This window comes from Mytilus edulis, chromosome 8, assembly GCF_963676685.1.
Source record: "Mytilus edulis chromosome 8, xbMytEdul2.2, whole genome shotgun sequence".
Lineage (NCBI taxonomy): Eukaryota > Metazoa > Mollusca > Bivalvia > Mytilida > Mytilidae > Mytilus > Mytilus edulis.
Genome location: NC_092351.1, coordinates 31,173,914 through 31,318,092, shown reverse-complemented (window position 1 = coordinate 31,318,092; position 144,179 = coordinate 31,173,914). Strand labels below are relative to the sequence as shown.

The 144,179-nt window shown below is 31.6% G+C and overlaps 5 protein-coding genes and 2 long non-coding RNA genes across 9 annotated transcripts; 4 read left to right on the top strand and 3 right to left on the bottom strand.

Annotated features, from left to right (window-relative positions):
- Positions 1-17,938: 17,938 nt before the first annotated feature.
- On the bottom strand, positions 17,939-29,628 carry LOC139485339 (uncharacterized). The gene is made up of 9 exons (XM_071269756.1): positions 29,473-29,628; positions 25,092-25,309; positions 24,397-24,557; positions 22,672-22,922; positions 21,899-22,305; positions 20,157-20,438; positions 19,068-19,256; positions 18,477-18,624; positions 17,939-18,240 (listed from the first exon to the last, which is right to left on the bottom strand). Exons 1-9 carry the CDS (start codon positions 29,537-29,539, stop codon positions 17,990-17,992), a joined length of 1,974 nt encoding a protein of 657 aa, XP_071125857.1. The 5' UTR covers positions 29,540-29,628; the 3' UTR covers positions 17,939-17,989.
- Positions 29,629-29,693: 65 nt separating this feature from the next.
- Positions 29,694-33,135, top strand: LOC139485340 (uncharacterized). Its single transcript, XR_011655298.1, has 3 exons — positions 29,694-29,785; positions 30,006-30,084; positions 33,032-33,135. It is a non-coding gene; the product is annotated as an uncharacterized lncRNA (long non-coding RNA).
- A 6,616-nt stretch (positions 33,136-39,751) lies between these two features.
- LOC139485338 (long-chain fatty acid transport protein 2-like) lies at positions 39,752-53,870 on the top strand. Its single transcript, XM_071269755.1, has 11 exons — positions 39,752-39,925; positions 44,020-44,378; positions 45,121-45,231; positions 46,088-46,303; positions 46,796-46,954; positions 47,844-47,968; positions 48,835-49,026; positions 49,904-49,997; positions 51,342-51,540; positions 51,881-51,978; positions 53,070-53,870. Exons 2-11 carry the CDS (start codon positions 44,021-44,023, stop codon positions 53,390-53,392), a joined length of 1,875 nt encoding a protein of 624 aa, XP_071125856.1. The 5' UTR covers positions 39,752-39,925; position 44,020; the 3' UTR covers positions 53,393-53,870.
- Positions 53,871-62,596: 8,726 nt separating this feature from the next.
- LOC139484031 (long-chain fatty acid transport protein 6-like) lies at positions 62,597-85,578 on the top strand. The gene is made up of 16 exons (XM_071267755.1): positions 62,597-62,724; positions 63,853-64,211; positions 66,278-66,388; positions 67,793-68,008; positions 68,186-68,347; positions 68,737-68,861; positions 70,496-70,687; positions 71,367-71,460; positions 71,805-72,003; positions 72,477-72,577; positions 78,871-78,995; positions 80,630-80,821; positions 81,501-81,594; positions 81,939-82,137; positions 82,611-82,708; positions 85,125-85,578. Exons 1-16 carry the CDS (start codon positions 62,690-62,692, stop codon positions 85,445-85,447), a joined length of 2,625 nt encoding a protein of 874 aa, XP_071123856.1. The 5' UTR covers positions 62,597-62,689; the 3' UTR covers positions 85,448-85,578.
- A 675-nt stretch (positions 85,579-86,253) lies between these two features.
- On the bottom strand, positions 86,254-115,907 carry LOC139485337 (ATP-binding cassette sub-family C member 5-like). Its single transcript, XM_071269753.1, has 32 exons — positions 115,792-115,907; positions 115,141-115,305; positions 114,106-114,219; positions 113,482-113,646; positions 112,625-112,772; positions 111,940-112,087; positions 110,787-110,872; positions 109,982-110,155; positions 109,626-109,688; positions 109,402-109,486; positions 109,009-109,157; positions 108,305-108,412; positions 106,060-106,231; positions 105,507-105,556; positions 104,947-105,018; positions 104,303-104,427; positions 98,768-98,840; positions 98,177-98,380; positions 97,158-97,308; positions 95,790-95,948; positions 94,902-95,086; positions 94,287-94,511; positions 93,739-93,868; positions 92,574-92,856; positions 91,388-91,574; positions 90,864-90,953; positions 90,098-90,281; positions 89,355-89,514; positions 88,936-89,014; positions 88,422-88,535; positions 87,573-87,737; positions 86,254-86,820 (listed from the first exon to the last, which is right to left on the bottom strand). The coding sequence occupies exons 2-32, from the start codon at positions 115,290-115,292 to the stop codon at positions 86,722-86,724; spliced, it is 4,299 nt and encodes a 1,432-aa protein (XP_071125854.1). The 5' UTR covers positions 115,293-115,305; positions 115,792-115,907; the 3' UTR covers positions 86,254-86,721.
- Positions 115,908-118,763: 2,856 nt separating this feature from the next.
- On the top strand, positions 118,764-120,266 carry LOC139485336 (uncharacterized). The gene is made up of 3 exons (XR_011655297.1): positions 118,764-119,153; positions 119,506-119,583; positions 120,148-120,266. It is a non-coding gene; the product is annotated as an uncharacterized lncRNA (long non-coding RNA).
- Positions 120,267-122,228: 1,962 nt separating this feature from the next.
- Positions 122,229-142,751, bottom strand: LOC139485334 (uncharacterized). 3 transcript variants are annotated; one of them, XM_071269750.1, is made up of 12 exons: positions 142,674-142,751; positions 139,769-139,833; positions 138,643-138,762; positions 137,374-137,541; positions 135,786-135,944; positions 134,782-134,934; positions 132,450-132,587; positions 132,181-132,318; positions 127,473-127,619; positions 126,048-126,362; positions 123,769-123,958; positions 122,229-122,435 (listed from the first exon to the last, which is right to left on the bottom strand). In XM_071269750.1, the coding sequence occupies exons 2-12, from the start codon at positions 139,812-139,814 to the stop codon at positions 122,432-122,434; spliced, it is 1,578 nt and encodes a 525-aa protein (XP_071125851.1). In that variant the 5' UTR covers positions 139,815-139,833; positions 142,674-142,751; the 3' UTR covers positions 122,229-122,431. The 3 variants fall into 3 exon arrangements, with proteins under 3 accessions (XP_071125851.1, XP_071125852.1, XP_071125853.1); XM_071269751.1 differs by having other exon boundaries at positions 127,473-127,616; XM_071269752.1 differs by lacking the exon at positions 127,473-127,619.
- Between the last annotated feature and the right edge of the window lie 1,428 nt (positions 142,752-144,179).

Here is a 144,179-nt window from a genome sequence, read left to right as displayed (position 1 = left end):
AGTTTAACTAAGACCCCGATAGGTGCAATGGCCTACTCTTCCGAACTTCACAATTTCACAGCTGGGGGAAATTAAACTTATTTATTTGCTAAATCAGCAAATGTTATTTGTATTATTTTGTGAACTGTTGTTTGTATTTTTCAACCTAATATTAGTTAAATTGATATTGTGTCTTGCGTCAACTTAGACTCTGTTAACCCAATAAAAGTTGACATAACTAAATCAAGTCAGAAACACACGTCAGTGGTTGTCTTTCTGTTAACAATCCAAAATGGGTTCTTTTAATTCATCCGCTAGAACTAGAAATTAAAAAAAACAAATCATTGCTTCCTCCGCTTAATATTTTTTATTTATACCTCGACTTTGACATAAACGGTTATCTTTCTACCAGATTTTATGTCAAACTAGACGATTTTCATTTTAAAGTCGTTAATTTCCACGATAACGGCAGCCATATACAAGCTTCACCAGTATATGGGATATCTTCTCGGATTTTGAGTGTCTGAGAAGAAAGTTGATGAACCAGGGAAATTGCAAACAACGTCTCGTCCGTTTTCTTAAAAAAGTTTATCGGAAGTAACAAGACATTGTTGATAAATATTCCGTATCAACTACACAAATAATACTTGATAGTATTTTCTAGGTACTGACGTTTTTTTGTCATCTTAGTTACCTGTTATAGTGTTCTTTTTATGTGTCTTTGTGTATTTTCAACCTTTATTATTCAATACATTTTTGCTAACATAATAGAAAACTTTCGAGTTTGTCCTTCACCAGACAAAAGTCGTCCATTATGCGCACCTTTATGACGTCAATTACCAGATAGAAGGGATCGCATGCATCCCTGCACTATTAATGTTCACAAAGCGTCTTAGTGATCGTCATTGTGCAGGATAAACTAGAAATACTGTTTGTTCCGTATGTACTCAATTACAATATCCTTATGATAGCACGGCTGATTGTGAATTATGATAATTCAATTTGCCGAATAACTCGTGAAATATAGCATCATAGTTTTCCAACTACTCGCTCAATATTTGGGAACGGAAGTGACGATGTCCCTACTAACACCAACGTTTTTGACGGAAATACATCGAACTCGAAAGTTGTCTATTAGCGTGACTTTGTATTCACACTTCCCTGCAACTTTTGTTTGTCTTTCACGTTGGTTTATGTCCTGTAATTTGTGTATAGAGTATCTCTATGCCATTTTGTTTTTAATTGTTTTTAATTGTTGAAATAGTTATTTGTTTTTACATTTTATAAGATTATACAACAATGTTGACTGTTAATTCCCTTTTCTTTTGATAATTTTACCTATCATGTTTGTTTTCGTTGCTTACACATTGGTGTCAATAGAATCTAGTTCAATGGGACTGTCAAACAAGTCAGATGTTAAGCTAGCTATGAAATTAGGTTATATTTTTTATAGCTTTTGATTTTGCCACACTATAAAAGTCTTTCCCTTTGGAATTTTTAAAATCTCTGTATTTATTTTGTTCTTTTTGTTATGTTGTGATGTGGTTTATTTTTGTATTTGATGAATGATGCGTTGATGGCTGATCTTTCCTAATCTCTGTTTAACATTTTGAAAGATCTTGGCATAATATAGATACATTCGTCCTATTTAAAAGAGTCTGTAAACATTTAGATAATTCAGTTTTTGTTTCTGGGATGTTGTCTATATGACACATCATATACAACAAATGTGTTTTGTAAATATATATCAGGGGTATCAGAATTAGTTTTGAAATGTTTCTATGAATCATCTGACATTAAACACGGTTGGTTAAGCTTTGTTCTCTTATTGTTTATTCTTTTGCCCTATTTCGAGTACATGAAATAGTTGAAAAAGGAAAACAGATGAAAATATACAAAATACATAAGGAATGTCTATAACAATATGAATACGTATCAATTCATTTTACACACCGTCTCGGTCATGGCAATATACCCAGTTTGAACTGTATAGAATATTAGAAATTGTATAAAACAACATACATTAGACATTATAACTCTGCAACCATGATTGTTGGACATTATTTTGACTCATGTCCTTCATCTTCATGACCTTCGTAAACTCCAAATAACCGAAGCTTCTTCTTTTACATTAATAAAAAAAACAAAATTTACGTCTAATTCAAACCCAAACTGATGGAATGTAGATATCAGAAAAGGTTTTTATAATTATAGCCGAACTTATCTAAGGTAAACTCTGACTAATGGAGTTCGAGCCTTTCTTAATAATTTATAAATCTTTTAACGGAAACTCTAGGCACGATTTGTATGTTTATAGAGTATTGTTAACACTTTTTAAACTAGTGTAATACAAGCAAACATGCGATGGATGTATGTGCACAAAACGGAATGTACTGACTGTAAGGTAATTATTTAACATCGTCAGGTCTACTATTAACCTGAACCAAGTGACACGATGCGTCTGAAATGGTACTTGTGGTGAGTTTATCATGTCTTCATGCGTGTCGTCTTCATCTCCATTAGAAAACATATAAATTTTTAATGGGCAATGCAACCGATGTTAGGCAAACTTATATACCTATATGCAGTTATTTTCATTCAGAACGATATGTCATAATTTCGAAGAATCTACCCGGACGATACCATGTTTCAATGAAATATGCTCCAAGGCATATAATAATGACCAGTGTGAGGTCATTATTTTCCTTGATAAACATGCAAACTATAATTTACATTAATTATATTCGTCTGATATTTTTTGGTTGCCGATTCGGGACTTTTCTTTTAAAAATTCAATCTATGATAGTTGGTAAAAAAAATAGTCTTTGTCCGCATTCTAATTTTAGAAAATAAATAATGTGAAGTTTTGTTAATTTGTCGCTTCAAACACAGACATTATCATATAATTAAGATGAATTTTAATGTGAAGCTTTGATAACACTTTAAAAAAACAAAATGCATGATTAAACATAATTGTATATAGGATTTTGAAAATTTTATTGCTTCACATGTACACTGAAAAGAAAATCATACTGTGACCTACATGTACTGATATTTGTTTTCGTGTTACATGTACATGTATCATGATTTCGTGCTCCCTTTAGTCTATTGAATAACATCCACGTACATCACTATTGGGTCGGGTGGGAATGGAGCGGGGACAGTATACAATCATATCCTGATTTTCTGTTAAAAAAATGTATTGCTATTCAAAAGTAAATCATTCTGAAAATTTCATTCGATTCAATTAAAATTGTTGAAAAAAATAATCTCTTTTCCGCGATAGAAATGTTATTAGAAGTAGAAAAACATAGCACCCTTTTTTTTTAATAAACTAAGTTGGAACAATAAATTACTTACAAAGTGTCTTGTAATTTTATTACATCGTCAACAGTTTATTTGTGTCTTATTTCATGCAGTTACAGTACTATTTCCATTGTGTATGGATAATAATTTCTAAGGTTTATATCTAGATTATTTGTTAATTTTTATGTCACATTCTAAATGAGCCGTAAGGCGTATTAAAACATGAATACATTATAAAGGAATATGCCACTTTAGTGTGGTCAGTAAAATAGGATGCTAAATTTTGCAAATCGTTATAAAAATAATCTTTTGTGACGGTATATAAGTCAGATAATGCATATTTTAAGGTTTTTCAAGTCGTACAACACACCTCACGGTGTCAGGATTTCACAAAGAAAGACCTCGCTCAATCGGTCTTTCATTTGATCAATCCTGACACCCCTCGATGTGTTTTACGTAACGAAAAATATGTACTATCTGTATCATAATTTCTGTTTTGATCAATGTCGGACGATGTATACAAATAACTGTTTTGCACTGGCTCATTCGCTCAGATTTCATATTTTATTTTAAGTTCATCAGACCGTATGGTCAATAAGCCGAAGCGTAATAAACTTTCACTTACTTACTATAAATAAAACTATGTTATTCGGACTAGATCATCATATGATTTCTTTTTATGGATATTATTTTGTTATGGATTGTTAAATCCGGCCATTTGTGGTTGATTATAAATCGTTTTCCTTTTTTGCCCTTCCCTATTATTCTGCAGAATTTCCTAGGAAAAGAACGGTTCAAACTGAATCAGTGACATCTTTTAACTATTTACAAAAACTTATTTAGATAGGCTTTGGTGAATTTAATAATGATTTTATTTATATGTAAAAATACAAAAGCGGCTTATAATTCATGTTAACACCGAACGAATGGATAACAACTGTCACACCCCTGACTTGGTATAGGTATTTTCTTATGTAGAAAATGGTTGAACCTGGTTTCATAGCTAGCTAAACCTCTCACTTGTATGACAGTTGCCTCAAATTCCATTATATTGACAACGATGCGTGATCAAAATAAACTCATCACATATACCAGGATTAAATTTTGTATTTACGCCAGACGCGCGTTTAATCTACAAAAGACTCATCAGTGACGCTCGAATCCAAAACAGTTACAAAGGCCAAATAAAGAACGAAGTTGCAGAGCATTGAGGACCAAAATTCCTAAATGTTTTGCCAAATACAGCTGAGGTCATCTATTCGTGTATTAGAAAAGTCTTAGTACTTCAAAAATTCAAAAGCTGTGTAAACAGTTAATTTATAAATTTGACCATATCAATGATAATTCATGTCAGCACAGAACTGCTGACTTCAAACAGACATTTTATGTCAAAATATAAAAAATAGGGCTACAGCAATCACCATTGTGTTTTAATTTTAATCACTAAAAATTACAAAAAAATATATAACAAAGAAGCACAAAACGGCATATTAACCAACCATATTAGCAAAAATTAAAAACAAGAATACACAAATTTATTATAGTACAAAAACACAATGACGGGGTGTTGTAGAAGTACAGAGCTAAAGCATTCGAAGAATGTCATATTCGAATATTGGCCAAGTATCATTTAACTGACCTGATCCATAGGACCTATGATTAAACGCTTGAAGACTTTGAAACAAGTATATAATGCTTCATAAAAGTTTCCCAACAACTAATATTTTGTCGAAAAATACAGTTTTTGTAGTATTTGAATATAAATATGCTCCACTATGCCGAATCTGATTAATATATAGATAATAAATTTATACTGGTATGTGTTGTAATAGTAAAAAATACACTTATATTAATGGACAGGCTTATTAGTTCTATGATGAAGCCTAAATCAAATGAGGCTATGATAAAGAAAAAAGTTTAAAGTGTTTACTGTTACAGCAGATTTCCTTTCAGTGAAAGTGCTTTGTGATAGTTATTTTTTTATTTTATGACAACATTTCGTTGTCAGTTTTGTAAGCTTCCGGCCTCGTACCTTTTTTGTCTCATTGGTATATTAATCTCCACTAGCTGCTGTTTGGATTTTACAGTTGTACCCAAACTTTTACTTCCTTATTTAACACGGAAGTCTAGAACAGAATACTTTATCTTATCTCATTATTCGAGTGCACATGACACATACGATTGTGACAACTTGAAGTAAACTAATTCGTTGTGAATACAAAGTCCTTAAATCATTCTTTTTGTATATCTTAAAAAAACACTGTAACACATTAACGTTATAGGAATATGATTAAATAAATGATAGACCATTCTTATAAAGATAAAACTCCCTTTGAAAAAAATTAAATAAATCCATACAAAACGTTCATCCTTTTCAGTACAAGTAATAGCCACACTTCTATAGATCCAATGTAACCAACATCTAAGATTACGGAACACATTTTCAGTACATGACATTGACAAATACGACTCATCTACAAGAGTTTTACATTAAAAAAAAATAAGATGAGTGCGACTGTCTACATTTCGAATTCACATAATTTCATAAACAGGTTGTATATTGAATTTATTTATTTGCTAAATCGTTAGTTGTTGCTGTAGTATTTTTTCGACCGTTGATTGTATTTTGTTCTTTTTGTCGATATTACTTATTTCTTTCGAATCGATGTTAGTTACAATTACACCTTGCTTTATTTCCCCGCTATTTATATGTCATACACTTCAACGTAGAGTTAGTTTCAATGTTTTCATTATCTTGTGATGATTTTTATGGGGTTTTATTTTGTTGTTGTTTTTTTTTTGGGGGGGGGGTGTATTAGAGAGATTTTGCGTAGATGACAGACTTTTGGTAGTGTCTATTCAATTCCTTTCATTTGGCGACTCTTGTACAGCCAAATTGAAAATATTTGGATATTGTAAATACATTTACATTTGTCCTGACCAACTGACCAAAACATCTGTTAACATATAGATATCGTTTGGAATTTATATGATTTTGAGATGATATATGATGTTTACCACAAATTTATTTTGTTTCTAAAATGACAGATGCACCAATATTAATTTGAAATGCTTCTACGGAATCATTGGACTTTAAAAGCATTAAGATATCATTTGTGTACTCATAGTTAAATTGATTCTAATTTTGATTACATGAAACAGGTAAAGCTGGAGTCACACATTCACGATTTTTACTGCCGTCCTTGACAGGACCAATCCCGATTAAAATTTGTCAAAAGTCTGATCAAGATCCTGTGAATCGTGGATGGAAATTCGATTTGTATCTTTCGCCAGGTAAAATTCGACCGAGTCTGTCACGACTGCGTCCCGATTCTACCGAATGTAATCCGACAGAGATCAGATAGTGACAAGACAGTGAACCGAAGCTGACGGAAGTTATCCGTTTGAAAACTGTCGGCATAATCGGGATGATCAGGTACTGTCGGAACGTAATCCTATCACGGTCCGCTCTATCGCATTGCAAACGGCTTTGTCTGGTCTCAGTCGTATTGTATTCTGTTATTGTCGGGACTTCACCAGATCATTCCCGTTCCACGGGACACCGTCCCGAATACACAGAACATTGTTAGGAATTCGATCCGATACTGCAGAATCTGTCACGACATAGGCACGATTGTAATCCGACTAGACAAAATCGGCTGAGTTTCCCCGAATGTTACGGGACGCACCTAACTGTCGGGGTGCTTTGCCGAACTATTCGGACCCTTCCCGACCAGTAGGAATCTGTTACGAACTAAAACGACTGCGTTCAGACATAATAGGACATTCCAAATAATTGAGGATACTAATTCGACTTTTTCACTGTTCGTATCGTATCGCTGTCTGATCTCAAACGGTAGCAATAATCGGCAATGTGTGAACCCCGCATAAAGAAAGAAAGGAAAAGTCTATGACAATTTCAATATATAAAATTATCCGAATATTTCAGACATGCTTATTCATATCAATATAGCAACATACATTGTAAGTGTAAACAGCCTTTGAAAATAAGACCTCGTGACTCTGCATTCATTATTTGTTGGAATTGTTTTTGATTTTTTGTCTTTTGTTCCTTTTCTCCAAATCCTGCATATACCCGGGGAATCTTTTACTGTTGATTTTGGGTCCAAACTTTTGAAGCTAGACTCATACCTATATATCATAAGGTTTATCCGATTTTTTTCTCTCTAAATATATGCATATCCGATCCGATTGTTAAAACAAAAAGGAGCTGGTTAAATACGGTTTCTCAATGGTAATTAGTTATCAAAGGTACCAAGATTATAATTTAGTTCGCCAGATGCGCGTTTCATCTACATAAGACTAATCAGTGACGCTCATATCAAAATATTTATAAAGCCAAACAATTTCAAAGTTGAAGAGCATTGAGGGTCCAAAATTTCCAAAAAGTTGTGCCAAAATGCTAAAATTGAAATAATTTCTTCATGAATAGTACATACGCTCCAACACTTGGTTGACAATTATTAAAAATCAGTTTTAATTGAGCAAAATTTTGGGGGGGGTATGTATTTATGAAGTACACCTATAAATGTATTTAGGTAAACTATTAGAGACGTATCAATATCAATTTCGAAATGTTTCTTTGAAATCATTCAACTGAAAACGAAGTTGATTCAGCTACGTGTATTTATGGTTCAGTGCATTTTCTTATTCTGATTTGAAGAAACAGTTAAAGAAGGAAATGAATACAGATGAAAATTATACAAAATATATCAGAAATGACTTATTTCATTTTACAGACAGTCTTGTCAGTATATTAACATGGTTGTATAAAACATTAGGAACTGTACAACGTAAGACATCATAACTCTGCTTTCCTTATTTGTTGGACAATCTTTTGACTCTTGTCCCTCTTCTTCATATCCTTCATGTATCCAAGGCCCACATTTTGGAAATTTTTTCGGGACCTTTGGCTGTTGACTTGATGTTTCAACTTGCAAGGTAAGACCGATACATATCTCGTGATGTATTTGGAAGTGGCAATGGAGGAACCAAACATGCAATAATTAATCCAGAATGTTGGTTGGTCATGTCACAAAAGCGACAATAAATACTCGCACTATTTTCTGAATACATTATATTGAGACATCACATATAATCATGATAATGGCATGGCCTGTGACTATTGTTAGTCTCAACAAATATTACGTGTCCTTTTGAAACAATTCATATAGTATCATTATTCAGTTTTAAAAGGTCGGGTACATATGTCATGTATTTATGTAACTAAATTCACAATAAGATGCAGCTAAAAACGTAAGTTGACTCATGATTTATTCTACGTGATTTATCGACATTGTTGAAAAATTATACTAGATGTGGTCTTTGTCTCTAAAGTTACCCATATAACTTATACACGACCAGTACGTACAGTAAAATAAGTATATATAATTTATAAATCTATTAACGGACGGTTGAAGAAATGTTTGTTATGAATCATGTGAGTACCACCACCAGTGTTCTCAACCCAGTACTATAAAAATGAAAATAACGCATACTTGATTATATATGTCCGGAACGTTTTACTAGAATTATCGAAGCCAATGATGTTTTTAAGACCCGAAAAACTAGCGCAGAGATATATATTCAAAAAGGACCTAAAAAAAAAATTAAAAATCCATCTTTTGAAAATTTAGCCAGCTGCTTACAAAAGGAATATTGAAAAATTCGGAAAAAAATCTATTTATTAGATTTTTCGTGCTTGTATTTATCCTGTTGACAGCAACTGTTTTTTTTCACAACAAAAAACAAGAACGCAAACTGTGCAAAACATATATAGGAAGACACATATTTCTTTGTCTTAAATTTTAGATCTGCTGATAATATTTTGCTGAAAAGTATTGCTTCCTGTTGAAGCTCACATTTTTAAAAAAAACCGCAAATTTGTTTATATACAGAATGTTAAGACCTATGATCTAGGCAGATAATGATATGTTGGTTGTTTAAGGACGAATTATAATCTGATGATAATTTTAGAATCATAAAACATGTAAAAGTTAAATCACGATTTAATTCCTACCTTCAATTTGCTACAACAATGATCTCATGGTGTGCTTGATCGGTAAACAGTACGAGTTAATCAGTACATGTAATCATGTTAGGTCAAGATTGACATATTGACTTCAAAGGCCAAGAGTTTTATTAATGAGAATTAAAGAAAGGAGAAGAAATATCTTGCTTTGCTCTTTACCTCCTGTCTATTTTGACTTTAACATCAATATGTATAGGTAAAAACTTACATACCATAGGTTGGCTTACTCGAGTTTGTCAATTTAAAGATGTGTTTTAGGCATTTAGGTTACCAGTTGGTTTTGCCTTGAGGTTTAGTTTATTTTGATATTTATGAAAGTTATATTGAATTGATAATTAGGAAATGCAATCCTTTGGCATGTCGTTTTGCTTAATACTGACAAAAATATGATTTTCAGACTCCTTATTTGTGAAAATCAGTGTGGAAACTTTCAAAATGTTAGCATGAGAGTGATGCATTATTTCATACAAACATGTTCTTGCGTACAAATTCGTAGGCAAATAGGCAACAAAAAGTGATGCACAGATTTTCAAACATTTTTACTTAGTTATTATTTATATTTGTGAATTTAATCCACTACATTCGAAGGCTATTTTTATTTATTGTTTTTGTCTTAGTGTGGTATATTTCTCTTAAATTGTACAGTCGTATTCAGATACGCACTGGTTGATAATACAATATTTAAAATTATACTATTAAGTAGATAAAACGCGCATCTGCGCCAAATATTAAATTTCAAACTTGGTATCTATTATTAGTTTATTTGAAACACATTAAGATGACACCACTGAAGGTTTGTAAATTTACTTATATAATGTAAACTTTTAATAAAAGTAAACTCCTCTTGTTAACATTTCAATGAAATCGGTATAAATAGAACAATTACACCTTTTTAGCACATATTATGACACACTTTTGTTCAACCTTTTTAATATATCCGATGTAAAAAACATATAAGATTACGAAACAAGATTTCATGACATAACATTAGCCATTACGACTTATCAACCTGAGTTTAACAAAGCCATCGATGATACAATGACCTACTCTGCCAAACCTCACAATTTCATAACCAGCTGTCGGAAACTGAACCTTTTTATTTGCTAAATAATTAAGTTTTGTTGTAGTATCATGTAAATTGTTGTTTGTATTTTCTCCTTTTTTTTGTTAAATTATATTGTGTCTTACTTTATTCTCCCATAATTCATCTTTCAGAACTAGAAATTAAAACAAACAGCTGACATTGATTCCTCTGTTTCATTTTTTGACTTCTACCTCAAATTTGACATGAGCAGTCATCTTCGTATGACAAACAAGACTATTTTAATTTTGAAATCAAGAATATCCCAGACCTAAGCAGCCATATACCAACTGCATCTGAATCTGCATATCGGATATCTTTTCAGCCTTTAAAAAACCAGTGTCTGACCAGAAAATTGTTGAACCAGGGTTATGCCAATGAATGGTTCATCCTTTGTCAAAAATAAAATCATCGGAAGATCCAAGACCTTGCAATTGTTGATAAATATTCCGTATCATCTACACAAATGTTACTCGATGGTCTTAAGATATATTTTCCGGGTACTGACGTTGTTTGTCATCTTACTTACCTATTATAGTGTTCTTTCTGTTTGTCTTTATGTATGTTCAACAATTACTGTTTTGTCCATGGTTGCTAATATTAGCGGCGTGGCTTTATAATCACACATCCCTACCTTGTGGTAATGTGCCATGATTATTTTTATTATTTGATTTTACATATAATTATATTATAAAAAAATGTTTTCCTTTGTTTTTGACACGTTTACCTGGTGGTTTTTGTTGCTTAAACATTGTTGTCAAAATAATGTATTTCTATGCAACTGTCATACAAGTGCACGTGAGAGGTTAAATCTACCATTTTCTGAATTAGGAATCGCAATAAACAAGTCAGAAACATGGCATTTGTTTTAAATTCGAATTACGAGTTTGGGAATTTGATGTTGTCATATTCTAAAGGAATTTCCATTTAGAATTTTTCTTTTAGTTTGGTATTTTTTAAAACAATGTTTATTTACTTTTTGTTATATTTTGATGTTCTGTTTTGTATTGATGAATGATGAGTTGATGGCTGGTCTGTTTTAATCTCTATTTAAAATTTTGATAGATCGTGGCAAAATAAAGATATATAATTATATCTTGTTCGAAACAGTCTGTTAACATTTAGATATCTTTTTGGAAGTTTTTTGTTTCTGGAATAACACGTCATATACCACAATTGTATTTTGAGAATATATTTCATAGTCCAGCAGCTAAGGCCAATATTTTGGGACAATTGATCACTTTATGGTAAAAGCATGAAACTTTGCACAGTGCTAGTTATAATGCTTATACACATTTTTGGATATGGAGCCATAAAAATGATTCCATAATGGCCGCCAATTTCAAAATGGCCACCAACAGTCATGAGGCAGAGTCTCAAAATATGGTATAATTTATCATTTGAAAATAGAATCACAAAACTTTGCATATTGCTGGCTGTGATGCTAAATAATCTTTTCTGAAAATGGAACAATAACAAATAATTCCATAATGGCTGACAAATTCAAAATGGCCGTCAACAGTCATGAGGCAAAGTCCAAATAAAATGTTATAATTGATCATTTGAAATAAAAGCACTGAAGACGAAGAACAATTGTCAATATTCCTCCCAACACGAGATGCACTTCTTCAACATAGGAAACGTGCAGCTTACCAAGGAAGTGTTATTTGGGGCAGTTGTTTAGTTTTAAATCCAAGTATGCCATCACCATATTTATTTGGTTGACAAAAACGTGATGGTACTTGGGTACTATTCTGGTCTGTGCTTGCAGAAGCTTCAATGTCAAGCCAAAAGCTCACCCACAGTGTTTGTAAGAAAGGATGTCGAGGAGCATGTAAATGATTGAAAGCAGCATTAAAATGCACAGCATTATGCAACATCTCACCGGACTAAGAAAGGAACCTGATCGAGACTGTGCGTGTTTTTTAATTGTCTAATGTCATTACCTGTAACTGTGACAAAAACTCGTCAAAGACGCCATTTTGAGTTGTATCGGCCATTTTTATTTTATAAATAATATCACCTGTTTCATTAAATAATAATATGTTTGTATATACATGCGTGTATTGAAATAATTGATCCATTATGTTTCTTGTCATATTTTTACCATATTTAAAAACAAACGTCAAATTCTGATATGTTAAACAGCGCTACTTTGAATATTGCCGCCATTTTGAAAATATAATCTATGCATCCAGGTATTAATGATACATTATAGGCCTTTGTCGATATCAAATGATCAGTTTCACGGATTTGGTAACTTTCTATCACACAATGATGGTGTATACATACGAATACTGTCTACTTCAGACATTTGTATGCGCCATTCTGAATTTGGACGCTATTTTGATGATTTCTGTATTATAAGGTTTAATTAAATAATAATTGAAATATCTTATTAGTATTTCCTTAAGTTTGTGACATCTTCTGAACTCATAAAAATTGAAGACTTCATCAAGTGAATGATGTTATACTTATTTCAGCCATCTTGCATTTGGTGGCCATATTTTTTTTCTTTGCTCCATATCTGAAGTTTGTCTATACCCCTTAATCTTTCACTATGCAAAGTTTCATGCTTTTACCATAAAGTGATCAATTTTTCTGATATCCGCTGCATAAGCAGCTAAGTCCAATATTTTGGAACAATTGATCACTTTATGGTAAAAGTATGAAATTTTGCATAGTGAACGATTAAGGGGTATAGACAATTAGTTATGATGCTAATACACATTTTTGAATACGGAGTCATAAAAAAAAATTGCATAATTGCCGCGAACAGAAAGACAGAGTTCAAAAATATGATGTAATTTATCGTTTGAAAATAAAAGCACAAAACTCTGCATATTGCTAGTTATGATGCTTATTAATCTTTTTTGAATATGGAACAATCAACAATAATTCCACAAAGGTCAAAATTTCAAAATGGCCGCCAACAGTCATGAGGCAGAGTCCAAAAATATGGTATAATTTATCATAATTAAAAGCACAAAACTTTGCATATTGTTGGTTATGGTGCTGTTTCTAATTTCGAGTACATGAATCAGTTGAAGAAGGGAATGTCTATAATAATATAAATACGTAACAATACATTTTACAAACCGTCTCGATTATGTCAATAAATATAACAAGTTTGAAAGAAATGTATAGAACAGTAGAAATTGTATAAAGCAACATTCATTAAACATCATAACTCTGCAACCATGATTTGTCCCACGTTCTTCTTCTTCATGACTTTCGTAACCTTCATATAACCAATGATTCTTCGCTTACATTAATAAAATAAAACATTTACCTCTTATTGAAACCGAAACTGTTGAAGTGTAGATTTCCAAAAAGGTTCCAAAAATAATAGCCGAACTTATCTAAGTTAAACTCTGACTAATGAAGTTCAAGCCTTTCTTAGTAACTTAAAAATCTATTATCTAAACAAGATTTTTATGTTTATGAATTATTGATAACACTTTTTACACTAGTATGGTACAAGCAAACATGCAATAGATGTACGTAAGCAAAACGGAATGTACTGTATTGAAATAATTTTACATTGTCAGGTCTACTATTGACCACAACCAAGTGTCACGATGAGTCTGAAATGGTACTCGTGATCATCGTCTTCATCTCCATTAGAAGGAAGACATTTAAATTTGTATGGAGCAATGCAAGCGATGTTATTCAAAATATGGAGTTATTTTCATTCAGAACGATAGGTCATTCTCTCGAAGACTCTACCCAGACGATACCATGTTTCAATGAAATATGCTCCAAGGCATAATACAATGATCTATGTGGGGTTATTATTTTCCTTGATAAACATGCAAACTATAATTTACTTTAAATTATATTCGTCTGATAGTTTGTTGTTGCCGATTTGGAACTTTATTTTTTAAAGGTTCAATCTATGATAGGTGGTGATAAAAATCGTCATTAGCCGAACTTTAATTTTAGAAATAATTAATGTGAAGTGTTGTTAATTTGTCGCTTCAAACACAAACATTATCATAGAATTGAGAATAATTTTAATATGAAACTTTGATAACCCTTGTTTTTACAAGCGCAAGATATGACATATACGTGTGTAGGATTTTGAAAATTTTATTGACTCACACTGAAAAGGAAATTCTATTGTGTCCTACATGTTCTGATATTTGTTTTCGTGTTACCTGTACAAGTATCATGGTTTCGTGCTCCCTTCAGTTCTTAAAACTGTTTTACATTTATGTGTACCTCTTACTCTATTAAATGATCAACTAATAAATATTCTTATATTCTATTGAATAATAACCAAGTACCTCACAATTGGGTCGGGTAGGGGTGGAGCGGGGACGGTATACAATAATATCCTGATTAACTGTTAAAAAATGTATTGCTTTTCAAAAGAAAATCATTCTGAAATTTCATTCGCTTCAATTAAAATTGTTAAAAAATTTATCACTTTTTAGCGATAGAAATGTTATTAGAAGTAGAAAAAAACATAGCACCCCTTTTTTTCAATAAACTACGTTGGAACAATAAATTACTTACAAAGTGTCTTGTAATTTCTATTACATCGTTATCAGATTACAACAGTTTATTTATGTATTACTTCATGCAGTTACAGTAATATTTCCAATATGTAATAATTTCTAAGGTTTATATCTAGATTATTTGGTGATTTTTATTTCACATTCGAAATGAGCCTTAGGGCGTATTAAAACCTGAAACATTAGAAAGGAATATCCCACTTTAGTGTGATCGGTAAAATAGGATGCTAAATTTTGCAAATCTTTATAAAAAAAATAATCTTTTGTCACGATATATGAGTCAGATAATGCATATTTTACGGGTTTTTTTTTGTCGTAGAACACACCTCGCAGTGTCCGAATTTCACAAATAAAGACCTTGCTACGGTCGGCCTTTCATTTGATCAATCCTGACACCCCTCGATGCGTTTTACGTCGCGAAAAATATGCATTATCTATATCATAGTTTCTGTTTTAATCAATGTTGGATGATTTATATCAATAACTGTTTTGCACTGGTTCATTCGCTCAGATTTTATATTTTATTTTTAAGTTCACCAGACCGTATGGTCAATAAGCCGAAGCGTAATAAACTTTAACTTACTTACTATAAATAAAACTATGTTATTGGGTCAAGATCATATAATTTGTTTTTATAGATATTATTTTGTTATGGATTATTTTTATAGATATTATTTTGTTATTCTAAATCGTTTTAATTTTGTGCCCTTCACTTTTTTCTGCAGAATTTTCACGAAAAATCATGGATGAAACTGAATAAGTGATATGCTGAAACTATTTACAATAATGTTTATAGATAGGCTTTGATAAATATAATAATTATTTTACTTATATGTAAATAATAAAGGCTTATAATTTATGGTAACATCGTTTGGGTGATTTTCGGTTTCACAATCGTGCATTTTCCTGTAAAATGCTCATGTTCTACGTCATCGTAAAATGACGACGAAAGGTCATTATTAAAAATGCCTATGACGCGGGCGTCTAATCGGAACAGTCCAAACAATACATTTATATGTTATCTAGGGTGTGTACACAAAGCGTTTGAAGAACGTCATATTCGAATACTGGCCAATCATCATTTTTATTAGCCTGAGCCTTAGAACCAGTTGTTAAACACTTGGAGACTTTGAAACAAGTATGAAATTAAAAATTACAGTTGTTGTAGTAATTGAATATAAATATTGTTCACTTTGCCGAATCTAAATAATATATAAATAATAAAGTTATACTGGTATGTGTTGTACTAGTAAACAACACACTTATTTGGATGGACAGACTTCTTAGTTCTATGATGAAGATAGAATCAAATAAGGCCATGCTAAAAAAGTTCAATATGATTGCTGTTTTCCTTTCAATATCGGTGCTTTGTTATATATTATTCAATTCTACGACAACAATTCAATGTCATTCTTGTTTACGTCCTCGTGTTGTCTCATTGGTATATTAATCTCCACTAGCTGTTATTCGGATAAAACTGTCCCACCCAAACTTTCACTTCCCTATTTAACGAGGAAGTTTTGAACATTATACGTGACTGTATTACGCTTTAAAAGTTCTTTATCTTATATCTCATTATATGAGTGCACATCACACATACGAACGTGACAACTTGGAGTATCGTTATTCGGTATGAATCGAACGATAGGTCATTAAATCATTCTTTCTGTAAAGCTTAACAAACCACTGTTAACACATCAAAATGACAAAATTAAAGGCATATGATTTAGGTAATATGATAGACCATTGTAATAAAGATAAAATTCCTTTTGTAAAAATTTCAATAAATCCGAACAAAATGTTCAGCCTTTTTAGTGCAATCTATAGCCGACACTATTTTCCCCTTATTATATATCCAATATTAACAACATCTAAAATTACGGAACAAGTTTTCAGTACATGACACTGACAAATTATACGACATATCAATAAGAGTTTTTACAAAGAGTTGCGATGAGTGTCACTGCCTACATTTCGAATTCACATAATTTCACAACTTGTTGTATATTGAACTTATTCATTTGCTACATCTTTAATTAGTTGTCGCAATAGCATTTTTTTTTTACCGTTGATTGTATTTTGTGCTTTTTATCCATAGTGTTTATCGATTTTAGTTATAATTGCACTTTTGTATTATTTCCCCTCTATTTATATATCTTTTGTTCTAAATTTTAACTTAGTGTTACTCTCAAGTAGTTTTTTTTCATTTATTGATGTTTTGTTGTTTGTATTACAGAAATGATGCGTAGATGAGAGACTTCTGTTTAATATATTGGACAACTCTCGTACAGTCCGACTAAGAATAAAGGCATATTGTAGATATATGTGCATTTGTCCTTTGAACATTAAAAATTGCATAACGTTAATATAACATCACAACATTTGTTATTTCTTGTACAATCTGTTGACTGTCATCCCTCTTCTTCAATTCCTTCATATATACAAGACCCTTAGTTTGGATATTCTATTTGGACCTTAGACTGTTGAATAGGGGTTACAAGTTGTACTGTTATTTTTATCTCAGTACTAGTTGGAAGAATCAAACACCAGGGAAATATAAATGTTCTCTTTGTTATACTATCTGTGTATCATAGATAATACGCTTTCATTTGAATTCATTCCCAGATATATATCGATCTGATGTTAACAACAACTAAAATTACGGGACAAGTTTCCATTACATATTGATTAAAAGAAATCTATCTATCATGTACCTTTATATATGTGCCTTTACTCATTTCCAATACTCAACATTGACAATTATAGGAAACTGTATTAAACATGTCAAAAACCTGTTTTAAGTCAGAAAAATGTGTGTTTGTGAGGTGATGTATATATGATTAGCACCCCAAATGTATTTAGGTAAAATATTAGAAACGTATCAATATATATAATTTTCGAAATGTTTCTATGTGTAATCATGGTTCGTTGCATTTCCTAATTCTGATTTGAAGAAACAGTTAAAGAAGGAAAGGAAAGCAGATGAACATTATACCAAAAGATATTAGAAATTTTTATGAAAATTTTATTTTACAGACAGTCTAAGTCTTGTCAGTATAGTAACATGATTGTACAAAACATTATGAACTGTACAACGAAAGACAACATAACTCTGCTTTCCTTATTTGTTGGACAATCTTTCGTCTCTTGTCCCTCTTCTCCATATCCTTCATATTTCCAAGGCCCACATTTTGGAAATTTTTTCGGAACTTTTGGCTGTTGACTTGGTGTTCCAACTTGTAAGGTAAGACCCATACCCATCTCGGTATGTGTTTGGAAGTGGCAATGAAAGAACCAAAAACCTGCAATAAATTGAGGTTTCTTTGATATGCCGTCTTTACATCTAATTTTGATTGTACTATGTACTACTACTTATGAAAATGTTCGTGAACATGAAATATAATATATAAATAATGTGTTTGATATATGATTTTGGCATTTCGTATTTACAATTTTGATTGATCTCAATTTAACTCATCAGTATGATATCTTATTGGTTTATAAATATGCTGTTTTCAAACGGAAATAAACTACAAACCTGGGTTTTTTGCATGCAGTCTAAGAACGGTGAATCCTCCATCATGAATCATTACTGAATCTTTCAATGGGGCTTTATGAAGTTTTCTATGAATCATGCCCTTTGCATCCAATGCCTTGACTTCCTCTATCGTTGTTGATGTATTAAGCTAAAATACAAGAATTGAAATTTATGATCATCATAACTACATAGTGATATATATAATAATATGAAATCAGACTACTAATATGTGTTCGACTTTGCTGCATTGGAAATTGTAGCATGACTGAACACCATTCAACGCCTAAAAACCAAAGCATGCACATAACACAAACGTATCTAATATCATGCGGGTTTCTTAGGTATTTGATACATTATTGAAATCATTATTGTAGAACAAAGGCATAATAGTCTCGAACATATTAGACCGACAAGGTAACATTTTAAGTGTAAAATATGTTAATAATTGATTAAGTTATCACAATCATGATATGTTCACAATAATGGTCGTATTTTGAAACATGTACTTAAGGAGACTAAACATGGAATTGACCAATTATGTGATCTATAGAACACAAAGTTTTCAATTTTTCCAGGTAAATATTCATATACCTTATCCATAGCTATAACTCTGAAGTAGTTCCCATGAAGATGAAATGGGTGGTTCGTATTGAAAGTAGCACCTTCGTCCACCAAAAAAATTTCTACTACTTCCCCTAATCCAATTTCAATAACATGGACACACTGGCAAAATTCACGAGTACAGTTTGCTTTCATGGACTCTTCATTACAAAATAGACCCTATAATACAAAATATTTACATCCTACCAAATTCACATAGACATATTTCATTATTTCAACATTATGGAGATTAGTACTGTTATCCAGTCAATACGAATGTAAAGGATATACCGTTTTTGGTATAGTTGATTTGCCGTCGGATGAGTACATGGGTTCACTTTAGTTTGTTTGTTGACTATTCATTAATCAATAATTCAAAGTTTTTGTTGACTGGAGTTTACTGTTCGATTTTTGTATCTTTATGTCATAACGTTGTATTTTTCGACAAGTTTTTTTATTGGTTCTCTTGAAATATTTGTCCTCTTATCATCTTCTTTCGTTCCTTTGAAAAGTTTATATTTCAGTAACAATTAGGGAATGACTGTAAGATTTTTTCTGTTTATGTATACGTACCGGGTTATTTTAAAGTGTGCACCACATTTTTCGTGTGTTTTCGTAAAGACAGATAAAAAACGTTGATGACGTCTCGGTAATATGACTAAATTATGTCTATAAGCTGATGAACAAAACAACGTTAGCCAATTAGTAGACGCGTTACATTCAAAATTAAATTATTTCATGATATTAATTATATTAATGGATCAACATGGTAAGACATTCGTATAGATAAGATTTTGCTTGATGTTAATTCAGCATGACATTGAAAAGTTGACAGTTAGATCTAGTAATTGTGTCCTTTGTATAACGTTAAACTGGCATTTCACGCAATGTATGTATATACTAGTATTTGAGACAATTCTGTTTGCAACTAAAGTGACTCAAACTATCCGGGTTTTTATTCTTTCAAGAATTGGTCAATTCACTTAAAACTAAACTTCAAAAACTGTATTTCTTCAAAGTCACTCTTGTTAATTCCTCGAAAGTCAATATCAATTTAATTTGACCAATAAATATACTTACACTCGGAATGTCCGAGTACTGCGTTTGGGCAGGTGATGGAGGAAACACCGTTGATATATGATTGATTTGTTGTGTGAATCTTCTAAATGGTGCATCTACTTTATGAACACTGTAAAGCTCCTTGTCATGGGATCGGAAATTGTCGATTATATTAAAGTCATAACCAAGATAAATTTTTCTGTCTGGAACTTCTTTGAGGGATTCATCATTGGGTAACGTAGAATTGAGTTGCGATATATCAACGAAGCCTTCTGTTGTCTTTGTGTTCAGTGGATCTAGTTGCTAAATAAATGATGAAATAATAATTTACTGTCGTAAGATCGATAGTGAATCGAAACATTTTTTACTAACTGAATCAAAATAAGTGCTTGTTACATTCATCAATCCCCATCTCATTTCTTATAGTTTCACATTTTAAACCTGATTGGTAAATTCGTTTGACCAAGTTTTTTTGCACAGATACAGATATTTAAAACGGTAAAATATAACTATCGGGATATTTATATGATTCATTCATTAAAAGAGTTTTAAGAATTTTAAGAATTTTAAGCTATATGCATGTGCATCACTTTAGTTTATGTAAAGACATTTTAATCATACACTTTGCGAGAAACAACTTTATATCCATGCCATTAAAGTAAAGAATGATTTTTAATTGATAATGTAAACTCAGTGAGAACACATTTGCATCAAAATATTTATGTGTACTAGTATATAATATTGGATTCACCAGTGTTTGCTTTATGTAAAAAAAAACTAGATGTAAGTTGATTGTCAATAAGACGTGTTAGCAACCAAAGGTAAAACAGAATAGATGTTTGTGACTTATCATCACCGTGCGGCCTACAATTATGAACACCACTCATACCGTAATGTCAGATATAAAACGTCTCTATAGGACAAGATACATATTGATGTATATTTTTCTTTAAACTTTCAATTATATAAATATAGGCAAAATAAAGTTTACCATTTTTCAAATCTAATAAATCGATTATGAAGACAACTCGAAATTCAAAACAGTAACTGTGGAAATCTAAAGAACTCAAAACTAAACAAGGCATATCTATATATTTCATAAAATCGGAAAAGTATCAAGACAACTATGTGTGTGTAGGAAGAAACACAATCAAATCATATAATCGGCTACATGTTAATAAGCGGCAAAACATATATAGGTGAATTGAACTGCATGCACATTTTGTCTTGCTTTTTTCACTATAAGCTCAGATTTACAGTACCACTTTTTACATGTTTATGGATCAAAACAACAATGTCATGATTATTTTTAGCTGGATTAACTCATTGTGCAACGTGGTAAGACATTAAGATGCTTACTCTCACGTCATGTAAACTCTAGTAGATAGTTTTTTCATATTTCTATAATTAAATATTTTACTTCACAAACTGTCGACTGAATATAACAGGTTCTAAGCAGGTTTTATGAAGTTTCGTATTTAACAACGTATATTGAATTTATTATGTAATTTAAGAGTCTCTTGTGGATTTCATCTTAATCAATTGAATTTAAATAGCTTGTGTATTATAAATTTGAATTTGCAAGTTCTGACCTTAATATGTATAAAATGTTTTTTTTTTTTTTATTTTAATATTATAAGATGTGATAACAGTGTCAATGAGACAACTCTCCATCAAATTCACAATCTGTAATAGTAAATCAATATAAGTCAAAGTATTTATATCCATTGCTATAGATTCTTTAAAGTTGACATTTTACGTACAATACCGTGAGTATCTACATTCCATTCTTTATTCCCTTCAGGTTCTTTATCCGACGCGCCTTCGTATTTAACAACAGCAAGCTGAAACGCTTTAAATGTTCCACAAAGTAACATTCCTGATGTTCGCATCCAGTAACTTCTTACATCTTGATTAGTGTGAACTATTATGTCATATCTTTCACCAGAGTACAATACTATCGAGTCTATGGTGTAGGGTTCTAACGGAGATCCGTCACTAGCAATCACTGTTAAGTTATGATTGTCTATCGAAAACAATATTGGACATGTATTCAAACTATTTGTGATTACTCTAAAACGGTATCTTCGTCCAAGTTGAACATTGAAAACTTCATATGGTGTGTACACTGTGGTATTATCTCTCATATATTTATGGTAAGCACCTTTTCCTGACGTCAAATAGATAAATTAATAAATATAATGATAAAGTATATCAGTATTAAGAATCAGTTTATGTTTAACTGGTACATTATAAGTTTTTAATTATATTGAATATATCGAACACTTAAAAAATGTAAAAATAAAGTTATTTGTCTTTTCTTTATTTCCTTTTTACCTTATGCAAAGATTCATTGACGTTCAAAAATAAGGAACATACAGATTAACAATTCTGCTTTGTTCAGCAAAACGGTCAATTTGCACCGACGTTGGTCGGAATGGGGACGTTATTGTCCTGGTATTATAATTGTAGCTGTGGTCTAAAGAAACATTGTCTTTTTTATTACTCATCGAAATAAATTCTTAAAACAAGTTACCATTAATAAGCATGGAATCCGACAAAACACCCCCGGTACGATGAAGCAAAGACGCCAACTGTCCAGGCATCATGTCTATAAACCAATCATTAATTAGAACAGTGAATTCTGGTTGATCAACATCATATCTCCCTAAATGCTCGTCTTTTTCTGGTGGTTCACGGATAATAAGAGGTCCAAATAAACCATCTGCATTTTGCATGCCCGCATGAGAATGCCAGTAGTGTGTACCAGGAGTTACAGCCAGGAATCTACAGTAAATAAGCTGATTATTTATTTTTCTCTTTGTAAATACAAATTAAAGTCATTATAATAAAAAAACAATCTTTGGTATGTATGATATATTGACATAATCATGTTAATGTAGATTTACTTCTTCTACATATTGTTGAACGGAAATTTAATAACTCAGTTCTTATAATACCTAACAAAGGGAAATACAGATATTTTAGTTCGTTATTCAAATATTCAGAATATAACATAGGTATACAAAGGACTTGGTACAAAGAGTAAGTAAATAGAAGCAGAAAAGAAATTTTATAAAAGGAAATTTCCGTTTGTCTCATTTTCAATCTTATTATTAAGATGACTTTGATAATTTGAAATTGTTAACGTGAAGTTTAAAACGGATTTATTTCAATACATTAATATTTTGTGCAAGTCCTTTTTAAAGTGTTTTCAAGTCTATGTTTTCCGATGTCAATGTTGTTCTATCTATTACATTATTTTACTTTATTATCCATTGAGACTGTGTATCAATATAACAAACTTAATATATGCCCTATTTGTAGGGTCTGGGAATTCAGAATGCTGATGGTTTATGAGAATATCGATGGCATGTATTCCATGTAAAAGACGACTCTAGTTTATAAGAAACTCATGATCCTTCAAAACACTTTGATTCCACTTTCAGTATTAGATTAGATTAATTTTAGGTCATCTTCAGTCTTTTCCTTTTGTTGCTAATGTACTTGTCATTTGCCCTTTTGGCTATAACTTTATGTGGCTTTTGTGTCTAAGGTGCATTATTTTCATATTACTTGTTTTAAAACTAGCTGTCAAATACTCTGGTACTGAGTACTCTCAGGTCTATCCTTAGTATTTATTTGTTTTGGGAATGCCTTTCAACGTCCAATCTGTGTTGTTTTTTTGTGTTTTATGTTTTTTGTATTTATGCTAGTTTGTATTGATATGTGCTGTAACACCACAATGCTAGCTTAGAGAAGGATTTGCGTCTTCATTCAAGTTCAACCCCGCCACATTCTGTATGCGCCTGACCTAAACAGGAACATGTAAGGTCTTTGATTCAAAGTATAATTGACATTGCTTCAAAGTAAAAATAAGTCTTCATATAATATTCACTTTTGGTATGACTTACCTGATAGAAGTCATATATATATATATATATATCAATACCTTTGCCAATTTTGGTAATTAGTCAAAACACGGCTTGACGTTCAACAATGCAAAAATTCAAGATGACCTTTTAAAACAGTAGATACATGTACACCACCATTATACTTACTTAATATCAATATTTATCTATAAGACCGTTATTGCGATGGTTTTAATTATTAATTGGTTTTTATATTCATGTATACCTTAAATATACTTTAAAACTGAAAACAAAAAGTGAATTGCTGAACTCAAGTCATCTTTTCCTAAAGATGGAACTAAGGAAATATATATATACGAGTATTGTTTAGTGAAAAAAAAGATATATACTTGTACTGGAATGATGAGTATTCTGGAATTGGACACTGTGTCAACATCGCCACACCATCCATATGTGGCGGAACATGTATTCCATGCCAATGTATTGAAACTCCCTCACCTCCCAGTAAGTTGTTTATTATGTTTACAACTATTGTATCGTTGAGACACACCTGTTCATATATATTACGAGTATGAGTATCAACTAAAGTAAAGTTATGCTATTAATCTATGTAAAGAAAACACATTTCACTTGCTTAAAACAACAATCGTGGGATGATCAAAAAATGAAAAAATTAAAATCTTTGAGGATTGCCCTGTTTTGAAAAATGCACTGAACTCGACAAATGTTTATTGCAAAAATTACTGAACTTGTTGAAAAGGTAAGAATTAAAGAGTACAGGCGACACACTTGTACATGCGTTTTATCGTTTAATTTTTTTTTAAGCTGTTGATTTTAAATTTATTTAATTAGGAACTTTCCGTTTTGAATACTAGTATTCCTCGGAGTTCAGTATTTTTGTAAATTTACCTTTTGAACCTTAACTTGTCAAATGCTAGAAATTTATGCATACGAGTACAAAAACAGGAATTTACGACAATGAGACAACAAAGACACAAGTCAAGCTGCCCAAAGAATCTAGTGATCAACAATCGTTAATAAAAACACATAAACATGAAATAAATTTTGTTTAAAGAGATATTACATGAATTCCAGGTCCTGGTAACATCCTGTTTGCTGTAAGAATTGGGCGTGGTGATCCATCAGCAGGAACGCAATGAGGTCTACTGCAATCAGAAACGTTAAAAGGACAGTCGAAACATGCTTTCGACAAAGTGTAGTAATACTCTAAAGTAAATGTATATTCGCAAGTCTTTCTAGTATTGATACCGCATGGACGTATACATGGATGGTCGCTGTAATCTACAATATAAAGATTAATAGAGAAATAGGAATAACCATAACACTGTCTCAAAAATGTATTACAAGCAACAATAGTGATATATACTTATAAACAAGGTAACTTTTAGTTACTTTGAATAGTTGTAATTACAATTAATAACAGGTACCGGTATTTAACTATTTATACTGCAATCAGCTATTTTACTATACAGATAAAGCTATACGTATAAACGTAAGCTTTATACGTCAATGACCCCAACTAACCTATAAGCCCCGCCTCCTTATTGTATTTCATCAACAACGATACGTCACGACCATGACAACGTAAGGTAACAATGGTCAAACTTTTATGAATTTAAACTTTTATGTCTTCAAATTGGTTATTTATATACCATGGTTATCAAATGTTATCAATTAAGTTCATTTTTCCTTTCTAATTCCTTAATATGTCAATGTTTTACCGCCTGGACTACGCTCTTAGGGAAATACCCCAAAATGGTACCCCAAGAGGGAAATTCCAAACACTTTTTTTAACAATTTTTGTTACATAGTTTTTTCATTTTTAATATTTTTTTTCGATTTCAGTATAAAAACAGTATACGTATAGTGTCTTGAAATATGAAATTTATTTGTATTCGGCACGAAACGGGAAAATGCTCGGTAGAACCTCGCATTTTCCCGTTTCTAAGCCTCACACAAATAAATTTCATATTTCAAGACACTATACATATATTGTCTAAGTATACTACGTATACCAAGTCATAACAATATAAATAAAAAGTATAAATAAAAACAAAAAACAAAAAATGAGACCAAAACCAAAAAAGTATCAATCACATGAAACAATACTCTTTTTTTATAAAAAAAAAAATAATAAAAAAAATCAAGACCAACCACGAAATAAACATATCTAGACGAAGTACAATTAAATGTAAATAGTTTGCATGTATAATATCAATGGTGGTGTAAGGAGTAAAAAATATATGCCTGAGTTAAATTCAGAAGTTCTCTTGAGTTCTTACGAACCCACATATGGTTAATGCCGATACGCGAGCAGATAGTGTCGCATTTTTTAGCGAGTTAAATTCAAAAGTTCTCTTGAGTTCTTACAAACCCACATATGCTTAATGCCGATACGCGAGCAGAAGGTGTCGCATTATTTCTGTAATCGAGGGGAGAAAGACACCAAAGGAATATTCAAATTCATAAGTCGAAAACAAACTGACAACTCCATGGCAACGAATAAAAACGACGTACACAAACCACAACAAAGAAAACGCAAGACTGAGCAATATGTAGCCAACCAACAAAATGGGTGGTATCTCTTGCTGACAAAATTTGGTTAATCTTACTGGTAAGTCATAAGAATAACACGCAAATGAGCCGGCAAATGACCGTTGTTTGTACGAATGTTTTGAAGTTACTGATGTATCCAATACAAAATCAACATATATTGAAGGTTGATTTATTGTATACAAACTTGATATCTTCCATAAAGTTGTATATAGACCTTTTATTTCACATAGATATGATTTGTATTCTTTTTTAAACAGACCACATACTTAAACCATAAGCAAATGTTCTTGTGTGAAACGAAATTTATTCATCTCTTTAAAAAGATGACTCCATGTGATAAATGTAATTTAAATCAAGTTTGTAAAACAGAATCCATTATACGAATTTGAACTAGCCATGAAAGGTCATTACCCTTCTTTTTTGCAGTATTTAATTGCTTTTTGACATAAATATTTACACATTCAATAGCAAAAAGATTACTATATTATTGTTAAGCTATGTACATAAACTGGTGAAATGTTTTTTAGCGAAAAAAATGTAGGTTAGTTTATAAATGTGTTATTATCTACTTGTCGAACTTGTTTACTTGAAGTGTTTCCAATACTACCCTCTGTAATGACAGTCCTTTACTAAGTTCAATACTTCTTCGACACTTAATGTAGTTTTTATGCGACTGTCATAGAAGTGAGAGGTTTCGCTACCTAATCCACCATTTGCTACATAAGAAAATACCTGTATCAAGTCAGGAATATGATTATGTTATGATTTTACTTTTTTCCTAAAAATCTCTATATGATAACTAAAGGTAAACAAAAAAGCGCTATTAAAACGACGAGGTTTCTTCTGGAATAAATTATTGGTTAATATCAATCTAGTAAAGTGTTTTAACACATACACACTTAAAGTTAAACCTCGGTATACACAGAATAATGAGTGATGGTTAAAGACCCATTTCTATTGATAAGAACGCAGAGAACGAATTTATCCACGATCTGAGTGCATAAAGGGAAACATGTTAGCAACGCTTAAAAAAGTTTAGTTGAAACTTTTAAATGTAACATTATTTTTATAGGTTGTATAGACTGCATTACCATATAAGTAGTCAAATATGGCGCTCAATTTTGCGAGCGATGAACAGCGATGTCATCTTTTGCATAACTATTTTAATAGTCCATTCATGCACAACGTAGTAGCCAAGTGATGCAATTTTTTGAAATGATTGCCAAAGATCGGCATTATAGGACACACTCTTTAAAAAAATAGATTACTTATTTAAATACATATATCGGGAACGTCTACATCATTTATTTTTCCCTTGAAAACAATGATGGAAAATGACTGTGAGTGATGATAGACAATACCGGGACTAGGGTTGTTTACCGACGTGTCTAGCCGATCGAAGTCCGAGGAAATATAGTAAGGAAATCAATATTATTGTTTAAATCGAACACATGGTAACGTGTTTATCCATTTTCTTACACAAGTTTGTTACTCTAATCTTTTATTTTAGGTCATTGTGTGTGTTTTATCTTCAATTCACAGTCAGTGTGTGAGATTTATGTTAAATACGGTGATGTTCAAAATAATAATATTTGTTCATGCTTTTTGACAACAAAAAATTCTTCAAAACGATGACCGTAAATAAAACAATGTCCCGGTTATGTTATTCTAAAGTTAGGATATCAAGGTTTACAACTTCTCCATGTTAAGATAGTCTGTGAGATAAATTCGCCAAACAGTGTGCTAGTGACCTGAACGATATATGTTTACATATTATGTAATTTCCATATGGTGTTCGATCTATGCCCTATCTTGTCCCATTTAGAATTTAGAATGTACCGTCACCGTATTTATGTATGGTCACTTAACGCTGTGTAACTAATAAAGCATGTGAAGAAACCGTTAGAATTTTGCTATAAAAAATGAAAAGTTCAAAATAGGGAGTTAAAAAAGAAAACAACACGTTATATAAATTTCATGCGTCCGGAGCGCTTTTCTGGAATACCCATCATGAGGAGTGCAAACAGGACGAAACACATGAAAAAGCGCGAAACACAAATTATCGGAAGTATTTGCTGACAGATGAATTATCAATAATTCGACACAATGTTTAGAAAAGGTTGTTTCTGTCTTACATCATTCCAAATTGGATTTACACATATGTTGAAATTTAACGATTATTATTGTTAATGTAATTCTAATTATTGTTAGAAAAGGCAAAAGTATTTCAATTATCATGCGCAGCAAAATACGTAAGTTATACGTGTTATTTCAGATGCTTTTTCTTTACGCTCATTGCGATTATGTCTGTTAGGGATGATAATGCAAATTTGATCAAATCGAATATGAAGGAATTGTGGAAATGGACTTTATATTTCTATAGTACGAAAACAAGAATGGAAAATTTAGTGAAAAGAGAATGAATAACTTCGAATTAAATATAAACATTGATAAAAATATTTTAAATGAAATACACAAACATAAAACGAAAACTAGCCTTGAGCGTATTACAATGTGAACAAAAATATGAGCGGTATCAATTAACTCTTTATTTACTTTACATGTATCTTTGTGAAAAAAAAATATTTTGGAAAGGGGTGTATAGGAAAATAATACCAACTTATTGAATTAATGCTTCATATCTTTTCAAATTCAATGCATAAAATCAAAAAGTTCATATTTAGATATGAGTTATGAAATCTTGAAATAATGTAGACTTATTCACATATCGTTATTATTTCTATATAAGTTTTTTCAATATTTTTTATTTAATTTTGTTTTTAGATATGTTTAATTTTTATAGTTTTTTTTTAGGTTGTTTTTTAAGTTTTTTTAACGAAATACTATGGATATCTATAATTAATTGTGCAATAAAAAATGATAGTTACCATTAAGTTGAAAGTTTGCATTCACATTCGAATATCCCAGCACAAACAGTATCAATATTCTTTGCATCTTGATAAATAGTTTTATAAATTTCGTTGTATCAAGGTTAAACTTTAAAGTCTCGTTTTCACTAGAGGAGTTTTTCAAAATAAAAGACATTAACTTTGTCAGAGCTATTTATATATGAGAACTAACGAACCGAAACCTTTGACATTCGAACTATTTAGTTTTGCAAAAAGTGAAATATTAAATTTGTACGAAATGACATAGTGTAAAGACACGTTACCGGATACGGGTAGTACAAATTGAATACATGTAAGTATATGTTAATCGTATCGTTTCGGTAAAACATTGTAGTAAACGGGGTATCAATGTACTGATATTTTTTGCTAACCAAGTATTAGTAGCTTATAGAAATATTGCCTTTGGGATATACATTATTCCATTTTTATTAATTTGTTAATTTTATAAAAATCAGTGAACCAGAGAGCAATACACGTGAAAAATGTTATTGAGATGATATTTTGTGTTACAGAGGATACACGTTTTCCAGAGGTTAGGCGCCTTCGGTGATAGGAGAAAAAGCAAGTACATTGGAATATTCGAAACTCACAGTGAGTCCAATTAATATGCTATATCTTAGATGTTCGGTTTGTAAATACTAGTATCTAAACAAGTTTACACATGACTATGTGGTGTAGGCTTGGCTCATTGTTGAAGACCGTACGGTGACCTATAGTTGTTAATTTATGTGTCATTTTGGTCTCTTGTGGACAGTTGTCACATTGGCAATCATACTACATCTTCTTTTTTTATATTTACAGTATTATATACAGATGTTCAAAAGTCGATTGAGAGAAAACAAATCCGGGTTACACATAAAAACTGAGAGAACTCATCAACTATAAGAGGAAAACAAAGTTACAACAGGAAAAAGCACCGACATACATAGAAACGAACTACTTGATAACAACTACCATATTCCTGACTTGGTACAGGACATTTTAAGAAAAACTTAAGCTTGAATTTGGTTTAATGGCATGACAAACCTGATTCATTTTAGGTATAATACAACCAAAACAGAGAATATTTCATTTTTGTCGCGACTTGAATTCTTGTGTTTCCAAATGAATCAATCATCGAAACGTAACAAATACTAGATTGTGTTACATTATTTACAATTTATCAAATATTGGAGTCTTAGAATAAAGTTTTATATCAGTAATCATCAAATTCATATATCGAGATAACTCAGCGCTTTTCTTAACATAGTAGTGGTAAATACAAAAAAATACCATTCCAGGTGATGAAAATCAAATGTTCTAATCAAAAGCTTTTAAAAAAGGCAACATTTCTCTCAACTCCTGAATTGATTTTGATTTTCCGTTCAATATTTAGTATCAAGAAAACATTAGTACTTCTTACGCCATAGGTGACAGTACTTACTTTCTCTATATTTACCACTTCTTATAAAAAAAAACAAAGGACAAAACAGTAATGTTAGGAATTTTGATCCGTATGTGCTCCTCAACTTCGTACTGTATTTGACCTTTTTCACTGTATTTTTTAATTGAAAATCACTGTGACGCGCGACTAACAAATTAAACTCCATTCATGGTATATATATATTGAGCTTAATCATTCTGTTTGAGAAATTGATGTCGAATGGTCTCATGAATATCTTCAAACAGAGCTTATTAATAGTATTCATGGTGACTGTCATTTTACATCAAATTTATTTAAATTTGGAAGTCTTTTCATCCCTAGTTTTTTGGTGGGATTCGTGTTGCTTAGTCTTTAGTTTTCTATGTTGTCTGTTATATACTAATATTTTTTGTTTATCTTTTTCTTTTTTAACCATGTCGTTGTTAAAATTATTTTCCATCTATGAGTTTGAATGTCCCTCTGGTATCTTTCGCCCCACTTTTCCACGAATTCTCAAGAAAATATTTCAAAGTGTTTCAAGATTTCTTTTGTAAAAGAGGGACGAAAGATACCAAAGGGACAGTCAAACTCATAAATCTAAAATAAACTGACAACGCCATGGCTAAAAATTCAAAAGACAAACAGACAAACAATAGTACACATGACACAACATACATTTTGTAAATATACAGACTGCAGTTATGTATAAACAAAAACAATAAACAAAGCATGCCCTTGCATTATATCACAGCGCTCCGAAGTTGATTTCTGTCACCTGCCTTGGGTAACAAAAGGCCAACGTTAAGCCATGAAAATGTAAAACACCTATTAACCTTATTTTGTGATTAAAAAGTACAGAATTCTTATGATACCATCAATGCTATGCTAAGTCATTGTGAATCATTTCATTATAACAAAAACTTTTCTATTCCCGTCGTTTTGCTACATTAGCATGGACCATTTGACGTCACCACCCCTACATTCTGGTTAACCTCTTTCTGTACATCTTTTCAGATAAGGTAATAAAAGAGGGACGAAAGATACCAAAGGGACAGTCAAACTCATAAATCTAAAACAAATCTAAAGGATGACATACTTTGGTATCAATATTGATTCACTCGTAGGGTCTTTGCGTCAAAAATTCACATATGTATTTCAAAACCAGTTGTTTGTATGATACGGGTTATGTTCTTCTCATATATTTTATGATGGTATAATACTAAACCCCGAACGGGAGGGATTGTTCTCGATTTTTATATGATGAAGACATAATCTTATTAATTGAGGTCTATCTGGAGCTGGCATGTCAGTAACTGGTAGTAGTTCTTTATTTATTTATAATTGTCATTTTGCTTAGTTTCTTTTGTTACCTATTCTGACATCCGTCTCGACCACTTGTTAGTTTTGTAAATTTTAATTTGAGTTCATTTATATGTTTTGGAGTTTAGAATGGCGTCCATTGTCACTGAACTAGTACACAGTTTTATTTAGTGGCTAGCAGAGTCCTAACATCAAGTCCCATTGGCCGTCATCTGGTATCTGCTCTTTGGTCGGGTTGTTGTCTCTTTGACATGTTCCCGATTTCTATTCTCAATTTTATGATATGATACCTGTATCCAATCACATGTTATCTTATTGATAAATATGAGTGAACAATGCAATTGAGTTTTATCTACTTCATCCAAAAATTACAATAGAAGCACAAAATCAAGACTTATCTGATAATCTCCATTCTATAATGCTTAATCATAGACTAATCTCCGAATTGTATTGATAAACGAAGCTGGTTGTGTTTTAAAAATTGTAATGATATTGAAAATGAAAAACATGTTTTATTGCAATGTCCAATTTATACAGATTTATGTGATACCTTTTTTAATCGTGTCAGTCACTTTGAGAATAGTTTTATAAGTATGCTTGATGATGAAAAACTTATATTTATGTTTAATAATGATGATATGCAATTGTATACTGCCAAAATCTGCCATGATATATTAAAAAGAAAAAGTGTTTTATATGATTAATAATTGTATATATATTTATTAAAGTTATGTACACCGGTATGTAAACATTACCACGTGTATTTGTTTATGAAATTACACGTGTTTGAAAGTATAATTGTTTTTATTTTTGTAGATTGGTTTTTGTGTTTGTTACCTGCAGCGGCCTAGGCAGACAGTAACACTGAGGAACATTTTTTACGTTGCATTTGTCTTTAATAAAAGTAAAGCTTTGCTGCACACTGTCAGGCGAGCTGATCCCATACAAAGGTGTTGAGTTTATTTTGTGAATAATTTATGTTCGCTTGAAGTTATGAATTAGAACATAAATAAATTACTTGCTTTGTGTCAATATGTTTTAATCAGGTACTTATTACTCTTTTTTTATTGTTTTATGTATAAGCTGAAATTAACCTTTTATATAGGTTGATGTAACACATATGTACTGAGCTGATCTGTAACAATAACATCTCTATGCCTTATATAGAATGTACTGTAGTACGACGCTAGATTAAAACTGACGAGGAAAGGTTACACACGGCCACCGAAAGCTTTTTTTTTGTGAAGCCCAGGTGGTCGTGTGGTCTAACAGGACGGCTACAGTGCAGGCGATTTGGTGTCACGATATCTCAGTAGCATGGGTTCGAATCCCGGCTAAAGCAAATTTACAGATCTAACATTGTTGTGTTGATGTTTAGACGAGTTGTATATATATATTATGTATATGTGTTTTAATCAGTCTCTCATAACTTTTTTTAGAGTGGCTTATGTTTACGCTGTTGTTTATATATCTATATTTTTTTGATGTATGCACATAAGGTGAGACTTTACTAAAGTGTTTGTCTTTGTCTTTGTCTTACAAAAAAAAAGTCAAGGTAAGAGGAAGCATACCATAAGGATGTGTACAACTTACAACCTTTCTTAACACAACATATATTTAACCTTTTATTTAAATAATGCGTGAACAGACAATAATAGCACGAATTCTCAAAGGTGAACGATTAGCCATGACATTTGGGAATTATATTTCTAATAATATAAATTATGCAGCTCTAATTTTATTAGATAAACGTTTACCCGTACCTGTTTGCGATCAATTTAATTGTGAGATTTTATTTGAGGAATAAATAAAAAATTCTTCTTAAATAACATCAAAGAAATATATATAAAGCTCTCCTGATAAAAAAAAACTAATACGATTATAACTTGTTGACTAGATGAACACAATCAGCCGACAAGAATTTTTAAATATACAATATTAGGTCAATGTCAGGAAAATATAAACTTGTTTGTATGAGGCGGAGAACTACAATGTAGGTAAGAGCGAGGTCCCAGTTTTGTGTCGAGTACGAAAAAGATTGTTTTTTTAAGACATTGACCTAATATTATTTTATATTGCAACTAAAATAAATACATTAATAAATATTTAAATGTAAAACAAATTGCAAACTCGTTTTCACCCCTGAATGAACCCCTGTTTGTGGGGAAAAGTGTTCCATTGTGAAATTTAAATTACACAAAATTTGGTTGTGTTAATATATTTAGGAAATAAACACAACTAGTTGCAGTAAAATCTTTTACAGGTTAACCATATGTGCAAACAAAAGTTTAACCATAAATAGAGACGATGTCAACTTATAACAATATTTACTATAATTAACAATACCACTATTTTTATAATAAATTCCTGGATTGAGATAATTTTAATCTCCTATCGGAAATCAAAGACAGATAACTGCAGTAACTATTGTCTATGACCATTTGAACATGTTTTGTAAGATTTCAGATCACAGTTATATATTTGTAGAACTTGACAGTGAAGTGGTCTACGCTTAAGTGCGATGGTTTTATATTCTAAGTAAGCTCATCATAAGTACCAGGATTGAAAATATGTATTTGCGCCAGACGCGCGTTTCGTTGAGAGTAAGTTGTCTTGAAGTGAGTATGTCTAATATATTTCCCTTTTTCATTATAGATCCACGCTTTATGAGCTAAAGTAAATTAATCTGCAATCAGATTTTTCTTTCCAATGGCCTCTACTCCTTACGAAACTATTGCAGCCAATGCATAAGACTTGATTACATCTTAAATGACATCTGGTCCGACCAAAATTATTGTGAATAAATTACTATCGTTCTTCCAATTTCTTTGACGTCAGTCTATGGTTCTAAATGTAGATATTTGTTTTACTGACCATTAAGAAAACTAAATTTCAATTTTAATTTACATTTTTTAAAGTTTGAATGATCAAAACTTTGTTCTGCTAATAAACATAGTGTACATTGAGTTTTAGAACTAGCGCGTATTTTCTTCAGGACGAATCATTGCATTCAAAGACTGCGAACCCCTCGATAAGTACTGCTAACATACAATCTGTGAAACATTATTATTATATGTTTGAACATTGTTTTCCATTCGCTAGGAGGGAAATGACTGTCTAAAACAAACAACATAGAAAGTTAAAAACGTAGCAACACGAATTCCGCCAAAAACTTGGGGTGCTCTCATGTGCTACCGAATGATAAGCAGATCCTGCTCCATATGTGGCAACCGTCATGTTGCTCATGGAAAACCCTTCCTGAGAAGTCTGAACATGGTCGTCGTTTGTTATTTTTCAAGAATAATAATCAAAGGTGATTAATCCTCTGCCTCTATTCCTAGAACTTTGATGAATGGCAGTTATTTGCGAAGCTTAATAAAGATCAAACGAAACATTATTTAAAAGATATATTCAACAATATACTGCAGATATTTAAACGACACTCGTCACTGATGAGTCTTTTGTAGACGAAACGCGCGTCTGGCGCAGATACAAAATTTCAATCCAGGTATTTATGATGATCATTGCATATAGGTTCAACACTAAAACATGTCATTTAGCCCTGTTTTTTTGTAATTCATCCTATCCTAGGTCACGATCAATGGTTGACACAACTCGAATCTTAATGTGTTGTCCTGTTGGGAATGATCAACAGCATATTTTCGATAGTCTTTGTGAAATGAGTAGGCCCGATAAGACCCCTTTTAGCTTCAAATTATAGCATTTTTACCAATTTGTTAAAAAGTATTTTTTAGCTATTTATTGTAAATTCATATAACAATTTAGTATAACTGAAGTCTTCACAATTTAAGCATTCATTTGTGTTAATTTTAAGACAGTTTTTGTCCAAAATGGAAGTGGCCGCATTTAAATATATGTTGTATATGATGATAATAAAGGACTGAACACGAATGCGAATACCAACAGTTTAGACAAAACAATCTGAAAAGAGACGCTTTATGGCATATTTGATATATTTTTCATAATTAAGCTTGAAACGTCTGTAATGACCAGATCAGTACAAATCTGTTACATATACTTATTAGTCGACTGAGGTTGACACTTAATTATTTAAAAAATGTTAAAAATCGTACATTTGATGTCCTTCGAGTAATAGGCCAAAACTAGCCCTTACCGGACCTTCTCCTTTTTGTGATCAACTTCCAGAGTATGAGATTGAAATACTGTAGGCATCTATTATTTCTTTATGCTCTTATCTCGCTTTTCATAACACTTGGCTCAGTGCTCGGATCACAAAAATCATGTTCGAAGCATGAAATGCAGCACTTTTGATTGGTTGATATTGGAGTATGAGTACAAATAACAGACTAGAAAATTTTATGACTTCAAGGCCTGGTGGACTGTTTTCATCAGCTCAGTATGTAGTAAGTGTTCTGGTACTGGCATGCTTTATAACATATACTTGAATTCCTCGTTAGAATATATAAACAATGACAAATTTTGATATAAAAAAAAACAGATGTGATAAGATTGTCAATGAGACAACACTCCACAAGAGACCAAATGACACAGAAATTAACAACTATAAGTTACCGTATGGCCTTCAACAATGAGCAAAGCCCATACCGCGAAGTAAGCTATAAAAGGCTCCGAAATAACAAATGTAAAACAATTCTAAGGGAAAAAACTAACAGTGTTGTTGTCAGTTTATCGATATTCTTTAACATTTACATATAAGCGGGATGTTGGGCTAGCCATAAAACCCTTTAACCATAAACTTTCCTGTACTAAGTCAGGAATATGACTGTTGTTATCAAATAGTTCTGTTCTTTGTATGTTGGAGTTTTTGTTGCACTTCAGTGTTTGTTTTTCTGTTAAATTTTATGTGTTTCCCTCGGTTTAAGTTTGTAACACTAATTAGTGTTCTCTCAATCGGGTTATGACTTGTATACTACTGTTGATTTTGTGTAGCGTTTCTGATGAATGTAAATCAAGCAAAAGCTCTTCTGATTCACAAAATTTATAAAGTATAATTTTCATTTACATATATAATTACAGATTCAATATTTTATAATGTCTCACCACTTGTATAACATTATACATGCCAATATACATATAAAACATTGCGTATACCATGAAATATTGGATAACACAAATAAAACATATTGTATATCAAAACTAACAGTAAAATAAAAGCTTACATACTAAAACATGTGTTGTTCATTATTATACATTATTTTGATTTGCTAACAGCAATCTCGCGTCATACTGAAATTAACCTTCATTTAAAAATAAAACATGGCATTTTTCATGATAGTATTTCATAGTTCTTTAGGGGATTTTTTTATATACTTTTTCAAGTTGCTACTTAAAATGGTGTGTTTTACACCTCATCAGCAAGTAATGAGTGTTATTTCTGCACAAACAACAATTTGAAAATCAATCAAATTTTAAGGGAGTTTTATGTATGGAAAAGAGCTGCTCATAAAGAGTCTTAATTTAAACTCCATTGGAATTCTTCCCATATAGATTCATTTCAGTAGCTTGTATCAACGTTGACAACGAAAAGTAAAAAACATCAACTTTAGGTGAGCACTTCCGGAAAACATGTGGACACACCCTGTCGAAAGTCAGAAGCCTGTAATCAGTGGGTGTCGTTGGTTGGTGTTATTTTGTTTATTTTTTCATTCATTGTTTTGTACATAAATCATGGACTTAGTTTTTTCGCTCGAATCATTTTACATTTTGTCATTTCGCGTCCTATTATTGCTTACTACATGGTATTGATTGTGTTCCTTGTTGAAGGACGTCCAGAGAATGGTTGTGTTTTGGCTTTCATACCACATCTTCTCAATTTAATATCATGAATATGTGTGACTAGTAAAAAGCTGGATAAAGGGATACAATTCAAATATATTTGCTTGTACAGGATCATATAGAAAGATTATTTTTTTATGAGAAAAAATATTATTTTCATCAATAAAATTTCATCAACGAAACTTCCAATATATCTTTCTGGTGAGTGTCAAACAAATCACGGACGAAAATAAAGGAGAACTGTATCGACAAAACAATCGGCGATTAATATAATAAGGCTATCATGGTAAGAGAAATGTGTTTCCTTATAATAAAAAATCCATGTACTGTGAAGTTCATTTAGAAAAACAATTTAGGTATTATTAATTATAAATATATTATTAATTTTATTTTATATGATTCAGCCAAGTGTCGTTGGTATTTCCTATGTTAACGAAATTTTGGTAATAAGTCAATTCTAGTGTTTAAAAAACACCCTTTCTCGCACCTCATCTAGAACCCAGAAGTAATTTCTTTTATCTCCATAACTTCTATTATAAGTGATTGTATATTGCTCAATACAAGTTTCACCGAATTTCGTGTATACTATTTTTGTGTTTTTCTTGATCGAATTCTTTCGTGCGTCTTTTTAACTGTATTAGTTTTCCATTCAGTGATCGAAATAACAGGGATCTCTTATGTTAAACTTAGTATATAATAAGTATAAAGATGTACTTTTTTACAACCATGGTGAATCCTGAGGAAAGACGTTTAACGACGTTCAAATATGACACGTTTCAAACTTTTTTATTTGTTCTACTTTTTTAATCAAACTTTATGCTTTTCGTTTTCAAATATGATTAACAGAAGTACCACAATGAAGAGTTTGGGTGTTTAGCAAGCATTTAAAATAATAAAGATCATTTATAAAGGTACATTATGAAAAATACAAATTTGACTAGCAATAAATATTGTTGAAAGTAAACAAACCAATATCTACAAAAACATATCTGAAGCAAAAAAGTATCCCTTTAAGTCAATCATTCAATGGGCAGGGGATTTTTTTAATCATTCTTAGATCTTGTATTTAATAGATTACTTAATTGTGCATTTAAGGCCAAATTCCAATCCCAGAGAACGCAGATTATGCGTGAATTGTAAATTGTGAAAAATAGTGACAAAAAATGTCTTAAACTTTATTTGTAAATAATTAATTTGCTTTAGTCTAGAATTTTAGTTTATTGAAAGACCTTTTGTCTGATTTTAAAGATATGATACCTCAAATTGTGATAATATTCGAATTAGCTCTCGCCACGATATAGCCTTTCAGTGCAAATGCGACGTAAAGCAAACAACAATCAATCAACCTAAATGCAAAAGTTTAATTTCTGTTTTCCATGTAGCAGTTTCAACATGTGCATTATTCAAATGTAACCAGAGAAATCTTTTTTATCAGAAAACACTGTCAAACATTCAAACATACTATCCACACTAATCTGTGTCCACACTTGTTCAAATGTAAAAATATTTAATGAATTAAGTAAAGTATTTATTTGGTGTTATTTATAGAGTTGTATTTTATACTTAAAATTCTTTCTCCGTGTAGGAGGAATATAATAAAAATTAAATTAATCATTCTCTTTATAATTTGCAATATTTAAGATTCGATACTTGTACTTTAACTCACGTCGCATCCAGAAAATAGTAAGTCTTTGCAATTCTTATTTTTTTTTTTGTAAAGTTGTATGATTTTTTTCTGCAATGAAGGTTTAATTTGTTCATGTTTTTTAAACACTGCGTTACACTTTAAGTGACGTAGATATACGTATTTTGTTGAATATTATTTTGTCAATATTATTTTGTCACGGCCTAATTGCTACAAATAGGTTATAAATAAAGAACGGATGTTTGTGTTTAGACCAGTACATAAAATTCTATCAAATTTATACACAGGTAAGTGCGTTTATATATGGCGTGCATAGAACAACAATAATTATGCAGGGGCGAATCCAGCTATTTCTAAATGGAGGGTTCCATACACAGGACTGAAAGGTTGCGTTCCCATCGATCGTCCAAAAAGGGGGGTTCCTACCCCCTGAATCCTCCTATCTGGATTCGCCACAGTATTGTGTTTTGATTGATGATTTTAAATATTAAATTTCTTTTGTTATTAATTAAAACCAAGTCAAGTGCCACTGTATCTTTTACCTGAAATTTTAAAAAAGACCGATCTGTTTACAATCATAGAGAGATTGAGTGATTTATAATTCGACTGTTGTGTGTCAAAGGTTAATGACCCCTTATGTAGGCCTGTTTATTACGAACTATTCAAAGAGCAACAATATCAATACAGTAGAAATACAAAATAAAAGTGGCCTTCCATTTTGAACATAATAGTAATTCAAAGGGGGGGGGGGAGTTTTACAAAAGCAATACTTTGAAATGTTTCATTGCATTTTTAATAGAAAATAAGGATTAACCAACATTTTTTACACAAAATTCGATATAAAATGATGTATTATAAAATTACAATACTCATTTCAATTACAGTATGAAGTTGTGTTAAAAATGTTATTATTAATATTGTCAACAAAACTACTGAACTTGGGTGTTCATTTTACATGTTCATGATGCATCTATACATTGATACTTTTATATTAGTTTATTTTTGTATTCTGTGTAAGTATGCCCACGATAGTTTTGTCCTATAGACTAATAGAATTGAGAATAGAAATGTGGAATGTTTTAAAGAGACAACAATCCGACTAAACAGCAGAAAACAGCCGAAGACTACCAATGGGTCTTCAACACCGCGAGAAAATCTCACAGCTGGCCTCTAAACTAAAGAAGTGAAATAGTTCAGGGATAATGCACTATGAATACTTAACTCCAAATCATATAAATGAAACCAAAAGTAAAAATCATATAAAACTTACACATGCATGAGGCTCCTGGCGTGGGACAGGCGAAAAAATATGCAGCGGGATAAAACATGTTTTGTGAGATTTCAACTCTTGTTGACTTATATTTACGAATGGTGTCATTGTACCGATGATAAAATTTAGTAAATGTTTTGAATATTTTATGATCGAAAACCATGGTGTAATAATTTTTCAGTGATGCATACATGTAGGTTTCTTTCGTTAAAGTCAAATACGTTGTTACAAACACGAGCGAATTGAACAAGTTGGGATATATAAACACTGAAAGATGATGACAAGGGAACGTCACCATCTTAAAATGAACAATTAACAATAGGAAATGAAATATCATCTCTTTTATCATTAATTTTGATATTAAGCTTCCCTTTGAAGATACAGCTATCATGATCCAGGATTGGGCAGTGTTCATTGTTAGTATTAGCAGTTCAACGGGATATATCTCTTTAGTCTACATACTGAAGTTGTCATTATTGAGAGCCAATATTTCATCCAAATATCTAAAAGTATTATTTAATTTGTTCATAAGATGTTGTGTCGAAGGGTCTTTGTTGATTTTAATCATAAATTGTAGTAACTGTTCATCACAATACAGAAACAGGTCCGCATTTGGTGGTGCACAGTTAGTCCCCATTGGAATTCCAATAACTTGACGATATACGGAATCTCCAAAGCGAACCAAAATTTTGTATATACTGACAATTCAAGGGCAGTTATAGTATCAAAGCAGGTCCAATTGACATAGTTCTTCTGTTTGTAGGTACTTAAAAATGTGTCCGAGTAGAGTTATATTTTTGCCTGTGGACTGTCACTATGTCAAATAACACGTTTAAAATATGGTTCTATAGTCAATATGAGTCCATCAAATATAAAGCAGGTTTATATGGGTTTAACATTAACAAATCCCCGTCCTAAATAGTGGGCGTTATTTTGTTGTAATAAACATCCTGGGTATAAGTGGTGTACAGTAGTAAGGTCAAGAATTCATATCTAGTAGATCTAAAGAAATTATAGAATGTGTGGTATGTGAAGTGATCAGTATAGTTACTTATATTTTGAGGTTAATACATGTCAATAGCAACAAAGTGTTCACCCTGTCGTAATTTGAAGTATAAAGGAGTAGGTTCAGTAAGACCCCTTTTTGGCCCCAAAATATAGCAGTTTTACAAAATTATTAAAACGTAATCTTTCAGCTATTTATTGGAAAGTAGAATGCTTCTGCTACATAGATATGGGCTGTTTTTGACAAAACAATGCACATATATCGGGTACTAGCATCATTAAGTCATGCTAAATTACTGAAATCTTCAAAATTTTAGCACTTTAGTTAAATTTTAAAAGGTTTCTGTCTTAAATGAAAGTGGTCGCATTCGTGTTCATTCATAATATTGAAATGTAAGTTGTATTCTATGATAATACATAATATATATAAAGGTTAAGGATGAACACGGATGCGGCCACTTTCATTTTTGACAAAAACCATCTGAAAAGTGACGTGTTTTGACATATTTGATAGATTTTTCATATTCAAGCTTGAATTAGAGCGTTTTAATGACTAAATCAGTCAAAATCTTTCATTTACACTAGTTGAATCAATTGAAATAGACACTTAAAAAAGTGTCTAAAATCTTTCGTTAGATGTACTTGAAATTTGAGGCCAAAATCGGCCCTTACCGGACCTACTCCTTTGTATAATAATTATTGAATCAGATTATTTTTTTGAAAGTCCAGTGGCAAATAGTTCATGCATATTCGGCGCGAGAACAAATTAAAATTAATACAAAATGTAGGTACTATTACAGAAAATGGCCGGGATGGAGGTCGGGGGATTCAGACTACCACTTGAAAATGAGTGTAAATTGGTTATGAACAGATATGTTACCTCCAAACATGCCACTTATGGACCAATCAAATGGTTGTTACAAAGGATTGTAACTTGCAGAGAGCGTGGCACACTCTCCTTACGAGATGTCGGTTCAACTTCCATTCTGACCGGATGTGGCTGCGTACTTGTACATCCCACGTAGATACACGAATGTCCAGATTTGGCAAGTGTTCTACTGCCGGTCGAAAGAACACCAAAGGGACCCCATTTCCCAGTCACTTTTGGGGCTGATAATATATGAAAGTCGGACTTTTGAAAAAAGTTCTCTGGTGTCAGTTTAGGTTAAATCTCAATCATTTCAAATATTTTGACTTGTATACTACAAATGTCACAAGTAGAAAAGTCACAGCAGGCACACATATGATAATATTGGATGTGTTTGTAATTAGAGACTTGAAACCTTTGGCCAGAAAAAAAATCGCCTAATATTTAAGTACTTGTTCAGAATTCTCTAGTAGGACATATCTGATTATTGCTAGAAGTAGTCGTCCATTTCTTTTAAAATACGTAAACACAAGTCAAATATACATGTAAATAATTTCTTTAATAGCTGTTAAGATTTCATTTTTCTTAAGGTGTATATTTAATATTGAAAAACTATTTTTAACATAACATTATTAGAAAAATGTTTGATATTCTATTGCAGTAGAAACTATCCTTTCAGTTTAAAGCAAAGTATGAAACACTCTCCAGTCATGCTGTTACAGTAGTATATTGTTAAATTTTATAACGAAATACCGTCAGTTAACCAATATTCATGCAATAACCCTTTTATTGTATAGCAATATAATATTTTAAAGTAAAAATTGGTTTAAAGTAAGATTTTGTCGTTGATGACGTCCTAAATTTTGAAAATGTATTGCACTAGACTGGATAAGCGCAATATTGGAATTTATTGCACGCTAACTTTTGGTTACTTTCTTTGGGAAATATTATATTGCTACGCAATAATAGTTGATATTGCATTCTTGAAAAGGTTTAATTCCGTTACTTTTTGACTTCCCACTATATTTGATCTCAAACGTATACGTTCTGGATGAAAATGAGTCTAAACACATTCTGTGTGCACACTCCGCGGTAATCATACTGTTCATCTATTCAATTTGATATAATGACTGGTCTAATCTAAAATATGTCGTTCATTAGTAACAAATTTATTGAACACTCAGTCTGACTTGCTTATCATTTTAGTTTATTTTAAAATAATATTTTTCTTTTTATAGAATGTTTATGATATTAGCGACAGTAGCTGGTGCAATAGGTGGTTTATATCTGTTAGTAAAATTTAAATTACCATGGTTGCGTAGTGATTTCAAATTTCTAAAAGTGGTCATAGGACTCGGAAAGGATCTTGCGACATGCAAGAGAAAAAATATTCTGCCAATCGATGTCTTTGAGAAAACAGCCGATAAGTTTACTACGAAGCCCATGATCATCTACAAAGGCGTGTCGTACAGTTTCATGGAAGTGGATAAAATGGCAAACAAATTGGCCAATGTAGCATTAGGATTAGGTATAAAACAAGGTGATACTGTAGCAATGCTGATGTACAATGAACCGGCATTTGTTTGGACCTGGTTTGGTAAGTTTATATACGTGGTAAAAAGGTGTATACTAAAGCACCTAACTCCAAGACAAAATCAAAAAGGGTAAATCCATAAAACATGACAGTCTTACATGCTTGACTTATTGTAGTCTCTACAAGTACATTGTACATGTAACTACATTGTACAACCTACAGAAGCGGCTGAAAAATAACTTTAATAAAAAAAAAATGTATTTCTGATATTGAACAGGTATTTTCATAAGAATAAGAAAAACATGTTTTCAAAATTTTACAAAAATGTAACTAAAGACTGACGTACATATTTCATATCCATTCGATAATTAAATCAGTACTAAATGTATGATATGGATGTCAGAATATTGTAATATAGGGATAAATGGAATGATCAGACAGCAACGGATCAAAATAAAATACGTTAGAGGACAACACGTGGTATTCGATCAGTGGAATAACAAAGGTTTTTTTTCATAGATGTGAAATAAAATAAGTTCAGTTGATTGGTCCGTATATAAATATATTAAGAAGATGTGGTATGAGTGCCAATGAGACAACTCTCCATCAAATTGTCACAATTTGTAAAAGTAAACCATGATAGTAGGTCAAAGTTTATATGCATTTTAGTCAATAAATTATCGGATAATTAGTTCTTCCAGATCATAGTAGTAAATGTAGTCACCAATTTGCTGATACATTCATGTTGAATAAACTTAGAAGCAGTACTCTGAATCATATATTTTGCTAGACAATGTACTTTTAGGTTTTGAGAAAATTGGAGTGGAAGTTGCTTTCATTAATTTTCATCAGAGGAAAAAGACATTACTCCACAGCTTATCAATCAGTGGCGCAAAGGCCATCTTTATGAATAGTGGTAAAGTTGATACATTTGCAATTCAAAAATACAGTCTATACAATTCAAATTTGACGCATACATCTTGGTCTATAGCATAGGTTTGACCATTACATTTATATTAAGATTTTGATATTATAATTACAAAATGCAAGGAGAAATATGTCAACGATGAAAAATTTACAACCATCTATCATTGCTGGATTTATGTATCACTGAAACGTATTACATAATAAATAAGATTCATGTAAACTTAGTCACTGAAAAAAAATTGCGCAATATGAAAACAAGAAGGTGCGGGTTCTGATATGATAGCCAATGCGACAAATATCCATCAGAGACCAAAGTATTTGTATCCTTAATCGATAATGTAAACCATAAGTACAGGTCATCGTACGTCCATAAAATGATATGTGGACAAGATGAGAAAAATCCATCCGACTTATTTTAAAAACATTAGGTTGTTTTATAGGACGTTAAATATCACAACTACAGCTGTAACTTACAAAAAGTGAAACTGTTTTTAAAAAAGTGAATATCAACGGTATGATTAACGCTAAATCAAATATAAACGAAAACAAAATATAGCAAACTACATGTAAAAGTTCGTGCAACCAACAACTATTGAAATATTGGCTCATTAAGAATGTCACGGGGTTAACACATTGGTAAGCGCTCAACTCCACCTCTTCCCTTATTGTGGATATAGGATCGTTATTGATGTTTTATTAAAACACTTAGTAGTATAGTGACCACACATATAACAGAGGTTTATTTTAAATTGGAAGCAGCAACAGACAGTCGGAAAATTTTCAACAATATTATGTAAACAATCTGAAATAATGATACATCATATATGTTTTTTCTATCTATATAGGTATAGATTTATACCAGGCTATAGACGATATTGCCAATGACTTAAAAGACATAGAATTTTACACCTTAGAAGCTCAAAACAGGAGTATACCGTCTAGGTTTAAAAGCTTAGCAGACGATCTTAAAGCAGCAGCTGATCAAAGAATACCACGTGACAAGAGGTCGAGTATCACTATGAAGTCTACAAATTGTTTGATATTTACCTCGGGTACAACAGGTAAAACATTTTCTGAATAGTTACAGCTAAATGCATTGAGTGCGTAGGTAAAGTTTTAGCTTGCTGGCTAGCTGAACCGTAAAGTCATTATTAGGTTAGGTATACTAGTACCCTCCTTTATGAGAAATCTAGTCCTACAGACAGATTGCAAGCTAACCCGTTGAAACATATTACCTCTATTTACACACGCAATGCATTTTACTGTAAAAGAATTTCAATACTAGATTTACCTCGGTTTGGTAAGCTATTTCAAACTGTAATATGAGGTAAATAATACACACTTTTCTTATTGTATCAGTTTTATTAAAATATGCGTTTTCTTTCATTCATTGGTGTGAGGCGTATTTACAGAGGCGTAACATTGTAAGATTGAGCAAATGGAAGCAATGTTAGTTTTTTAAATTATTATTTAACTATGTTTGCTTGTACTGTATCACAAATTGATGAGAAAATCTGTTGTTTATTTTATTGTTTTATTTTTTTCTTCCAAAGGCTTACCAAAACCTGCTATCGTTACCCATACAAAGTGTATGATTGGTGGGTTTGTATACACCTATTGTCATGTGACACCAGATGATATATTGTACGAATGTCTTCCTTTATATCATTCAGCTGGATGTCTAATAGGCATTGGGACATCGCGGAGAAATGGTATGGACACATTATATATAATTTAGTTTTTGTCTCATTTTGATGTGTGTGAGATTCAAGTCTGTACGCTACAGGTAAAATGTGTGCAGGTAGATGCTCAAAAGACGTCATCAACTGTTACAGGAAAGATTGGAGAATATTAGACTGGTTCCCGATCGCAATATTCAGTATGTTACACATACACCAATACGTGAGAGAGTATGGCTAATAGCTAATACGTACCTTGAACATACTAGTACCGGGAACCAGGATAGGATAATATCTACAAAAGTATACTTCCTGTCTTTTGTTTTTATAATAAAATGAACGTTTAAAAATTCATTAATACTTTTTTAAACATTTCTTTTCAATAAAGATAATAAGATTTTTTTTTAAATATAACTTTTACTAATAGAGAACTGAAATTGATACATAAAAGTACAAATAGTAAAATTAAGTATGACTTTGTGTTACATTAATTTTGTACCTTTTGAAATAGAAAATTATGCAATTGGAATCTACATATTTTGTAGGAAGAGCAATTGTATGTCCTATACAGTCTCTCAACAAAAATAACTATGATTGTATCAGACAACACGGATTCCGTTTCAAATTGATGTAATATAGTGGAAATAACAGCAACTTGATAAAAAACGCAATATTGAAATAAGATGGGCATTGTAGTCTTTTTTATGACTTGAAAAATAAAGTCAAAGAATAAAAGTTCGCCATCAGTGCACTTTATTTAAAAGCACGACCGGCGAAAAAATTACAAAGATACAAAATATTTAAGAAAAGTTAAAAGGATAAGATACTTAAAACAGTCTAACTAAAAATAATAAAACGACCTATATTGCCTGAGTTTTGATTTGTACGCTAAGTAACGTTTGCTCTTTTATATCCAATGAAGGAGTGACCATGGTTCTGGCGGAACGATTTTCTGCCAGTAAATTCTTTGAAGAATGCCATCGTAACAACGTAACTATGATTCATTATGTGGGTGAAATGTGTCGATATTTGGCCAACTCACCAAAGGTATGTATGAAATAAGAACAGAAAATAGCCTTAAAATGTCCATTCATGAACATGTTAAAACTCTTCGTAGAGATTCAAAAGGGAAAATCCAAAAATGTCCTTTTTAGAGGTAAAAATGTAGTAAACCGGGTTTTCTTTAAACTTTGAATTTCATTAATTTATAGGTAGCCGTTTCTTCCCTTAACTGTGATATACCTGATGTTAAAAGTTTGAAATGTGATTTTGACTCAATGTACCCAATAAAATTGTCATATTAATGGTGTGATTTTGTCAATTTATTCCAATTACCAGAGAAGAAATTTCTTCCAACACCGATTTTCTACAGAAAGTACCAAAGAAAAGGAGAATATTGGCATACGAATTTGAAAAATTAGGCATTTTCACGACAACAGCAAATGTTTACCTCTAAAAAGGTCTGCTCTATGGTTGGGTTGTTGTCCCTTTGACACATTCCCCATTTCCATTCTCAATTTTAGACCAAGAATATATGAATTATTGTCCAAGAGACACTATGAAACAAGAAATATCATGAAACGTAATGATCTTGAATCATTCATACCTCTTTCTTTTAAATTCTTGACTTAAGATAAAGAAAACTATCGACGAGAGAATTTTTTTTGTGAATTTTGTTGTTGTTTTTTCTTTATTCTATTTTATTTTTCTCTTACTTTATTTTGTTGATATTTTATTTTGATGGATGGATATTCGCCATGAATTCTTCCATTCTACAACTTATGTTTTTAGCCCATTGGTATTTTGATATATAAGTTTTCAATCCATTGTCTATGTTCTGCATATATGTTCAAAATGAGACTAAACTACTTCCATTGTCTCTTCTGACTTATTTTTTACATTATATATTGAAGGGCGATTATGATACAAATCATAAGATAAGAGTGGCGCTTGGAAATGGACTAAGGAAAGACGTGTGGACACTGTTTCAAAAGAAGTTTAAGATTGAACAAATTCTAGAGTTTTATGGTGCAACTGAGATGCCAGTAGGATTCATAAATATTGAAAACGCAGTTGGTTCAGTTGGCAGAGTTTCTCCATTGATCGTAAGAATTTAGTCAAATTTATTGTACAGTAGGTCAACCTAATAGTTATTGATTTAGTATTGCCTCAGTAGGTCAACCTAATAGTTATTGATTTAGTATTGCCTCAATTTAGGTCCTGAATTTCAATATTTGCAACTGAACATTCATAAAACATCAATATAATCATCCATTATAGTTTATTAATGTTATCAAAATTGTACGACTTAAAAATAACATATTCAACTTGAACAAAACTATCAAGACAAAAAAAAACAAAAAACCTTGACATATAAAAATTGCCGGCTCTTAGTATTGTAATGAGCGACTCTATAGAGTCGTTCAAAACAGCCATATCAACCTACACCTACAGTCAGTAAATTCATCATGTGTAAATAGTTTTATCTTAATATATAAATAAATAAAATAAAAATATGCACTACCACTATGTAAAAATGTTATAATTAATTTTTGTTTTTAATCACAAAATTTAAAAATTTCACTGTATATACGTCTCCACAAAGCAATGCGCAGTACAAGTGACATAAACTTCAACGTGTTGAAGGCGGTCACTAAAAAGTAGAAGTAGAAGAAGAAATGACTACTCCAAAGAGTGGCTGGTCGACTCAAGGGGTTGGAGGGTCCGAGGGTCGGAAATCTCCTTTTTTAATTACGTTCAATGCATTTGAATGGGAACATATAGTTAGAACCCCTCTTTATCCTGGGTAAGAAACCCCCTTTCAAAAATGGCTTGATCGACCCCAGCCAAATACACTTAACAAAACAGTCGCACACAAAAACAGCAAACACACTATACTATACTATAAGTTGTTTTTCGGAGAGGTATGCTGCTTTAAACTAGGTCATAATGATCGATGCATCTTTTGATTTTCTTGTTTAGAAACGAATCTTTCGGGCCAAATTTGTCAAGTTTGACACAGATATGGACCAGCCTGTACGTGATGAAAAAGGCCAATGCATTACAGCTGCACCTTGTAGGTATATGGATATAATTTTTGTGGAGACTTCAATTAAACTGTACAGACTCGATCTGGCTGCCACTTTTAGCAAAAGAAGTAACCCAAATACTTAAAAAAAAACAGAAAATATCCCTTTGTCATTTGATGCAGTTTTCCGTCTGTACATCTTTCGAGAAAACATCGTCCACAAAAAAAAATTGAATAGAGAAATTTTCTAGAGGCTTTTTCGGTTGTGTTTTTGTGTGCCACACCAGTTCGGTTTCATAATATACTCTAAAACCAAACACTAAAGAGATTCGTGAATTAGGACAGGGACATTCAATTGGGCGGTTTTCATCGAAATATGAGTCTTTTTTTACCGCAATTCCTAACCTTTATATTTTGAAATTTGAAAATACCGATACAAGCAAAATATATGTAGTTTTCAATTAAACCGGATCAACGAATTCTTACAGATACTAAGTCAAAAAGCTTAACCTGATAAAACAAAATCATACAATCCGACAGTCTTGTATTTGTATAGGCGACTGTACTTCGGACCAGTTTTCAAATAACAATGTTAGAAACAATGTATCTGAAAAATTAATATTGTGCAATGTATATATAAAAAAGAAAAAAAATGTCAATGTTTTTCAAGTAGTCTTGAGTTCAATAGAAGAGCATGTTTGACAATTAAAAGTAATGTTTTATCAGCCATTAGAAAACACATGAACAATCATTTTGAGTGATATTATTTAATATACATTTGATTTTATATGAATTTATTACTGCCCTGAGTGATTAGTGGAATGTAACAGGGAACATCAGGAGGAGTACAAACTCCTGAAGGATATTGTAACAAGCCAATAATTGAAATAAATATTTAATTATTTTGTTAAAAAAATATGTATAAAAAAAGAAGATATGGTAAACTATGATTGCCAATGAGACAACTCTCCACATGAGACCGAAAATTAACAACTACAGGTCACAATATGGCCTTCAAAGTGAGCCCATATCGTAAAGACAGTAATAAAGGCTCAAAATTCAAAAAGGTAAAACAATTCAAAACAGAAAATTAAATGTCTGTACAAAATATTGAACTAAATAAAAATAGGTATACAGAAACAAACGACAACCATTTTATTACAGACCGATTCGAGTCCGGTCAAAAAGAACATACTAGAAAGCAGTACATTTCTAAAAGAAAATACTTTATACGCACAAATGTCAATTTCAAGCTGTACATGGTTAATATTAATAAACAGAATAAGTGTTTTGAATAAGAAAAAAATTCTAAGTACTAGTAATTAAACCCGCTATAAGTATTACATTTATTATTGTACAATTGGTAAAGTTTTAGTAATGTTATAATTTTAGATGAACCTGGACTTCTTCTTTGTTCACTCAGTGAACAAACTCCTTTTGAAGGATATAAAAACCGGGATGATGCAACCAAACGGAAACTTATCCATGATGTTTTTAAAAAAGGAGATGTTTACATAAATTCTGGAGACCTGTTTTACCATGACGAAAACCATTATTGTTATTTCTATGATAGGCTTGGAGATACATATAGGTAAATCAGTACATGTTTATTATTATTTTCGGATATTGATAAAGTTTGGTAAAAAATGTAATTAATCATAAGGGGGTCATGATTATCATATATTTCTTAATAAGTGCTTAAGTGTTTTAAATACTTCTTTTGCTACATTATCAGTATTATTTACTACAATTTTATCATTGGTTATTTTTTTCATATAATTATATTTGGCCAAACTTTTTTTCTCCATTTTTCGTACTTTTCAATGTATTTCAAAATTTTAGAAAATAACAATTCTAATGCTGATCAATAACTAAAAATTTTTTATTAGAATACAAACTTTACGTCTAGTTTTTTCGTTACTTTTTTTTAGATGGAAAGGTGAAAATGTTTCAACAACACAAGTAGCTAACATTATCACAGAGTTACCATTTATAATAGATACATGTGTCTACGGAGTTCTTGTCCCAGGTATAGTGGTCTTATATATGATGAAAACTGAAATTTATTGTCGTTGATAGTTCTGTAGATTATCACTAAGTTAAAAACATGATATTCATTATTATAAAGTTGTTTTACCAAAGAACGCACTTGCATTTTTCAACGAAGAATTTCACTTTAAAAAATTAACTGATTTTACATTAGGCTTTCGATGTATCTTTAATTAAAATGAACAACACGATTTGTTCCACATGTCAATTAAGAAAAGAACTGAATATATTCACCACCATTTTGCTGCGATGTTCGTGCTGTCTTGTAATTGGTTTTCTGATAGTGCTTTAGGAACTGGTGTTTGTCTGTTCGTCAATTTTCGACATATATGTTGTCTTTCATTTCGACTTTTTATAAGTTTCTCTTCAATTTTTATTCAAGAATGTTTCCAGGTAATTATAAAGCCCATTTCAAATAAATCGAATTCTGAAATATATTTAGCATTGTTAAGTGCATCACTTGTTTACCTTTAGTTTTGACCCAAGTTCAAATATCTCGTGTACAAACTGTATCAAATGTCCTATATAGATTATAACATCAAGTGAAACAAAATGGATCTATTGGGCCACAATTACATCTCACAAAACACGTCATTGCATGCAGCACTGTATTTGTGTGAATTAAAAATAATAGAATATACTAATTTTATTTAGTTGCAGTTATAATCCCAACAATATAGGGCTTATAAGTTTGCTACTGAATACAGTAAAATAAACAAATTACATTACAAGCAAAACCCGATATAAAATGATTCATCTGATTTTCAACTAAGCGTTTCCATTTACAAATATGCGCATCTGTACTCAATCCGGAATATATAAATACATTTCAAATGCGAATCATGGAGAGATTTGTTCCAAGAATTTGCAATTATATTTTAGTATAAGATGTGTTTTTTTAATATGACATTCACTTAAAAGTTTATAACGCATTTGCTTTCCTTTTCTAACTTTATGAATATAACCCTTATCAAAGGTATTTGTAAATAAGTACTATTCATAATCGATTCAACAGTTACAATTTAAACTGTTTATCTATTATAGTTAATTATGTATTTATTTGCATTTAAGGTTCCGAAGGGAGAGCAGGAATGGCTACAATCAACTTACTCGAATCCGGAAAGAAACATCCTACTGCAGACATGATTTCCCAAATAGAACAACGGTGTATCAACGAGCTAGAATCATACGCTATACCTAGATTTCTACGATTTACACACATGTTAGATATTACATCAACATTCAAACAAATAAAGGCAACTCTGAAAAAAGAAGGATTCGATCCTGCTGTGGTTAAAGAACCACTTTATTACTTTAATACTAAAAAACAGAAATATTGTACTTTAGACAAGGAAATAGCCATGGCAATTGAAAAACAAGAAATTAAACTATAATATGAACACGATGTAACATATACTGAAAGAGAGATTGCAGATAATTGTATGATTTAACCAATATTACCTCTGAAAAGCAACAATTATGTTTTTTTTAAACGGTCCCAATGGCAAATTGAATGTTTAATTTTACTTTTATTTGAACAACTTTTTCACATATAGCAAAACGTTAACGTATTATATAACTACTTCGAAAGTAATAGAGTATGTACTGTGGCTTTATTTACTACTTTTAAATTAACTAATCAAGCTATGTTGAGAATGAAGACCCATTAGTGGCCTTCGGCTGTTTTCTGCTCTGTGGTCGGGTTTTTGTCTCGTTGACACATTCCTCATTTCTATTCTCAATTTTATATTTTAATATTTTAATTATAAGAGTATAATTTGAATAGTTAGGCCTATATATAATGTATTTTAATATTTTAATTTGTAAAATAGTTTACACAGAATAACATGCATAATAAATCTATATTATTTAGTTCGGTTTTACTGGTACAAATATAGATGGGGTTTTGTTATCCCTGGTATTGGTATTATTTCAGTTGGATCTGTCTCTTTGTGGCTATATATATTGTTCTGCTGATTTTTGACTGCTTTCTTTTTTCATAATTGCTGTAGAGACGGAGACAACCCATTTATCATTGATTTGAACAAAATGACGGCAAGCAAACAATTATACACAAAATAAAACGAACGAAAATAGTCAAAAAGCACTCAATTGGTGCTCAACATTAGGATGGTTTCTGAGTCATCAGTCAACATGGTCAATCTCTGAATAAATAAATAAACACAAAATGAATGTCTCCATTTGTTCTTGGATATGCACTGATTGATATTTTATATGTTATTTGCTTTGAACAAGCTGTCAGAAACTGCGAGTACTGAGAGTACTGTAACATCTGTATTGAGTGTCTTTTTGTTGCGTGGATGTATAAGTACCAAGCCACGTCCACGTCTGTATTTGTGTTAGAATTATTTTAATTTGTATCCTTTTGGTGAGTCGATCAAGCCTTTTTCAACTGATTTTTAGCTCACAAAGGGCCAAGGGAGCTTTTCTCATCACTTGGCGTCCGTCGTCTGTCGTCCGTCGTCGTTATCTTTTACAAAAATCTTCTCCTCTGAAACTACTGGGCCACATTTAACAAAACTTGTCAAAAGTCATCATTGGGGTATCTAGTTTAAGAAATGTGTCCGGTGACCCGGCCATCCAACGAAAATGGCCGCCATGGCTAAAAATAGAACATAGGGGTAAATATAGGTTTTGGCTTATATCTCTGAAACCAAAGCATTTAGAGAAAATCTGACAGAGGGTCAAATTGTTAATCATGTCAATTTCTATCTGCCCTGAAATTTTCAGATGAATTGGACCGTTATTGGCTTGCTGCCCCTGAATTGGTATTTTTAAGGATTTTTTTCGTTTTTTTGGTTATTATCTTGAATATTATTATATATAGAGATAAACTGTAAACAGAAATAATGTTCAGCATAGTAAGATCTACAAATAAGTCAGCATGACCAGAATGGCCAGTTGACCCCTTAAGGATTTATTGCCCTTTATAGTAAATTTTAAACATTTTTGGTAAATTTTTGTTACCTTTACCAAAATCTTCTCCTCTGAAACTACTGAGACAAATTTAACCAAACTTGTCCACAATCATCATTAAGGTATTTAGTTTGAAAAAAATGTGTCAGATGACCCGCCCGCGATCCAAGATGGCCGACATGGCTAAAAATAGTTTATAGGGTAAAATGCTGTCTTTGACTCATATCTCTGAGACCAAAGCATTTAGAGCAAATCTGACACGAATAGAATTGTTCATTAGGTCAAGATCTATCTGCCCTGAATTTTACAAACCAATCAGGTAATCTGTTGTTAGGTTGCTACCCCTGAATGGTTAATTTTAAGAACATTTTGCAGCTTTTGGTTATTATCTTCAATATTATTATAGATAGAGGTAAACTGTAAACAGCAATAATGTACAGCAAAGTAAGACCTACAATTAAGTCAACATGACCAACATGGTCAATTGACCCCTTAAGGAGTTATTGTCCTTTATAGTCAATTTATAACAATTTTCCAAAATATTTTCTTTCGTAACTACTTGCCGTGCCAAGTTCATTATAGATAGAGATAATTGTAAGCAGCAAGATTGTTCAGTAAAGTAAGATCTACAAACACATCACCATCATCAAAATACAATGTTGTCATGAATCCATCTGTGTCCTTTGTTTAATATGCACATAGACCCAGATGAGCGACACAGGCTCTTTAGAGCCTCTAGTTATACTAGGTTCTCATGTTGTACTGTCACAGGTTATTATATAGGAGGGTTTGCGCTTTCAAACTAGTTTAACCCTGCCACGTGAATATGTATGGGCCTTTCCCAGTTCAGGATCCTGTAATTCGGTGGTTATTGTTTGCTGCTCAGTAACATATTCTTGATTTTGTTCGTAATTTTGTTCATATACAGTTGGGTGCAGACCAAGCATTACATGTAGACGGGCCGAAAAAGTTAACGCGGCGTTTACTCGCGTGCACTTCATGTAAACGCCGCGTTAACTGTGCGTTAACTCCGAAATTGCAGTAGACATTAAAAGTAAACGGGCGTTTACTTTCGCGTTTACCTCCGCGTTAACGCAAAAACGGCGAGTCTTCTAATTTTGTAAAGAGTAAACGGGCGTTTACTTTTCCGTTTACCTCCGCGTTAACGTGGAAAAAGGCGCGTCTTCTATTTTTGTAATAAGTAAACGCGCGTTTACTGTTTGTAGTAAACGCCGGTTAACGCAGATTGTCATCGTAACTTGGATACACTGACCTAAAATATGAAATGATAAGGAACATCAAAATTAATTGACCAAGTGGTCATTTCTGCTTGACATATTGACGATTACAGCTATTTAAAAATGTCACACATTTGTATTTAATTGAACAATAATTATAGTAAATGTCTTGTTCTTCGCAAATAATAGTTTAAGTATGTTTATTCAAATACATGTAATTTAATCCTCACCAAAATCAAACAGTTTTCTCATCTTAGACAGACTGACTCGTAAAACAAAACTTTTTGATATCATTCACCACAACTGACAATATTTACCTCTTAACAAGTTATCTTATTCTATATAGAAGTAATTCAGTTATATTTTTATGCCATAATTGACCATATAAAACAATTGACAGCAATTTTTGTACCAGTCTGACGGCGATGACCTCTTTTTATTTAAAATATTGAATAGTAAACAAAATTCAGTAGTTTTCATACATCAGACTAACTCGTAATATATAATTATTATTAAGTAGCAATATTTGAATATTATGACTAAAAAATTTTGTTCGCATCAATTTAGATTGCCAGCATGTACTTTTTTATTCAAAATATTGAATCGTAAAAAAAAATCAGAAGTTTTCATACCTCAGACTTACTCATGTAATAAAATAATTTGTCCGAAACAACAAAAACTGACCATATAAGCATTTTAATATGTAAATCTATATAGCTGCATAGTAAATTAGTTATATTTTCATGTAAGGATTGATTGAATAAGAAAATATGTAGCAATATTTGAATATTATGACTAAAAAGGTTTGTTCACATCAATTTAGAGTGCCAGCATGTCCTTTTTTATTCAAAATATTGAATCGTAAACAAAATTCAGTAGTTTTCATACCTCAGACTGACTCACATAATAAAATTCTTTGTAAGCAACAACCAAAACTGACCATATAAACATTCTAGTATGTAAATCTATATAGCCGCATAGTAAATGAGTTATATTTTCATGTAAGGATTGATTGTATAATAAAATAGGTAGCAATATTTGAAAATTATGACTAAAAAATTTTGTTAGCATCAATATAGAGTGCCAGCATGTCCTTTTTTTATTTAAAATATTGAATCGTAAACAAAATTCAGTAGTTTTCATACCTCAGACTGACTCATATAATAAAATTATTTGTCCGCAACAACCAAAACTGACCATATAAGCATTTAATTATGTAAATCTATATAGCCGTATAGTAAATGAGTTATATTTTCATGTAAGGATTTATTGTATAAGAAAATAGGTAGCAATATTTGAATATTATGACTAAAAAATTTTGTTCGCATCAATTTAGAGTGCCAGCATGTCCTTTTTTATTCAAAATATTGAATCGTAAACCAAATTCAGTAGTTTTCATACCTCAGACTGACTCACATAATAAAATTGTTTGTCTGCAACAACCAAAACTGACCATATAAACATTCTAGTATGTAAATCTATATAGCCGCATAGTAAATGAGTTATATTTTCATGTAAGGATTGATTGTATAATAAAATAGGTAGCAATATTTGAAAATTATGACTAAAAAATTTTGTTAGCATCACTTTAGAGTGCCAGCATGTCCTTTTTTTATTTAAAATATTGAATCGTAAACAAAATTCAGTAGTTTTCATACCTCAGACTGACTCATATAATAAAATTATTTGTCCGCAACAACCAAAACTGACCATATAAGCATTTTATTATGTAAATCTATATAGCCACATAGTAAATGAGTTATATTTTCATGTAAGGATTGATTGTATAAGAAAATAGGTAGCAATATTTGAATATTATGACTAAAAAATTTTGTTCGCATCAATTTAGAGTGCCAGCATGTCCTTTTTTTATTTAAAATATTGAATCGTAAACAAAATTCAGTAGTTTTCATACCTCAGACTGACTCACATAATAAAATTGTTTGTCTGCAACAACCAAAACTGACCATATAAACATTCTAGTATGTAAATCTATATAGCCGCATAGTAAATGAGTTATATTTTCATGTAAGGATTGATTGTATAATAAAATAGGTAGCAATATTTGAAAATTATGACTAAAAAATTTTGTTAGCATCACTTTAGAGTGCCAGCATGTCCTTTTTTTATTTAAAATATTGAATCGTAAACAAAATTCAGTAGTTTTCATACCTCAGACTGACTCATATAATAAAATTATTTGTCCGCAACAACCAAAACTGACCATATAAGCATTTTATTATGTAAATCTATATAGCCACATAGTAAATGAGTTATATTTTCATGTAAGGATTGATTGTATAAGAAAATAGGTAGCAATATTTGAATATTATGACTAAAAAATTTTGTTCGCATCAATTTAGAGTGCCAGCATGTCCTTTTTTTATTTAAAATATTGAATTGTAAACAAAATTCAGTAGTTTTCATACCTCAGACTGACTCATATAATAAAATTATTTGTCCGCAACAACCAAAACTGACCATATAAGCATTTAATTATGTAAATCTATATAGCCCCATAGTAAATGAGTTATATTTTCATGTAAGGATTTATTGTATAAGAAAATAGGTAGCAATATTTGAATATTATGACTAAAAAATTTTGTTCGCATCAATTTAGAGTGCCAGCATGTCCTTTTTTTATTTAAAATATTGAATCGTAAACAAAATTCAGTAGTTTTCATACCTCAGACTGACTCATATAATAAAATTATTTGTCCGCAACAACCAAAACTGACCATATAAGCATTTTATTATGTAAATCTATATAGCCGCATAGTAAATGAGTTATATTTTCATGTAAGGATTGATTGTATAAGAAAATAGGTAGCAATATTTGAATATTATGACTAAAAAATTTTGTTCGCATCAATTTAGAGTGCCAGCATGTACTTTTTTTATTCAAAATATTGAATTGTAAACAAAATTCAGTAGTTTTCATACCTCAGACTGACTCATATAATAAAATTATTTGTCCACAACAACCAAAACTTACCATATAAGCATTTTATTATGTAAATCTATATAGCCGCATAGTAAATGAGTTATATTTTCATGTAAGGATTTGTTGTATAAAAAAATGGGTAGCAATATTTGAACATTATGATTACAAAATTTTATTCGCATCAATTTAGAGTGCCAGCATGTCCTTTTTTATTCAAAATATTGAATCGTAAACAAAATTCAGTAGTTTTCATACCTCAGACTGACTCATATAATAAAAATATTTGTCCGCAACAACCAAAACTGACCATATAAGCTATCTAGTATGTAAATCTATATAGCTGCATAGTAAATGAGTTATATTTTCAAGTAAGGATTGATTGTATAATAAAAAAGGAAGTAATATTTGAATATTAATATGATTAAAAAAATTTTGTTCCCATCAATTTAGAGTGCCAGCATGTCCTTTTTTATTTAAAATATTGAATCGTAAACAAAATTCAGTAGTTTTCATACCTCAGACTGACTCATATAATAAAAATATTTGTCCGCAACAACCAAAACTGACCATATAAGCATTTTATTATGTAAATCTATATAGCCGCATAGTAAATGAGTTATATTTTCATGTAAGGATTGATTGTATAAGAAAATAGGTAGCAATATTTGAATATTATGACTAAAAAATTTTGTTCGCATCAATTTAGAGTGGCAGCATGTCCTTTTTTTATTTAAAATATTGAATTGTAAACAAAATTCAGTAGTTTTCATACCTCAGACTGACTCATATAATAAAATTATTTGTCCGCAACAACCAAAACTGACCATATAAGCATTTTATTATGTAAATCTATATAGCCGCATAGTAAATGAGCTATATTTTCATGTAAGGATTGATTGTATAAGAAAATAGGTAGCAATATTTGAATATTATGACTAAAAAAATTTGTTTGCATCAATTTAGAGTGCCAGCATGTCCTTTTTTTATTGAAAATATTGAATCGCAAACAAAATTCAGTAGTTTTCATACCTCAGACTGACTCATATAATAAAATTATTTGTCCACAACAACCAAAACTGACCATATAAGCATTCTATTATGTAAATTTATATAGCCGCATAGTAAATGAGTTATATATCAATGTAAAGATAGCAATATTTGAACATTTTAATTGACGAGATGGTACAAATGAACATACTTATATTACACTTTATTGATATCCCTTTCAATATACTGTTCAATTTACGTTTTTTTTTATCATTTGTCAAAACAGAATCTTATCATGTTAATCCAAGGCAAACAATGTGAATTTCGATAAAAAAATTATTGTATATTAAATACACCGAATTATAATTAGGAATTCGAAGAGACAATTATAAACGGGGAACGAAACAACGTAAACCATGATGTTTATATCCCATCATATAAAAATATTCTCCCGATGTCTCGGATAACCTTTCTTTCCGAATCGATATTTGCACATGTAACTTTTGAAAGGAAAATATAGAAAATCTGCCAATCAGTAAAGTTAATGGACTTTATGAAAGTGATTTTGTGTAATTTAATATTTCGAATTAAAAGAGTTTTTGAATTGTTCTGGTTTGAAACACATATACGTGAAATATAAAGACTAAAGGTCGCTTTTATAAAATAAATGTGCAAATGAACTTGAAGTTTATTTCTAAATTTACCCAATCAGTTAACGCGAAAAGTAAACGTGCGTTTACTTTCAAGTGCACGTAAAAATACACTTGTAAACTCTGTACTAAACGCCCGTTTACTTTTAAGTGCACGTAAAAATAAATTTGAAGAATTCTGAAGTAAACGCCCGTTTACTACTGACTAAACGGACACATAGTAAACGCCCGTTTACTAGGGTAGACATTAGAAATTTCCATTTCGACCACGTTAACGTAATTATAGTAAACGTGCGTTTACTAGTAAACGGGAGATTTGAAGTTAACTAACGAAATATGTGCACGCGGCGTTAACTTGCGTTTACTTTATGTAATGCTTGGTCTGCACCCAACTGTATTAGGGCGTTAGTTTTCTCGTTTGAATTGTTTTTTGGGGCTTTTTATTGCTGATTATGTGGTATGGGTTTTGTTCGTCGTTGTTGAAGGCCGTACGGTGACCCATGATAGTTGTTAATTTTTGTGGCATGTGGTCTCTTCTTGAGAGCTGAATCTGTCTCATTAGCAAGCATACCGCATCTTATTTTTATGGCCCAATTATGGGCATTATGTTTTCTGGTCTGTCCGTCCGTCCGCTCGTCCGTTTGTCTGTTCGTCCGTCTGTCCCGCTTCATGTTAAAGTTTTTGGTCGAGGTAGTTTTTGATTAAGTTGAACTCCAATCAACTTGAAACTTTTAATGCCAAATTAGAGATTTTCCCCCATTTTCACGGTCCATGAAACATAGAAAATGATAGTGCGGATGGGGTATCCGTGTACTGGGGACACATTCTTGTTATAGGTACATGTATACATTTAATAATCTAGAACTCAGTTATTTTAAACAAGACAACACTGATTAAGCTTCTAACTCAAACAATAGCTTTACATAAAGTGAATTGCAGGATGAGAAATGCTGTATAGCTCAAAACACTAGTCACGGCTTGCCATAATTTTTTCGCCTTTTTTAACCAGCATACATTTATATGGTCCGAGACCACAATTATTTCGTAGTGCATTTCTTTTAGAACATAAATGAAAAATTAAAAAATCCCACCTGCGTTTTCTCAATGAAATTTTTACAGTGTGTTGTACTACTTTTGGGACAAATTATATCAAAATTATAGAAAACTTCATCGGCTCTAACTCAAAATATGGACAATTTTACGTTAAGGGCGTTTTGAAATTTTTTGACAGCTTCCGAAGTGCTAATTTTTAACCTTTTTCAGCTGGACCAAATCACTTCTTTCCTTTAAAATTCTGGACCCAAATTTTTTTACAGTGTAATTTCACCCCTTCCCTCCCCCCACCCCCTACTTGCAATTTGAGGCATTAAACATGGGGAAATACATTTGGAAGGGGTATACAAATTGATGGCAATTGTGTAACCAACTGTCATTCAACACTAGGGTATATATATACGAAAATCAACGGACGACAATTGTGGTCTCGGACCATATGGCAGATGTTTACCAGATCAATACAATATACACCCGGCTATATTTTTTAGTAAATGATTTATTTGAACTTTTGTGAGATTTAGTTTCAATTAGTAAATTAATTTTGTTTCAATAAATTAAAGTAACATTAATTGAATAATTATTAGTTTTCAAAGTTTATACAATGACATGTACATTAAATAAAACTTTGAATTGAATTGAATTGAATTGAATTGAATTAAATCAGGATGTTGATTGTATAAAGGAGTAAATTATCCTTATACATAGAATTACTGCTTACCGTATATCTTAACGGTCAAAGGTCGATTGAGGGTACTTGATAAGGTAAATATCTCCTTTGCAAGAGAACACATTATTACGAGAACACATGCATAAGAAATTGGGCAATTATAATATTCAAAACATTATCAATTCATTTATGCAACTTGTTCATGATGTGACATGTTTGTGCATAGATTAAACTTTAATCTTCTCCCGTGTGTAATGTATTTTTATCGTTAGTTGTTATTCATGTTATTATACCAAGTATGATTGTATGGAACGCACATTTAAGTTTATCGACAAGTACAAAAATTGGAAACTCTACTTTTTCATTTACAGAAATACATATATATAATATTATAATAATAACAGATTCATCGGTAAATTCTTAACAAGTTGACAATTCAATGGTTTTTTTATAAGACAATTGATGAATAAAATAAATTAAATGATATTGAATACATATTCACATTATGATGATTTTTTATATCTTGTATATAATTTATTATGGAAATTTTCTTTATTATTTAGTTTCTGGCATATTATTCTCGACTCCTCAAATTTAGTACATGTGTACTTCATTATTCACTGTTTCAGTGAATTTTTTACCCATTATTCTAAATAATAGTTTAGTTTTAACCCATTGTCAGTTAAAGATATAAAGATATAATTTATCATAGATCAGAGTCAACTTACCACTTTATAATTCAAATAAAAAAATAACAATTATTTGACGAAAACAAAAGACAACATACCACATACAGAGTGTGGCCATAACTTTTTTTCACTTGAGATTTTTAGCTATATATAGTATATAAACTACATTTTTTTTTCAAAAAGATATTTTGGGGTAATTTTTGGTTTGATTTTAAGCAACCTAGTACTAATAGAAGCAGAATTGTCACAGGTTTATTTGCTTATTTGGTTACAGTATTTTTTTAAGGATCATTTTGATTTTTTCACAAGATAAACACAAATTATATTTTCTGTTTAGAAATTCGCTATATATTCAACCAAATTAAATTATAAAAAATTATTGTATGTGTTCACATCAAGAGAAAACAAAAACACATTCAGACAAAACTATTACCAAATAAACCAACATACTTGAGATAATTCTACGTCCTTTAAGGCCTTGTTGATAAAAATCCAGCCATAAATGCCTTCAAAATATTAAAAAAAAATAATAATGTTTTTGTATGAAATATATAGCAAAAATACGCAGGTGACAAATAATTTTGGCCAGGTACTGTAAGTCTGTACATATAAGATTTCCGTTGTAGTCATCAAACCCAATATTAATTTGATGAAATTAAATTGTTATTATACATTTTTCGTTTTAGGATGTTAAAGTTTCTGACAGCATGTTTGGGTGCATTAGGAGCTCTGTATTTGCTGATGCGGATAAAATTTCCATGGTTATATGGAGATATCAAGTTTCTATCAATTGCTATAAAAACTGTTATCCAAATTGAAAAAAGTAAGAGGAAAAAAGAATTACCTATAGATTTATTTGAGAGAACAGCTGATAAGTTTTGTCACAAGCCGATGATAATCCACAAAGAGAGGTCATACAGTTTTATAGAAGTTGACAAAATGGCTAATAAAGTGGCAAACGTGGCTTTGGGTCTTGGGTTGAAGCAAGGTGATACGGTGGCCATAATGGTATATAATGAACCTGCTTTTGTATGGACTTGGTTTGGTAAGCTCATTTAATATCTGTGTGTAAAGAAATGTCTTTGAAGATTGTATTTTTTTTAAATGTTTTGTCTGGTTTTTGAGGCATACGTGAAGAGAGCAAATCTAAGAGTTGCCAAATTAGATATTGGAAGATGTGGTGTGAGTACCAATGAGACAACTCTCCATCAAAATAACAATTTTTAAAAAGTAAACCATTATAGGTCAATGTACGGCCTTCAACACGGAGCCTTGGCTCACACCGAACAACAAGCTATACAAAACCTATTTTATAATTGCCCTTACATTATTAAGGTTAAATTTATTCAGAAAATGAAAACACATTTAATATTTGATGAGTTCTCATGCATCAAGTGAAGTTGAAATAATAGCCTTGATCATTTGTGTTTCTGTATCACCATTAGTGTAAAGTTTGTATTCCAAAGTTTGTATTCCAAACAATTAATTTGATGCCAAATTAAAAACTTATTTATATACTGTACTTCGGGCCAGGTGAGCTAGAAAGTGGAATATTACTATTAATACCGACAATACAAAAGAAGTCATTTTTAGAAATGGTTGGCAACCTGTTAATAACCGCTTTTTCTTTGACAACCAGGAGCTGGAAATTATTAACTCTTACGTTTACTTAGGCATGTTACTACATTTCAACGGAAAGTTCTTGCACTCGCAGAAGAGGATTTCTCAGCAAGGAGCAAGGGCACTTTCTTCCTTATTCGACACGCTCAAGAGAGTTCATATTGAACATTGTCAAGCTTTTTTTGGTTTAACAGTATGGTGGTCTCTATAGTTAACTATGCGTCTGAAATTTAGGGATTTCATCGAGCCAATGAAACTGAACTCGTTCATAATCGTTTTCGTTGCATTATATTTAAGCTTGGAAAAAATATACCAATCGTCTTTTTATGTGTGAACTTGGTCATCTACCTAGTATGTTCATTTTAAGGAAACATAGAATTATAAAATTTTGGTTGCATATAATATATAATAAACCTAACATGGTATATGATATTTATAACCTCTTACGCATTGATGCCTTAAATGGCAAGATAAACTGGGTTTCGAATGTTCGTAATTTATTATCTAGTTAAGGTATGAATTATGTTTCATGGACTGATCAAAAACACACTAAATTGACTAATGTTATATTTGAATATATAAAATGTCGTATAAATGATCAATACTACCGGAACTGGTTTGCTATTTTGAACTATTGTTAAAAACTGTGTTTATATAGGAAATTGAAAATGAGTTTTGTTTAGAAGATTTCATAAAGCATGATTGTAATAGTAATATACTGACCAAACTACGTAGTGGAACATTAAAACTAAATATTGAAGTTGGTCGTTTTGACAATATTGTAAGAGAAAAGCGTATATACATGTAGATATAGGAAGATGTGGTGTGAGTGCCAATGAGACAACTCTCCATCCAAATAACATTTTTTTTAAAGTAAACCATTATAGGTCAATGTACGGCCTTCAACACGGAGCCTTGGCTTACACCAAACAACAAGTTATAAAGGGCCCCAAAATTACTGGTATAAAACCATTCAAACGGAAAAACCAACGATCTAATCTATATAAAATAAAAAAACGAGAAACGAGAAACACGTATTACATAAACAAACGACAACTACGTATATACTTTCATGTGAATTGTATTGAAAATAAGTACCATTTTGTTTTAGTATGTCCTGCTTTTAGATTATTGAGGCTACCTTTTTATACCAAAATATTATTGTTCATGGCCACCTAATATTAAGCTGGTATGTCTTTTATTGGTGTAAATTTCTTTATGCGGCATAGAAGTTAAGATCACAAATTAACATTGCTTACATTGTAACAGTTGTAGTTCTATGCTTGTTATGACCATATTCACCTTATTGTGTTGTTCTCTGTTTGTTTACTGTCATTATTGTAATTATATATTATGTTATTTTCCTATTTATCATTATGTTTGCTTCTGCAATCAAAAAAAATATTCATTCCTCTGCAAGGGTTAAGTAAACATTATTTTTTGATTGACAAAATTGTATGCAAATTTATTTGTTGCATTTCTAATTAACAGGCTTTGAGAAAATTGGAGTTGAAGTTGCTTTCCTAAATTTTAACCAAAGAAAGAAGCCTCTTCTTCACAGTATAATTTCAAGTGAAGCCAAAGCAGTATTTTTTAACTCAGGTAAAGATTATTCATCAATTAAGGTAGGATTTTACATAGATAAATGGACACAAAAATAGGAACACATAATCAAACAGTTATTGGTTGACCATAAAGGGGACTGTAAAAAATAAGTAACCAGAAATCAGAGAATAATTTTGTTCTCTTAAAACTTGTCTTTTAACTTTTAACAAATAAAGGCAACAGTAGTATACCGATGTTCAAACTCGTAAATCCATGGACAAAAAACCAAATCGGGGTAACAAACTAAAACTGAGGGAAACGCATTAAATATAAGAGGAGAACAACGACACAACACTACAATGTAACACACACAGAAACGGACCAAGCAACAGACAAAATCCCACGAGAATAACAAATATAACATCAAAACCAAATACATGAATTTGGGATAGGCAAGTACCGTGACACGTCTTATCGCAATGTGAATTTACACTCAAAAATAAGAGAAAACAAACGACGCAACGTTAAAATCTAACACATACAGAAGCGAACTATAATATAACAATGGCCATATTCCTGACTTGGTACAGGACATTTTTAAAGAAAAAAATGGCGGGTTGAACCTGGTTTTGTGGCATGCCAAACCTCCCCTTTTATAGCCATGTGAAATATAACATTACGATGACAACTCAACACCACAGGACTACAATATAAATAAATTGGAGAATACAATTGACAAAGAAACGCACGAACAACAGCCAACAAAAGGCAACAAGTTGAAAATTTTAATACGCCAGAAGTGCATTTTATCCACACAAGATCTACTAGTGATGCCCAGATACAAAGGTTTGAAAGCCGAAACAAGCACAAAGTCGAACAGCATCGAGGATCAAAAGATCAAAAGATCACAAAATATTCTAGTGTCTTCATTTCAATTCTACGTAAAATAATGTGGCCCTTGGTATTCGAAACCATCTTGGCCTGGTAGTAGTTATATATTAACATGATCGCCTATAGTGCGAGAGGTCATGTATAGAATTCCCAAATCAAGTCCAACCAAATAATTAGTATCAGCTGCTTCTCCACCAAACTCGTGATGTGGGAGTTAGAACAGAGACTTATTCCCAGAATCTGAATAATGTGTAAGTGACATGTTATCCTTGTCCACTTACAGGTTAAAATATCGGTCAGTCCACAACAGATTTCATTGCTATGTTCTTATTTTGCATATGTATTTAACTGGCAATTGGATAATATAATGCCATCAATCATCATCATCATGCCAGTAGCTTTCCATTCGTTTGATGTATTTGAGCTTTTGAGTTTGCCATTTGATTAAGGACTTTCCGTTTTGAATTCCTTTGATTTCGGTATTTTTGTTAATTTACTTACGCACCATAGAGTGGATCTAATTTGCATAGACTCATGTACATTTTGTAACCAAACATTATACCTTTTTAGGTCCCGAACTGTATGCAGCCATAGACGATATCGCTGAGGACTTAGAAAATATCGACTTGTACACTTTTGATTCATCCGATGTCGAAATTTCTTCGAGATTTAGACGCTTAAACTTAGAATTGAAGGCATCACCAGAAGATCGAATACCACGTTCTATGAGATCAAACGTCACTGTGATGTCTACTAATTGTTTAATTTTCACGTCGGGTACAACGGGTAGGTTTTCTGTGAGGTCTTTATGGTAATTATATTTAGGCCTATAGCTTCACGTGATTTTATTCTACAATATGAATTATTTCAAACGACTGTCTTATAGAACCTTATTGCGGATTTCTTTAACCTGTTAATACGTGCTCTTCTCATATGTAATTTCTGTGTGTGTTTTCTTTTTAGGTTTACCGAAACCTGTGATTGTGACACATTTAAAGTGTTTATTTGCTGGATTCCTATTGGCTTACAGAACCAGTACTACTTCAGATGATATCCTCTACACATGTCTCCCCCTTTACCACTCTGCTGGATCAATGTTTGGAGTCGGATCTATAAGAAGATATGGTAAGCCATGATATAATATTTTCTGATGATTACTAGTATAATACTTGTTTGAGCATTGTATTTGGTGCAACAACTAAAGTAAAAGAACACAATTAAGGTTACTTGTATTAGACAAGTGGTTATGATATATGCAACAATGTTATTAAGCAAACTAAAGCTGAACTAAATTAAAATTGCAAATAAAAAAGATGTTTTTTAAAGTTAATTCTTTAAACCAATTGAATGTTATGAGAAATCCAATTTGATGTATCAATAATGCGAAGTTCTATGTTTTGAACGGTTATTATTCTTTTGTAGCGAGATATCATAAAGATCGAAATTCCTTAGATATCAAGATAAAACGTAAATGCTATTTTTTTCTATGAAATGCCACTTACTTTACTTTTAAGGGATAACCATGGTCCTGTCTGAAAGATTTTCTGCCAGCAGGTTTTTCCATGAATGCCGTCAGCATAATGTCACCATAATTCAGTATATAGGAGAAATGTGCCGCTATTTAGTTAATACCCCAAAGGTAGGTCATTTGAAGTTTATTCTAAAGGGAAACATTTATAAATTTTGTTTTGGAGATATCCTGGTGAAGGTAAAACCAGAAAAATGCTACTGGCGCATAAAGTTTGTAAAGTGTTAATTTCATGTGTATTTACATGTAAATCCAAGTATTGTGCGTTGGATGGAGAGTTGTCTGATTAGCACGCATACCACATCTTCTTTTATTTATAGACGTTATCGGTTTGGAAAAAATCTTAATTATGCTTCTTGGTTGTCCCTTTTGTTTTCATATATATTCCACGTTCAAACAGCAATCTAAAAACAGAACACGTACTGTCCCATAGTGTGTCAACCAAAATAACAAAGATAATTTTCTTGATCGATAATCGGTTTGGAAATATTTTTATGTATGCCTATTTTCGGTAGGTCAGTTAGTCAATCACTAAAATGACAAAGTAAAAATATGATAAAATATATTAAAAAAAAATATCGATAATTGAAACAGGTCTTTCCTAAAGCCCTGGTCACAACGAACCTACGACACATCTATGCAGCGCCACGACATGAAAATTGGTCAAAGCGTTAATTCGAGCCTGTGAACAGTATAGGAAACAGCGAAACGCCCGACGTTGGTGGTTTATGCCATTGATATAACGGCGCCTTATGATTGGGCAGAATAGTATACACTGATGCAAGAGTTGGAGCGGGAATCTGCCGGTGATTTTGTTGGATTCATGAGGATGGAGCCTGGCATTTTTCAAGACAGTGACACGACAGTCGTACGGCAGTGGCATGACAGTGGCATGACAGTGACACAACAGGGACTCGACAGCAGCACGCCATGACAAGAAAACCTGAAAAATAGCCCCAAACAACTCATGACTGTCATACGATTGTCGCACTTGACCGACTTGCGACTTACCTACGACAGTACAATTACAATTATTTTTTCTCTGTCGTGTACCAATCGTGGACATGTCGTAGCTGATGTGACCACTCGAAATGTTTTTTGACATTTTGCACGACAGTGCCATGACAACTTTTTTTTATAGATCATCCACGACAAAAACTCGTACGATCTGTTGTGACCGGGGCTTTAGGTAAGACGTTTTGCTATTTATTCAAAAACTTTTATATCTTATATATTTATAAGATATTTTATATAGTTTAAAAGATGTCTTATATTGTTTATAAGATATGATCTTATATAATTTTCTTTATAAGATATTTCATAAATTATGTAAGATATCTTATAAATTGTATAAGATATCTTATAAAATATATAAGATAACTCATAAACTTTAGAAGATGTCTTATACATTAAATAAGATATCTTATATATAAAATATTTATAAGATATTTTATATATAAAATATTTATAAGATGTCTCATATATTTTATAAGATATATCATATACTTTATATCAGTAACATATAAGATATCTTATATATATTAAAGGAGATATCTTATATATTATATGAGATATTTTGAAATTCGAATGAATAGAAAACCGCTTTGCCATACTTTCTATTAGATGTAAAATGTAAACTTTTGTCAAAAAGATTTTACATTATTTCACGGTATCACTATGCGTGTTAAAGGTAAAAATAAACTTGGTCTATATTTACTGATATTAATCTTTATATTTGATTTAAGAGCGCAAATGATACAGATCATTTAGTAACGGCTGCCATTGGTAATGGTTTGAGGAAAGATATATGGAGTGAATTCCAGAACCGTTTTAAGATAGACAATATTATAGAGATTTATGGTGCTACAGAACTTTCATTTGGATTTGGTAATCTCTTCAATGAAGTTGGAGCAACTGGACGAATAACACCTCTATTGGTATGAATACATAGTCTTGATAGGATTGTTTTGTTCTATACATTACATATTTATATTTATATTTGATATTTCATTTTAATGATAATGGTCTTTACAAAATCATAAGTGTATTGATTAATGTGTATAAATGCTACGCTTCTTGTCAAGAGCCTTTAATAGGAACAATAAATATTCTTATTCTTTTTCTTATACATTTGATTTGATATACATGTAGCTGTGTGAAACGTTTCTTATCTTGAGCAAAATGCCGGATGCACATTTCATTTCATTCCAGTACAATCTATAATTTTTATAGCTCGGTTATAATTCCAAAACTAATTTGAATATATGCACATTAGGCGGAAAATTAGGCGATGGCAATACACCTGAGGCCCTGACGGTCCTCTCCTGTAAAAAGAAATCGAAGCCTGTTGTGACCAAATTTATTGACTACGATTAACAGGCACTGCCTATTAATTCTTGGCATGTTTAAATTAACATATGCATTTAGATTAGAACATGTACCTTAAGGGAAAATACATTTTGTTATTTGATGCTAGTATCTTTTTAAATATACTAAATTATTAATCATAAAAATTACTCTTATTACTTTTCAATTCATTTAGATATTATAAAAAAAGAACTCGAGTTTTCGAATCAATTTTGTAAGTTTAAATGTAGAGATATTTTTTTTTCTCAGAAAATTTTACTTCCAATAGCATTTATCAAGTTCGACTCTGATGCTAATCAGCCTGTCCGTAATGATAAAGGAAGATGTGTTCCAGTTGATACGGGTGAGTATTCATTATTTGATATCAAAAAGAAATTTGTTTTTTTCTATTTTATTACCTAGTACACAATTCATTTTCTTTATAAATGTCGAGTTTTCATTAGAATAATGCTAATACATTATAATTTCCAACAATAACACATCATGTCTTATTTAGTCATTGTTTTATCTATCATTCGTAGTGATATTGATCAAGCATCTACTTTTAAATTTAAGCTTAACATAAGGGTCCGTATTAGGGCCTTGTCGAAATTACTTCTATTATATATTAGTTTCTGTATAGAAATACCATGTTGATGCTGATTTTTTATTTCCGTTTGTGATGGGTACGGCACTCTTATATTGTAGGTGAGCCTGGACTTTTGATAATAAGATTTGATAAGCGAATGCCTACTGAGGGATACAAAAACAAAGAAGAAGAAAATAAAAAGAGATTCCTATATAGTGTATTTAAAGATGGGGATAAATACATCAATTCTGGCGACTTGCTTTACATTGATAAAGATTATTACGTATACTTTTATGACAGACTTGGAGATACATTTAGGTAAGACTTGTGTGAGTGATAGATGTATGCCATGTGTCTTTTCAAGAATATCATATCCTTTTATTTTATCATCGTTTAAATGTTCGTATGTATTCAATTAGTTTCCCTGCAGAAACCACATTGTGTCATCCTTTTATACTCACTCAAACCCTGCTATCTTTCAAAATCATAATCCATAATATAAAATACTTTAAAAAAGCTATGGGTTTATTCATATGTATTTTGAAAAAAGAAACTGTGGTACGATTGCAAATGACGTACATTTTTTGTAGAAGGTGAGTGACACTATTTATATCATCGTTCGGCCTTATACAATAATCAAAACCCATATCGCATGGCACTCATTACTGTTTTGATGATGGTTAATGATGATTATAATTAATTTGGTTTTGAGGTTGAAAGGTTATAATAGTCCACTACTGAAGTAAATACTACTCAATCTTAGCTAACCTTTTAATATATTTATTTTATAGATGGAAAGGTGAAAACGTTTCTACTACTGAAGTTGCTAACACTATTTCTGAGCTATCGTTTGTAGCAGATACTTGTGTATATGGTGTAACGGTGCCAGGTAAATAAGGTTACCTTAAACGACATACTTGATGTCAATTTGTTCTTGTATTATATTTTTTCTTATCCTCATACAGGATAAGATGTCATCATATGTTATTGTTCAGGCAACCTAAGAGACGTAGTTCAGTTCATTTAAATTTTTCATGAACAGTATATACATATATGTGTAAAACCTAGGCTGAATATAAATTTATGAGCTAAATCAAATTAGAAGGCATTTTGTTTATTTGCGACATTAATGGCTAAGCACTTGGGCAACAATAAGAATTACTCAATCAGAAGACAACATGATTCGACATAATGTGTTCAATGGAAGATGAACGTCATTATTCTACATAAAATTATACTGATTTATTAAAGTTTACATTAAATCTGTCATCACATTTTTAGATAGACAAGGAACTTAAAAGAGAATTAGTAGTAATGATGCGATCGTTTTACTGTTTTTTAACTTTCGACTTTTGAAACTATGACGAAGAATATATAACGCGTTCTTTGTATAGTCAAGTTATAAGAATGAATGAATGAATGAATCTTTATTTCCTCCATGTATATGAAGATTTTGCATACAAAAAGTAAACAAGCAATAATTTACACAATCAACAAAATATCATACATTATGAGATAAATACATATGAAAAAAAAAGAACAAAAAAAAAAACACACACAAAAAACAACATATAAGTTAAACACACAATGCACAGATTCTAGTATAAACAGCAGAAACACAATGTTTTTCAATCAATGTCTATTCAAAATTCAAAATTAAACCTATTTTCAAATAAAACATGTCTGAATTGTTTAAACATGGGGTAAATATGTTTTGCTACGTAATACATCATTCTAGACCAAACTATAGGATCGAGATCGTATACAGTATTATCAACAGCTCCCAATAGTACTTCAAGAAGGTCATCATCGTCTAAATTGAAAATATCCACGGACTTTTGAATGGGAAGTTCATCCACAATTTTATAGAACATGACATTTCTTTCGGTTAGTAGAACATGACACTCCATTATTAGATGTTTAACGATATCAAAAGATTGTTTGTTACATAGAGTACATGTAGCTTTCTTAATGGCTGCCGATCCTAAAGCTACAAGTACTAACAGTTCGAGTTTTGTATCGGGATATAAAACTGTCAACCGAATTAGTCTATGTTCACAGAGGGTAGGATGAATTTTGGAATACCGTTTGAGTTCATTTCTATTTTCTAAATTACTTTTCCATTTGTTCTCTTCATAAATTTCAATAGACTGACGGACAATTTTCGACCAAAGCACTTTTTCTGGTATGTAATCCTCATTTACATAAGTTTCAAGGAAGGAAAATAGATCGTATTTAACAAGAGTTGTTATAAGATTATATGTTATAGAGTGTTCGGCATTTTCATCCAGTATAATTTGACTGATGCACATGTTGAACAGTTTTTTATGAGTTGTGCCAGATTTACTCCTACATAATCGCCCAAAGAATAAAAGTTTGAATTTGTCGATTACAGCTTCTAATGACCATAGACCAAGGTTACTTGTAGTTGAGTCCGTTGGTGAATATTTGTCCATGCATTGTATATACCGCGCAGCATATCGTTGTGTTCTTTCTAAAAGTTCTGTTTCAGAATTTGAGAGTTGTCCCCATACTTCGCAAGAGTACAATGCTGTAGGAAGAACAAATCGTTTCCATATCAACGTGTTTGTAATCGGTGTAAGGCCTTTTGGGTTTACTCCAGCACTATACAATGAGTGTAGATTTTTCTTTAATTTCTTCGCCGCCTTTTTTGTCCTTTCAAACGTTTTATTATTGTTAGTTATCAATGTACCAGCATAAATTGTATCAGTTTTACACGCTATTGTTGTATTTCCAAGCTTAATGTCAACATCTGTATTATTATTATTAAAAGTCAAGACACAACTTTTTGTTCCGTTATATTTAAGTCTCCATTTACACGCATAAGTTTGAACACAGTCGAGAAGACCTTGTAGACCTTTTGGCGAAGCACTTAGAAGGGTTGTGTCGTCCGCAAGAAGAATGGTAGGAATGTTCAAATAACCAATTCGTATTCCACAATTTGTCGTAATCAGCTGCAATATTAAGTCATTAATGTACAAAGAAAATAGCCAAGATGAGAGTACTCTCCCTTGCCCTACACCCTGCGAAATGGAGAAATTGTCACTAGTGAGTCCATTATATTGCACATGTGCACTAGCAGATTTGTAAGACATAAAAAGAATGTTCCATAGTTTACCAGTTACACCGATTTCTTTCAATTTCAGAAAAAGTCCGTCGTGCCAGATCTTATCAAATGCTTTCTCATTATCTAGAAAACCAACATAAAGTTTAGATTTACTTTTCAAAAACACGTTAATACATTCTTTGAGTGTGTATAAAGCGGGGATAGAACCATGTTCAGGAACAAATCCAAACTGTAAAGGATCAGGAAAAGTCTTGTCTAGTGCGGTAAGCATTTTATTTATTCGATGAAGGACTGTTTTGTCATGTAATTTTCCAAATACGGATGTTAGGACAATAGCTCTGTAACTGTTCGGATTACTCTTGTCTTTGTTATTTCCTTTATATAACGGAATAATTATGCCATGTCTATATAATAATGGTACATATTCGCATTTAAGTATAACATTAAAAATATAACAAATCCATTTCAACAAGGTATTACCACCGTATATTATATGTTCATTGCATACATAGTCCGGGCCTGGCGCCTTACCACATTTTAAAGTTTTAATTTGCTCATATATTTCATCATCAGTGTAGGGCACATCGAAAAAAGCATTAAACGGTTTTCTACTTTGACTGCTATATTCACGAATTTTTTCTGTGACATCCATATAAAAAGATTGATCAAAATTGTCATTTTCATTTTCATTAGGAGTATACAAGTCACTAAAATAGGTACTCCACAACTTGCAAATATCACCGTTGTTAGTAGCTGAATTTCCATCATAATTCAAACAAGTTGCAGGCGATTTTTGTTGTCTATGCTTTCGCACAACACGATAAAAGTGTCCTATGTCCATTTCGGCTGCTTTTTGCACATCAGCAAATTTTTCAGATTCCCATAATCTCTCTGCATTACGTTTGTGTTTTCGAAATTCTCTTTTCTTATCTTTATACTGATTATAAAAAATATTGTCATTGTTACGTACTTTCCCCGTTGACAGCCACGTTTTTCGAGCTTGTCGTTGCTCATTATGATAATAGTCTAAGCTGTTACTCTTCCAGTACGGTTTTAGATAGTGTCTAAATTTTCCAGTAGGAATACACGAATTTGCGGCGATATGTACAACATTTATAATATTTGAGTTTATATGTTCTATGTAATTTTCGTTTATTTCACATGAGTTCAATGGTAAAACTTCAAAGTTTAGTAATTTGTCTAATTCTGTTTGATAATATTTCTTCTCCCATTCATCACATTTCGACCACATTAGAACTTTACGATAAAGATGAAATTTATTTGATGTATTACATAGCAAATTCATATCTAAGATAATCAAAACAGGATAATGATCTGAAACATTAAATGGACAATCATTTCTAACTTCTAAATTTTTAAAGCCATTACAAAAGAATTCTGGAATGAAAATATAATCAATCATAGTTTTACGTGTCATGTCTTTAGACCTAAATGTGAAATCAGGGCCTTTACGACCGGACATTAATGGAACAGGAGATAAATTATTTTTTGTAATGAAGTCTATGACATTTTTTGATTTACTACTTAAACTTGTTACTGTAATATCAGTATTAAAGTCACCACCAATTACTGTTACACAATCAACTGACATTCTATCATAAATACTACATACAGTTTGAAAATATTGTAAATACTCTTCAGTTGAATGATTTGTTGATGGTAGTAAAGTACCTATGATACATAAACTTTCATAACCATGCTTGGATAATTTGACAGCACAAATTCTGTCATTATCAACAAATAAATTATGTGTCTTAAAACCAAGTTTTTTCCTTACAAGAATGGCTACTCCACCAGAGCCTCTGTTTGAATTTACTGAACAAGAGCTAAAACATGAAAATACTCGAAAATCATTTGCTAACTCATATAAAAATGTAATATTATTTCTATTTAACCAGTGTTCAGTTACAATACATATATCAGAATCATTGAGCAAGTTTTCAAAATATGAGGTGCCATACATAGCGCCTCTCATATTCCATGTTGTTATTCGTAACAACATGAGTAACATAACAAATATAATATATAACAGTTTGAACATGAATGTTATTGATGTTTGTTTTGTGGGATATAGTCTCGCCAGTACACGCCTTCTGGCCAGAAGAAGTCATCGTTTTCTACTGCAGCAAAGTCCCTCTCATTGATGTTAACACGAAGAGTATATGTCGCAATGTCTTTGTATTGTCGCTTTGTTAGTAGTTTTACAAAAGTTATATTAACCCCTTTACTTGACGCAAAATGTCTAATTGCAGTATCAACTAGTTCGAAAGGTTTATCAGCAGTTACATTGTAAAGTACGATTCTTCTGGAACGTTTCCTTACAACACCACGAAATACACTTGTATCTCCGTTTGTCACTTGTGTTTGTATTTGTTGAATCTGTTCTGTAGGAACCGGTCTGTCCATCGTATTTGGTCGTGCGTATGAATGCACATAAGTGTTTTTTGTCATTGTGTTTTCCTGATCATATACATGATCCCTCTTTGCGCTATCTATACTTTTGTTTTCGTAATGTAAACTCTGATAATTATCAAGTTCAGAGTTGGCGGTTTTCGACTGTAATTGTATATTTTCATTAGCACTTCGATTTAAAGCCTCACTATAAGACATCGTAGTTTTTCCAAGTGTTTTACATTTCCCATCTATTGATTCTAGTCGGTTAATTATTTTATTTAAAACATTTTGTCTTTGTTCGTCACTTGTGCGTATCTTATCTTCTTGATCTTTCAAATCTTGAGATTGCAGTTTAATTTCTGACCTTAGGCGGGTTACTTTTTCTTTTTCATCATACAATTCTGTTTTTAATGAATAAATTTGTCGATCTTTGTCATGAACAACATTAACAAGACGCTTGATCTCACATTCGAATTTCTCATTTATTGTTTCAATTTTATCGTTTAAAGTTTTTAGGTTTTCATTGAAACTTTGTTTGATTTCGAGAAGTGTTGCTAGTATATATGAATTGCCTTGGGTGCTTGTTTCACGGTTTGTCATTTTGTTGAGAACCTCATGTACACTGTTTTCGCCAGTATCGAAATGTGCATTCGTATTCCGTCTGCCTCGAGAAATTAAAGGTTTCAGTTCATTACTTGTGAGATTGCCCTCAAGAAAATTAAATAAGGTGTAAATGTCATCAGAAAGCTTTTCTTCGATTGACGGTCCGTTTTCACGGTGAGTGCGTTCGATGAGTCTAGATTCTAATAGTACATGTTCTTTTTTCTTGGTTAACTCAAATAGGGAGCTTCTGATAGGTTTTAAATCATCTGTGTCAGTATTTTGTAATAATTCGCTCTTAAAATTATATCTATCTAATTGACCAAACTTTGTCTGGATAATTCTATACATGTCGTCATCATTGAATTGACTATCGGTTATTGATTGTGTTAAATTAATGTTATTTATATGATATTGATCTTCAATTTCGTCTGCAAATAAATCATCATTGACTTGAATATCTTCATGATTGACCGTTAGATCTGTAGTATTTGACGAAGTACTCATTATTTACACCTATGTACATATAATACTACTGTATATAATGTGAGTAGATTTCAACCTTCACTATCATTGTTAAGTATTGGAAATATATGCAATCATCAAAAGTCTTTTCGGAGTCACATTTCAAATATTTCAGCTGATATTATTAATCCGTAGAGACACTTGTACTAGATCATGTAAGAAGAAATTGATGAAAAAGCTTTTAAATCACAGTTTTTTGCTATTTTTCACTCACCGATAGAATCACCGACTAGCTTCTAAGGGCGCATAACTCCTTCTCGTTAAGGTTACTTGTATTAGACAAGTGGTTATGATATTTGCAACAATGTTATTAAGCAAACTAAAGCTGAACTAAATTAAAATTGCAAATAAAAAAGATGTTTTTTAAAGTTAATTCTTTAAACCAATTGAATGTTATGAGAAATCCAATTTGATGTATCAATAATGCGAAGTTCTATGTTTTGAACGGTTATTATTCTTTTGTAGCGAGATATCATAAAGATCGAAATTCCTTAGATATCAAGATAAAACGTAAATGCTATTTTTTTCTATGAAATGCCACTTACTTTACTTTTAAGGGATAACCATGGTCCTGTCTGAAAGATTTTCTGCCAGCAGGTTTTTCCATGAATGCCGTCAGCATAATGTCACCATAATTCAGTATATAGGAGAAATGTGCCGCTATTTAGTTAATACCCCAAAGGTAGGTCATTTGAAGTTTATTCTAAAGGGAAACATTTATAAATTTTGTTTTGGAGATATCCTGGTGAAGGTAAAACCAGAAAAATGCTACTGGCGCATAAAGTTTGTAAAGTGTTAATTTCATGTGTATTTACATGTAAATCCAAGTATTGTGCGTTGGATGGAGAGTTGTCTGATTAGCACGCATACCACATCTTCTTTTATTTATAGACGTTATCGGTTTGGAAAAAATCTTAATTATGCTTCTTGGTTGTCCCTTTTGTTTTCATATATATTCCACGTTCAAACAGCAATCTAAAAACAGAACACGTACTGTCCCATAGTGTGTCAACCAAAATAACAAAGATAATTTTCTTGATCGATAATCGGTTTGGAAATATTTTTATGTATGCCTATTTTCGGTAGGTCAGTTAGTCAATCACTAAAATGACAAAGTAAAAATATGATAAAATATATTAAAAAAAAATATCGATAATTGAAACAGGTCTTTCCTAAAGCCCTGGTCACAACGAACCTACGACACATCTATGCAGCGCCACGACATGAAAATTGGTCAAAGCGTTAATTCGAGCCTGTGAACAGTATAGGAAACAGCGAAACGCCCGACGTTGGTGGTTTATGCCATTGATATAACGGCGCCTTATGATTGGGCAGAATAGTATACACTGATGCAAGAGTTGGAGCGGGAATCTGCCGGTGATTTTGTTGGATTCATGAGGATGGAGCCTGGCATTTTTCAAGACAGTGACACGACAGTCTTACGGCAGTGGCATGACAGTGGCATGACAGTGACACAACAGGGACTCGACAGCAGCACGCCATGACAAGAAAACCTGAAAAATAGCCCCAAACAACTCATGACTGTCATACGATTGTCGCACTTGACCGACTTGCGACTTACCTACGACAGTACAATTACAATTATTTTTTCTCTGTCGTGTACCAATCGTGGACATGTCGTAGCTGATGTGACCACTCGAAATGTTTTTTGACATTTTGCACGACAGTGCCATGACAACTTTTTTTTATAGATCATCCACGACAAAAACTCGTACGATCTGTTGTGACCGGGGCTTTAGGTAAGCCGTTTTGCTATTTATTCAAAAACTTTTATATCTTATATATTTATAAGATATTTTATATAGTTTAAAAGATGTCTTATATTGTTTATAAGATATGATCTTATATAATTTTCTTTATAAGATATTTCATAAATTATGTAAGATATCTTATAAATTGTATAAGATATCTTATAAAATATATAAGATAACTCATAAACTTTAGAAGATGTCTTATACATTAAATAAGATATCTTATATATAAAATATTTATAAGATATTTTATATATAAAATATTTATAAGATGTCTCATATATTTTATAAGATATATCATATACTTTATATCAGTAACATATAAGATATCTTATATATATTAAAGGAGATATCTTATATATTATATGAGATATTTTGAAATTCGAATGAATAGAAAACCGCTTTGCCATACTTTCTATTAGATGTAAAATGTAAACTTTTGTCAAAAAGATTTTACATTATTTCACGGTATCACTATGCGTGTTAAAGGTAAAAATAAACTTGGTCTATATTTACTGATATTAATCTTTATATTTGATTTAAGAGCGCAAATGATACAGATCATTTAGTAACGGCTGCCATTGGTAATGGTTTGAGGAAAGATATATGGAGTGAATTCCAGAACCGTTTTAAGATAGACAATATTATAGAGATTTATGGTGCTACAGAACTTTCATTTGGATTTGGTAATCTCTTCAATGAAGTTGGAGCAACTGGACGAATAACACCTCTATTGGTATGAATACATAGTCTTGATAGGATTGTTTTGTTCTATACATTACATATTTATATTTATATTTGATATTTCATTTTAATGATAATGGTCTTTACAAAATCATAAGTGTATTGATTAATGTGTATAAATGCTACGCTTCTTGTCAAGAGCCTTTAATAGGAACAATAAATATTCTTATTCTTTTTCTTATACATTTGATTTGATATACATGTAGCTGTGTGAAACGTTTCTTATCTTGAGCAAAATGCCGGATGCACATTTCATTTCATTCCAGTACAATCTATAATTTTTATAGCTCGGTTATAATTCCAAAACTAATTTGAATATATGCACATTAGGCGGAAAATTAGGCGATGGCAATACACCTGAGGCCCTGACGGTCCTCTCCTGTAAAAAGAAATCGAAGCCTGTTGTGACCAAATTTATTGACTACGATTAACAGGCACTGCCTATTAATTCTTGGCATGTTTAAATTAACATATGCATTTAGATTAGAACATGTACCTTAAGGGAAAATACATTTTGTTATTTGATGCTAGTATCTTTTTAAATATACTAAATTATTAATCATAAAAATTACTCTTATTACTTTTCAATTCATTTAGATATTATAAAAAAAGAACTCGAGTTTTCGAATCAATTTTGTAAGTTTAAATGTAGAGATATTTTTTTTTCTCAGAAAATTTTACTTCCAATAGCATTTATCAAGTTCGACTCTGATGCTAATCAGCCTGTCCGTAATGATAAAGGAAGATGTGTTCCAGTTGATACGGGTGAGTATTCATTATTTGATATCAAAAAGAAATTTGTTTTTTTCTATTTTATTACCTAGTACACAATTCATTTTCTTTATAAATGTCGAGTTTTCATTAGAATAATGCTAATACATTATAATTTCCAACAATAACACATCATGTCTTATTTAGTCATTGTTTTATCTATCATTCGTAGTGATATTGATCAAGCATCTACTTTTAAATTTAAGCTTAACATAAGGGTCCGTATTAGGGCCTTGTCGAAATTACTTCTATTATATATTAGTTTCTGTATAGAAATACCATGTTGATGCTGATTTTTTATTTCCGTTTGTGATGGGTACGGCACTCTTATATTGTAGGTGAGCCTGGACTTTTGATAATAAGATTTGATAAGCGAATGCCTACTGAGGGATACAAAAACAAAGAAGAAGAAAATAAAAAGAGATTCCTATATAGTGTATTTAAAGATGGGGATAAATACATCAATTCTGGCGACTTGCTTTACATTGATAAAGATTATTACGTATACTTTTATGACAGACTTGGAGATACATTTAGGTAAGACTTGTGTGAGTGATAGATGTATGCCATGTGTCTTTTCAAGAATATCATATCCTTTTATTTTATCATCGTTTAAATGTTCGTATGTATTCAATTAGTTTCCCTGCAGAAACCACATTGTGTCATCCTTTTATACTCACTCAAACCCTGCTATCTTTCAAAATCATAATCCATAATATAAAATACTTTAAAAAAGCTATGGGTTTATTCATATGTATTTTGAAAAAAGAAACTGTGGTACGATTGCAAATGACGTACATTTTTTGTAGAAGGTGAGTGACACTATTTATATCATCGTTCGGCCTTATACAATAATCAAAACCCATATCGCATGGCACTCATTACTGTTTTGATGATGGTTAATGATGATTATAATTAATTTGGTTTTGAGGTTGAAAGGTTATAATAGTCCACTACTGAAGTAAATACTACTCAATCTTAGCTAACCTTTTAATATATTTATTTTATAGATGGAAAGGTGAAAACGTTTCTACTACTGAAGTTGCTAACACTATTTCTGAGCTATCGTTTGTAGCAGATACTTGTGTATATGGTGTAACGGTGCCAGGTAAATAAGGTTACCTTAAACGACATACTTGATGTCAATTTGTTCTTGTATTATATTTTTTCTTATCCTCATACAGGATAAGATGTCATCATATGTTATTGTTCAGGCAACCTAAGAGACGTAGTTCAGTTCATTTAAATTTTTCATGAACAGTATATACATATATGTGTAAAACCTAGGCTGAATATAAATTTATGAGCTAAATCAAATTAGAAGGCATTTTGTTTATTTGCGACATTAATGGCTAAGCACTTGGGCAACAATAAGAATTACTCAATCAGAAGACAACATGATTCGACATAATGTGTTCAATGGAAGATGAACGTCATTATTCTACATAAAATTATACTGATTTATTAAAGTTTACATTAAATCTGTCATCACATTTTTAGATAGACAAGGAACTTAAAAGAGAATTAGTAGTAATGATGCGATCGTTTTACTGTTTTTTAACTTTCGACTTTTGAAACTATGACGAAGAATATATAACGCGTTCTTTGTATAGTCAAGTTATAAGTGTATATGCGTAATACTACAATACAACCGATGCTATACAAAAAATAGACAGATGATGTTTCGTGTTTAGATAAACTTTATTGTTCTAATTCATGATAATATAATATCCGTTCTTCTCTTTGCTGTGACAACTTATGATGATGGTATTGGGCAAGGTAAAGGCAACAGTATTGTACCGATGTTCAAATCTCATAAATCAATATATAATAGGCAGATCGGAGTAAAAAAACTAAAGAAAAACTGAGGAAGTTTCATGAAATTAAAAACGAGCACGACTGAGTATGTCAACATGGAAAAGCTAGAACTCACCAAAGATACCATGCTTATAATTATTTACGTCATACGTTAGCGTCTTTTTCTATGCATTTATTACTCGACATTCAAATCCACATTAAGCCACATAAGGGTAGAGGACAAAATCGATAAATAAACAAATTAGAAATTTATTATGTACCAAGTCAGGAATTCGAGGATTATTGTACATTCGTTTGATGGATTTGAGCTTTTTTTTGCCGTTTACTAAGGGACTTTCCGTTTATAATTTTTCTCGGAATTCGGGTAAACGGTTTTTGTCATTTTACTTTTTTCTAGTAGCTACAGTAACAGAGAAAACATGGCGCTAGTAAGTGGAGACACAGGCATCGTATTAGTCGATCAATTGGAGATAAAAAAAATTTATATGACCAATAATAATCTTCTTATGCCCCACCTACGATAGTAGAGGGGCATTATGTTTTCTGGTCTGTGCGTCCGTTCGTCCGTTCGTTCGTCCGTCCGTCCGTCCGTCCGTTCGTCCGTCCGTCTGTCCCGCTTCAGGTTAAAGTTTTTGGTCGAGGTAGTTTTTGATGAAGTTGAAGTCCAATCGACTTCAAACTTGGTACACATGTTCCCTATGATATGATCTTTTTTAATTTTAATGCCAAATTAAAGATTTTACCCCAATTTCACGGTCCACTGAACATAGAAAATGATAGTGCGAGTGGGGCATTCGTGTACTGAGGACACATTCTTGTTTTTTATTGCTACTTTACCTATGACGACGTTGTAAGTCTCTCCCATTTATTTGTATTGCAGTCCTGTCATGTAATGTTGTAATTTTAATGTTATATTTAACATTGCCATTAAAGCGGGAGGTTTGGCATGCCACAAAATCAGGTCCAACCCACCATTTTTTTCTAAAAATGTCCTGTACCAAGTCAGGAAAATGGCCATTGTTATATTATAGTTCGTTTCTGTGTGTGTTACATTTTAATGTTGTGTTTCTGTTGTGTCGTAGTTTTTCTGTTATATTTTATGCGTTTCCCTCAGTTTTAGTTCGAAACCTGGATAATTTTTTTTCTAAATCGATTTATGAATTTCGAACAGAGGTATACTACTGTTGCCCTTATTCATTGACAACATCACGTGCCCCATTAGTTTCTAGCGATAATTTTTCATATTACTCGACTTTGCTGTGAAAGGAAATTAGAAGTCAGCAAGATCAAAGGAAAATTTCGTAAAATAGCGATAATGATAGTTTCACGTATTGAGTATCGATTTCAGTAGTTCTTCTTCTTAACCCTATAGTTTTTTATGTCTGGATCACATCCGTGTAAATGAAGTTCTTAACACATGAGTTATGTAGTGTGAAATCTTTTAAACTATTATTTTAAATTTAACACCTTTGTTACTACAAACAATACCAATCTTATAACAGCTAATATTTTGTATGTTGGAATTATATTATAACAGCTAATCATTTGTATATTTGAATTATTTTATAACAGCTAATATTTTGTATCTTTGCATTATATTATAACCTGCTAATATTTTGCATGATTGAATTATTTTATGACAGATAATACTTTGTATGTTTGAATTATCTTATAACAGCTAATATTTTGTATGTTTGATAATTCAGGCTGTGAAGGCAGAGCTGGGATGGCAACAATACATTTGGTTGATTCTGACAATTTCGAACCGACTGAAGAAATGCTTTGTAAAATAATGGAACTATGTAGTACACAACTAGCTGGATATGCTATTCCAAGATTCTTACGATTTACTCGATTTCTAGATATTACCTCAACTTTCAAACAAATGAAGAATACGCTTAAAAGGGAAGGGTTTGACATTAACTTGACAATAGAACCAATTTATTATTTTGATATCAGACATAAAAAGTATTGTCAAATCGATAAAGACATATACTCACACATCATCGATAAGCATATTAATTTTTAGCGGACATGATACCTGTATAAAAGTGTCTTCAAATGGCTATCGCTTAGAATATAATTTCAAATATACGTTAATTTCTCTCAAATGTAGTATGCTAAAATGTGTTGACAAAAATTAACCATCCATATTTTAGTTTAAAGTACCTAATTTGTACTGAATATCACTGGATCGGAATAGTTACTTTGGGTTATTCGAGGATATCATGCATGTGTCACAATATTAAGTGAGTCTGCAACGGTAGGATTACTTGGATAGATTATTCAATCAAAAATACACTTTCAAGTTATAATCTGTGTAAATGCACTTGAAAAATGCATTAGTTGACATTATATGTTTCTTTTAATAATTATTTTGTTTTGTTCCTCCTTACGTGTGTATTTGAAGACTTCAGTGTACGTACTTGATGAATGATATATATCAAATTTGGCATGGGATCTTATAGATGAACTGATTATCTATGCTTTCTTTTGATCATGCCCTATTAATGTTATGTTCTCAAATGTTTTGTATCTTTGGATAGTCAACTATTTTTACATGTATGTTAGGTTTTCACATTCCCCTTAATGTTATATTGAACAGTATTCAATTTCTGTTAGTATTGACGACTTTATAAATGGCTTTCAGTTTGTATACAGTATTTGACTTGTATATTATTGTCGTGTATACGTTTGCCTAAATTTTATTGTTAGAATTCGTTTGGTTTAGAAAGATATCTGATTTATTGATTGGTACTCGCTTAACGTACAATGAACATCATTTCTTGCATAATCAGGACGAGAACGAATAGATAATAAATTATACAATAGATTTGTTCTACATAGGTAGTCGACCGAGTTTAAAATTTACTGACATTAAAAAATGGTACTATTCTGAATTCGAGCTGAAATTCCCCTGCAGACCCCTCAATTAGTTTTGCAATGTACGTTTAATGTATAGAAAGTTAAACTCTCCCTACCCGATACATTGAATTAAACATCTCGAATATATGGTCGTACTAAACATTGCTGCGTGTGATGTATGCATTCTGCAAAGTCAAACCAATAAACTTGCATAGCAGTCGTACTCCTCAACCGAATACACTTGAAATATTTCCTTCCCTTGGGGTTATCCTGCAAGTTTAGAAAAATTAAGGAATTGCATGATCTAAATAACAAATACAGAGAAAATAAAAAAATTTTTTTTTTAGATAAATTCAATCTGAAAACAACTGTTCGTTTATGTTACAAAAATTACATGGCAACAATATTATGGAATTATTATAAAATGTATTGCCATTACTATGGCGAAGGAGTTTTTACTGTTTGTGCAGCTATCATAGCATTGAAGAATGAGTGTGGATCTGTTAGTAAATCTTGTGGTGTACCAGATTCTATCACCTGGAAGTAAAATAAATAAATTATAAAATAGGGTTCGTCCTTTATAAACAAATGCATTTCAGACCTTAAAGTATTAAATCTTCAATGGCTTAGGTTTTTGTAAAAACCAAATCAGTCAATCGGTCTCTGTAAGCTTTAAAGAATAACAATTTTTTTTTAACTGATTAAATATGAATGTTGTAACACTTCTACCTTCATATTACATATTGCAATGTATAATTATCATTCATATTGTGCATACAAAAGTTGAATACCAATGACGGTAGATTTGAGGATAATCAATTTAACACCGTTAACATTTTTGCCTATTGTTTTTATCGGTCCTGATATTGATTTTGAATAAAATCATAGCTAAAGATCTATTGCTATATATATTTAATGTTATATATCAGTATGTATGGTCGGATTATGTTTCTGTGTGTAAGAGAGAGTTGTTCCCCTTTTGCCAGTAATTTGTATTTTTGTTTGTGACGTCATCTTTGTCTAATGAAAATGTAGAAATGGAAGCTGATATGGGTTTATGTGTCCGTAAGTAATCGCCTCCATCCATGCTACCAGAGCTATTCCCCTAGTCTGTAATATTATCAAAGTTGCAGTGTTATGTATACATCCTTATATACTTATATTTTTGTATTGCATTAAGTGATATCATGGGTAAAATAAATAGAAGTGTCTCAAAATACCTCGTTCTAAACAAAAACATTGATCTGATTTGAAAAAAAAAACATGTATTTTCATGTCGGTTAACTTACTTCTCCATTGTCCATAATCATGATGAGGTCAGAGTGTAGAATTGTATTTAGTCTATGAGCTATTGTCACTACTGTACAATCACTAAATCCTTCTTTAATAGTGGTTTGGATAAGAGAATCTGTCTGTGTGTCAATAGAAGCTGTTGCTTCGTCCAAAAGTAATATCTGAAAAGAATTAAGTTTGTCTTACATTTAACAACAAAATCTTCTTATAAGATATAAATTGAGTAAATTACATCTTTATTTCTTGGACGTATTATAAATTATTTTCTTTCAGCACAATGAATTACTAACAATTCTGCGTAAGTTTGTAAACTGTAGTAATCACAACTTATCACAGTCTTTATCTTCTTCGATGCAATACACAACACAGACCAATAACTGCTGCATTCGATGCCAAAAACCAATGAAGTACAATGTCAATCATAACTAAAGACCGAAATCTGGTTTACACGATCGCTTACATAATTGCTTAGATTTTCAATTGGGAACACAGATCCTGTTGTACCCGCTGTAAGAGAAAATCTGTAGAACTGTGTGATAAAGATACACACTAATATGAGATCTAATAGTTTTATTTCTACGAGTAATCAAACCATGGTCCTATTTGGTCAGATAGCAATTTTACTGTTTTGGTTCATATGCATCTTAGCTTGCAAATATTCGGCATTGAGCGTTCTTTGTGAAAGTGAATCCAGAATATGTAATCAAGGTATGAAATATGACTCAACTCACTTCTATCACTGAATCTTAATTTAGCAAATCAATTCAAACACATTTCATTTCCTCTTCAATAATATTATTTTAAAATATATGTTGGCAATTCATTTATTTAATATTAGTAAGTACCTTGTTTTTTCTTAGTATTGCTCTAGCTAGGCATATTAACTGTCGTTCGCCAACTGAGAAATTTTCACCATTTTCCTCTATTTGATAGTCGAGATCTTGATCAAATTGCTGAACCTATACAAAAAATCAGTGATACAGAATGTTTAAAGTATCAATTTAAACCGGTGACATGTATAAAACATATAATGCTTTTGCCGCATTGAGAGAGAACCTCTAAACTATACAACTATTTTACAAAAAAAGAAACATAAGGAGAAAACCCATCGTGATGCTCATAAACGTATCAATCCAGTATGGCTAGTTCAGTTGGTCATGATCACATTCTATGAATAATGGACTGGATTGTAATTACAACAATTGGAACATATCCATTTATCTTAAAGAAAATTATACGTTGTTACTATATACATATTCATGTAAGCATGCTGTATCCGAAATCAGGTAGGAATCAATACAATATAAAAATGGCAGAAGTTGTATTTCAAATTTGTTAAGAGTATATTTATTTATTTACCTTTTCCTTCAAGTGAACATTCTCTAGTGAACTCCAAAGTTCTGAATCTGGATGTTTTCCAAAAGGATCGAGATTGTATCTAAATGGAAAACAATATTCCTTTTAATTCATATGGAAGTAAAATTATGTTTCGCTTACACATCTGCGTTTAACTGTATTTCAAATTGTGTATACATGCATATGACCTGTTTAAAATGTTAAACTTACGACTTCCAATGGTTCCTCAACTAAACTATTTTTTGTCAATGAGAAACACTCGCATACAAACCCCCAAAATATTAAAATATGTTTTCAGAACGCTAACATTGCAAATTTTAAGTTTATGTATCGAATATCGAATACTGAATATTGTACTTCGAATGTGGAATATTCCATATAATTTGTTTGTCAAATCTAAGCTGATACCTAAGTATGTTTACCTCAGTGTTCCAGCAAAAAGAACCGGATCTTGTGGAATTGTTGACAACCTTGATCTTAACACTTTTAAAGCTATCTGAGAAACGTCTACGCCATCAATGTATATATGACCTTCCGACAATTGAACAAGTCTAAATAACGCTGCAGCAAGTGAAGATTTTCCTATAGGTAAAACATACAAATGGTCATATGGTTTATGTGTATTGTTTATTGTGTTCAATAACGAGTAGAATGTTATTATATTAAAAGATGATGAGGTATAATTGCCAATGAGACAGCTCTCCACAAGAGACCAAAATGGCACAGAAATTAACAACTATAGGTCACCGTACGGCCTTCAACAATGAGCAAAGCCCATACCGCATAGTCAACTATAAAAGGCCCAGAAATGACATTGTAAACAATTCAAACGAGAAAACCTTAGTTCTTCATGTGTTTTATATAATCAATATATTACCAAATGTTGATATTTACTAACTAATATTATTTAAATTGACATTAAAGCTGATGTTGGTGTAAAACAAATAATCAGTAAACCTATATTATTATGCCAATGTGATCTTTTTCGAGTTCGATTCATGTGTTGAATGTTTCCAGTAAGTGCAAATATATTATCAAATATGATTGCCAAAAGTCTACAAAATAGTTTTAATTCGATTAAAATGAAATATAAAGTAAGCGTCAATGAGACAGTGACCCAACGGCACAAACATACTTTATTCATGCTAAAATCAACATGACTCACCTGCTCCAGTTCTACCCACAATGCCAATTTTCATTTGCGGGTGTAAATCAAATGATATATTCCTCAGCACCGGCTTCATGTTGTCACGGTATTTCATTTCAACTTTAGAGAAAATTATTCTTCCTTCGTTCGGCCAATTGTCACTTGGGGTTGTATTAAATGTCTGAGGTTCAATTTCAAGGTTCTGAATATTAATAAAACAATAACGAGCATTAGTTAAATAATTTGCGGGATTGCATTATATTTCCCACTTGCCATACTTTGACGACAAAGCAAAGTCAAACCTAGTAGCAGCTTGATATTATTGTACGGTGTGCGCAGTCCTGCATGTTTATGGCATGATGAATTGGAATTCTTTTCTTCTTTTAAATGAATATTCCGCAATGTCAAAAACAAAGGACCCAGCTCCGTGTTTGCTCACAACTGATCTCTAGTGCAAATAAATTGTTTATCACTTGAGTTGCTGGAACCGTTTATCAACTGAAATCCGCTGATTCTATTTTTAATGCAAGGCAATCAGTCAAATTCTTATCCAGTTTATTTCAACATGAGTGTGTGGTTTACAATTATATATACCCTACCATTATACCTATACTTTTCTGCTATGCAGATTATCTACTTTTTTTAAAGTTGCATTTAAACATTTTTAAATTATTAATCTTCCTGAAAAATAACTTGTTTATATACGTATAAAGATATAATTTTTTGGGACGGCAGAAATGTCCAACTTCAAGAAGTGTAACTGTTTTAAAAGTAGGACATTAACCTTTTCATAATGATGTAATCGTTCAATGGACGTAAACCGGGCTTCAACTTCATTCATTACACGAACCATAAACTGCATTATTCCAACAACCTACAATGTAAATTCATTCGAAATTTTATCATACTGATAGTTTATTACAATAATAGGATCATTTGTCTGTTGACATCTTTATATTTGAGTCCATTTCTTAAGCATTTTTAAGGAGATATTGCTGATTTATCAATAATACATTTACAAAATATAAAAAAGAAGATGTGGTATGATTGCCAATGAGACAACTATCCACAAAAGACCAAAATGACACAGAGTATGCAATGTGCATTACTAAAAGAAGTAATTGGTTTTTGACATATACATGTAAGACAATATCATTGACATCATACCGGTATCTGGTTCTACATATAATATCAAATCTGAATATATATGCAAGAAGTTTTCAGTATTGAAGTTAACTGTAATGGTCTGAAAACACATCATAGTAAATGAATTTACTTAAATTCATTTGAAAAAAAAATGAATTTTACCTTGATGCACATTGTGAGAGAGAGACCTGCAAGAGCAGGAGCAACTGAACCTTTAGTTATAACTAATGCTAATGCAGTAGCCACTGTAATCATTGACGACGATAAATCAAGTCTAACTCCAACCCATCTCATGGAACTCTCAAACAAAAATGTCGCTGTGCTGGTCACATCTATCAGCTTTGTTGAGCTAGAATACAAAATGATATAGTAAAAGATCAATGATGTAAACAAAGCTTGTCATCTTTTTCGACAAACAGGTATAAATAAAACAAGGCAGTTGCAGTGTTTTCTCATCTTATCTCGTAGATTATAGGTGATTTGAGTTTTCCTGTAAGCAGTTCATTTGGAAATGTAATTGTTCGTACATGCAATTGACTTGAATTTAATTTTTTCATCTTTTCAATTCATACATAGGATTTCTATTCCAAATGTACCAATAGCTATCAAAGGTACCAGGATTATAATTTAGTACGCCAGACGCGCGTTTCGTCTACATAGAACTCATCAGTGACGCTCATATAAAAATATTTATAAAACCAAACAAGTACAATGTTTAAGAGCATATAAAATAGAAGATGTGGTATGATTGCCAATGAGACAACTATTACAAAAGACCAAAATGACACAGACATTAACAACTATAGATCACCGTACGGCCTTCAACAATTAGCAAAGCCCATACCGCATAGTCAGCTATACCAACTTGTACTCTTTTCGTCTTATGTTAAAAAAGAGGGACGAAAGATACCAAAGTGACAGTCAAACTCATAAATCTAAAACAAACTGACAACGCCATGGATAAAAATGAAAAAGACAAACAAACAACAGCACACACGACATAACATAGAAAACTAAGGAATAAACAACACGAACCCCACCAAAAAACTAGGGGTGATATCATGTGCTCCGGAAGGGTTAACATGTATCAACGTGTTTAGCTGAAAATGAACTGTATGAATTACTATTCTTTAAATAAAAGAATACAGAATAGTTGAAGTACTATAATTATGATACATAAAAAGGATGTGGTGATGGACAAACTTAATATAAAAGACTCTTTGAATAATGGGAATAACGAATATACCAATGCGCTTCAATTGTGGTTCTCCATCCTAATCGTTGCTGGAAGCTATGTATAAACTAACAGAAATGTAAACTGGTCTTATGTCGTTATTTGCATATCTACCTTTCTATAAATTGTTTTTGTTGTTTGAATGGAACTATTGTAAATAATCCTTGAGCAGTCGTGTTAACATGTGCCAACAATGGTGATCTCGTTACGTTTTCAACCCTCTTCAACTGCCTAACTGATGTATTTGAGATATTCTTTAAAATAGCAAAAAGTATGGCAACTGGAACCATCGCGATTAGAATCCAGGGTAATACTATAGCTGTTGTCAAAAGTGATAACGCTATTGTGTTTAGTAACTGCATCAATGAGTCGATTAGCTGTGGTAGAAAAACATCAGCTGTAACATAAAAAATACATAAATTGGTACCGTTAATGCTATCAATTAATGAAGATAAAACATAACACATGAATATCACTTAAAAACAATAACTGAAAATGTAAAACAGTAGTTTTATATCATTCCAGAAAGCTTATGAACATATAAATATGTATGGTTATTTGGACGTATCCTATCAGGCAGTTCAACACACTCAGGATGTTTTATTCTAAGTCGAATGCATAAATACGCCTCGACATTGGCATTGGCACGTTAAATTGGATGTCCCGAGCAGAGAGAATTTTACACTTCTTGTGTGTCGAATAAAACATATCATTATCTATTTAATTGATACTTAAAACCACCAAAAAGATATGAAAAATTCTTATTCGACTATTCATTTACCATCGATAGTCAAGCTAATATCCCGTCTATATTCCGTTGATCGAATCAATTAACAAAACATTGTTTTGTCTATTTGAAAATCCATGACATATTTGAGACAGGATATGTACATACAAATTAATTACTAGAACAATTAACAATAGTTTAGAAATGTATGTTACGACTTATTTCTGTAAATCATATATTTATCCACTTAGTTATAAGCATTGTTTTATATGTTGCTTTAAATTTCAAAAATCTGGTAAAACGAACATATCTTAGCCCATATACTTTAAAGAGATATCGAAAGGGTAAACACTAAGTTCATTAGTTTACAGTCATGGGTATCATGGATTGAAATGGTTCATTGTGTGTGGTCGTATTCTCAGTTCTTCATTTGTAATGACATTTAAGTATCAATGATGATATACTAGTACATGTTACACAGTTATTTTTAATATAAATATTCGATTACACTTATCTAAGTGTATGCAATTCATTTTAAAACCAAATTTATACCTTCGTCCATGTCTTTTGAAAATCTGTTGAGTATTCGTCCAGAAGGATTGGAATCAAAGAATTTCATGGGTGCTCTCATTACCTTCTTTAATACTATGTTATGTAGCCGAACTGAAGCACGAATTGTAGTCTGCAAACATAATTCAAAAATAATTGTACATAATGTATAAAAAATTTAATTTTAAAATTTAGAATTAAAAATAATATAATAAATACAATAGACAAATGTTTTACTGCGACAGAATTCTTCTCAATGATACAAACACAGCTTTGTAAATTAGGTCAAACCTTTTCAAATTCACACATATACAATATTTCAAACTCTATATCATTCCGAGTCTCAAAATCGACAGAGAATCAAATCATATATCTGCCATCAACACAATGTTCACGAAATAACAAAATAATCCTCGCTATATGACAAAAACAAACAGACGAGGTTCTGACTAGACAAGTAAATGAACATTGCTTTTTACAAATGCTACAAAAAAAATATTAGTTTTTACGTATAATCATATATCCATTCTAATTATTCTCGAAAAACTTACTGTTGCTCCTGCGAATCCTCTTAATATCGTGAGAAGTACTATTCCTCCTAATGATGAAGCATATACCAATAAATAAAAGTCGATGCCAGAACTGCTCTCTTCAGATGGCAAGGGGTTCATTGTGTTGTTGCTTGGAGTTGTAGTATAATAAAGGTCAGCACCGGTTAAATTTGATGGCGTTGAATCAGCAAACTTGAGGCTATTGGTTTCATTATTTATCGTTGCCTAGAATATTGAAATATGATTCGCAATTATTAGGACGATAATACACATGCAAAGGCATATGATACAATATCGGTACGCTTTCAGATCAAAATGACCATTGGTGAAATGGTTTTAGGTGGGGTTTTTTGTTTGTTTCTCTATCTGATAAATCGGCCATTATTGGTTAGTACGTCTAATATTTGGCTATGTCAAATGTTGCATTTATTTTCTTAATAGTTGATGTGCGATATTAATCAATGATACTACAATGTGAAAACACATTAGAATTAAAGTTCTGTTGTTCATGTATTTCGTTATAAAAGTCGAACTACTATCATCCCTCATATAAAATATTCTTCTTTGTACGTTTACTTTAGTTAAAAATCAAATAAAAGAGAAATATCGAAATACCGTATTTAAAGTGTTAATCCAAATGCCAAGCCACCAATCACTGAATACCACAGATCCCATAGTAAGAGTATAGGACAGCATCACCAATAAGCAGACCATAAAACCACCTGCAGCATTGATGTAGGATTTGTATGTACCAAATTTTACTTTGCCAACCACCATTTCTTCACGTTCTGTTAATTTACCTGAAAATATTATAACACTAACTTAATGTATTGGATCGATTGGTGACTGCAAAACTTTAAAAAAATTCAAACCATTATACTGTTGATTTTTTGTTAAGATCCTAACAGGGCTCTCCTGAGCTTAATAACATGTACTTTGAACCCATTCATAAACTAATCGAATTTTTTTTTGACGACTCAGGTTAATAATTTCAACGACTTCACTAAGTTATTTAAACCAGTTAGATTTGTTGTTTTAACGAAGTTACGAAGTCGTTATAACAAGTTAGCTTAGACGTTATGACGACTTAAGAATAAAACTTTATTCTGACACTTACCTGCTTCCGTAGTACGAAGTGACACTAGGAAAGTGTTATTTTGTTGTTTGGAAACATAGGCACAAATATATAGCATGAGGGCATAAGGGTTTATTGTACCAATTTATTGCTTTTGACAGTATCACTGGTAAATGAATTGATTGATTGACACATACATGCAAGTTAATGAAATATACAGAAGTTACTTGACAAAAGCATACTGCAATTGCAAAAAGTAGAACAAGAAATCTATCGGACTTTACAAACCCAGGTCTATTGGCATTCAATGTACAACCCGTCCGGAAACACCTGAACTAAAATGATCAACCTTTTTGATAAACGGTTACCAAAACACTCCAACTATATATGTCTGATAGTTTTATTCATGATTTAGGCCAAAATCTAACCTTTTTCTTTTTGCGGTGTTACATTGTAAGCAGAGCTGTTTGTCGTCACACTGTTAGCAGAACTATTTTTCGGGAGACTTTTCTTTTCTGACTGGACACCATTTGTAGATTTCTTAGAATTATCGGCGTCCTCTTTTTTAGACTGTGATGGTATTGGTACTAAAAATATAATACAGACAATTTTAGTTATTATTTGCATAACCTTTCAGAATCCTTCAAAGATTTAACATATATGGTTAATATATATTGATCCTGAAGTAAATATTTATACTATTAATCTTGGTGTGAATATAACCTTGATAAAAACGAACAAACTTAATAAATATTTGAACATCATGAATTTAGAAATGATAGGAGACAAATAACGAAAAAAACAACAAAAAAACAACCAAGGTACATAAATAGTGCGTCAGGTTATTTTCGCCACATCGGACAAGGCGATCTGGGTTTGATAACTATCATTATTCTCAACCGTCATACTATAAACATATATTTCATAAAGTGCCAAAACATTTCAGTCATTTTCGATCAATGATGTATTACAGACTCAATCATCTCCATTACAATACCAAAAAAAAACTTTCCAAAAGAAAACAAAACGTTAAGTCCTCTATTGCCCGATCCATATGACTTGTGTTATACTGTGTTTCTCTTTCTCCTTTATCTATTTTCAATAAATATCGTATGTTATTAATGCCCTGTACCAAGTCAGGAATATGGCCATTGTTATATTATAGTTCGTTTCTGTGTGTATTACATTATAACGTTGTGTCGTTTGTTTTCTCTTATTTTTTAGTGTAAATTCACATTGCGATAAGACGTGTCACGGTACTTGTCTATCCCAAATTCATGTATTTGGTTTTGATGTTATATATATATGTTATATTTGTTATTCTCGTGGGATTTTGTCTATGTGTGTTACATTTTAGTGTTATGTCGTTGTTCTCCTCTTATATTTAATGCGTTTCCCTCGGTTTTAGTTTGTTACCCCGATTTTGTTTTTTGTCCATGGATTTATGAGTTTTTAACAGCGGTATACTACTGTTGTCTTTATTAATCAAAACATCATATTTACAACACCCATTTTATATGAAAGAAAAAAAATTAATAATTAATTGTCAGCAACACATTATGAACTTGGATCGATAAAAACGTATTGGTTTTAAGCTCTACTTAAATAATGCAATATTAAAAACAGTTTCATGCTATTCTAATTTTTAAAAAGCCAGATTAAATTCGTAAAAACCAAAACCAACTTTCCAGCTGGGTTATTTTTACCTTTCACAACAACAACTGTACCAGTTAATAAGAAATCAACAATCTAGGGATAACTCTTTAAGATGTCCCATAAACGTGATTAATACATACATTGCTTTTCCATTGAAGTATTTGTATGGTAGTGAAATTTATCCATCATGTCTTTGTAATACCCATTTTGTAATAGCAATTCATCATGATGTCCTCTTTCAACAATACCACCATCTTCGAATGCAACTATTTCATCACAATGCTTTAGGTACTGAAAGAATATGTTCTGATTTTATATATGGCTAGGCATATCGGATTTACAATAGTTTCAATAGCCATCTTTTAAAGAAGATTCTTTTACTTCTTTCTGTATTCGAAGGGGAAAAACAAATCCTGATAGTTTTTTAAAAGGTGTAAGAAGCTTTTATGTGTGCCTTATTCATATGAAGTTTACCCAAAAGCAAAATATGTTTGAGCATAATTTTTAAAGAACACGGTAATCAAAATATAGTCGAGCGAGCTGAGACATTGTATAAAATAAAATTGAGAATTGAAATGGGGAATATGCCAAACATACAACAAGCCGACCAAAAATATAATAAGAGCCGAAGGCCACTCATTGGTCTTCGATCATTTACAATGTAAGAACAGAACAATAGTTAAAAATTGGACCGACAACATTTATTTATCTAGTTTATGCTAGTCCCGAAACATTGTAAGCAAGGCGCGGAAAATTCAAGAATGTATATATGTTACTAAGAAATGAATAAATCAGAACTATCAATATATCATTCGTAGAAATATTGTGAATGTTTTATATTTCTAATATACTTATTTTAGATTGTAACATTTTAAATATATATCATTTTGATTCAACGACACTTTCGGCTCTATTGGCTATTTTGTAGAGGTCAGTTTTTAATAGTCGTGGAAGCCGTTATGCCCTGAGAGTACTATCGACCGTCAGCAGTAAAACTGACGATCCTTGTTAATTAATATTCGAGTCTAGTGCACCTGCCACGATCGAGGTTTCAACTCACAAACGCAGTGTTGACTAGTGGTACAGTAAATTAACTACGTAGACTAATCGGCACCCGATGACACAATCTGTTTGAACACATTTCTATATGTACTTTTACCTGAAGTTGATGAGTTGCTAGGATGACGGTTTTCCCAGCAAGCGTCTTTTTAATACAAGTATGGAAAAGATGCCTTCCAACATGGACGTCAACAGCTGATAACGGGTCGTCAAGAAGATATATATCACTATTACTATAAACTGCCCTAGCCAAGCTGACACGCTGCTTTTGTCCTCCACTTAGATTGGTTCCCCTGTCACCTATCTTTTAATAAATTTGATAGAGTTAAAACATACCCTTCTTTATGTATAATTATTATTTCATTATGTTCATCAAAATTGACAGTAAATTTAGTATTCCTCTTTAATGAACACATCATATTTTTACGACAATATTACATGTATGTAAATCACTATATTAACAGTGATACATATACACTTTTTGGGAAAAGAAGACAAAATATTTTCCACTGGTGACGGCTTTTGTCCGCATATTACATCTGATGTTCATGTTTGGTTATTTATATATCCACTGATTCAAGTTTTTTTCTCAATTTATAAGATTTAGCATCAACAAATGTATGTGACAGGTTTAACATCAAATGATTGCAAACATTACAGGGCCAAAATATAAAACATTTAAAACATATACCTCTGTTTCATCTCCATCATCAAGAATAGCAAAGTCAGGCTCCAATCCACAGGCATATATCACATTTTGATACCTGTTAAAATATTTTACAAACGTCAAACACAGTTCTAAAATGCCAAAAATGTATACTGACGAAATGTCTATATAACCATAATATTGAAATTTATCCGGCAATCAGACAACTATTGTACAAATAACAGGTGCACAAATAAATATTTGCTTGTACAAATAAGGTATACTGTCACCTCGCATCCAAGTCGAGCAAGCTGTAATGCGGACTTTTCTTCTCGCGTAACAGTTTTTTTCGGGGTCCTTTTCGCGGTCAGCGTTTAAACTATGCCGATTTCTTGAGTCAATGATTTGGATTTGACAACTAAAATTTCAAGTGTCTTGTGTACACTGCAGGATAAATACAACATACAAAATGTATGTGCATTGTATATTTATGTGTTAACTGATAGAATGGCATATATTAATTCTTTACATATTCTTAACAAATAAAGTGACTATATGTATAGATAAATCAAGTATTTGCATAATTGCTTTGATACATAATATTAATGTCGCCGGGCAACCAAATGTTCTGAAAATTATTGTCCTTCTCTAATCGATTTGTTTAAGTATTCGAGTTCTTCTTAACGCCATTATATTAAATATCATTGATAGATTGATTGGCATCTAAAGTCACTTGTACAACTATCGGCTATTTCCTAGCGGTCGGATTTTTTTAAGGGCAGCCGGAGTGCACCGAGGGAACTACCAACTTGTTGCCAAAAAAACTCGCAATCCTAGTCTATTAGAATGTGGTCAAACATGATCATATGATGAGAACGACTGTTATACCTTAAAATTGAGAATGGAAATGGGGAATGTGTCAAAGAGACAACAACCCGACCAAATAAAAAACAACAGCAGAGGGTCACCAACAGGTCTTCAATGTAGCGAGAGATTCCCGCACCCGGAGGCGTCCTTCAGCTGGCCCCTAAACAAATATATACTAGTCCAGTGATAATGAACGCCATACTAATTTCCAAATTGTACACAAGAAACTAAAAATTAAAATAATACAAGACTAACAAAGGCCAGAGGCTCCTGACTTGGGACAGGCGCAAAAATGCGGCGGGGTTAAACATGTTTGTGAGATCTCAACCCTCCCCCTATACCTCTAACCAATGTAGTAAAGTAAACGCATAACAATACGCACATTAAAATTCAGTTCAAGAGAAATCCGAGTCTGATGTCAGAAGATGTAACCAAAGAAAATAAACAAAATGACAATAATACATAAATAACAACAGACTACTAGCAGTTAACTGACATGCCAGCTCCAGACTTCAATTAAACTGACTGAAAGATTATGATTTCATCATATGAACATCAGGCACAATCCTTCCCGTTAGGGGTTTAGTATCATACCATCATAACATATATGAGAAGAACATAACCCGTGTCATGCCAACAACTGTTTTTAGAATAAATGTGTTTAGTTCCGATGCAAAGACCTTATCAGTGACTCAATATTAACGCCAAAATATGCAATCTTTAATGACTTGACAACAGTATCGTAATTATATCCCTTCTTAATAAGTCTATTCAAAGGTTTTGTAAGTTTCTGAGGTGAATACTGACACCTTTGTGCTTATAAAGAATATTACCATAAAAAATTGGATGTGAAATACCTGAACGTATTAGAAGTCTGCATGTTGAGCTATATTTACGAATGATGTCTTTATACCGATGATAAAATTTAGTAAATGTTTTGACTAGTTTGTGATATCGAAAACCCTGGTGTAATAATTTTTCAGTAATACATAAATTTCTCTCGTTAAAATCTAAAACATTGTTACATACACGAGCGAATCGTACAAGTTGAGATATATAAACACCGTAAGATGGTGACAAGGGAACGTCACCATCTAAAAACGGATAATTAACGATAGGAAATGAAAAATCATCCCTTTTATCATAAATTTTAGTATTCAGCTTTCCATTAGTGATATAGATATCAAGATCGAGAAAAGGGCAGTGGTCATTGTTAGTATTAGCTTTATTTAAAGTAAGTTCAACAGGATAAATTTCATTAATATACATACTGAAGTCGTCATTATTGAGAGCCAAAATATCATCCAAATATCTAAAAGTATTATTAAATTTGTTTATCAGATGTTGTTTCGATGGGTCTTTGCTTATCTTTGTCATAAATTGTAACTCATAACAATACAAAAACAGGTCCGCAATAAGTGGTGCACAGTTAGTCCCCATTGGAATTCCGATAATCTGACGATATACGGAATCCCCAAAGCGAACAAAAATGTTATCTAGTAAAAATTCAAGGGCATATATAGTATCAAAGCATGTCCAATTAACATAGTTTTTTTGTTTATTGCTACTAAAAAATGACCTAAAAGAGTTTGAACATATATATTCACATTCTGATTTTTTGAATGCCCATTTAATTACGTGTGTGAATTTTTTCTTAATGAGAATGTGAGGCAATGTGGTATACAGGGTAGAAAAATCAAAACTTTGAACAGATTCAAAATCACCAATATAAGCATGCAATTTATCAAGTACTTCCAACGAGTTCTTGACACTCCAAAAGTAATTTATTCCACTATTTTCGAAGGCCTTATTTGAACAATTTATTATCAGGTTTTTAATTGTACCAAGTGTGCTGGTAAGAAGAATAGACAATTTAGTAGTTGAACAATGGCTTGAAAACGAAATAAATCTATATTTGTAAAGGGTTTTGTGTAGCTTCGGAAGCCAATACATAGTTGGGACTTTCATTGTATTTGGCTATGCTTGTAAAGCGGTGCCTAAAAGTTTATGTTTGTTACAGATTTCGTTTTCTGAAAATGGAGTCAGTTGGAATGTTGTTGAATTGGTGATTTCCTTTTTCAGAACCTCAATGTAAAATTTACGTCAAACAATAATAATATTATTAGCAGCTTTATCTGCCGGGACAAAAACAAATTCCTTGGCTAGTTCTTTTAGTTTATGTTTGATACGAGAAATAGGTTTATTGTTGTTATTGTTTATAGTAAAATGTTCTTTAAAATGTTGAATACGTATATCAACTATCTTCATTACTGAATTAAAAAAAGAGTCCAAAGATTTTTTGTCAGCTTTTTCCCGTTTTATCCATTTCATACAGTAAGTATGGAGTGAGTCGTGGATGATATTACGACACTCATTCCAATTAATAATTGACAGGGGACGATATTTAGGTCTTTACTGAGGAATGATTTTAACTCTCGGTCTTGAACGATGTTAAGATCTCCTGTTATAACATGGGAAATGGGTCCATAAAGATTTTCGGAATTACTGCAATTACATGAAGTAGGTGTATTTTCACTGATATTAACATCTTTACACAATTGATTATAATTAAACACAAATTTCCGGGTAGATTTCTTGTAAATATAACAAATAAGAGGTAGCTCATTATTGTCAAAATATCCAGGAATTTGTTCTTTAACAGATGGTCGTTAAATATACCGGCAATATTTACAAAATCAAAGCCTTTATTGACATACTTAATTTTAATAAAATGTTTTTTATGATCTTCAGGGCGATCAATTTTGGGAAATAATTTAGAATAACAATATGCCATAATAATTTGAACAATTTCATACTTAGGACTGCTATATGAAATTGTGTTGCAATCCTCCAAAATTTTATTTAACTTTTTAACCGGTAACGAACAGAGTTTTGTTAACAGATAATGTCTGCCGTTGTTTTTTGAAATAGAAATTAGGTGTGAAATATTGGTATGATTGGCCCGAAATTTTCTTTGATTGCGATTTGTTCTACGACCGTGAGAACGTTTTTTACGAACAGTTTTAGAAACTATATCCAAAATGTTAACGGAATTGGTTCTAGATATATTACCAATTCCCATGATATTATCATTTAGACCTAGAGGGTAAACTGTCTGTAATTTTTTAATCCAATTTAATTCAATTATTTTCCGTGATCGTACAAACTTTGAATGCGATTCACCAGGCTGCTTATTTACTACTTCTAAAGGTTGAACTGCTAAATATTTAAAAGGATGGTTGTGCTTTTTAAGGTGTTGGTAAATGATACTTTTGAATTTATTGGGTCTTTTAAAACGATACAGATGTTCTTGAGTGCGTTTAGATAAATATCGTCCAGTTTCTCCTACGTACTGAATACCACACCCCGGTTTGTTTCATGTGAGTAAATAAATAATACTGTTTGTTTTTCAAGTTATATCAGTTTCAAAATTTAAAGAAAATGTGCGACCATTAAACGTGGACCTTACCGTGGCATGACACTTATCGATAGAAGGGTAACCACGATTTTTATTGTTAAAAATGTTAGCGATGGTAGTATTTTTAGATAACCGATTTTGAAGATTAAGACGTGTGGATACCCTTTGAACAAGTTTAGTATTTAGTAATTTTCCATTTCTAAGCTTTATAATTGTTTTGTTAGTGAATTATATAATAAAGGAGCAAAGATTGGCGTCCAGAATATGAACCAGCATACAATAATTGAAGTATATAAAATGGATAAATTTGTTCGGCTAAAAATGTCAAACGCTATCAGTATTAAATAGTAGAATGGGGCTGAATATTGAAATACTACTTTTTGATAAATATTCCTAAAGTAATGAATAAGAGCAGTTCTCGCTCGGACACACACTCCATAATCTAGTATATTATAAGAGCATAAACCTGAAGCACGGGGAAGCACTCTACTGCCTCCACACGGCACTAAAGACAAACTCTGTAAAAAATAAAATTGAGAATGGAAATGGGGAATGTGTCAGAGACAACAACCCGACCAAATAAAAAACAACAGCAGAGGGTCACCAACAGGTCTTCAATGTAGCGAGAGATTCCCGCACCCGGAGGCGTCCTTCAGATGGCCCCTAAACAAATATATACTAGTCCAGTGATAATGAACGCCATACTAATTTCCAAATTGTACACAAGAAACTAAAAATTAAAATAATACAAAACTAACAAAGGCCAGAGGCTCCTGACTTGGGACAGGCGCAAAAATGCGGCGGGGTTAAACATGTTTGTGAGATCTCAACCCTCCCCCTATACCTCTAACCAATGTAGTAAAGTAAACGCATAACAATACGCACATTAAAATTCAGTTCAAGAGAAATCCGAGTCTGATGTCAGAAGATGTAACCAAAGAAAATAAACAAAATGACAATAATACATAAATAACAACAGACTACTAGCAGTTAACTGACATGCCAGCTTCAGACTTTAATTAAACTGACTGAAAGATTATGATTTCATCATATGAACATCAGCCACAATCCTTCCCGTTAGGGGTTTAGTATCATACCATCATAACATATATGAGAAGAACATAACCCGTGTCATGCCAACAACTGTTTTTAGAATAAATGTGTTTAGTTCCGATGCAAAGACCTTATCAGTGACTCAATATTAACGCCAAAATATGCTTGTTGATTTTGTGAATGGATTGATAAGGTATTTAACAAAGTATAAGGATGCAAACAACAGATTGATAATGTCATACCTTTCTGGATCATACGATTTTCCGAATAAAATATTTTCTCGTACAGTGTCGTTAAATATCCAAGCTTGTTGGGCAGCGTATGCAATACTACCATTCACAGCCACATGTCCAGAAATAAAAGGCATCTGAATGAAATTGTTACAGTTAGAAACAAGTACAATAAAATACGTGAATGTATGAGAGACTAAATTACATCAGACTATGAGAAAAATAAACAAGTCTTAAACATGAAGATATATTTAAATATAACTTGTTATACCTAAACCTCTCAAAATTCAATGTTTTATGTTTTTTGCATTTTAATTTCAAAAGTTTCTCAAGTTATTTTATTCCACTGTATGTTGATTTTTACTTTATATTGGTTTAAACAATCTCACATGACGTCGAACAAAACTTTATATCTCCCTTAGGCATGGGAAATAAATGTATAATGTTCGCTTTATATGTACATAAATCATGCGAGGCACAAATTCAAATGTTATTTGTAAAAACATCCCCATTATGTTCCAATTTATCAGGTTTCTTAATTTGTGACAAATCTCAAAGTTTTTCCGATTGGTTCGAAACAGGTTTTGCAACTTACTAGAATGACAGTCTGATTCTGAACATATCTATAAACAGAAGATTTGTTTTAAAATAACTACCCTTGACAGTATAGCTGCCATCAATGATGACTTCCCTGAACCAACAGGGCCACATATGCCAATCAGTTTTCCCTGCAATAAAACATAAACAGTACATCACCACAGACGTTCGCTTCACAGTAAACTATTTGATAAACACAAAATATTTTTCCACTTTCATCTCTCTGCATTTTGTATTACCTTGGACAAACAATTAGCTCATTTGTATCATTAAGGAGCAGGATCTACTTACACTTCCGGAGTAGCTGAAATCACTCCCAGTTTTTGGTGGGGTACGCGTTACTTAATCTTTAGATTTCTATGGTGTGTCTTGTGTGATATTGTTTGTTTGTTTGTCTTCTTCTTTTTAAGCCATCGCGTTGTCAGTGTATTTTCGATCTATGAGTTTGTTTGGCAGTCCCTCTGGTATCTTTCGCCCCTCTTTTGTAGATATATATGTAGTATATAAGTAAGTTAGTCTTTCGAAATACAAATTCATTTCTTGAAGCATAACAGATTGCTTAAACACGCCATAATATAGATTTTAAAAAGTAATTAAATTAAAAAAAAATATGTATTACCTTTTGTGCTGTAAAATTCATTTTCTCTATGTTAAATGATCCCCTTGAAGCTGTAAAAAGCATAGCAGCGTTTCAGAACAAATGTATATACAATTAATCAAAAGGATATAAGTGAAATTAATATTTTCTTTTTTTTTATTTAAATATATCTTTCTATAGATAAACTCATCATAGAAAGCAAGGATTAAATTTTGTGATTCAGCCAGACGCGCGTTTCGTCTACAAAAAACTCACCAGTGACGCTCGAATCCAAAAACAGCTAGAAAGGTTAAATAAAGTACACAGTTGAAGAGCATTTAGGACCAAAAATCCTAAAAGTTATGTCAAACACAGCTAAGGTAATCTATTCCTGAGGTAGAAAACTAAGCCTTAGTATTTCAAAAATTCAAAAGTTTTGTAAACAGTTAATTTATAAATATGACTATACCATTGACAATTCATGTCAGCATAGAAGTGCTGACTACTGGGTTGGTGATACCCTCGGGTAATTTAAAAATATAATATTACATGATTGACAGATTACATAAAGGTAAAATAAAAGACTATGTTGTACCTCTTCGATTTTTTTCTTTATTTTTTGCCTCCATTTTAGCTTTTGCTTTCGCTCCCATTTCTAAAATACTTGCATCTTCCCACATAAAGAACGCGTTGTCCAATTCTACTGCATTATCTTGGTTCATACATTTATCACTGTGTGGCTTAAACTCTTCTTGAACGAGAAGTCGCTAAACGGGAAAAAAACGGTTATAACGTAGTATAATATAAAACTATTCTTTGAAAAATGGGTCAAATCGTCAATGACCGGCTTGTAATTTTTTGGTTTAAAGATTTTGATTGTCATTTTAATGTAAGTAACACCATTTAAAATGACATCATGTTCAATGCTAGTGATAACATTCTAATTCTACATGTATAGCTAATAGAATCTAGAGCGCATTTCTTTCTAAAACAAACGATACAAACGGTTCAGCGAGCACACGGTTAGATCATTTTTTTCTAAACTTTGACAATCTATACACGTGCAGCAAATGCATCCACAGTTTGTCGTTCATCGTTTGTTAGTACAAACGATGCATTTCTTTTTTTTTTTTTTTAACTTTAACCATCTTGCTTTAACATAAAATCAATTATATAAACATAGTTTTCGCACTAAAAAAGATGTTTGTTCTAGCTTGTCATATCTCAAAAGAATGTCTAAATTTACTCAAAGTTATGTATTGTCCTCCTTTATTTCATTAAAAAAAGGCTTTTTAATCACTATCTTTATACATTCAACTGATGAAGATGAAGAACTGCCAATAAAAATAAATATGCATAGAGGAGCGGTTACTCTTCGTCTATAACATCTTCTACGGAGGCGATTTCCCCCGCATAATATGTTCAAATACAAACAACACACACATGCGTTTTTGACAGTTCAAACAGGGTCAGTAAACACTTATTTAAAGATACATTTGTTTCTATGTTTGTATCGTTTAACAAACAATAACAAACGGCACACATTTTTTAACAAAACTTTGGTAAGAAAGAAATGCAGTCCTAGTCTCGCAAATGAAATCGTTTAAAGAGGTACTTACAGTAACTAATTTTCGTTAGAATTATGAAAAACGAAAATGATTTCTCAATAATAAACATTATGTTTTTGTTTGTTTACATAAACTTTGACAATCTACATACTCTTTGGAAATGCGTCAACAGTTTGTAGTTCGTCGTTTTTTAGTACAAACGCTGCATTTCTTTCTAACATTTAATGAATTATTTATACATATTTTTCCCACTAAAAGAGAGATATGTTCATGATTTTTATAACTCAAAGCAATATCTCAAATTAATCAAATTTATGTATTGCCGTCCTTTCTTTCATTGCTGCTTTTTATCAATAAAAAGGCTTTATCATCACTATCTTTATATATTCTTATCTTCATACTTGCTAGATCTTATCTTCATATATTCATCTGATGAAGACGATGTACTGACTATAAAGGTAAATATGCATAGAGGATCGATGTCCTCAGTGTCTATACCATCTTCCACGGAAGCTATTTTACCGCGTAATAAGTTTACATACAAACAACATTAGCATGCATTTTTGACTGTTCAAACAGGTTAAGTAATCACTGATTAAACGATGAATTTCTTTCTATTTTTGCAACGTTTATCAAACTATACCAACCGACAGAAAAACGTTTCCGAAACTTTGGTTAGAATAAATGCACCCTTAGTTTAACAAATAGTAGCGCACATAAATCGCTTTTACAACCCTATAAAATGACAAAAAGAAATATTCATTTATGATAATCCAATTTATATGCAATAAACTTGAAATTACAAGTTTTAACATAAAGCATTTCATTTGATTTTCTATTTGAACAAAGTCATATAGTTTTACACGTTGTCACAATTACATGGACATTCCTTGATATTGAATTTCATACGGAATAAAAAATGTAACGTTTGAAAAACGTTGCTTGTCCAATCAAAATTACAGAATCATATGACACTTTTATGTAATGCAGTTATGTATAGGGATATTCAACTTCTCATACTTTTCAACTGTCTAATTAATTTCACAATAAACACAACTTAATATATCATATATTACTCACAAGGGTGGGTTTAGATAATTAGAAAGGGTTGGAAATCGGACATTGTATACAGGTTTTGCACAGAAATTTGCTTCGAGAGGTCTGTTAAGCTGGTTCTGAAAGCACAACTGACAAAAATGATTGAAAAGACAGGAATGTTATAGGCTTTACTGGCAGGATCAGGAAGGCAGAACAATATCTTTAGCCCTATACCTTTAGTCTGGTAAAACTAACACGAACTTCGCCAAGAATTCTCGTTGCATACGGAATCAAAGCAACGATAATTCTTAGAAAATTCAAAGTGCCAACTACTGCAAATGCCTGCAAAGTAAACGAAAAATTCAAACATATGAATGCTATGTATTTTTTTATTTTATTTTATAGAAAATCACCATAAGATTATCCTGAATTTAAAAAGCCTCAATCCGAAGTAAAAGTAATTAGAATTAGCCCTGGTTGTTAAAGAAACAAGTCTTCAGCAAGTGAAAAGTTCCCGTTGTTATACAAATAAAAATATTGGAATCTTTAATGTACATTCTTCTTTTCTTTAGAAAAGCACTTTGATGAGCATTTTGATATTAAAGTTAAATTGACTTTGGTAAAATTTAGTGAAGTGTCATTTAATATGGAGCAGGATCTCCTTACCTCTGGAGCACCTGAGGTCACCCCCAGTTTTTGGCGGGGTTCGTGTTGCTCAGTCTTTAGTTTTCTATGTTGTTTCTTTTGTACTATTGTTTGTCTGCTTGTTTTATTTTTTATTTTAGCCATGGCTTTGTCATTTTATTTTCTATCTATGAGTTTGACTCTTCCTCTGATATCTTTCGTCCAAATTTAATAAGTCTATTTATACTTTGCATGTTTGTTGTTCAAAATTTTGTAACAACTGGCATCAATTAAGGTATACAAAGTATACTTACAGTTGAAGCAGATATTTCATTTCCAAAAGCTCTAAACGTAGATATAGTTGCCACCGATGCTAGTGTTGGAGTAACGGGGATAACAGCTGCACTTATTGAATTCATAATGGCAGCGTACAGCAAGTATTTCTTTTCTTGTTTTCTTATTTCTGCAAATAAAATACAAATTTAAAATTTTACTCATTTCAAGACCTGTATTACTACTTTACGGAAGTGGTAAACGAACCCTGCTGGATTATAAAGCCCTCGCCTAAATCTTTTACAATCATGTTGTTTGAAAAGACCTTCACCTCCCTTATGCTAGTTAAATGTAAGATGAGGTTAAATAATTATTGGTTAACTCAAATTGAATGTTGTAAAAGTTAACACTATATGCATCAAAGACTACATTACCAGATATTGTGTGTTCAAATGGTTCTTCCCATGCGTACATCTTCAGCAACTTCATACTGTTAAGAACCTCCGTCATTTTCCTAACCTAAAATGAGCGAGACGTCTTCATTTAAAGTATTTTATATCAAACTTAATATTTTAATTTTTCAAATATATTTGTTTTCGGTTTGTGAAAAAAAAAAAGTTTTTTAATGTATTGGAAGCTTAAAATATTTAATACATACACGTTTGTCCGTATGTTGAAGCGTTTTTCTGCGCATAATTTCGACGCCTTTAGTCAACACTCCCTAGAAAATAGAAATTACATGCAAAAGAAATTGAAACCAAACAATCCCAACAGTAAAGGTAAAATACTTCTCGAGGCAATTATATTGTCTTGATCACATTTGTAAAATATAAATATTTATGATTTATTTGAATGAAATATTTGTAAAAGAAATGATGTCTTATTATTTTCAATCTTTGTATATTGTGATCAAATATTTTATCAATCAAACGTCAAAACATAATAAGTTTGAACATGGGTAGCTTTCTGGAATGATTATCTAAAATTTTAACACTGTGAGAGCAGACTTTGTACCTGGAGTATGTAGCACAACACAAATATCCCCATGGCAATGAAACACCAGGGTCCTAGCAGGTAATATGTATATCCAGCACCGATAATCATGTATATTGGCAGAGCGAGAATGTATACAAATGTAACACAGTTTACGTATACACGGATAGCATCTCCTCCAAAAATGTTGATAACCTAAAAATACAAGTAAGAATATATTTCATGAATTGTATATAATTCTAACATCTTGCTAAAGCGTATTGTCTTGATTGCATATGATGCCAAAAAACAGTCTGACAACACGTTTGCATTCTTCTTTGCATATGTATCCAGGTAATGAAATGTAAGAATTAAAATCTATGCGATTGAATTTTGATATGATAATTGTACAATAGTTAAATTTGATATTTTCGGGAAAACCATTACACTTTACCAGCTAACTCATCTGCTGTTTGATTAAATCAAATGGTGTTTTTTGTTATTCGCTATGGAATTGTGTTAAATTGCGGAATATGCTGACGCAATACACGTTATTCTAAACCAGAAATATAGCTAGGTATATGCATATTCAAAGAGTTTAATCAATGATTTTGCATTTCCGTTTAAAAGTGAGAGCGAAATTGCCCCGTCCTTGAAAACCATCCTACTTTTCTGATTGATTCCCTACATATGATTCTATTGGTTATCGATCATTTTGATTTTCATGACCAGTTTCTTCTTTCTCAAATTTATTCGTATCTTTCTTAGAAAATCTTTTTAAAACTGTATATATATTGGTAAATCTCATATTATGGTGAAATTGTGTCCTGAAAATTTTAAACATTACCTCAGCTAAACGTTTTCCTTTAATTTTTTGAAGTCTGAGAAGTTTTCGATATGCCAATCCAAGAAATCCAGCCCTGAACCTTATACCTGTAAATATGATACAATAAACCTTATACCTGTAAATATGATACAATAAACCTTATACCTGTAAATATGATACAATAAACCTTATACCTGTAAATATGATACAATAAACCTTATACCTGTAAATATACAATAAAAGCCTTTTTTTCTGACAGACATATATGCATCAGATTAAAATTGTTTGGTTAAAAGGTGGATTTCAGATATATATGTAAATCGTTATTTTTTCTTCGGTTTACTAGGAAATCTTCAAACTTAGTATTAAAAAAAAGATAACCAAATCTTTTCCTTTTTTATATATAATCAATATTAGATGCTTTAATCTCATAAGACATGGTAAATCTACTATATAGCTTGAAGTATCAACAATAAATATGCCAATTATTTCAATAGAACTCAAAAACTGGTGAAGCCTTGCTACAAATATTGATATACGTTGACCGAAGGCATCGTGGTTTTCCTTCATACAACAAATAACAAATTCACAAACACAATCAATATACTAATTTTTATAAGAAGACAATAAATGAAATGAGGATTCATAAGACGGATAATATACTGAGTAAATAACTATATAGTACACGAATGCTGTATAATATGAAGTAAGGATATTTAAAAAAAAAATACTACAGATAAAACAGGGTTGACAGGGTTATGCAATGAAAGACCAATATACAACTTTCGTTTCCCTTCATCACAGTCCACCAACATTACAAAACGTTACAGTTTGATTTACTATCTTAATTATCCTCGTCTAGTATATTATACAATACATATACAAGCCTTTGATTTACAATGCTTCTAGTCGAAAGTTTTACGACCAAAAATCCAGGGCTAGTTCCCCCTGTATTTCATATGATATCTTTATTAAATAAAGGCAACAGTAGTATACCGCTGTTTATAAGTTACTTAATTTATATTTTTTGTATAATCCATTTTATTTCTATTTTATCAAATTGCTATTGTTTATTAACATATCATTGTCCCATCGATATCTTCTGTTTTATCCCAAACTTCTCATTTTAACAATTATTGATGGTCTTACAACCATAAACACACAACAGTAATACCTGTTTGAGCACCAAACATAATGATTACACAGAAGGTGCCAGCTCTAACTACGTTTGCTGCCATCATGGTGACGACGAGTCCAATTCCATATAGGATATTATCATCAACTGATTCAAGATAAGCAATTAATTCATTTATGATGAATCCCTACAAAAAAATACCTTAAAAAATACTTACATTTTTAAAAGTTATAAATTAAATATATTTCTTTATGGTTGATTTTAAACAGTTGCGTTTTTCACATATATGTACGCATCTTTGCAGTTTTGATGCCTCGAAATTCACAATAATAAGAATATGGAATGTGTTACATCACTTTCAAGTCTTGTGCACTTAAACTTTTGTAAACTTAGATATAAATGCGCTGTTTGTATTGAAGTATTTCACAGATTAACTTTGTGATCTTGAAGGCACTAAATAAATTTGAAATTCATAACGGAATTGGTGGATCCAGGTGATGTTTCGGTAATTGGAACACCTCTTTTCCAACTTTTTATTGTGTTAGAGTGTTAGAATCCCACTTTTCTCAATGTGGCTAGATCCGCGTTTATATAGTTGTGTTAATACTATAATACATTAACTTTAGGGATAGTTACCCATGTATTTCAAGTTATATTTGATAGTTACTAAATTTTTAATTTTGTTTTGTAACCCATTTGAAATCGTTACGAAAAATATACATACCGATACCAGAAAAGTTGACAGAGCGTTAACTGCTACAATAATCAAGCTGACTAAAATTCTAGTCTGGCAGAACTTCAACCAACAGCGTAGAAATGAAGCTTTGTTCTCTCCTTTTGATTTCACTTCATCTTTCCATAATGCTTCTAGTCTGAAAAAAAGTATATCTCAATTCAGGTATATAGGAAATTTTTTTCTGAAATAAGTGCCTGTGTTTATACCATTACGAGCACTTTGAAATCGAAATCTAGTTATTGATTTCAATTATGATATTTTGGTGCAAGGTAGTGTTTGCTTCCATTTTAGGTGAGAGGGTGTTGGGGTTATACAAAATATCTTATCTCCATATATTCATTCTTACTTTTCCGTCTTTTTCATGTTAGAACATGTTATTATAATTGATAGCATTAATAAAGACATTGTAGTCCAATAATAGTTCATAAATTTCGGAGGCGGTCATTACGTGTCTGTGTAATAATAGACACAGCTTAAGCGAGGAGTAGCAAAAAAATTTCTGCAGCAGTTCCGGTATATAAATTATGGCCTAAATGTTTGGAAGACAAAACTATTGATTTTGGCATCTTTTTGATATGTGAGACGTTTGCGACGCCGTTCCACCCAATACCTTGTTCTACGTATCTTTAACAAGTAAATTTTCATCCATAAACGTATCTTTGTTTTGGTTTGTCTTGGACCCATCGTCACTTTTTCCCCGTACTACAGTTGTTCTTTTAATTTTTTAGACATTTTTTTCTCCAAGCATCTACCCCACATCCCACTTATAAGCATGTCTCAGTTGATTCCGATTTAACAACATACACAAGAAATTAAAAACTGGCCAAAAACTGTCATATGTTCACCTGTCTGTATTAATTTTGGAAGCCTCATAATCTGAACACTCCCATATGTCTTCCTCTTTTAGATCCTCATCTCTATGTTTAAACATCTTCATGACCAGGGGTGTCATCCAGGTCATAAACATGTATGACAATAAACCAGCCTTATTAATGGGTATTTTACCATCCCTAAAGATAATGAAAAAACATTTATATATATATATAAAAATATATATATCTGTATCACATAAGAAGGTAACTTTTATAGTAAATGAATTTGAAAACCGATACAATAGTATACAATAATAACTTCTTTAATTTACATTTTGTAAAAATATTATACTCAATGTTTCGAATATCAAATATTTTTAAGTTAATTTTGTTTTGTTACGTGCTTTGCAAGTTATAAAGTACAATCAATGTTTGGTTGACTGGTTCCTTCAGCTTACCTACATGACCAATGTCACAAATAAAACTATTGCTGGGAACAGATTGAGCACTGTTTGTCCACCAAAACCCCTAGTTCGTCTATCAGAATAATCATTTTTTTAATAAGCTTTCGAAATAGAAAATTGGTTGGTTTTTTTTTTTTGCAACTATTGTTTGATACTTGAGACATGCTAGAAACTATACAACTTTACGGCTTACTTTGAAGATGGTCTGAAGGGCTTCAGAACTTTTAAAGCTGTAGAATATTTCCGCGAACCTTGTATTTCTCCACTGGTAAAGCCATTTGTCACATCTTGTGTTATTTCATATTCACTGTAATATAATGAATTTGCCTTTAATATTTTATTTTAAACACCACACATTGTTTTGGCTTATGTGTACAACAAACTTTACGGTTTAAACAAATCATATATTACGTGTACATTTGTACACTCAAATGTTATACCTACTGATATATGCACCTTGCAAAATTTTAGCCATGAAGTTTGAAAGGAACAACGGTTAAATGTCCTCCAGTATGGAAGAAAATTAAGACCTTTATCAATTATGCACTCAGACACAACCATTTCAAGTTGTCTTTCAATGTCACTGTTTACTAAATATAATGTTTAAGGAACTATATTCGTGTATACAGCGAAGGAAGTATCTATGTCTTTTTTCAGTTGTTTAATCAAGTAAAATTTGTATTGCATTCTTATATAACATCAAATCATTGAACATGTAATTTATTTATTTCATGCAGTTGCCATGTCATTATACACCAGAATAAAGTATATCTTTCTGATCACCTCGTCCTGAAGATCAAGTTACCCCTGACATGTACTAAATGTTACAACCCAACTTGTATACATACAAGTAACCCTGAATAAATTATCTATACTTGATCAATTTATTCGTAGACATGATGTATTTATCATTTCCGTATTCTATATACGCATTAACTATTTGTTCGATTGTCAACTAAATTATCTAAATAAAGTTCTTACGCAATCATGCGGCATGATATTTCCGTTGGTCTCACTGTCGAAGACTATAAATATGAAGCTGAAGATATACGGCTGTTGCCAAATATACAGATGTCCCCCGAAGTTTGTTGTCAAAATCATGCAAGATATAGTTTCACGTTGAATGGTTTCAAAAAAGCAGTTATAACAAATAGTAACAGAGTGTAAATAAAAAAAAATTAGAAAAATTTCTTCAGTAAGAATGAGTTATACATTTTAGTATTCCTACCTTAATTCAGCTTCGTTCCATGTTTCTCCATTGTATAAGGCAGGATTGTCATAAGCGTGTGCTTCTTTATCCTTTGCCGATTCGTCTAATCCCGTAAAAATACTAAATTTTCGTAGTTCTGGAACAGACTTTTTCTTTTTGATGTCAGACATTCTAAACTTTCTCCTAATGCAGTTGTTTCATATTAATACATTAAATTACTTAACTATATATTTTTATTATTCATGTACATGTGTAAGTAAGGTTAAAACATTCCTGTTTTTTTAGTATACAGAATAAAGTAACTTACAAATTTTGCTGAAAATAAAACACCCTTACACATGTTAATTCTTGGCCTTAAATGGAGTTATGAACATAGTGTTAAAACTTCTGTAATCGATGTTGGTGTTCTACTTCCATATATAGTATAGCTATGCATAACAGATAAATGGATAACAATATAAGAATGATGCAGAGATGTCGTGAACTCCGGCAGTGCAGTTGATTTTGATTTTGTTAAAAAAAAACATTTTGCCTTCTTTAAATTAGTTGTAATAGTAAAAACATTAATACTTGAAGACATTGGTGATTATTACCTTATACTTTTTCAACAAATACAAATTTTTATGTGTATTGTATTCTAAAAAATAACAGTTCATATAAGATCTATACCTTTGACATACAGAAGTGCTTTTCCTTACTGAGTGTATTTCCTCTGATTAGTTCTATTTTATAGTTTAGAACAATAGTTACATACTTTCGTTCTAGTTTGTAACTCTTAAAGATGAAATTGTGACCTGGAATAATTATGGTTTAATTTTCTGTTGTGAAATTCTAAATTCATTAACATATTATGGATAGGACAGTCAGTGAATTAAACGCTTTTCCTACACTAATATCTATTTACATGACTTTAAGAGAAATACAAATAAAAGCATATGGGATATCCACCATGACAATTAGTACATGCGCAGATAAAAAACACACAAAAAGCAAAGGAACAGCGCTTTCAAAAATCACAATGAGGCCTCACTATTTACACCCTTTGAGGTTATCTGTACACATTAAAACGACTTTCATTTGTTTAAAGTGGTTTGAAATAACTCTAAATCTAGGAGGGGAAATGACCAGAAGAGAAAATCTTTAAGAACATTTTAAGGCCAAATTGTCTAAAAATATACTGCAGAGAAGGGAGAGAAAGAAAAAACAGTCAGACAGCAAAAAAGATACTAAATATTGTGTTTCAGTAAAGTACCATAAAATTTGGACTGTATAAATCATACACGTTAACGGGGTATTATCTCCTCACCGAACAAATTACTTACACCAGTCTCATAAAATAACAGAAAAAAATCATTAAAAAAGAGCAACGTATATAAACCTAATAAGGAATGAATAAGTAGCAAATAGGTATCAGGGTATCAGTCTAAGGAAGAATAGTAACACATGCGTTAACAGGGTTATTCTTACTCCAAGAGGCAATAATTATAAACAGAGACATGAACAGAAAGAAAAAACGGAACAAAGTGTAAACGGAAAGCATTGGTAGCGAATCCCTCAGTGACGCTCGAATAAAAAAAGTTTAAAAAGACAAATAAAGGTTGAGGCTGAAGATGAAAAGCATTGAGGACCAACAATTCCATAACAAAATCCAAAGATAGATGGGCGTGTTATATATTCTAGATACGCGATAAGCAATAGTACTAGGAGTCCTTTTAACGACCTGAGCTTTTCCAGCTAAACAAGCTTTACCGTCTGTATATATATCGATTTGATTTTGTATATACCACTAAAAGTTTGTTCCATGATGTGGTATATAATAGTACACCCGTCACCAGTATTGATGAAATTATTGATACTGACGATCAGATCATTTTGACAGTGTGATAACAACTGAAAAATATTAATTTTTTACAACAACGTCTATATTCTCCATATAACACGGTATATTGGTATATGATACGTTTATGGTGTCAGAAAATTCCAAATGGGCTCGAGCCTCAATTATTTAGCTATCGCTCCATATCAGGTTTCCTACTACATGTACCATATGTAACTTATATTATCGCTATTTTGTGCATTTTTCCTTTGATCTTTTTTTTCTGATAATTTTCATATCATGTTATTCGCTTGAGATGGAAAATTATCGCTAGAAACTAAGGAGCCACGTGGCGTTGCTAATGAAATTGACATGAAATTGACAACATTGTCATAGGTAAAATAGCGATAAACAGATTATCATTGGTCAACTCAACTTGATTGATTTTTTTGCTTTCGCCGTAACCGGCTCAAGCAAGAAAATCAATCTCGTTGAGATAACCAACGATATCTATACACAGACAATAACTGTTTAGTGTCTTTAAATATCAGCTGTATTTGTACGAGGCTAGGAAACAAGGTGTATGCGAGCTTTTAGCGAGCTACTACACCTGTATCGAGCCGAGTACAAATACAACTGATATTTAAAGACACTAAACAGTTATTGTCTTTATCTTGCAATTAATTTTGTATAGTATTTGTGTTTTGAAAGACACAAAAACACATGACATGGTTCAAGCTTTGAAATTGATAGTTGTCATCGGAGAAAAGACTGCTGTTCATGTGTGTATGTATCAGAAAATTGGGCAGATTGTTAGCACTAAAGAAATGTTTGAAAACAAACAGAACGTATAAAAGAAATCGTTAGTTCGCAATTAATACGTCATTTGAATGCGACTACTGCAATACAGATGACGGAGCTTTAAAGCGATATCTGTATAGCATACAGATACAGCATAGAGATACATGTATCTGTAGGGCTGTATCTGTATAGTAGAACACCCAAATGCAGGATAAATGTAAGTATCCATGCTAGCTAAGAACAACTAGATTGACTGCAACAATACGAAAACGACTGCTCACCTACTGGATATACGAAAATCCACCTTTTTTATATAACCATTCATGTACGAGGGTATGAAAAGGGGTCGCTCATTGTTTGTCATTTTTATTATTCTTACGGTTTTTTTTAAATAAATTTTCTCTATTCTATATTTATTTGACCCTTATTCTGTGTTTTTTATAATTCAAAACTATAATATTCTCCATTTTTTATGTTATGGGCCTACTTTTACTTATTATTTCTACGTTTTGTCCTTTTTCGGCACGCTTTGTCTTATTTTTCTAATCTGTAAAACCCCTCCAGACCCTCATATACATTTCATAGTTTGTACGGTTTGTTATAATATGTTCAAATGAAACTGTTTTGAAAAAGTACCCTTGCATTAAAACAAGTTTATTGTACAGAGCTACAAATACCACAGACTTTTAAATAAGAACACTTTCGAAGCAATTTGCAGCATCTTCACTGTAAATATAAGGTTGTTGTGAATATTTCAATATCAGACTAGATTTTCCACCCAACATTTTTACTGTTATGTCCTTATTAGAATAAAGTACTGAAAAATGATATCCTTAAACTCAATAAATCTCTTGAGTCTTTTTTCAGCAACGGCTATATGTGTGATAGACTTGAGCACTTATTCAATAAAAAAAATGTTCTTTATCCGCAATGTGCATGATGTGACAAATGCAAATAAACATAAATGTTGTCGATTTCGTTTTCATTTTTTTTTTTTTTTTGTTCATTACAAAAGATCCAATCATATAGGTGTAATACCACCAAATCATGATACGCCACATCCGGTTGCATACGAAAGTAGGTCTAAAAAAATATTCCCTTGAATTTGACAGTTGTAGAAAATTAACCCTGCATTTCAATGCACTTAAATTTTTCTGAGTCATAAACATGTATGTTGGGTGTCTGAAAGCATCATTCTTTTTTTATTTGATGGTCTTATAAAATATTTTGGAAAGTTAAGGTTACATAGTTGCCAAAGCAGGTAACCAGTAAATAACCTGGTAAAAATGTGATTGTTTACTTCCGGTGCAGGTTACTTTCTTATATGCAATGAAATGTAGTGTGAAATTTTCACTGTAGCACTGGAAAGGATTAAACTTTGTTCATGCAAAGTATTTCTTTGGTTGAAATAAAGGTAAATTCTGTACATTTTTTTTAAAAGTACCAATTTAACAAAGACTAATAGGGAAAAATCAATGGTGGTATTACACCTATTTAGGGAAACTACATGTGCACTCGTGACCTTATTGTACTTTCATTTTTAAAAGTTATTAATAAACCAGTTCATACATTGTAAACATGGACTATTCGGAATGGATTGAGACACAGAAAGCACGTTTGAGGTAAAATTGCCTTGAAATGGGGGTTTACGGGTGTTTTCTAAGTCAAATGGGTGGACAGACAAAGCTGTATTTAGTTTACTGTGTTAAATTTTAAATAATACCCTAACAGTTTTGTTTATACAACATGTGAATTTTTTATTTCAGTGTTCACATGTTCTGAAGAGCATTCTGTTGAAAAATCTTATATGTGAATTGGTCTGCAGATGACACTTCAGCATTAAAGTAAGTATCAACTATCATCATGTTTTTTGTGTTTTTTTTGGCCGCAAAAGTTTACAATTTGCCATTGTGCCATCTACATTTTGCACAGACAATAAATCATCTAAACACTTATTTGCCCTGGATTTATACACATCAGAATCCAGTCTCACATACTTAAACTTTATAATTCTTACCAATTATTTTTTGTACCAGCATTCCAAGGGACATAACCCTTTTTAAAAACATTTTGAGGTATTTTTTATTACTCTTTCTCCCCATTTTCTAATGTAAAATACAAGAAAGTGGACACTTTGTGTCAATCTATTAGAAATATACTGTTATGAGTAAATAAAAAGACTTTGATACCAGTAACAATAAAGGGTTGACTGAAAGGGAACCGTTATTTGTCACACTAGGCGAACAGACTAAAAACTCGAGTTACACATAAGGGCTTCTAGAAACTTCCGTGTAGACTGTTAACATTTATAGAGACAGTTCTTTCAGCTAAAACACTTTAATTATTGATTTAACATTACATTTATATCATTTTTGTGGGGAAATAATCACATTTATTTTATTTTTTAGACAAAAGATATCAAGTTTTGATGAAAAAGGAAGGAAGGAGGAAAAATGGACCAAAACAGACCAAAACAGACCTTCAAATGAACTCTAAAAGGTGCAATAAAATTGTTTATCATCTAAAAGTTGTCTTTTGTATTCTATTTAATTGTTTGAATGCATAGATCATGAGTTTTTGATCAGATATTAGTCAACACTGCATTTTATAATGATACACTGAAATTTGGATTTGTCGAAGAAATTAGACTGAAATTGCCGTAGGATATGGCCTTACATTATAGTGATTTTCTCTGAAACTATAGATCTGACTGAGACAAAACTTGGCAGTTATGCTTGAAATAACTTGCAATTGGAGGGAAAAAAATTACATTAAGTTTATTTGACATTTAGGTGTTCTTTATAGCTACATTTGTACATTAGCAATTGTGTTGTAGAAAGTAGTGTAAACCGTCCTGTTCAAATCATGTGTTGCTTTAATTTCTTTGCCCAAGTTATTTGTCACCTTGTTTGGTAGATGGACACTGCAGAGATTTGATTCGCTAGCTACTCGAAATAAGGTATAACTATGCAAATGAGAAGGCTTGTGTGGATGGAAAACCGTACATCGAGAAAACGAAAACATATTTGTTTAGGGGCCACCTGAAGTACGACTCCGGGTGCGGGATTTTCTCGATGTGTTGAAGACCCATTGGTGGCCTTCGGCTGTTTTCTGCTCTCTTGGTGGGTTGTTGTCTATTTGACACATTCCCCGTTTCCATTCTAAATTTTACATACAAGTATTGTATTCGTTAGCAATTTGTCGCCGGGTATTGTAAAAATGGTCTCTTGGTATCTTTTGTATTTTTTTTTTTACTTTTTTCTGTGTACTATGTTATTTGCAATGAGACAATATTTTTATATAAAATTTAATTGAAATAAAACTTTTCCTTTTAGTACTTCTTTTAAATGGATTGTTAATACTGTATGCTTATAGTGCCTTTCCGTACTTTGACCTATAATGGTTTACTTTTATAAATTATGACTTGGATAGAGAGTTGTCTCATTGGGACTCATGCCACATCTTTTTATATCAATATATATACATTCTGTATCATTTTGTCTCTTGTGGAGAGTTATCTAATTGGCAATCATACCAAATCTTCTTTTTCATATATATATATTTTCGCAACTGTTTTAATACAATCTGTTTCTTCTGATTATTTTCTTTAGATCTGCATGTAAAATTGGTTTGTTTCAGTAGGGTACAATATTTTGATTAATAATTGAAATTCTCGTCTGATCAAGTTTCAATCAGTTCAGACGAAACATCTTAAAACTTGACCTCTAAGCTTTAAGTTTTGATTTAAGACCCATATTGACATTTATCTGGATGTCTAAAACTAACTTTAAGTAATGAAAAAAATTATAAAAAGATATTTTCAAATAAATTTAATAATTATTACATGAAATACAATATGCAAAATTATACATGACTAACACCTACTAATTGTGAAAGATATTTTAATGACTAAATAAAATTGAGAATGGAAATGGGGAATGTGTCAAAGAGACAACAACCCGACCATAGAAAAAACAACAGCAGATTACTGAAGGTCACAACAGGTCTTCCATGTAGCGAGAAAGTCGTCCTTCACCTGGCCCCTAAAAGATGGAATATGTTACCTCCCTGTCAAATGATTTTTGATAGGTTGGACATTTCTACTTAGGACAAACCCAATTTTTGGCGAATTTGAATTTTGACGGGGTATAACGTTGCGCATCAAAATGATGTTTACGTTTTTACCTGTGTTTAAAAACTGATAAATACGAAATCAAATTTCGTTAGACTGAATTTTGTCCTTGTCTGTACTATACGTGGAAATGTTTCTTGTCAAAACGTAACGCCCTTCTAGGTACATAAATTCGGAGGGCTCACATTGACCTCCGGATTACTTGACACCATTGGTTTTAACAACTCTCAATGGCTTGCACCTAGAGCGAGCTAGTACAGCTACATTTCTATAAAAGAGAAGTAAACACATAACTTTTCTTTGACTCGTTAAATTAAAGTATAATTCGCATAAGCATGATAAGGTAGTACTCAATAACAGAGATAAAGTTTATTGGTTATAATTTAAAAGCAATACAAAGACGAAGGTCCAGACCATGTACCAGAAGACGTGCAAAACACACGAATTGTTTTACCGGCGCTAGAGTTTCTATATGTGAATGTGACAACGTCTCCTCCTTCATACGACTGCTTGTAGGGTGAAGGTGAAACCCCACCTCTTGCTGGTCGATACATGCTGTTTTATCTATAAATAGAATTTTAAATAGATTAAATAAAATGTGAGGAACTGGGGGTTATATTTGTTTACAAACGAATTACTTGTTAAGTAATATAAAACAAGAATGTGTCCCAAGTACACGGATGTCCCACTCCCACTATCATTTTCTATGTTCAGTGGACCGTGAAATTGGGGTAAAATTTCTAATTTGGCATTGAAATTAGAAAGATTATATCATAGGGAACATGTGTACAAAGTTTCAAGTTGGTTGGACTTTAAATTCATCAAAATCTACCTCGACCAAAAACTTTAACCAAAACGAACGAACAGACGAACGGACCAACAGACCAGAAAAACACAATGCCCCTCTACTATTGTAAGTGGGGCATACAAAAATAAAAAATAATATAATTGTCCATAAGACAATTAAGAGTTCAATGAGTTCAGAAATACTAGGTCACCGAACGGCTATTATCAATGAGCAAAACGCATGCTATTTGTTACTATATTGTAAGAAATTAACGTGACTAAAGAGTTAGTCGACATGAAATAATCATATGTCACTGTAGAGCTATAATCAATGAGCAAAACGCATGCCGTATTAGGCAGCTATATTGTTATAAATTAACGTGACTAAAGAGTCAGTCGACATGAAATAATGTGAAACAGTTCAAACATAACATGCAACGGACAGATTTATTGGAAAAATAAACAAATAGAATATATTTCACAGACAGCAACCAAACGACGTATTCTGAATAACAGGATTCTGGCTTGGGAAAGGCACATATATATACAATGTTTTTTGAGTTAACAATGTAAGAAGCTCACCCCCTCCCCCTAACATAGAGAATGATTTAGCAGTAAAAATATAGAAACAAACTATAAGACTCAGTTTAAAATCTATTGTCTCAATAGATGGGTACAAAATAAAAAAAATCATTGGTATTGCTTAATTTTACAACATAAGATTGAGTGCATGTTCTGTCTACCCTTCCAGCGACGCTTCGATCATCCTCCAATTTTTAAATGTGATTCGTGTTGCTTGAGTTGTTAGTTTTTTATGAAATGTTTAGTAGACTGCGGTTTTCGTTTAGCCGTTTGTGTTGATTTTGTTTTTTGCAATCACGTTTTTATGTTTTCTTCGGCTTATGATGTTTGGAAGACAGTAAAGTCTTTACGAAGCTCTGTCTTTTTAACGTTTTTGTTTGTGAAAACACCTCAGATGATGTTCAGATCAGAATGATTGTTTTAGACGAACATTCAATTAATAGGGCTTGCAACTGATTTCAATATATCATATTAGTGCATCGCCGATTATACGTCAAAATAAAGCTATAAGATATAAATGGTTACGTACGGACGACAAACTGGAGCAATACCATCCCATGTGCCATTTTTCATACATGTTCTCTTCAAATCACCGGACACATGGCGATAATCATATAGACACTTGTACGTCAAAGTATAACCATTATACTGAACTGAAATAGGTACTCCACGCTGCCGTGCCGGTTTAGGACATCTTGCTCTTGGAATTTCTGGTGGTACTAATCAGAAAAGAATGTTAAAATATAACAACTGACAAACGCATCAAATTTTTAGGACGCATTTGGAGGATAAGCCGAACTTTTTGAAAATATTGTTGTACACATCAATTGGCACAATTATCATATTGATACATTTTACTATATTTATTTAGTCTGCCTTCAGTTTGACAGTTCTATTCTAGTCTATTCTTTTCTATGCTACAATATAGTGACCGCCTTCAACAAATTGAAGATAATGTTACAGGAAGAAATAAAACACAAGACATACTAGGTTGATAAATATACAATTTGTAAACGATACGAACAAATATTTAAAAGATGTTTTGTATAATTAAGTAAGATGTTATATAGAGATTTATTTCCCCGAGGGTATCACAACCCCAGTAGTCAGCACTTTTTGTGCTGACATGAATTATCATTGAACATTTACAAATTAACTGTTTACAAAATTTTGAACTTTTGGAAATACTAAGGCTTTTCTACCTCAGGCATAGATTGACCTCAGCTATATTTGGCAAAACTTTTAGGAATTTTGGTCCTCAATGCTCTTCAACTTCATATTTTATTTGGCTTTTTTAACTTTTTTGGATTCGAGCGTCATTGATGAGTCTTTTGTAGACGAAACGCGCGTCTGGCGTATATACAAAATTTTGTCCTGGTATCTATGATGAGTTTATTTACAACCACTGAGTCGATGCCACTGCTGGTGGAGATTTATTTCCCCGAGGGTATCACAAGCCCAGTAGTCAGTACTTTTTGTGCTGACATGAATTATCATTGATATGGTTATATTTACAAATTAACTGTTTACAAAATTTTGAATTTTTGGAAATATTAAGGCTTTTCTACCTCAGGCATAGATTACCCTTAGCTGTATTTGGCCAAACTTTTGGGAATGTTGGTCCTCAATGCTCTTCAACTTCGTATTTTATTTGGCCTTTTTAACTTTTTTGGATTCAAGCGTCATTGATAAGTCTTTTGTAGACAAAACGCGCGTCTGGCGTATAAACACAATTTTGTCCTGGTATCTATGATGAGTTTATTTACAACCACTGAGTCGATGCCACTGCTGGTGGAGATTTATTTCCCCGAGGGTATCACAAGCCCAGTAGTCCGTACGTTTTGTGCTGACAATAATTATCATTCATATGGTTATATTTACAAATTAACTGTTTACAAAATTTTGAATTTTTGGAAATATTAAGGCTTTTCTACCTCAGGCATAGATTGCCCTTAGCTGTATTTGGCCAACATTTTAGGAATTTTGGTCCTCAATACTCTTCAACTTCGTATTTTATTTGGCCTTTTAAACTTTTTTGGATTCGAGCGTCACTGATGAGTCTTTTGTAGACGAAACGCGCGTCTGGCGTATATACAAAATTTTGTCCTGGTATCTATTATGAGTTTATATATGCATTAGGAAGAACGCTATGCGAAAACGGGCGAGTCGAACATTTACTATTTTATATATATTATAAATTTTATCATACTTAGAATAGGTACATCGGTTGTGTTAACGGTTGTGAAGATTTGTAACTGTTAATACGTGAATTTTTAAGTTTCAAATATCCGTTGTACTGACACCGATCCGCATTGCTGACTGCATTGTGATTGTCAAGAAAACAAATTAACAGTCGAAAACATTTCTCCGTTATCGCTTAATTATATTTGTATGTTTGTCCATGATAATACTTGCTTGTTGATATTTCAAGAGCCGATATTTTCTTTATTTTTCTGTGTTGTGTTTTTTCGTGCTATTGTTTGTCTGTTTGTACTTTTCTTTTTCATCTATGACGTTGTTTGTTTGTTTGTTTGTTTGTTTTAGGTGGGGTTTTTTTCATAAGTAGTGTACTATTCATGAAGTGTTACAAACTTAACAAAAAAACGAACGAACGAACGAACAAAACATTGTATGTGAGTTGTTCAATCTGAAATAATTTCCTGATATAAATAATGTGTCTATCTTTTCCGTTTTCCTGTCGAAAGTCCATACTTTTCTCCTGGCACTCCAGTTTCCCCAACCAATAAAATTTAAGTATTTTTTTTTCGAAAATAAGATTTGAGACACAGCCTTGTAATGATGACTAACCTGCTACAACTGTTGTCGATTTATACCCTGGAACCGTTGTCGATGTATATCCTCGCCCAGTTGTCGATGTATATCCTCGCCCAGTTGTCGATGTATATCCTCGAACTGTTGTCGAAGTATATCCTGGAACTGTTGTCGATGTATAACCTCGAACTGTTGTCGATGTATGTCCTCGGTCTGTTGTTGTATCACTTGTAACTGTTGTAGTAGTAGACCCCAGTAATGTACCAGTCGAGGGTTTAAGTCCCATTGGTTTAGGCCCCATTGGTTTTGGCTCCATGTTAAGGTCAATGTTGAGATTAATAGATTCAGCCACTGTGGAAAATGATATATCTATGAGGTTTTATTTCATGTTTTGTATAAGAAGCAAGCTAAGTTACTTTTTGTTACCATGATAGTTTATTTTGTAAACAGAGCATGTGTCACATTTTAAGTTCGAAATATGAGATCGATTTTATCCATAATTTTGATTTGAGTAAGCGCACTTACATTTTTCTAATTGGATATAAATAAGTTGTGTAATTAAACCAAAGATCTTCTATGCCTTTCCTTGTATAGATATAAAATTGTATTTCCTTTTCTTCGTTCTGACATTCTAACAGTTTTTTATGTTTGTTTTGCAATGATAAAACTCTCCACCAGTTGATATAAATGACATAAAAGTTAAAAATTAAAGGTCATCGTACGACCTTCAACAACGAGCAAAAATCAATACCGCATAGTCAGAAACGACAAATGTAAACAATTCAAACAAGAAAACTAACTCCTGATTTTTTTTAGAAAAAAACGTAAAGACGAGCAAAATTCAATTCCGCATAGTCAGATATAAAATGCTCCAAAATGACAAACGTAAACAATTCAAATAAAAAACTAACGATCTGATTTATGTTATTAATACAACTATCTTATGTAGCAACAAAGACCATCCCTGATTAACAGGTGCCTATTTGGGAAGTAGGTACATACAGAATGCAGCTCGTGTTTGAATGATAGTAAGTAGATATTTAAATTTTGAACATTTATATGTAAGTTTTCTCTACATGTGTAGCTATATCCGTTTCTCTTTTTTTTTCTTTTATCTCCTTTGTGCTATTTGATGTTCCAGCAAACCTTAATAATCAATCTTTAGTTGTTTTCAATATAATGGACACAACTTGCATTTCACATACGTATTTTGCCATGTCGGACATGCTGGATGGCAGACGGAGTAAACAAATAATCCAAGGGTAAGTGTGGCCAATACAAACACAAGTAGATATTTTTTTTAATTGGCTTCTCGGTTTCAGAGGAGGATATTTTTGTAAAAATTAACAGGCGACCGACGAAAAACGACAGATATTAGGTATGAGAACAGCTTACTTGTCCCAATGAGCCAGTTGGGCTAAAATACATGTTTTAGTAATAATTTCGAAGTGGATATACTACCATTTAATCTCGGCGACGTTGGTGTAGATTCCTGTGGTGTCGGTGTTGTTGTGGTAGATCCCAATGTTGTAGTAGTAGAAGGTAATGGCTGCGGTGATTTCGGAGTTTTATCTATTATCCTGTTCAGCTCAATAGATGGAACAGCTACTAGAATTAAATATTTGTATAATTCAGTTGTATTTTCAATACGTCTAATAATATAATTGCATAAAAATGTCTTATATACTCTTACATTTAAACGGTTTCCAACGAATTATGACAAATGTTCTTATAAATGTACCAAAATATATTTCGCTACTAAGGTATTATGTCATGAACGGAAGGTGGTACATAACAATACAGGGAGATAACTCAGCAAAATCAGCTGAACGTCAAATTATATATTTTGTTAAAACTTTATGAAAATTTGAAGAGCCAAATTAATTTTAGTCACAGTCTTTGGTACCACCTTAAACGACACTAATCGTCGGACATTGCATCTGATGCCTTACAATATTTACTATTGATGACAACACTAAACATTCAAGCAAAGAAAATAATTTTAATTGTCTTTGTATTCGCGATATTCATACATTGTGACCGTCAGACGAAGTTTTCTGACAAACTTTATTTCAAACTCACTCATATTCCATTGTTCTCAATGTTTTACCAAAAAAGGAGTGAACACAATACCTTACCTGACTTTATGCAAATAAACCAAAACATCTTAACAAGAGGAAATTTACGTAAAATATATCTTTTGGTGCTGATTAACAACTGTTCGGGTGATGGTGTAGTTGGTGGGTGTACATGTGTATCTGTTTGTTTGTATTATCAGAATTGGATTGAGTACAAACAGTCATAATTCTTAAAAGGCACATCCACTGAAGTCAAATAAGTGAACAGATTTCTTTCATATTTGCATGCATTGCCGATGTTTACATTTGTTTACGTTCTAGCATTAAGGACATACGATACAGTTACAGGGGAGGTAATGACGTTGCTAACGTAAATTGTTATTTTCGGGACGTCAAACTATGACTTATCGAGAAAAGTTTAATTTTTCGACTGATTTTTATCATTCAAACGTTTTTAACTTAAAAACGAGTTTATGGACCCCTCTTTTTTAAAATGCCATTTGGTTTGATTACTCGAGAAGATTATAAGTGCCAATTTTCATGAAAATGTTTTTTTTTCTACATTCATGAACAATTGATAAATATGAGTTATTTCTGAATAAAATGTATAAATATTTAGGATACTTATAAAATACAGAATTACAAATTTTTTAACAAAAACAGTTTGTGTTTATCTTTTAAAACAAAAAAGTTATGTCTTTCTTTCGAAAGGGAAAATACGGCCACAAATCTGAATTTTGAGTAAATTTCGACCTCATTTTACTAAAAAAGTAGCACATAAAGGTTTATTTTTTTATTACATATTTGATTCCATCAGGTAAAAAGCAGTCTATATGGAAATTGTTATCAAATTGTAAATACGGGATCCAAAGTGTATCGTTTGCCTTAACTGTCATTTTATTTTGTTGTTTATATATAGTTATCATAGGTACCAGGATTATAGTTTAGTACGCCAGACGCGCGTTTCGTCTACATAAGACTCATCAGTGACGCTCATATCAAAATAGTTATATATCAAACAAATTCAAAGTTGAAGAGCATTGAGGATCCAAAATTCCGAAAAGTTGTGCCAAATACGGCTAAGGTAATCTATGCCTGGGATAAGAAAATCCTTAGTTTTTCGAAAAATTCAAAGTTTTGTAAACAATGTTATTCATCTGATACATTGGCCGAATTCCAATACGTGAATAAAACTTATATTACATTCTACGTAATTTGTGTTTTAAATAATACGATTATATTGTGATTTGAGAAGGAAAAGGATTATATTTTGTAGATAATTAGGTAACTTTAATATGTTATTTGACATTGTAATTTATCTGTCCGTAATTTGTCATAATTTGCATCTACTTGGCTGAGATTTCAAGAGTTTAAAGAACATTGTAGTCTAGTTTTATTGAAAGGTTTTTTTTTTGTATTACTTTTCACGGAACGGTTCCTACATAAGTACAAGAAAAAGTATCCAAAGAATATTGTATTAGATCCAGTGAGTGATTTTGGTCAGCTGAAGCACCAGCAAATAAAATTATAGTTTAATTAGAGAACCTATAATTTTACGATGAAATTCTCGTAGTTGGTAGTTCACACGTTCGTAGATTGGAAACTTTTATTTATAATAGACATGCATTACATAATTTCAACTTGATGAACTGCACTTGTTCAAAATGTTCTTATGGCACTTATTTTGATATGGAAGTTCTATATCATGCATTAAATATATTTTTTGTTTTTTTTCCAGCAACCGTTTTATCAGAAATGCCATCCAAAGAACCTAAAAGAAGTAATCGTAAACGGAAAAGCACACAGAGGCTTGGAAAAGTAATGGAAAACCTAGGCAGTTCAAATTTGGGACTGGGTGTATCTATTGACAATTCTGTACCAAGCTCTTCAAATCCAAATAATTCCAGCCAGTTGTCAGCTGATAATCCACATGTACAGTCCAATCCAATTGATCCAAATACGTATAATGATGACCAAATTCTGAGAATATTGACGGTCGCAACTCCAATTATCACTCAAACAGTAGTAACAATCCTCAAAAGCACTGGTGTTATTCAAGGCAGGGATGTAATCTCACCAGATCCAACTTTGATACCTACACACCAAGGTGTTAATTCCATTTGTCCACCAAGGCAAGATACCAGTACATGTAATACATTAGAGATGACGACATCATTCCAGTCCCACTCAACAAATATCATTGATAACCAATCATCTGAGAGCAGTCATCCATCCTGCTCAAATGTTATTAGCAGAAACGGTTAACAGTGTTTCATGCCAACTGAAGGATCTCCTACAGGGCACTCCAAACACAGGTACATTTTCAAACGAGTTAGGAGGCCAGGGTTTATCACGCCCACTGGCTTTGGGTGTAGACCCAAAACTGAAAGCTGATATTTGGTCTAACAAATACACTAATCTAGAGGATTTTTTGAAATCCAAATCAAGAGTTGTTAAGTATGTTCCAGTAGAGAAGAATGATTGTTTAACATTTGTTAAAAATAGAAGTAGTAAGGCAAAAATTTAGTCAATGGCACAGTGGCTTGAAGCTTTTTGCATTTATGGGACAATTTATTTTGAAAAATACCCTACTGAATCCCCGAAGCTGATGAAATATGCGGCTATCATTGCAAACTTGGCAGAAAAAGCTGGAATCGAGGCTGTAATAATCAAGCATATAGGCAGTGAAGGGAAGTAGACCCTCTGCACTTACCATGGGATGGAGTAAATGGGGAGTTGTTCAATGAGGATTATTGGGAAAAACCAATACCATGAAACAGCCCTTTCTTACACAAAGCCTCACGGCTCCAGCCCGTAAACAGAAAAGGTTTTATTATGCTTTCAACAAAGAATCAGACTGCACGGCAATAATTTGCAGATACGAGCACACCTGCCAGGTTTTATAGATGTAGATATATTATCCGTTTCCCTTCTTGATACATAGCACGTTCATAAATAATTTGTTTGACCTTACTTCACTAACCATCTGTTTTCTCAATTATTTTTACAAATAACAACACATTAAACATAAAGCTTGATGTAATTAAAGTTTATGTTTCAGAGTTAAGTGTGATGTCTATATCACTGAACTACAATGTGGTATACATTTAGGCGATACATGTATTGTATTCTGTGCTCTGATGGAAAATATCTGTTGATTTGATGGTTGCAAATTAAGTTTTCTAGCGATGCGTAAACAGGTATTTGCAACCATCAAATCACGAATGAATCTGCGCTACAAATACCATATTGTTATCTCCATTGTAATGATTCTTACAGAAAACAACGTTAAAACATACAGTTCAACTATGTTATACGACGTCTGCGTTTGGGCTTACGTTTTCATAGTGAATAGATGCCATGGAAATTGGTAAGATTATCCAATCAAAATGAACGATGAATAGTGTTTATGTGCCAGGTGAAGCAATCCTCAGGGTACTGAATTTTTCGTTGTGTTGAAGACCTATTAGTGACATTGGTCAGGTTGTTGTCATTTTGACACAGTCCCCTAATTAGTTTGTAGTTAAGTGTTATATAAAGGCACGTATTGACAAGTTTGAGGAAATTAATTAATTTATGGAAAACACAATACAAGACAAATTACTGAAACAGTATCATAAACTTAACTTTGTTTACACATTTACACTTTACTGCCCATTTCTGTACTGTTCCTCAAATCAATCCATCACAGAATCGCACAACGCGTATTGGTACACGCAGGAAAACCTTTACTTGTAGGGTAAACAACATCACAGCATATACATGTAGTATGAGTCTCTTTGCATCCTTGAATATTTTTTCGCATTCAAATATGTATTATATAAATAAGGCCGTTAGTTTTCTCGTTTGAATTGTTTTACATTGTCATTTAGTGGCCTTTTATAGCTGACTATGCGGTATAGTCTTTGCTCATTATTGAAGGCCGTACTGTGACTTAAAGTTGTTATATTTTTCTGTGTCATTTTGCATGTTTTGGTCTATTGTGAATAGTTGTCTCATTGGCAATCATACCACATCTTCTTTTTTATATTATCTTATGATTACATTTAATTATGACACAATGTAATTTCTTGTTAAAATGGATGCCTTACCTTTTACTGGAGAATGCGTCGAAGGTGACACAGTACCCTCATTTGCCGTAGTGAGCTTTGTCGTTGTACTGGGCTTTTGTCCATGTGATATTATTTCTTGACCCGGTTTGCTGACATCCAAAACAATTGGCCCAGCTTCTATAACATAATAATTATATCTAGGCATTAATAATGTCCAATACATAGATACTTATGATATAAATATAATACTTTTCCCCCACTCTCTTAAAGGCATACAATGTAATTTCTTGTTAAAATGGATGCCTTACCTTTTACTGGAGAATGCGTCGAAGGTGACACAGTACCCTCATTTGCCGTAGTGAGCTTTGTCGTTGTACTGGGCTTTTGTCCATGTGATATTATTTCTTGACCCGGTTTGCTGACATCCAAAACAATTGGCCCAGCTTCTATAACATAATAATTATATCTAGGTATTAATAATGTCCAATACATAGATACTAATGATATAAATATAATACTTCCCCCCTCCCCTCTCTCTTAAAGGCATACAATTTAATTTTATAGATTATTGAAAATATAATAACTTTTTTTTTATCTTACTTACAAGTTATAATAGATTTATAGGGATATGATTGGTTCAAGGACTACAAGTGGTGACTACATATATTTTATATAGGGTGTCCTAAAAACAATACATGGTTATTTACCATATAAGGTTAGTAAGGAGTTACTTTAAAAAACGTGGCACGTCCGTTTATAAAAAACAACACGGTGTTGAGGAAAAACGTAAAAGGTTTCAACATGTTCAACAGACGATGAAATTGGTAATGAAATATAGAAATAAACAAGTTGTTGGCATTAAGGAGATACTTACTTCCTAATCAAAACAAAAATTTGAAAGGTTTCAACAGACGAAGAGATCGAGACATGTAATAAACGATTAAAATAAATTTATAATACAAATTTAAAGCTAACAAGTTGTTATTGTGGGCATTTGTTTGTTGTTGTATAGACAAATGGAAGTAGGTTCTTTATAATAAGTATTGAAGACTTAATCACTTTGATAGGCTAGTCTAATCAACACGTGAAGATATAAGTAATCGGTAAGATAAATTCGTGACACCGTAACCTAATACGATCAGTATGGGGTTAGTAAATTTACTGACCCCATAAATATTGTATTAGGTCACTAACACACCATGTAACTAATAATACAATGTTTGTAAGCAAATTCTGAAGCTCATTGGTTATTATGCCATACCGAGTTTATCCATTGAGTTAAAGAACAATCTCCTCCTTGTTGCACATATTTTATCTTTTCTTTCAAACTTTTTTTACAAAAACTTCAAATAGAATTAATATTTCTAAGTGCAAAACTCTTTTAAAAATATTTGATCGGTACTGTTTTTGAACTGCCCAGACATTGCTGACATATGTACCTCTGATATAAATTTGATAAAAATTGAGCAAAATGTGTATACTTTGAGAGCGATAACGAGACAGAAAGGACATCCGCTATTTCTTTGTCCCCCCTCCTCACAACTCGTCTGGAGCAACTCGTCTGGAGGAGGATAATAATACTAACAATTTCCCACGTGAAATACATCCGATAATTCCACTCATTTAACGTCTTTTAACAGTAGTACGCGTCTGGCGTACTAAATGATAATCCTGGTACCTTTGATAACTATTTTCACCACTAGGTCGATGCCACTGCATGTGGACGTTTCGTTCCCAAGGGTACCGACAGCCCAGTAATCAACACTTCGTAGTTGACATGAATATCAATAATGTGGTCATTTTTATATATTTCCTGTTTACAAGCTTTGGATTTTTTGAAAATCTAAGGATTTTTTTATTCCAGGCATAGATTACCTTAGCCGTATTTGGCACAACTTTAGGGAATTTTTTATTCTCAATGTTCTTCAACTTTGTACTTGTTTGGCTTTATAAATATTTTGATATGAGCTTCGCTGATGAGTCTTATGTAGACGAAACGCGCGTCTGGCGTACTAAATTATAATCCTGGTACCTTTGATAACTATTAACAGTAGAAGCTGTCAATGACGATTTATCATAGCATGTTGGAAATGCATAGAAAAAGATATTAGTTACTTGTATTCGAACGATATTTCTATCAAAAATGCTAAATTCTATGTAATAAAGAGCTAATCGGAAATGTAATATGCGTTTTGGTCACTTGTTGCATATCATTTTACATTTTTAAATTCTTCAAGTCTTCTATAAATCTAAACATGTATATGTTATATATAAAACAATAAGTAATTTTCTTTTGAAAATATATATCTGATCATAACCGACAAAAATCCTTTTCGTGATCGCATCTTAAATGTTAAATTATTTTTGTTGTGTGTGGAAACCTATTCAAATCATTTATACATAACTGATTTCCTAATCAAAATAAATAGCACAGTGTATACGAAAATGAGCGTGTATTTCAAATGTAACCAAAAACATTCACATACTTACTAACATTTTCTTATAATTTTAAATTACATTTTTGTCAATAATAACAATTCTTACTTCTAAAAAAAACAATCAAAAGTTCACAGAGCGACATGTAAAATCAACCAACAAAGATATTAAAATAATACAAAAATGCTACATCAAATGCCTTACCTTTTACTGGTATCACATTTGGCAGAGAACCCTTTGGTGTTATAGTGGGCTTTGATGTAATTGAAGAAGACCCCTGTAATGAACCGGTCATTTGTCCTCGTGATATCTTTTCTTTGAGAGATTTGAAGATATTCGAAACAACTGGATTGATCTCTAAAACATAACATATCTAGTAATAAATGATATCCAATACCTACATAATTTCAGCCTAATTGAATCTGAATACTTTCGTATATCTACATGTAATCTTTAGATATTGTTTTAACGAGTGTGTGTTAAGAAGGATTTGATGGTGTGTAGTTTCCAATGTGATTGTTAGCGTCTTTGGCATTATTCATAGTAATAATATTTTTTTTATCGTAAACGGAAAAGTTGGTAATATCTACTTTCGATCTGAGAATAAAAATTATGTACTTTTTATAAAATTTGAAATTCAAAAGTCAAGTAATCAATACGATTGTCTGTTATAGTTGCATGCAGAAAGAATATACTGCGTTTGTTTACGTTAATACATATAGAATAATAGGTAGTTTCGTTTTTGATACTGACTATATCATGTGGTATATCTAGACGAGCCCGAAGGGCGAGTTTAGATATATTCCACATGATAAAGTCAGTATCAAAAATGAAACTACCTATTAATCTGATTATCGGTAATAATGACACAACCATGTATTGCCTAATATTTTCAGAGATACAGCCAGTACGTTGATACTCGAAAATATAAGCCAGTAAGATCAAAGGGAAAATATACGAATTGCCGATAAACTGTACTGTCCCTTTATTTTGTGATAACCAATTCGACTCATTTGAGATTTAGACATCATTGCGCACGCATGTTATTGCTAGAACGGTGTTCAATTTACGCAATACACAAATATCACAGCGTATAGAATGTGATTATGCATTCAAAATGTACCACACCACACTAGTTTGTTTTTTACATTTCTAATCATCATACTTCAATTGTGACATTTATTATCTTGACACAAGAGATGACTTACCTTTAACTGGTTCAATACTTGAAGTCGGTCCAGGACCTTTTATTGTTTCAATATGGTTTGGTGTTGTTGTAGTAGAGCCCTGTAGTGTACCAGGCTTTGGTCCTTGTAATTTGATTCCATAATCAGTTTTTCCGATATTCAAAACAATTGGCTTAGCTTCTACAACATAAAGTATACAGATATCCAAAACTAATAGGTAATATCCATAGAAAATTATTTTATATATATATAATAGAGTTATTTTGACTTAAGAATATGTGTATCACAACCAATTAAAATTCTTCTTATTAATTTTGCATCTAAAATCAAGCTTCTTCGCAGATTGTTTTTTATTCTTGCATGCATAATGTAAAAATTGATATTATTTACGTTGTTCAACTTCATTCACATTTTTTTATGGTAACCAATTCAAATCATTTGACATTTGAACGCAATCGAGTACGGTATGTTATTGGTTTTTACATTACACATTTAACCTTAGGAAAAACGTCAGTTGTTATCTAATAGTTCTTTTCTGTGTGTGTTACATTGTTGTTTGGTTTTTTGAGTTTTTTTGTTTTTGTTTTGTTGTTTTCCTAATTTGATTAGGGACTATCCGTTTTGATTTTTCTTCAGAGTTCAGTATTTTTTTGATTTTACTGTTTCCTCTTATAGCTATAGGTGATGAGTTTCCCTAGGTATTAGTTTGTAACCCCGATTTGTTATCTCTCAATCGAATTATGACTTTCGGACAGCGGTATACTACTGTTGCCTTTATTAAGCGTATGTAATGTGGTTCTGCATTTAAAATGTACCACATAACAGTATTTTGGCATTTAAATATTTACTCCCTAATACTTTATCATGAGAATTTTAGGAATTCTAGGAATACTATTGGTTAAACCAACCACACATAGACCGTGTATACATGTATTTCATATGCCAGGGCAAGTAGGCGTGGATCATTTCAATATATGTTACGCAGTGGTGTTGCGTCCCTTTATACACAGAATAGAGTTTAAAGAAAAAAACCTAAAAAGTTTCAACAGACATTGATGATAAACGATGTAAATAAAACACATTTACAGTTTACAAGTTGTTAATGTTGACATTTGTGTTTGTATAAACCAATGTAAGTTGGTTCTTGGTTTTAAAGATTTAATAACTTTTGATGGGTAACTATTCTTATACTGCATGTTAAGATAGTCGGTAAGATAATTCGTTACACAATTTGCTAGTGACCGAATACGACATGGGGTCAGTAATTTTCATATGGAGATTGGTGCTTTGCGCTCATCCAATATGGAATTTGTTAACCCTATATACATATCGTATTAGGTATCTAGCACACTGTGTAACTAACATTTTTATCTTATTTTGTCACTGGGCATCTTGTACCTTTTGGCGGAACCGAGGATGGTATTAAACCCTTTGGTAATACTGTAGGATTTTGTGTAAAGAAGAACAAACCTTCCTTTGTAAGAAAAACAGACATCACAGCATATAATATGTGTCTGCATGTATCCTGAAATGTTTCGCATTTATGTAATTACTCGATTATTGTTACATGTAATTATGATGTATCATCATTTTCTAGTTACAGCATTACCTTTTACTGGTACCGAAGTTTGCATCGTAGATGGTAATGATCCCTCGGTTGTAGTTGTTTCAGACTTTTGAGTTGTTGTAGAAGACCCCTGTAATGTACTTGAGTTTGATCCTTGTGGTTTGACTACTTTTCCAGGTTTAACGATATTCGAAATAATTGGCTCGACCTCTAAAATATAATATATCTGATAAGAAATAATACCAAATACTTAAAAATGTAGATGTCTTCATAGTATAAAATATTATCTTCATAACAAAGTGAGATGACAGAATAGTATGAAAAGGTAGCTCCATGTTGTATCGAAGTGTCTTTATATTATATAAATTTATCTTAGTGTTATAGCAAATTGACAGAGTATTCTAGTCAAATGTCGTAATAGTATAGAACATTTGCTTCATGATATATCTTTACCCGAAATGATATGGTTATTGTTATCATAAGGCAGCTGTGTCGTTCCATAGTTTTAAATAAAAATATTTTCAGCATATAATACTTTTCAGCACATGTTTAATCATGTATACAATAATCCATAAGTTTTTATTTCCAGAGAGTATCAGCAGTCCAGTAGTCAGCAATTCTGTGTAGATATGATTTATCATTGATTAGTAATTTTAAAATATCTGTTTACAAAACTTTGTTTTTTTTTGAAACACTAAGGCTTTTCTTTCTGAGGAATATATTTCATTAGATTATTTTTCCAAACAGTTAGGCATTTTTGGGTCATCAATGTTCTCCAAATTCGAACTTTATTTGGCCTTTTTAACTTTTTTTGTTCGAGAATAGTCTTTTAAATTTATAGACGAAACGCACGTCTGGCGATGTATTGCTTGTTTGGGGGATGACTGTGTGACTGTTTGTGTAGGTGTTCCATATTTCATAGTAATAGTACTTGTTGACAGGATTGTGTTAATGTGTTAATGTTATAATATATTCATGCTATATATTTATTTCAAAACATAGCACGTTAATAGTTGATAGGAATTTTAATAATATCTTTAGGTCAAAATATCTTCATGCTACATATTTATATAAGTAAATTTAGATAATTAATTATTTTAATTCCAGAATATGTACCTCATTAGCAAAAATTGAGAACAGCGTGTTATAGGTAAAACATACCTTTAATTACTTGGATGTTAACTGCGCAGTGAACAAGGATAGGAGTTTACATTTAAAATGTATACAGATACAATATTTGACATTTATCTAATAACTTGCTTATGGTTATTTATTATATATTATCCTACCTCGGTTACTTTGATGCATTACCTTTTAATGTTAGTAAAGATGGTACAGAAACCACTGTAGTAGTAGTAGGGTATGGTGTTGTTGTAGTAGACTTCTGTAATTGACCAGGCTTTGCTCCCATTGATATGATTCCTAGCTCAACTGAAATTTAAATATATACTAGAACACACCCGTATATCGCGGGTCCGTGACTGAATTAAAGTATAAAAAAAATTATAACTACAATGTATATGCAAGCCTTATTTTAGTATTAGTATTGTCATCTGATAAAGTCATGCTGATTATAAGATACACAGTTTTCTCTGCTTTCAAATCTTTCTGTTTGAACCCATAGAACAGGAACTTATCAATTATTGAGAATATTAATTATTTGGAAAACAAAAGGTCCTGGAATGGAGTATTTTTTAATCAACAGCATTGTCCTATATTAGTTATAAATATTGAATTCTTTGATTCGCTGTTTTACGTCATGCCCGCTAACAAATGGAAAACTGTACCTATACGCCTTATTTTAGTCCAGATTTTTAGTATTCATATTGTTATCTTAGAAAGTCTAACTGATTAAAATACTACAATAGGTAACAATTTGACAATTAAGTAGTGTCAACCCTGTGATTATGACCCGTATTATACTATATAGCATATAAATCCTGAATACACCGTTTGGTAGTGCGCCTGTCAGATAAGAAACGTACAGATAAGGTAATCTGTAACAGGTGAATATACTATTGGTATCGGTATCGGACTCGACCCGGAACTTCTTAATTATTGGCAATATTAATTACGTGGAAAACAAAAGGGCCTGGAGTGGTGTAATTTTTAATCTACACCTTTGTACTATATTAGTTATATATAAAGTTGAATTCTTTATTTGTGTTATTTTATTATTGTCCAATGTATATAATATAATCTGTATAAAAATCTGATAACAAGTATGTGACACTTATTATTATTATATTTATAAATAGTTTAACTATATTTTCATTTCTGAAATCCAAATACTAATAAAATACTACATAAAAAAGAGGAATTTTATTAACGAAATCATAAGTATCACTAGTTAAAACAAAATATGTTTTAGTCAGAACTGATATTATACTTTTTATTTTAAGTTACTGATAACCTGTATCAATAATCGCATACATACCTTCATTGACCAGCAGGAACGATACTAACAAAATCGTGTATTTCATGCTGATATTTGCTCAGGCACTAAAAAAAACAATTGTTAGATTAAAAAACTCATATTACCATTTGTGTACATCGCATGTCGTTAACGACGAAATAGAGGCAGATTATGGTCTGGAAACTGTCTAGATAACATATATATCATGTCGTATTTCATTTATATAAATGAAAACGTTCCAATGACAATTAAACTGTGAGTGAGCTAATAAAAGTTTACCCTAGCCATGACGAGACTTTTATCATATATTGAATTATAACAATAAGTGAATAAGATTTGTTTTCAATTTAGTACGGGAATGGGATTTTAGTACCTCTTCGTGTAGCGTACAGCTGTAAAGGTTTCCTCAATATTCGTCTAGCTATTAGAGAGTAGTTGCGATTATAAAACACATCAACCGATAAATAAACAACATTACAGAACATTTTACTGACGGAAAGGGAACGGTAATATTCCTGATTGACATCCCCGACAATAACTCAAACTTAGGAAAACAACCGGACACATTGATTTATTCTATACTCAATGATGTTTCTAAATAAACTCATCATAGATACCAGGACTAAATTTAGTATATACGCCAGACTCGCGTTTCGTCTACAAAAGACTCATCAGTGACGCTCGAATCCCAAAAAGTTAAAAATGCCAAATAAAGTACGAATTTGAAGAGCATTGAGGACCATAATTCCTAAAAGTTTTGCCAATACAGCTACGGTAATCTATGCCTTAGGTAGAAAAGCCTCAGTATTTCAAAAAATTCAAAAATTTGTAAACAGTAAATTTATAATTATAACCATATCAATGACAATTCATGTCAGCACAAAAAGTGCTGACTACTAGGCTTGTGATACCCTCGGGGAAATAAATCTCCACCAGCAGTGGCATCGACCCAGTGGTTGGAAATAAACTCATCATAGATACCAGGACTAAATTAAATATATACACCAGACGCGCGTTTCGTCTATAAAAGACTCATCAGTGACGCTCAAATCCTAAAAAGTTAAAAATGCCAAATAAAGTACGAAGTTGAAGAGCATTGAGGACCCAAATTCCTAAAAGTGTTGTGCTAGTCTTAAAGAGGTTTAATATGAATTTGATTGAGAAGTATGATCTTTTTTGTAACTAGTAAAGTATCATATTTACTCATATAAGTACAATTACCCACTCTGTTTTAGGGTGATGTTGTATTGCTTCATCAGAAGGACATTGTTTTTAATCATACAAATGATTTAAATATTTAACTTTACAAAATAAAAATTGAAGTTGGAGTATTAAAAATATTCTATAGGTTTTATTGGGAGTACAAGATTTTAAAGGGGCACTTGCTGCCAAATTCATGTTCACCGATTTGACTCAAATTCTAATATTCTATTTATAACAATGTAAAACATTTTTCCAAACTATCAAAAGTATAAAATAAACAATTTACAGGACATGGTCACAATAAGTTGCAGCTTCGTTTCGTAATAATTTTAGCCAAGACGCCATCTAATTAACTATCGAGTTGACCTTCTATGACCATATAAGCGATGTAAACATAAACACAGATAAAAATAGATTAAGCAACTCGTGCAATTGGTTTATTTTTATAGGTCTGTTAAATTTTGTTTTATAAATTATAAATTTATGTTTATCGTCGTTTTTCCTTTATAAGAAAGTTTTTTTTGAGGATCGAATTAGTCAATCAAATTATTTAGCTTTGTTTCACTTTCAATGTTGACATTCTTTTCCTTTAAATAACCATACACGGGCAATGCATGCGTTATTCTATCTCTTTCTATGGGGTTAAATTGGAGTTCACATGAATACGGATTTAATGACGTCGAGTTATTCACTTGCAAGTGAATAACTCATTATCAATATTTATTTGCTTAATTTGACAAAATTGAACAATTTTAGTTAATAAAAGAAAATTTTTATTTCACAATTTCACTTTCATTAATGATTGAACTAAAAAAATCATACTTTAGATTGTTTATATATCTCGTAGCTAGTGTCCCTTTAAAAAGTTACGAATTTTTAACAACGTTATACATTTGCACGTCAAAAAGATTATGACCCCTTCTATATATTGTAATAATGATAGTAATGTTAAAAAAAATACGTTTGATAAGCAAAGCTAACTTTGAAAAAAGAGTTGTGATGCACCCATACAAAACCGTCTTTAATGGAGAGTTGTAGATAAAACATACATGATTTATAAACTATATTAATAATTCAGAAAATGTATTATTTTATTTATCCTTACACGATGATCAAAATGTTAAGATTTCATGGAGAATCGCTATTATAAGAAGTGTTAAAGATACTTATGAATATTTTATGAAAACAGTTTATAATTTTAAAAAATGGAAACAAGTAGAACTTCACGATATCACAAACTTCAAATATGTGTAAAACGAAGGTAATTTTAAAAGAGTCTTTGGAGATTTAAAAGTCACACTATTTGAGAGGTGAAACGAACAAAATAGACAGTTTTATGTCATGTGTGTTGATTTGAAAATATAGTTTAAAGGATAGAAATAGCAAACAATATTTGTTTAATAAAATGCCGATGATGAGGTTGTCTTCGTGTTGATATTGCAAAGTATCAGTTGCTCGACACAATATGAAGCCTTTCAGAATCGTTCGCTGTTCTCACTGTACAAAACATTTCATATTCTGACTTGCAACTTATATTTTACAAAAACGTACAAATATGACAAATGTAAACGAGTATTATCAATTCATATATATCTTAGTTCTACTAGTTTTAAATAAATTTGACCGGTATCGATAAACGAATACAGGGAAAGAAGCCCTACTTCCTTACAGTTAAAATATTCCTTATTTTCAATCATATCTTTTCTAAACTATGAATACGTACCAATCTTTTGTTTTTTCTTGTAATCCCGTTGTTATGTTTATATCACCTATGACACTAACACTTATATTTTAATGTTAGTTTAATTATACAACCTTTTATCAAAGGTTAAAAGTAACTTATCGTTTCAACATGGTATTTCATAAATCTTATATAATTAGAAACTTTTATTCATAAACAAGGCGTAAATACCTTAACATGAAGAGAAACAACGGTAAACCCTTCACATAAAATGAGTGAAATGACATTTCTGCTTTTTGTATAAATTATCCTTTTTAGTTGGTGTCTAGTCTAATAGTCTTTATTTGACATAAACAAATATTTGACCCTAACTTTTCAAATTCGTTTGGCGCGTAAAGAAACTATCTTTTTTTCTTAGCTTAGCTAAGGTTAAAAAGCTCAACAATATGACTTGAAGCTGAAATTTTACAGTATCGTCAAACAAATAACTTGCTTCCCGAAACGTGTTTAAAACGTTGAAACATAAAGAGAGATCACAAAACGTCCATACCACCTGAGGTCAAATATTGCATGAGAGAATTTTAATGTCAAATAGAGGGAAAAGTTTCAAAAAAGAAAGGAAATTCAAATTCAACTATAGAAAATAAACAAACAACGCAATGACGTTAATAAGACATGGACCATATGACTAAACAACAGTAAACAAGACACAGTGTTACAATCTGGAGACTAAGCTACACAAATCCCACAAAAAACAGGGGACAATCGTAGTCGGTATTTATAATGAAATTGGTGAGCCTGCAGTTCAATCGAACCATTTGTGTTATATGTAAATCATCCAAGACTTATATTTCATCACCAATGAAACATACTTGTGATGATGAACCATATGATTTCTATTGTATTATCCTAGTATAGTTCCTCGATAACTTTGCTCAAATGTTTTTAAAGTTTTTAAAACTTTTGGATCGTAGAAATGTTATCGTTTTAGTTCATTTTAAATTCTGTTAAATGAAATTATGTAAACTGTGTCATTAAACTTATGCTAATACCAAATAAAATCATTTATATTGTCATTAGAATCATAATATTTCAAAGAAGATGTGATATGATTGCCAATAAGACAACTCTCCACAAGAGACCAAATGATACAGAAATTAACTATTGGTCAAGAATGAGCAAATCCCATACTACATAGTCAGCTATAACAGGCCCTGGAAATGTCAAATGCAAAACAATTCAAACGAAAAGTAGCAAGTAGGCTTACCAAAGATATTACCTTTACCTATACACTCATGTCATTTGGCTGTAAATACTTTCATGATTGTTACATAAGTGTCGTAATTAAATCTGGGAACTAGATTAGTTAGTATTGAATAGATGATAAAATAAACGATGAAGTACTAGTTTTACTGCACCAGATCTGCATCTGCTCATTTCAACAACTAATATTTCTGCAATGGTGCTCGAGGACAATATATTTTAAACTCCATAAGCCAAAACAATGCTAGGGACCCTATCAAATCAGAAGATATCAATATGAGTGCC

Bases quoted from the DNA above. Each gene is read 5' to 3' on its own strand.
- LOC139485339 (XM_071269756.1), bottom strand. From the start codon at position 29,539: ATGCAAAGAATATTGATACTGTTTGTGCTGGGATATTCGAATGTGAAT. The intron at 20,439-21,898 runs GTACGTAAAATG...TCATTTATTTAG, and splicing joins ATGTAGATACTCACGGTATT to CAACTAGATCCACTGAACAC. The intron at 18,625-19,067 runs GTATATGAATAT...CTTGTATTTTAG, and splicing joins GAGTTATAGCTATGGATAAG to CTTAATACATCAACAACGAT.
- LOC139485338 (XM_071269755.1), top strand. From the start codon at position 44,021: ATGTTTATGATATTAGCGACAGTAGCTGGTGCAATAGGTGGTTTATAT. The intron at 45,232-46,087 runs GTAAAGTTGATA...CTATCTATATAG, and splicing joins GGCCATCTTTATGAATAGTG to GTATAGATTTATACCAGGCT. The intron at 46,955-47,843 runs GTATGGACACAT...TATCCAATGAAG, and splicing joins TGGGACATCGCGGAGAAATG to GAGTGACCATGGTTCTGGCG.
- LOC139484031 (XM_071267755.1), top strand. From the start codon at position 62,690: ATGTTTGTGCATAGATTAAACTTTAATCTTCTCCC. The intron at 66,389-67,792 runs GTAAAGATTATT...ATACCTTTTTAG, and splicing joins AGCAGTATTTTTTAACTCAG to GTCCCGAACTGTATGCAGCC. The intron at 82,138-82,610 runs GTAAGACTTGTG...TTTATTTTATAG, and splicing joins AGACTTGGAGATACATTTAG to ATGGAAAGGTGAAAACGTTT.
- LOC139485337 (XM_071269753.1), bottom strand. From the start codon at position 115,292: ATGTCTGACATCAAAAAGAAAAAGTCTGTTCCAGAACTACGAAAATTT. The intron at 110,156-110,786 runs GTAATGTTTAAA...TTGTATTTTTAG, and splicing joins AAGGAAAACGTTTAGCTGAG to GTTATCAACATTTTTGGAGG. The intron at 105,019-105,506 runs GTAATACATATT...GTTTTATTGCAG, and splicing joins TGAATTTTACAGCACAAAAG to GGAAAACTGATTGGCATATG.
- LOC139485334 (XM_071269750.1), bottom strand. From the start codon at position 139,814: ATGAAATACACGATTTTGTTAGTATCGTTCCTGCTGGTCAATGAAG. The intron at 134,935-135,785 runs GTAAGTCATCTC...GTTATGTTTTAG, and splicing joins AAGTATTGAACCAGTTAAAG to AGATCAATCCAGTTGTTTCG. The intron at 123,959-126,047 runs GTTAGTCATCAT...TTTTCTGATTAG, and splicing joins ATCGACAACAGTTGTAGCAG to TACCACCAGAAATTCCAAGA.